Here is a 122,591-nt window from a genome sequence, read left to right on the forward strand (position 1 = left end):
TGATTGCTAGGGTGCTTAACATATAGTGGGTTGGGAACAGTGTCGGACTGGGCTGTCTGACGAAGGGGCAGGCCCTGAAACGTTACATCACGTGACTTTAATAAAATTGCAGAGGATCTCCCCGATACACCCCGCCGACAGTGTTTGGTAAATTATTATTGTATTGCTTCGGTAGAGGTGCCGACCCCTCCAACCAAAACTAGGCATCACTGACTTGGAGAGGCTGGGGTAATAGGAAACTTGTTTGTTATGGACTGGGCATACCCGGTAAGCCCCTGGCTCTTGTGGGCCCCACCGGCCCAGATCCGCACCTTCTTCCTGCCACGACTGCCCAACAATGGGCAAAAACAGATCCGCACCTTCTTTCTATTTAAAGGGATACTGTCATGTGAAAAAACATTTTTTTCAAAATGAATCAGTTAATAGTGCTGCTCCAGCAGAATTCTGCACTGAGATCCATTTCTCAAAAGAGCAAACAGATTTGTTTATATTCAATTTTGAAATCTGACATGGGGCCAGACATTTTGTCAATTTCCCAGCTGCCCCAAGTCATGTGACTTGTGCTCTGATAAACTTCAATCACTCTTTACTGCTGTACTGCAAGTTGGAGTGATATCACCCCCCTCCCTTTACCCCCCAGCAGCCAAACAAAAGAACAATGGGAAGGTAACCAGATAGCAGCTCCCTAATACAAGATAACAGCTGCCTGGTAGATCTAAGAACAACACTCAATAGTAAAAACCCATGTCTCACTGAGACACATTCAGTTACATTGAGAAGGAAAAACAGCAGTCTGCCAGAAAGCATTTCTCTCCTAAAGTGCAGGCACAAGTCACATGACCAGGGGCAGCTGGGAAATTGACAAAATGTCTAGCCCCATGTCAGATTTCAAAATTAAATATAAAAAGATCTGTTTGCTCTTTTGAGAAATGGATTTCAGTGCAGAAATCTGCTGGAGCAGCACTATTAACTGATTCATTTTGAAAAAAAAGTTTTTTTCCCATGACAGTATGCCTTTAAATATATAAAAAAGAAACCTTTACAAATTGCTATGTATTGAAGTATATATTCAAGGAATAATAAAGCTACGGGGGAAAGTGGGTTGGGTGGGGAGAGGTAAGTGGGGCAGGAGTAGTGGAGCTGACTGGCCCAAAGCTTTATTTTCCACTTAAAACACAATAGGGGAGGATAGGTATAAGGAAAGGGGCTTTAATCATCTTCTTACTCAAGGCTGTCACAGATGTTGTAGTCAAGAAGTGGCACATAATGCTTCTGACTCCTAAAACTGGCCCTTTGGGTTTGGAATGGAGCAGCAACTGCAGGTGTTGAGGGGCGAGAGAGGAGCCATGGTGGGTGGAGGCGAAAGAGCTGAGGGTAGGAGAGTTGCCAAGCAAAGGTGGGGGCAGGGGGCAGATAGGTCTGGTGTGGGCCATGTGATGTGTATTTGCATACACAGAGTTACTTGGGGTGCTTATATAAACATAAAAGGGTACCTGTTACAGTTTATGTGGCTGTAATATCTCCAATAGCCATACCTGTATGTTCTCTCAAACCTAAGATTGAAAAATATTATTCCTTAGAGAATATGTATTTGTATACATGGAGGACCTTGGGGTGCTTATGTAAACATAACAGGCTACCTGTTATGTTGAGTTACAGTTCATGTGGCTGTAATGTCTCCAATAACCATACCTGTATGTTCTCTCAAAGAGCTGACCCCAGGTTTAAATATATTATTCCTCGGGGCGCAAAATCTATATTATTTCCACCGTAGATTCAATAAGGAACCAAGAAAATCCCATAGCCAAAAGCACAAATCACTAGGATTATATACAAATGGTCTGCAGCAAAATGTGTTGTGACATCAATGCTACATATAATAACATAATTCTGTTTTTTTTTTTCTCAGCAACTATCAGCTGCTGAATCTCCCGCATGGAGCTGAACCTCCACTTATGAATGGAAATTCAAAACATGTAATTTCTGCTTATGAATATTTGCAGCTCTGAGTGCCACCAAGACACGGTTCTAATCTCACCTCATGGTTTAATGCCCTCCCAAGGCAGCTCTAAGGTCAGGAAGTATTCAATACACTATTAAGGCACTGCTGGCATGGCAACAGATTTTATGTGCCATAAAGCAGATTCTGCCCTTTTTCATCTTGTGGATGCAGTTGTTTTCTAGTGTAGAGGTAGTGTGCTGTGTATGTCACATAGAAGTGAGTATTTTGTAAGTGCGCAGGGAAAACAACATTCCCTTTAAGGCTGATAGCACACAAGACTGATGTCCTTTGTAAATTGTCTACTGACAAAACTCCCCTGTTCCCCTGCCACTGATCATAAAATTTTTTTAAAGGAGAAGGAAAATCGTTAACCACTTGGGGGTGCCAAATGTTATTGGTGTATTTGGCGTATGTGATTCTTAAAGGTACACCTGACTTAAAGAATGGCAAATAAGAATTGACATACGTATATGGTAATAGGTATTCTTTCATTTTCAGACATAACTCCTAATTATTCGAGTTCATCTTAATTGTCTCCGATTTTCCTGTAGGAATGCCTGTGACTCTTCTGGTCCATGAGAATTTATTAAATATGTTGATACAGGGCATAGGGAAATGCACTTTGCAAATTTACATCTGAAATCAATACAGCTCTGCACTAATCATTTTCAGTTAAGCACTGTATAAAAATCCTCACTGAAGCGATCTCATTTTCATTTGTACTTGTTTCAGGGGCTGCTGACGTCTGAGGCCGCAGCCCCGATGCCCTGCCTCCCACTCCACATTTTTAACTTTTAGCGATGGAGCGGGTCCAAGGTGGGCCGAATCGTGTAGTGAACGCTTTTGCGCTCGCTGCACTAGCAGAGATGAATTTCCGTGTTATAAAATGGATCGGCTCTAAAAGTTACCAGAGATAACTCTATGGCAGAAACAGCCATGCTTATACCTTTATAGATGAATGAGTATGTGTTATTTTACACTTATCAGGGGTCAAGGAAAATGTAAAATCAGTGTAATGAGTTCAAACTGTTTAGGTTGTGTCTTTTTTCAACCTAACTTACTATGTTACTATGTAAGTACTAACAGGAAAAAGCCCAGGAGTGTAAGGGCAGGACTACACGGCCGATTCCGCCGCGATCCGACGCGCTGCGCAAAATCGCAGGCATCGGATGCAATGGAAACAAGGTAAGTAATGGCAGCGTCGAATCGTGTCGCATTGTTGATGCGACGCGACACGACTGTCGGATGCAGACTCAGCGTGCAGCGGCTGCATCCGACAGTCGTGTCGCGTCCAGTAGCGTTCGTTGAGGGGGGCGGGCCCTGGTGCGTGACGCGCAGCCGGGCCCCGCCCCCCTCCGTACGGCCGCATTTGGCCGAGTTTTCAATGGAGAACGGACTGCCGGGGGGCCCTGAGGGGGTTCGCTCCCTCGCACCCCCTGCTCCCCTGGTAGTTCCTCCACTGGTCGCGTCGCATCGCATCAATGCAGCGTCACAATGCGACAATTGAATTACTTACCTTATTTCCGTTGCATCCGACATGACGCCTGCGATTTTGCGCAGCGCGTCGGATCACGGTGGGATCAACAGTGTAGTCCTGTCCTAATTCAAGTGGCATTAAGATACATTTGGAGCTAAATTGGAATACAATGTTTGTTTAAATGACAAATTCACTTTTTTAATGCTACTCTAGTCAGAATTTTTTTTAGGGCAGAGACACATGGAGATTCGGGGAGATTTAGTTGCCCAGCGACAAATCGCCTCTTCTTTGGGCGACTAATCTCCCCGAACTGCCTTTCCACCGGCTAAAATCTAAATTACCGGCGGGATGGCACTCGAACCGCTTAGTTTTCTAAAGTTGCCCGAAATTGCCTCACAAGGAAACTTCAGACGACTTCGGAAAACTAATCGCCGCAAGTGCCATCCCTCCAGCGATTTAGGTTCTAGCCCACGAAGGCAGTTCAGAGAGATTAGTCGCCCAAAGAAGAGGCGATTTGTAGCTGGCCGACTAATCTTCCAGAATCTCCACGTGTGTGTCTGCCCTTAATGTCAAAACTTTTTGAGTACAGCTATTTTGGGAAATGTTGGTCATGGGAAGGGGGGAAGTTCACAGTATTGAATGATGGGGGGGGGGGTCTCTTTCAGGGCTGCAGGCCTGAACTGGGATTCAAAATAGGCCCTGGCATTTCAACTACACAGAGATCCAAATAGACCCCACCAGCCCACTAAATAGTGACTGTCTATGACATCTTACACCAGCCCCTCTGGCATTTGGCAAAATCTACAGATTGCCAGTCCAGGCCTTCAGGGCTAGAACTATGTGTAGGCAGGAGTGCTAGGGATTGCTGGGTGCATATCTCTTCTACCTGCATTCCCCTAGATTCGGCCGTTATCTAAGTCATACCAAATCTCCTGCTCACCAATGCAACAGTGGAGTATTAGGGTTATGTCACACTGTGAGATTCCAGGAGATTTAGTCCCACAGGCACTAATCTCCACAAATTGCTTCCCCCTGTCTTCCACCTGCTAGAATGAAAAAACGCCTGCGGCATGGCACTCGCTTCGTTTTCCGAAGTCGCCCGAAGTTTCCTTGTGAGGCAACTTCGGAAATAGAAAGAGCCTTGAGTGCCATGCCACAGGGATTATATTCATTCTAGCAGGCGGAAGACAGGCGGAAGCAGTTGGGGGATTAGTCGCCCCAAAGTAAAGGCGATTAGTCGCCGGGCGACTAAATCTCCCTGAATCTCCAGGGGTGACCTTAGCCTTTGGTGTGGGACTCGCCAGGGAGGGGGTGCAGGGTACAAGTGAAGGCCTCTCCTTGGAGCACTCTTTGCTCCAAACAGTGGCCCGCAGCAGTTCATACAGCACAGAGGCAGGCTACAAAGTGCAAAAATGAAACAGTGGATTGCGCCTATTTCTTGCACTTTGCAGCTGCCTTGCACATTGTACATGACCCCAACTATTTACATAAGGTTTAGCGGAAGGTATGCCTCTGGTTACTAATTAAAACAGTTTCATCCATATAAAAACTGTACGTTGGCGTATTTCCCTTAATAAGGAATTTCGTTTTATTTTTTATGGATATATATCCATGCTATGCTGAGTAAGATAAACAATTTATTATTAAAACATTAAACATCTTTTAGATGATTAAAGTCTACTTTTATCTCTTGTAGATTAAGCTTATTGTTGGTTACAGGGTTAAAATATCCTGCTTCCTCATTCAGCCCCTGCCCAGTTCTCCTGTTACCTAAGTGCATGAATATTTAGTTATGCTAATGACATTCTTTTATTTGCCTGTTGCTATGTTACAGTAGCCAGCAGCAACAGGGCCCTGCAAAGCACCAAAGCCTCGCAGTTCTGTACACAGCAAACTTAACTGAAAGATTTTCCACTGATTATTTCTCCCAGGTAAGACAATCACAGCGCAATTATAGGACCACGAAGGTTGTATTTTTAGGATGCAACTTTGGGTTTTTAGTAGGGAAATTAATTCACAGTTCAAATGCTGTAGTGAGTCCTGACAGCCTGGGGTTGCCAGTTCTACCCTTTAAAATTAAACACATACAGTAAAATACACTTACTGCATGATTGATTCGAAAAGAACTTGTATGCCACACAATTGCCAAGAAACAAGCACAGTTAGAACTGATGCCAGGCAAGGGATGGTATACAACATTTTAATTTTGTGTATTTTTTTTTTTTTGCATGAAAAATGTAAATCCGAATGGTATCAGGTAAAGAGAAAGTTATCCCGAACACCAGACTGCACTACAGCCCTTTAAAATCTGTAAATTGGGCTATCACACAGTAATTTGCCATAACTAGTTCTGAATGCTGCAAGAAATACAGTGGAGACAAATACAGTCACTTTGAATACAATAATGATGTGTGCACTGCTAGACATTTCTCTAGTACAGTTATAGGACCCGTTATCCAGAAAGCTCCAAATTACGGAAAGGTCGCCCATATGCTCCATTATAATCAAATAATTAATTATTTTTTTCCAATGATTTCCTTTTTCTCAGTAGTAATGAAACACTACCTTGTACTTTATCCCAACTAAGATATAATTAATCCTTATTGGATGCAAAATAATCCTATTGTGTTTAATTAATGTTTAAATTATTTTCTAGTAGACTTCAGGTAAGGAGATCCAAATTACAGAAAGATCCCTTATTCTGAATACCCCAGGTCCTGAGAATTCTGGATAACAGGTCCCATGCCTGTATGTAAATAGGGATAAAAGGTTATGTCTATATTTATTTGCATAGCACCAAAATGTATGCTGTGTTTTACAAGGCATCAGCACAAATAAAGTTATAAGTCTGCAGCGCTATAGACATGATGTCAATGCTGTCTGCATAGTGTATATTGTGGCTTTATACCCCTTTTTGTTTGCTGTACACAGACTTTTGGTATGCTTATGAGCCAAGCCCGGACTGGCAATCTGTGGGTTCTGGCAAATGCCAGAGGGGCTGCTATAAGGTCCAATGGAAAGTCAGTATTTAGTGGGATGGAGGGGGCTGTTAGTGCCTCTATGTGGGCTGTTTGGGCCTCTTTGTACCTGAAATGCCAGGGCCTATTTTAATTCTCAGTCCGGACCAGTTATGAGCCAACTGTTAAGGTTAAGCAAAATACCAGCCCCTGGGAACTTTGTGTCCCCTTACAAAGAGCAAAATGCTAAACACATAGACCAGTCTAGTAGCATTCACAATGAAGGAAAACTAAACCCCACCTTCTATTTTTATTTGTTAAGTTAAAAACATATAAGATGCATCACAATATACATACCATAGTTTCCCTCAATGGAAAAAAAAAACAAAAGAACAAAGCAGATGTACATTTTAAATCGGTGTCCCTTATTAAAGGGAGTCACATTTGCCCAGCATGTCTGCTTTGCTCTTCTATGGTATCTTATTTGGATTTAGGACAACTGTGCCATGTGTATTGTCATGGATTGTAATTGTATTGACTGCTGTTATTGCACATTGCCCCTTTTTGCTTATAATATAAATATTTTAGCACCATATTACATTGTCCCATGTTGTTCTTATTTTTAGGGTGCGCATTTAACAATATTTATTGTTTTCAAGTGTTAGGTTCCCTGCCCTCCCCTTAACTTCATCACTGTACTGGTAAAACCCCCACACATGCACTTCAAATGCACAGTGAGGTTGGAGGCTGCCACCTTTGGTCTCCATACCGTGATAGTCTCCATGACAGTCATCAGCAGTTGTATATACATGCCCTGAAAACCAATCTAGCACATGCCCCTGGTCAGCAGAATTAAAATAGCATAACTCACAACATTTTGGAAATAGAAAGAAGGACAAAAAGATTTGCCGTGCCTATTTTTGTGGCCACACCCCCTAATTACTATGTTCATTTTACAAAATGTGGCATTTTATGAAAGTTTGAACACATTTCTGTGGTTTTTATGTGTTATTACACATAGCAGCATAGGTCAAGCTACTAAGCTGCATTCCTTCATAAACTACAATACATTTCATTTACTTACAATTAGTTTCAGAATTAGCTGACTGTTTCAAGCTCTATATTAGAAACATTGGTGGCAAAGCTAGAGGCTTATGTGCCATCACCCAGGCTTGTGTGCCCCCTTGCCATCCAGTCCACACAGTGTCGGACTGGCCCACTGGGATACCAGTGGGCCCAGGTGTTAGTGGGCCCTCTTGTTTCTAAACAATTGGCCTATTTCATGGTCAATCCCTGTTTCTTTTTGGGGAAAAATGCTTAATAATGTGAAAATATTGTAAGTATATATAAAAGACTAGGAGAGTAAAATGCCCGAGTGAATAGAGGAGGAATAATAGTTTGGAAAGTTCCACTGTCTAAGGTTTTCTGGTGGGCTCACGGTTTTAGGCTTTTTGGTGGGCCCAACGTCTAAGGCTTTTTCTGGTGGACCCCTGACATCCCAGTCCAACACATTAGTGCTAGATGACAGGGCCAAGGGGGTGGTTGGGGATCATAGAATAGGAGCATAGAACCTCTTTTGTGGGGTCTGCTCTGCCATAGTTATACCACAACTTCTGTGCAGAGGGGCAAAAATATAGAGAGACCAGTGCTATTCGGCTACACTGTTAGTAACATAATAGTGGTAAATTAGTACTCACAATGTAAGTATAAAGTACTTAAAGCTTGAAGGGCTCACCAGTCACATTTCCCAGTGCATGACCGATTTTAGTGCAATCCAACCAATCTGTCAAATATTAGTGAGGTTAGTGGGAATTGAACGATCGTGCATCTAACGATTTTTCGTCCGACATCTGTCAGCAAATTGATCGGCCAGGTTAAAAAAATGTAATTGGTCACAGTGAAATCTATCTATGTTTGCAGTGCCAAGCAGGCAGCTCCCCTCAGTTTTCTCGGCTTCAACTAGACAATATCGCTTGAAATGGTCTTTTTAGTTAATGGACAATTAAACGATCGTTTCAAGATAAGCTGGGTCTAACGATAACGAAAAGATCTTTTAAAAAATCTTTACATCTATGGCCAGCTTTACTCCTAAAGTGCCGCACCAAGGACAGATACCCTTGGGATATCAGTCTCAAATCTCTATATTTTTAGGGTTATTACCCCCAAACTGGTAGTCTACAGCACTGCACTCTGCAGTGACTAAACAGCACCATCTATTTCTGGGAGTATAGAATAGTGGGTGTGTAGGGACAAAGATATCTTGCCATATCTTGCTAATTCCTTTCTTTTCTTTTCAAGTTAACAGTAACTATGAAAAGAAAACAAACCACATTAGCTCAACAAGTTTAGTTAACACTTAAAGGAGAAGGAAAAGCTTGGTGCACTTGGGGGTGCCAAATGTTAGGCACCCCCAAGTGATTGTATTGACTTACCTGAAACCCCGGGCCAGTGCTCCTATCAGCAGAAAACTGCACCGGCGTAGGGTTATACCAGTGAGCACCACAGAGCAATCCTCTTCCGTCTTCTTCTTTCCTTTGCGCGGCTGCGCAGTAGAACGAAAAGTCAAACTTTAACTAAAAAGTCGGCTATTTCGTTCAACTGCACATTTGCCCCGGGAAATTTGAAGAAAGAAGAAGCCCGAAGATCACAATCACTTTGGCGTGCCTAAAATTTGGCACAAAGCCTTTCCTTCTCCTTTAAACTAATGAACATACAACAACAATGAGCTTAACGGCTTAAAACATTTTTTGCATAGGCTGCTGCATGCACAATTCTGTACAGTGGTATTGTGCTTTAATACTGTATCTGAGCTATTACTGGTATTTAGTTGTGCTTTAATTTAGAATGATAGTGTCTGATAGGGATGAGGCCAAAATGTATGAACCAGTACCAAAGGAATGGACGGCACTCCACTCAAGGAGGGAACAAAATTTATTGCAGGCTCATGCAGGGATCAAACGGCCCAAAATGTATGAACCTCATACTTTGGGTTTCAAAGGTAGCAAAAGCCTTGTGCATGCTCTTGCCTCCCAACTTGCCTCATAATAGCAACTTCACAAGTAACAAGATCACTTGATCAACCTGTTTTTTTTTTTTGTTACATGTAAAGGTGGCTAAACATTTCACAGCAATTAATTATGAACTCAAAGGATTTGCTTAGTGGCAAATCTATTATCTTCCTGTGGTATATAATACGATCACCTTCATGGTAGTAAAAAAAATCCCAATAGGTTCAAATGACATGATCTGAGGAGGACTTTTCATTAAATAAACATTATTAATGCCCATGTATTAGAATAGCTTCAAAAACTGCCATCTCATACTCAGTTAAATTCAAACTAAACCCCCTTCAACTACAGTAAATAATATTGTTATATGCACAAAGCATTCCTTTTCTGTATTTCCAAAAAATACACCTGTAAGAGCTGCCATATGGCTTACCCCAGCCATGAAATTTCTTCATAGACAACACTCAAAGCAACTTTATGGTCACAGGGAGCAGCCTCTGCCAAAGCCAGTGATATGGAAGCTCATGGTTATTTGCATAAAAGCAGACATGCAAATACAGGTATGGGATCTGCTATCAGGAAACCTGTTATCCAGAAAGATCCAAATTATGGAAAAGCCATAGAATCCACTTTATCCAAATAATCCAAATATTTAAAAATGATTTATTTTTTTCTCTGTTGTAATAAAACAGTACTTTGTACTTGATTCAAACTAAGATATCATTTATACTTATTGGAAGCAAAACCAGCCGATTGGGTTTATTTAATGATTTCTAGTAGACTTAAGGTATGAAGATCCAAATTATGGAAAGATCCATTATCCTGAAAACCCCAGGTCCCGAGCATTCTGAATAACAGGTCACATACCTGTATTATAAACTGATTTTAGTTCCTATAATATCATTTTTAAAAGAGGTTGGCTTGCCTAAAATGTTTCAGTTTTAGTTGACTTGGTGATGGAGAAAAAGCCTGGTGGGCAAACACCATTCCTAGAAGCATAATAGACAGTGATGCAGCTTCAGAAGAACAGACGTCATGGGGAACTGACTGAATAAATAGTTATATGTTTATGAAGAATGTCTTATTCCCAAAGTTTTGTGGGGCCCTGAAATGATTTTTCTTTGGGACCCAATAGCTGCTTGTAGAGAATTAATCACTCACTCTTTCTGTGTGTTCAACTATTCTATAGGTTTATAGCCATATAAAGAAGTGTGAATTGCTAAAAAGACCAGGGGGCTTGTCCATAAATTTCCTTAGTGGAGTTTGTGAACATATACATTCCCTGACTCCAGAGGTCTCATTTACCATTGCTCCTGCAGAGTGCAGTGCAGTCTAGAGTAAGGTATCTCAGAACTAAATGCTTGTCATAGGCAGGTGGTAAGTACAGCACCTGAAACCTATTGATACTCCCTAGCTTGCCCCTCCCAAACTACAGGGCATCCACACACTACGGAAGCCCACCCCTCATGAATACACTGCTGCTAAACGGAGGCAGTGCTTTATTCATGGGAGGGGTAGAGGTCTGTGTGCTCCAGAACCGGAGCCTATGAACACTAAGGTGTTATTCACTAAAATCTCATATTTATCTCATATTTTATTTAAAAAAAAACAACCAAACTCCCATGCAATTGTAGCTTACTTATTAATAAAAAACTCTATTCAATCGGATCGTGGAAAAACATGATAAAATCGAGCGAAAACCCGAATAGCTCGAATGTTTTGGTTTTTTCCCTGAATTGTTCTAATTTTTCAGGATTCTCTCCAGAATTGCTCGAATTTTTTGAGTTTTTGCCCTAAAACCCAGAAAAAGTTGGCTTTTCAGGCTAAACCCAGCGCAGACCACGAAAAATTCAAATTGAGATAGGTGCCTCTCCTACTGACTTACACAAGAACTCGACAGGTCAGAGATGGTGGATTTTCGGACCTGGATAAGCGACGTTGTTCACATGGCTGGAGAAAGGGCCTCGTCTGGCCCAAAACGTCACTGTTAATATGCACATAGATGGTGATGTATATGTTTTATACTCTTTAGGGTCTGGCCACACGGGCAGATTCGGGGAGATAGGTCGCCAGGCGACAAATCTCTTCTTCGTGGCGACTAATCTGCCTTCCCCTGCCTTCCGTCGGCTAAAATGTAAATCGCATGGGGGCAGGCACATGAAGCGATTATTTTTCCGAAGGCGCCGAAGTTTCCTCATGAGGCAATTATGGGCGACTTCAAAAAACAAATCACTCCGTGTGCCTGACCCCAGGTGATTTTAATTTTAGCCGGCAGAAGGCAGAGGAAGGCAGATCGGAGAGATTAGTCACCGCGAAGAAGAGATTTGTCGCCCTGCGACTAATCTCCCCAAATCTGTCCGTGTGGCCAGACCCTTAATACAATCTTTTGCAATAAGATGTGAAAGCTGTCCATTCTTATACTTATACTCTAATACAGCTCTGCTGTAGCTAAGATAATTACGCCTTTGAAGTTCTGCTTTCCATATTGCTGATTGAGTTTAAAATATAGTGTAATAAATCTGCCACTTTTGCGGACTTACTCTGTATGCTTTTTCCTGCTGTCTGCAAATGCTTTCAAGAGAAAAGCCCTGCCTACAGTTTGCATGGGATTCTGTTAAGGCATCACAACAGCACCTCAGACTTTTTATGCAGAATTGAAATATCTTATATAGCTAAAGTTCAGTATCTGAGTGCAGCTAGTTAAGGATTCAGAGCTAATTATGCCATTCTGAAGAACAAAGAGGAGAATTAATGAAACCTAAACTCCAATGGTTCTTATGGGAATTCAGCATTAGTAGAAGATGTATTTGTGCAATAAAACTAGACATTGCTGTCCAGTGAAAGCGAAAGCTCCCTGAATATTCATTTAGGAACATCTGCCTGTTCCAGGAACATAGCACTTATTGTGTCATGTTTTGCTTTATTTTCATTATGTTTTAGCAAATTTAACTGTAAGGGACACTATATTATCCATCTGTCATCTGTTTTATTTGGGATTGCACAGAAAATAATATCAAGACAAAGTCTTCTGCTGTAAACAAAGTCATTTATGCATTGCTTTTAGGGATTAATATACTCTGTCACATATATTCCCTTAGCAGTGATATTCATCAGAGATCAGAAGGAGCATGGGGCTTTGCTTGTGATGCCACTGTTTATTTATCAGCTGCAGGTTCATAGTGACCTCAGCTCTGCTGCTTACTGCATTGCATCATTTAATCAGCCAGGAACTCGCTGTATCATGACACTGCAGTTCAAATCTTAATTATAAGTGCTCCTACAATAGGTACCCGGGTGTCTCCCAGTAATGCAGTGTCGGACTGGGACACCAGGGGCCCACCAAAAACCCTTAGACCAGGGGCCAACCCAAAAACCTTTAGACCAGGAGCCCACTCTGTATTATTTTCTTCCTCTCCTCACTCAACCTCTATTCTCCTATTCTCTTTTCTTTACATACTATAATCTATTATTCCATCTATTTAGCCTCTTTATCGTCATAAGAATTGGCAATGACCATGAAATAGGCCAAATGTTTAGAAGCTGGAGGGCCCACTCACACCTGGGCCCACCGGGAGTTTTCCTGGTCTCCCGATGGACCAGTCCGATGCTGCAGTAATGCCATCATTCATGCTTGTTTCCGAGGTTGGATTGTTACTCACAGATTGACCTTTGTGTGGGTTCATAAATGAAAGGTGAATTAAAACCCAGCACAATTAGGCTAGAAATGCTACACATTATGTTTTGGGCTTTCTTCAAGACCAAAACCTCTACAGCCCTTTAGCAATAAAGATCTGTGCCTACAAGGTATCCCCTGTATCTCCCCTTCTTTTTTTATTGATCACAGTCCATGCTCTGTGCTGCAGTCAGTTACTTGAGCCTAGGGACCAAAGCACAATATACATTTGATAATTTCCCACAGCAGCCCAGAGCACACAGAGCATGTGCAGTGCCACTGACACGTAAGATGGCCTGCCAAGAGCAGAAGATGGTGTGCTCCTGTGGACAGCTTTGAATGCATGGATCATTACCAGTGGCGTAAAAAAATCTGCAGAGGGGCCCAGCACACACCCTCCCAGCCACTTCCATCCCTGCATCTGCCCCACCCATATCCAGCCTCTGTCCTGCCCACTTCCAATACCAACTCCTACTTCCACCCAACGCTCACACCTTCCTCGCCGCAGGTAAAAGGGGAGGATTTTTTATTAACTCTAGAGGAAGTAGACCCCAAGGTCCGTGCCCCCTGCGAATAGTTACGCCACTGATCATTACTGTTATAGAACTACTGAACCTCTGTACTGGTACAGTAACAATACTATATAAAAGCCAGCACTTCGGACCATATTCTTTTGTAGACTTTAGGTTTCCTTTAAGCCATTGGATACCATTGCACCTGTTATTTTGCAACTGGTATGATAGTTGGGTGGACACCAACTCCGGCATTGTGACTCACTAACAAAGACATTGTGCTGCTTTTATAGCTAGATTGTTTTGCATTGATTTATGCATTCTGTTCCTATAATGTACAATGTCCAGGAAGCTTTTGTGTGCATCCTATGGGATTTGTAAGTGCATCAAGGTGCTATTAGTAGTGAAAGGTCTTGTAGAGACCATGCTAACAGAGTGGAATTTAGCAAAAGTCTGTTGTGCCTATATAAAAATTCTTATTTGGAGTTACAAGTAGGGGATCAATTTTCTGGAAACCTTACAACCAGAATACAGCAAAGTCATTTCTCATAGTGACCATTCTTATAGTGTCCTTTATAACTTGTGAGTGAGGGGCGTTTTAGCAATGGTGTGGACTTTTTACTGTGGTGTGGGGTGGGCGGGATCTGGGGTGGATGGGAACCAGGGGGCACAGAAAATGTTGCTGTATGGGGCCCTGTGATTTCTGATGACTGGTCATTCTATAATTAAAGGGCATGTAAAGTCTAAAATAGAATAAGGCTATAAATGCTGTATTTTGTATACTAAATATGAACATGAACTTACTACACCACAAGCCTAATCAAACAAATAATTTATGCTTTCAAAGTTGGCTACAGGGGGTCACCATCTTGTAACTTTGTTAAACATCTTTGCAAGACTAAGACTGTGCACGTGCTCAATGTGGTCTGGGCTGCTTAGGGATCATCATAAACAAAGCTGCTTGGATTCTGCATGGCTGGGAAGTAAGGCGGGGGCTCCCCATGCTGTTCATTAGTATGATTGCTTCCCTGCTCAGCAGTTAGGGGCCATCTGACAATTCCTATCCACAGCAGTAAATGAAGGGAGAATTTCACTGCATACAGTCAGGTTTCTTATAAAAACGGTACACATTTTTAAATTAAAGTATATTGGAGATGGGTTTCTTTTTCATTAAAGAAAGTAAAAATAGGATTTTATTTTTTTGCCTTTACATGCCCTTTAAACACTATTGAAACTGGAATGTGAGCTTGATTAGCTTCCACCTTAGGTGGGAGGAACAATTTCTTTGATGAGTTGCCTATAAATGGTCAGATCTCTATACTGTTATGAGTAGATCTTTGACCTCCCAAGTAGCGGGCTGATTTGACTGTTTGGCACCTAAACCACTGGCAGATCTCAAGGAGGGATCATGCACACCTATTGGAAAAATACTACATCTCCTTAACCCAATATGGTCCTTACCCAACCTTCTTGATCAAAGTCTAACCAAGTGCTGATCAGTCTGGGAAACCCTATACATGGCCCAGTAGGCTGTGTACTCAAAGTGGGCATATCTTCAGCCAAGTTCAGGGGGCTAGACGATTCAGGAAAAACTCTTTACAGCACTGTAACAAATAATTACTGTGTGCAATACAGCTTTTTAAACCAGAACCCATAGACAGGTAATAAACCAACCCAGAGATGTAATTTATTTACTTATGAAAAGACCAGTCCTAATACAGTTGGGCCATAACAGGAGTAAGTCTGAGTGACATCAGTCAGTTAGTTAGTTAGTTAGTTAGTTAGTTAGTTAGTTAGTTAGTTCAATTGGGTTGAAAAAAGACAAAGTCGTCAAGTTCAACCCCTCCAAATAAAAACCCAGCATCCATACAAGTCTTGCACCATGAAATTAAGTGGATGCACTGCTGTGCAAGATTGAAGTCTTGTGAATAAAGAGCATAAATTATAATAACCGGGTAACATTAATGCATTCGGTCTAGCTGTTCAGCATCATATTAGGGCACTGGCATTAAATATACCTTTCAATACCTTCATAAATCAATTTATTTGTGTTCTTTTATTTGGTAATAGGAAGATATATAGGCCTGGGGGGAGGAAGATTTTTTAATGCATCTGAGAGCATCAAGAGTGGTAAAGACATAAGGAAAGGATGTTAAGTGAGCAATTAATCTCTCTCTCTGAGACATAGATTTATCACTGTATGCTGGATGAACGGAAAAGCTCTAGCAGAGCAACATATTTATCATTTGGAGGCAAAACTGTCCACTTACATATGGATGTAAGCTAAACCTGTGTAAGTATAGCCTTGCATAAAACTTTAGCTAAAGTATGCACGTTATATTCACATTATGTGTACATTTACATAGCGTCAGCAAGTAACGCGGTATAGTTTAACAAACAAGGATTATAGAATGAAATTTGGATCAGCAGTCCCTGCTCACAAAAGTTTACAATCAGTGTCCACTCAGAATGCACCAAATCCAAGATTCATTTAGAGATTAAGGAGTCATTGCATTTTTTCTGCAATCGCATTTTTTCTTCGGTGACAAAACATGATCAAGAATAACGTTAACAAAAATTTTAAATGTGAAAAATGCAATTCCGGTTTTTATCCAAAATCAAGTTCAGAGAAGTTAAATATGAAACCATTCTTAATCTTAATTTCCACAAATTTTACAAATAGCTAAAAAAAAAAAAGTGATCCCAAACTTAAAGAATAATACAAGCACAAGGCCAATCTGTTCAAAATTCTGCTCAGTTTCAGGTATGTCCCAACACACAAACTGCCCTTAATAAAGATTGGGAAAGTTTGCAATAAATATGGTAACCATTGCTCCCCATTTGGTAGACTGAGAACCAGCCATACGTGCAATTTTCTTAAATGTTTTCATTTTCTTATCAAGGAATCCAAATACTCTACCAGATATGATCTGACTGTATGAAATGGAAGAATGATCCAGATGCACCAGCAGCCACATGGTAGAGAGAGAAAGCGTATGGATGGGTCGAATATACATCTGCTAGATATATGGACTGACTGAGCATTGCTCAGCTGCGTACAAACAAGATAAAGGAGGTGAGCATTGTTATCTTACAGGGATTCATAGATTTTTATTACATAGAGTAGATATAGCAGAATGTTATTATTTGCCATTGCATGAGCACAATGTGGTAGTGACAAATTCTCTCTTTTATGGGCAAATTTACTTACCTTCGAAGTTGCGCCAGAGTAAGCTTCGCCGCACTTCGCCGCACTTCGCCGCACTTCGCCAGGGCGCTGCTAATTCACTAAAATCCGAAGTTGCACTCAGGGAGGCAAAAGGTAGCGAAGTTACTTCGTCAAGCAAAGCGAAGTTACGCTAGCGATGCCTAATTTGCATACGGCGCCAAGTTAAAGTACAATGGACTTATATGTAGCAGCAAATACATTACACTACACAAGCCTGGGAAAGCTTCACAAAATAAAATAGAGTTGTTATATTGCCCTATACATGTGCCCACTGTATAGTTTAGGTGCCATATGTTAGGAAATGTAGGGGGAAGGAGGGTACCTATCACCCTTAAAGGATAAGTAACCCTTAAAAATAAGTGAATGTAAAGTTGATGAGTGTGCTAATCTAAGGAATTTTGCAATGTACATTATTTATTTTGTTTTTATTCCAAGATATCAAAGGATACATGTACTGTTAATATGAATGAATTTTGTTACAACAGCACCACCTGCTGGTCATTTTCTGACCACCAAGTAGTCAAGGAGGTTGTCAGGAGAGAGAAAGAGGCTGCTCTGATGTTCTTCTGCTTAGAAAAAAAATAAAAAAAACCTTTCTCAAACCTTTCCTAAGTAGAAGAACAAGGACTGTTGGGAAACCGACCAGCAGGTGGCGTTGTTGTAACAAAATTCATTCATATTAACAGTACATGTATCCTTTGATATCTTGGAATAAAAACAAAATAAATAATTAATGTAAATTGCAAAACATCACCCTCATCAATTTTACTTTCACTTATTTTAAAGGTTTACTTATCCTTTAAAAAAGTAAAAGACGCCAGCGTTTTTTTGGACTTTCAAAAATTTCAACATTTTTTGAAGCAAGCCCTATCTACTCTATTGCACTTCGCCTGGTCTGAGGTGGTGAAGGCAAGTCTGGCGCAAGAGGTAACTTACGTTCAGTAAAATGCGCAAGTTAGTGAATTAGCGTAGTTAAGTCCCTTCGCCATAGCACAACTTCGCCTGGCGTAAGGGTGCGAAGTAGCGCTAGAGTAGGTCTACTTCGCTAGCGAATTTACGCTAGTAAATCGGCGAAGTAACGAAATGACGTCACGCTGGCGAATTTTAGCTATCGTTAGCCACTTCGCCCTTTAGTAAATTACAGGGTATGACAACCTTAAGACTGGCTATATGTAAGCAAATAGATTTAGTTTGATAAATTAGACCAAATAGGTTCAAGTCAGCCTGTATGTTTTATTTGAGCTGATTGCTGACTGGAATCTGCTCTAAACTGAGCATTTTCATATCAGGCATGTTGATTGGCCTGTGATTATCCTGAGGTTATACAGGGCTGAGGAGTCTTCAGCTGCCCATACAAATGTTTTTTTGTTTTTTTTTTATCTTATTGGCCAGTATGTTTATAGTGGGCTAAAGGCACATATATAGTCCCATCCAGAAGCTACTGGTGCTCAGGTAATAGGTAATGATATACCACTTCACAGAGTATAAATATTACATCCTATCTTACAGTATGAGAATGATGGTTATTATACTCTCTTTATAATATAATTGACCCACTGGTGCATTATTATTGTTATTTTATGCTGTTGCCACAGATTCTAGTCATTGGCACCAAACATAAAAGTCATTGTCACCTAGGGTTAAATGTAGGACAAACAGATATTGCAGAATAACTTCTGCAATCCAATGAAGTTTGGTCACCTGGGGTTAATATTTTAAAATACATCTTGTTTAGTTGATATTTGTTACTGCACATTAGACAGTATAAGTTTTATGTCCTGGAAGGCTTGTTTTGCATACAGTCTTTTAGCTCAGAGCTGTGCAACAGTTTACATGTAGTAGGATCATTATTAGTCATACTGCATATTGAATGGAGGGACTTTATTAAAATTATGAAATCATACACCGTAATGAGTCGTTGAGCAGAGTGGGGGCCATAAAAATCCCTTGGAGAGCCTCTTGCAGCCTGTGAGCCTACATTTGGACATTAAAGAAGAATTCAAAATCTTTTTTTTTAAACAAATGAAATATATTTGTTCAGGTATGTCCCACATGGATCAGGATGTGCGTCCTGGCACTACTAGTGTCAGGGTGACAGATTTGGGTTGGCAAGGATTACTAAACCCCTTTCCACTAAACAAAGATGAAGATGAAGATCTTGAGGACAAGTGCCTTACACCTGCTAAACTGGTAAGATTTCATTAAGACTCAGTCTGCTTCTGTAGAGGTGGGCATAGCTTATAACAATATAAACTTGTGTGTATATATATATATATATATATATATATATATATATATATAATATACTGGGACACACTGATACTGATGTATTGCATTGCATCTGTCTTTTCCAGCGACTTCTCACCGGGTTGGATGATCTGAAGGAAGTTACAACCCTTCAAATGTGCGTTAACACCGGGGAGAACAGTCTTGGGAATTTTGGTGAGGACTATTCCTTAGGTGAGGGGTCAGTCCCAGCTGCTGAGCAGTTTTAGTTTCTGTCCACAAAAACTTATAGATATAAAGACTGAAAAAGAGGAGCTATGAGCCCAAATAATTCATCATTAGAAATGTCAGCACAGCAGAAAAATAACTGTAGTGTGCAGGGGATTAGGTATGCTGGTGGGCATGTGGGATGGGAAATATAAACTGACAGTCAGTATGGGCCAGGCCCGGACTGGCAATCTGTGGGTTCTAGCAAATGCCAGAGGGGCTGCTGTACGGCTCCATAGAAAGTTACCATATAGTGGGCTGGTAGGAGGCTGTTTGGACCTCTGTGTACTTGGAATGAAAGGGCCTATTTTGACTCCCAGTCCAGGCCTGGTATGGGCCTTTGGTTGGCAGATGCAAGTGCCCTTTTCAGTCACGGATGTTATAGGGAAGCGTCTATAGCAAATTATGAAATGTGAACTGCAATGATTTAGTGGGGAGTTAAAAGAGCACATGATCATTCATTGCGTAGGGTCTTTACATGCTGCCCTCAGGTCTGGGCTTGAATCTACCAGGCAGCTGGCACATGGGGGTACACTTTAAATGGGCATTGAGAAAATTGGAAAAAACGATAGAGAGGGGATTAACATTGGAGACCCAAATGGAAATGCTACAGATAATAGTGAAAATCTCCCATGTCACTTACTGCATCCCTCCATACTTCAAACTACATTTTTCAGCATGTTGTATTTGCTTAACAGGTGGAGTTCTGCAGATTCAATATCTTTCATTTACATAATTTTGTTTCTCAAGTTTGGGTCTCCTTACCCCACATCTGAAACGTCCCATATTTGGAATCTGCATGCGGATTGACTAATTAACATAGCTCCCAGTTGTCTCTGTTCATGTTGTAGGACATTGCTGGTTTGGGGCTTATTCAACAGTGGGTGGCTGTTTGGAGCAGTTCAGGGTGTAAGTGCTCATGTCCGTGGTTAGTGACCTAAAACAACATGATATTTTCTGCAGTTTTGGGACTTGTGCATTACTAAATGATACAGTTTGCACAGTTTCATGTAAACTATTGTAGTCAACAGCAAGCGATGACTCGTTAACCCTAGTCTCCTGCATATCCCTTGACCCATCACTTTCTTTAAAGCCAGCGTTGGCTGCTTTGCCAATAGAAATTCAGAAACCAAGAAGCTGGCACAGAAACTTTTACCAAAGTAGAAATCACACTTTTTGAAATAAAAAAAAGGTTTTTTTTACATCCCAAGCAATTAAAAAAAAGCCTAACATGTTTTGTGCTTAAAGGGACTTAACCACTGACTAATACACTATTTAAATGACATGCATTAGTCTTACATACTTCAGTGTATTAGCCTGTGGTTAAGTGATCTGTTTAACATGACCCTAATGCAGTTTGTATGAGCTATATACAGTATACTCACCACTTAGGTAGTGGGATCCAGGTACATATGCTCCATAATTTTGGCATAGGGGATTGCTAGTACAAGTCTAGAAGCCAATATGCTGGCACTTAAACCGAACCAAAGTTGAGATACTGTATTGCAGCTTTGTAGTGTAAAGGAGAAGGAAAGGTTAAAACTATGTAAGCCTTATCAGAAAGGTCCACCTAAATATACCAGTAAACCCTCAAAGTAGTGCTGCTCTGAGTCCTCTGTCAAAAGAAACACAGCATTTCTGTCCTTCTATTGTGTGCACATGGGCTTCTGTATCAGACTTCCTGTTTTCAGCATAAACTTCAAGGGCTAGGGCTTGAGCATGCTCAGTTTGCTCCTCTCCCCCTTTCTCCCCTCCATGCTGTAATCTGAACCCAGAGATATGAGTGAGCAGGGAGAGACTCAGGCAGGAAGTGATGTCACGCCAAGCTAATATGGCAGCTGCTATCCTAAAGAAGCAGAGAGAGGTATGGTAAAGCATTCTGCAGAATAAATATAGCATACTATCTTGCACTATTGCAGATAATCTATTGACAATAAAATGCCTCCGTAGCTTTCTTTCTCCTTTATTGAACCGGACAATACAAAAAACCTCACACCTAAAAAGGGGAGACAATACAAAAAGCCTAATGCATTTTATACTTGAAAAGTGTTTTTTTTCATAGGCTAATACACTGTACATGAATAAAGACATTTAAATAGCCGGTTACACATTCAGTGTTTTAGCCTGTGAAAAGAACCACTTTTCTAGCACAAAATGCATCAGGCTTTTTTTATTGTCTGGGATTGTAATTCCTGTTCCATTTCAGTGCCAGCCTCTGTTTTTGGATTGGTTACCCTTATGCTGGAGGTCTGGGGCATGTGCACCTGGACCCCCCTCCCTAAGTGGTGAGTATATACAGTGGTGTAACTATAGAGGAAGTAGACCCCACAGTTGCAGGGGGGGCTGGGGAACAGGGGGCCCTCTATAGTTAACAAGAAACCCCTCTCCCAAGCCGGTCTCTTACCTGCAGCAGGGAAAGGGGCGCAAGTCAGCACAGGGCGGGGAGGTGGCAGAGGTGGGACAGGCAGTGGGCGGAGGCTGGGCAGGTGGTAGGCGGGTTTTTAGGGAGGATGTTGTTTGGAGTGTGCTAGGCACCTCTGAAAATATTTTTGCAGGGGGCCTGGTGCATTCTAGTTACTCCACTGTGTGTATATAGTGGATAATGTACCCCCTACTGTAATTTATAAAGATATTATAAGTCACCGAGGCGTTATGTGACCATATAAAAGGCTGAATGCTTTTATACAGGCCACATAACTCCGAGTTGACTTCTGATATCTTTATAAATTTCTATAGGGGGTACATTATGCATTATAATCTACATTTTGTGGGGGGGTCGGAGTTGAAATTCTGGTCGCCTGCGTCAAATTCTGGTCGCCGGAATCCAATTTGTATTTCCATTTCTGACGCGCAGCGTCAAATTCGAACATGCTGCGTCAAATTCAGAAGCCTGGGGCCCCTGTTATAAACGGTGCGCCGTTTATAAGGATATAATTTACAGTCTGGTCCCATAAGGAAATTAACAGACTGTAGATTTTATATATATATATATATATAAAACTGGATTGTTTAGCATGGGCCATTTTGCCAATAGATACTTCATGGCTTCACCCATAAAAGGGATAGTTGCATACTGTATTATTACAGATCTAGACATTTAGAGCTGGCAATACTTGAAAGAGAATGTGGGGCAAGTGATTTTAGACGCCGTTTGCCATCAGCTAATCTCTCCCTGCTTCCTGGTGTACATGTTGGACACTGCACAATATATGGGAACAGAACTGAATCGGGCAGATGAGAAAACATTTCTCTGCAGCTATGGAAACTTTCATTCTTTCCGGCAGCAAGATGTCTTTAGCAGAGGTTTCCCTTTATAACGCACGATATTCCACACTGTGTACCTGGTTAGAATCCATCTGACAGCAGTTGTAATGAAAGTTCAATGAATGCGTTAGATCCTGGGGGATTGCCAGCTGCCTGCAAAACTGTAAGGATGGATTAAAAGACTGTATTTTTCTCTCTGTGACTTTCCTAGGTTCTCAGCTTCCCAACCTAAGGCAGCTGAAACTCAACAACAGTATCATCATATCTGTGAGGTAAGGGCATTGCTGTCAATACACATAATAGTAAAGGGGGCCGACTAATGGAGGCAGTAAAGTTGGGCCTTCGAACTATAACGGTGAACCATTGCCAACCATTATTACTCAGTATAATTTGATTAAAGTCACTTGTTCGTCAAAAACACTCCATTGTGACCATTTTTCTTGCAAGCTTGACATCTCCTATGTGACTGTCTAAGCTCCTCTCTGCCCATAAACATTGATTATTGGCTTGTTTTGTACAAGTAGTTCTTATACACTGAGACCAACTCAATAAATCAATAAGTTAGACTGCTGCTAAGTAAATCGTCACTGATTAAATGTTTGTAATACTTGTCTCTGGATTTCTACCAGAAAGGTAATTTAACCTCCTACGCAGTGCTGGATAGGGTCTGCTCAGCCTTTTTCATTCCTGTTTAGCAGCAGTGTCCCTCCCCAAGCCTGATGTGTCCCTGTTCATCTGGCATCCTACCCAGCATCTTGTTTAGAGCATGATGTCATTCTCCTTCCCTTCATTGATTTAACAGGCGCTCATGATGTCACTCTCTCTGGCTTTCCGGCTGATGCTATTGGAAAGCATATAAAATTGTGCTGACTGTGAAGGGAGTGCTGCTCAGAAATGTCAGCAGCGAGAGGAATGTAAATTATATTACAGAGAAGCTGTGGGTGGAAGTACAATGTGGTAATCAAGCTAAAACAGAATATGACAGTATTTAATATGCCTTCTATTATGTAAGTAGTATTATCATCCATTATTTTTTTAGTGCTAGCACTTCAGCGATTGTTCATCATCTGTCCCAGTGGAGCTTACAATGTAAAGTTCCTATCCCATTCACACACACCTACATTATATTAGGAGCCAACAAATATACAAAGTATACAAATAATAAATCTCTTTAGCCGACATTTTGCTTTAACAACCCTTTTCATACTCATTTCCTTACAGAGACCTTGGTACATCTCTATCACAGCTCCAAGTGCTATGGTTGGCTCGATGCAGCCTTACAGACCTTGACGGCATTGCCTCCTTGTGCTCATTAAAGGTGAGAACAACTTTTTTTGTACTGTTATCATCAATCATGCCTGTATTTCATTGCACAAATCACAAATGGTATAAATGAGATACGGTTCAGTAGTCAGCAATGTTTCCTTGCAGCACAGGGGTCCTGAGCATTAAGGCTGATCTGTCATGAACTCTGGTTTCCTCCTACATGATAAAAACCGACCTGAGTGTGTGTGGTTTGAATGTGGCAGGATCAGTGGCGTAACTACCGGGGGAGCAGGGGGTGCGATTGGGCCAGGGCCCGCACCCCCTCAGGGCCCCCCGGTAGATCGCGCGCCACTGAGTACTTTACTAATTGCGGCTATATGGAGGGGGGCCGGGGCCCGGCTACACGTCGCGCGCCAGGGCCCGCCCCCCTCTAGTTGTGCTACTGGGCAGGAGATTAAGCTCAATGGCACATTGAATAAAGTAAATAAAGGATGATAATACTTAAAGGGATACTGTCATGGGAAAACACGTTTTTTTAAAAACGCATCAGTTAATAGTGCTGCTCCAGCAGAATTCTGCACTGAAATCAATTTTTCAAAAGAGCAAACAGATTTTTTTATATTCAATTTTGAAATCTGACATGGGGCTAGACATATTGTCAGTTTCCCAGCTGCCCCCAGTCATGTAACTTGTGCTCTGATAAACTTCAGTCACTCTTTACTGCTGTACTGCAAATTGGAGTGATATCAACCCCTTCCCTTTCCCCCCCCATCAACCTAACAAAAGAACAATGGGAAGGTAACCAGATAACAGCTCCCTAACACAAGATAACAGCTCCCTGGCTTCTCTTTTGTCCTTTTATTTTGCTTCCAGTGAAGAAACTACGCATTTTGATAAATATGCGTATTCACTGCAAATTAACGTTAACAAAGTTGCACAAAGAGTGGCAGAGCCTTCCTAGGCGAACAGGGCCGGATTTACATAGAGAGCGGCCCTAACCCTGTCGTTTCGTCGCCCCAGTCCCCTCCCTTTTTTTCATCATCTGGACTGGAGCAATGGGGATTGGTGCATGGGAGATTTAAAAAACTATCATATCTCCTGCTCATCCTCAGTGTTTCTGAACCAATGTGGGTGTGGTTGGGCAGCACGCCAGAAAAATCGAAGAAAGAACAGGGCTGCCCAGCACTCAAAACGGATCCACAGGACCAGAAAAGTTTTAAGTTAAAAAATATTATCTTTATTTTACAAAGTTAAAAATGTATACTTGCATCTCCATCTGCCCTACGTGTTTCGTACCCACCAGGGCACTTAATCATGGGCTATAAAGATATATTTTTAAATTTAAAACTTTTCTGGTCCTGTGGATCTGTTTTGAGTGCCGGGCAGCCTTGTTCTTGCTTTGATTTTTCTGGCGTGCCGCTCCCTGAAGCTCGGGGTCTGGGGCTGGTGCCCCCGGACCACATCTAATACTCTTTGAGATATTTACAATATATTCTGGGGCACCTTGTTTCTCTAAACATTGGGCAGCATGCCGCCCCCTAAAATCCTGACGCCTTAGGCCCGGGCCTTGGTGGCCTCTCCACTAATCTGGGCCTGGAGGTGAAAATTCGCCCTTTAGTAAATTTGCACCAGGTGATTTATCTGCTGGTGTATCTACGATATGGGTGAAAACGATGATCCGCTTCCTTTTGCCCCAACCCAATCACTTGTACACTAAAAGCTTTGACCTGATTTTATGACAATTATTGAACACCGCTTGTGGTATTACCCAAATAGAAATCGTATCCTATAGAACTCACAGAGTCATGTTATTATGTAGAGGAAATCTCTGGTTGCAGAAAGTATGTAGTTCAGACCCAAACTCTATGGAGCAAGGGTGAAATAGAGCTTTCCACTTGGGGGGGGGCCACGTGGGCCATTCTATCACTTCATGAAATTGCTTTTCAGGTGGTTAAATAATACCTTTCCATTAAAGAACATTAGAATCACCTTGTCCCTGCTCACTGCTGCATTTGCAAGCAATAAAAGCATGTGCACTGGCAGGGCTCTGACTAATGCAATGTGTTCTTACTAACCCTACATTCCTGAGCAATTTCAGTATTAATTGCATGGTAGCTAGTAAAGTATTTTAATGAAACTATAGTAGTGATAACTGTTACCCACCTTACCAGTATTATGGTACTCTGTGCCAGCTCATATATTGATTATAACTCTATACCCTACAGGAGCTGTACCTTGCCTACAATGACTTGACTAACCTGAGTGAATTGAGCATGTTGGAAAATCTGGAGATTCTTGATCTTGAGGGAAACAATCTGGAGCAAATAAAAGAGCTGAAATGTCTGGCACTGTGCAGTAACCTCACCACTCTGACCCTGGAGGGAAACCCCATCTGCACACTGCCAAGCCCAGAGGCTACCGAGGTGATTTCTCTTTATTTTAAACTATAACAGTCTAAGTTCTTCCCTAGAAAAAATAAATCAGAAAATACTTGAAAACTTCTATCAGCCCAAGCAGTTTGCATGGGTGGTTCCTCTTTAAATCAGCGTTTAGGATGTTCTAGAATGGGGTAATTTTAAGCAACTTTTCAATTGGCATTTATTTCATCATTATTTATGATTTTTTAATTATTTGCTTTTTTCTTCTGACTCTTTCCAGCTTCGAATGGCGGTCACTGACCCCATCAAAAACAAAGCCCTGTACGGCTACACATTTATTGCTAGTGCTACTTTTTATTATCTTTCTATTCAGACCCTCTCTTATTCATATTCCAGTCTCTTATTCAAATCAATGCATAGTTGCTAGGGTAATTTGGACCCTAGCAACTGATAACTTAAACTGCAAACTGGAGAGCTACCGAATAAAAAGCTAAATAACTTAAAAACGACAAATATAAACTGTTATCCACGATGCACGGGACCTGGGGTTTTACGCATAATGTATTTTTCCTTAATTTGGATCTTCATACCTTATGTCTGCTAGAAAATCATGTAAAGATGAAATAAACTCAATATGTTGGTTTTGCTTCCAATAAGGATTAATTATATTTCAGTTGGGATCAAGTACAAGCTACTGTTTTATTATTACAGAGAAAAAGGAAATTGTTTTTCAAAATTTGTATTATTTGATTATAATGGGAGACGGCCTATGGGAGACGGCCTTTCCGTAATTCGTAGCTTTCTGGATGATGGGTTTCCTAATAACAGATCCAATAGCTGTAGTAAAAAATAAAAACCAACTGCAAATTGTCTCAGAATATACTCTCTACATCATACTAAATGTTAATTTAAAGGTGAACAACACATTTTAAAGGAACAGTTTAGTGTAAAAATAAAAACTGGGTAAAAAGATAGGCTGTGCAAAATAAAAAATGTTTCTAATATAGTTAGTTAGCCAAAGATATAATGTATAAAGTCTGGAGTGACTGGATGTCTAACATAACAGAACACTACTTCCTGCTTTGCAGCTCTCTAACTCTGAGTCAACAACTTTAAGGGGGGCCACATGGGACATAACTGTTCAGTGAGTTTGCAATTGATCCTTAGCATGCAGCTCAGATTCTAAAACAAACAGTTATGACTCATATAGCCTCCCCTCAAGTCACTGTTTGGTTACGAACAGGTAACCAATAAGTGGAAACCAAAAGAGCTGCAAAGCAGGAAGTAGTGTTCTGGCTATTGAGTTAGACATCCAGTCACTCCAGCCTTTATACATTATATTTTTTTGGCTAATTAACAATATTATAAACATTTTTTATTTTGCACAGCCTATCTATTTAACCAGTTTTTATTTTTACACTGAACAATTATGTTATCTGCCAACATAGGGCAGGTGGCTAATGGGACTTATGAGCTAATAATTGGAGATCCTGATAACATAGTATATGGGGCTCCATTTTTACTGATGGCAGCCTTGCATTATTTTTATAATGCTTAGATGGTGGACACTCTAGGGCCAAGGGTTAAGAAACACTGTGTGTGGCATCACAGCAGTAGAGTTAATTGAAGATGTCTTGGCTGGTCATGTTGTCTAGCCTCCCTGCAGTGAACTCTGTGAAGTCTGTCCCTAGGCTGCCATTCTAACAAGGTTACCCATCTTTCTGTCTCCATCTGGTTCACCAGGCTCATCTGATTTCATCTTGAATGAGATCATCACTTATGTTTATCTGGCTCACGAGCAAATCAGGCTGCACGATGAGTTCAAGATCCTGTAAACGCAAAATGAAAAAGTCAGGCAAATAAATATGTAATAAATAAGGTCCGTTAATTGCTAGTATTGACTGAAACTGAAAATACCTAATACAAATTAATATCCAGCGCCGTATTTGCTGGGTGGGCGCCCGCACTACCTCACACAGGCGCAAGATCGCCAGCGTGCAAGCGCTAGAGCACTGGGGAGCAGCGCTCCCCTTAGAGCGGCTGGGCGGCATGCCGCCCTAGGTCTGGGCCTATGTGGCCTTGCCACGAATCCGGGGCCTGTTAATATCCCATTTCTGCCTATCCTGCAACTAAAAATAAAATATTTGTTGTAAGCAACATTCTTAGATGCTGCATTACATCTGAATAGATATTTATTTTCCAAAACAATGTGACAAATAAACATAACATCTAAATATGATTTATATGTTTTGTTTATCCAACTAGAATATTTTCCAACTCAAGGTAGAGCAAGCCCATTGAATTACCATTAAAGTCTTTAAAATGAATAAGCCTTTAGTTATAGGGTATAATGACCCCTTTTGACTTCACCAAAGCTTGGTGAGCAGACCTCCATAAGCATGATTTATGTATGTATGGCCATTTTCATGTTCATTTAATGTCCCTTTGACAGTAAAGAGTAAGTGGAAAGATTTTGGTGTCACCATAATTTGCTTGGTTTGTGTTTTAAGGGATAATCTTCAGATATAAGAATAACTATAAAATCCTGTACTCATTCTACTATTTACTATGTTCTTCTCTGTCTGGGAAAACTCTGCCATAAGATCAGAGTGATACACAACACAGCATGTAGTTTACATGATCTAGGCTGTTCCAGCTCAGTGCATGCAACGGTTTCCATGTACATGTTGCTGAGTATTCACTAGTCTTTCCTTTCAGTCTCCAGATTACAATTATCGAGCTGAGGTTCGGAGTTTAATCCCCCATTTAAGAAATCTGGATGATGCTCCTGTTGACCAGATTAACTGTGCCTCTCCATGCATCCCTACCCATGATTGGCTGATGGTGAAGAACAATATCAAAGAGAGCACTGGAAACCTGGTAGATGTAGGTTTGGGTGAGTAATATGGTGGAATCAACGATTCTGTAACCATTCCATAGTAACATAGCATGTCCATTATGTTCAACCTTTGCAAAGAATATTAGAAATGATTTCTGAACAAAGTAAACAAAATGCCCGGCAGGCAGGTGCAACTTATACTCATAAATACAGCAGCATAGAAGGATTGTTTGGTTTTGCCCTCATATTTCACTGTACCTGAAATATGAATACATAGATTATGTCATACCTGTAATGTTATTCTGCATGTGTTTTCTTTATCACTATAATCCTCACACCTGATTCCATATCAAGGTACCTTCCTGATATGTTCATCCCATCTAACCACTCGTAACCCTCTGGTGTCTGTAGGCAATGGAAACATAATGGGAAAGAAGAACCAAAGACCTGCAACAGCACAACCAGCCCTTGCGGGAAGACCCCGCTCTGCAATAAGGCCGGCCAGTGCAGCGAGACCAGCTACCAGTGACCAAGGCCCAAAAGGAAGTCCTCTTACAGAATCATTAGAATTTGGAGAGGTAGAAGATGAAGCAAGTGACTTAACCCATGGTAGGAGGAAAACAAATTGACTTCAACTCTTGGTATAACTTATAATTGACTTGTCTATAATACCTGTCTTCTAGGCATACAGATACCTTTCTTCATTTTGGCATTATATATACAATATTGTGAGCTTCTGGAAGTGAAGATCATAGCCATGGCACAGTTTTCAACATAGATATGGAGACTGACAGCAGCTTTCACGGTTTAAATGCAGCTTTGCAGGCTTTTATTTGGCACAAACACAATCTTCAGCCCACTAGCTTCACATAGGATTAACAGTCCCAGTTCAACACCCACATTGGTGTACACATAAACACAAATTTCCAGCACTTACAGCTTTCACCGCACACAAGTCCCAGAATCCTCTCTTTTCTGCACTTAGAGGTGTCCACAGTCCCTCGCCCTCCTCCAGCTCCAGGAGGTATCCAGGGGTAAGAAGCTCTGAGGTGTAGTCCCAGACCTCCTACAACTCACCTGTATCTAATTACTTAACTGCCTCTAGCTTGGCAGCTGAAAACCCTTACTGGAGCAAGAAATGGAAGCCCACTCTGCTCTCTTCCATTCACTCCAGGGAGCCATTATCCAGCTTTTCCTAAGCTGGTACACAACTACAGCCTTGCTTGCTGCAGAAACACACATATTTCCCTGGAGTCAAGCCATACAGATCCTAAAAAGATCTTACAGAGGACAAACTATGGAAGTCTCTTATTCACTTTGGTTGTATTAAGTGCAAAATAAAGAGGAAGTTATGGATTTTGCTAATTGATACCAACGTGGCAAGAATTCTTAACAGGGCTACAGGTTTATTTCTTAGAAGATTACGATGAACCTTTCCTTGACAGCAGTTGACTTTTTGATCTATGCCACTTGTTGTCCTGTAAACAAAAGCATGGCATAGATCAAAGAGCTGACAGAAATGTAGAATATAAGGCACAAGCAGTATGGCCATTTTATATTGGTGTTTTTAGTGGTTTAAGCAGTGTAGTCAGTAACTATATCAATACATGCTGGCCTGCTAGTGTCAGAAACTCTACCAATCAGTGCCATTTATTGTGCAAACATTACTGGAGTTAGCTTTTGTTATATTGCCTTTGGGTTAAGCAAGACAGTACTGAGGACTCTGGCTTATTGAAATAAACTATACACAAAATATGAATTCAGTGTTCTGTGTAAGTGTAAGATTCTAGTGAAAGATTTGTGGCAATGCAGTACGTTTCTGACTGTGTGTTTGTGTGTGGTCCTGTAGGTGTTGGCAGAGTCATTTGTGGAAATCCCATCAAAGCTCTCCGAGCTCGGAAGGCGAAGTTTGGGGTAAGAATCAATCCCTCCCTGGGGTCACAGCATTTTTTTCTCATCATTGAATATCGACCCTTCTTTATGAACTCTCTGGGCCATGTCGTCATATAGATTTCATAATTCAGTTGGCACCTTTTGTGTTAACAGTGACACATTGTTAGTTTTTGCTTTAAGTTTATCAGAGCCTCCAAGCTTAGAGTGCCATAATCTAGTTCTGTAAATTTAATAAAACACATATAACATATTATTACACTATAATCTGGATATTCATTTAATAGCTCCCCAGTTGTTAATGATCTAAGCTTGGATCCTCTCACTCTCAACGGTTGTGCTCAAAATTGTAGTTTAACAACAACTTTAGAGGTAAGGTTGGACACACTGTAATCTACATCATTATTGTTGTTATTAATATTAGCCCCACCATTTTTTATAAACCAGTGTCCCCTCTTCTTTAACTCTAGCCTTGTTCTCCAGTGGTTTGTATAAGACTAAAGTCCCATTATTGTACCATAGAAGATCCCATAGGTTTGGGTTAAGATGTAATTCAGGTTTCATAGGTAAGACTGCTTTGGTGTATTCCAGTCTAATAAACTCACTATTGTTAGTCCGCTCCAGTGATTCCACTTCAGCTAATGGGCCAGGAATCCAGGCAGGTGGGCACCACTGAAGACGTGTTGGACAAAGGTCATGAAGATGTGTTTGCAGAGCTAAGGGCCTGGAGAGAAAAGCACAATTTGTAAGTCTGAAGCAACAGGCAGGACAGAAGAGTCACTTGTATTAAGGGGAATGGGTGGTTATTAACTGCATGCATCGGCTTAATACTGAAGCAAAGCATAACCTGCTGCCCCAAAACTAACTATTTAGTTTTCACCCCAAAACTGACCTTAAACTGGGATTCCAGGATTATCAAAGAGAACAAATATGCATTTTGCCCATATCTAACCCTAAATGGTCTTCAGGGTGGGCTTCAGGATGCAGGGGAACCACTGTCCTAGAACTTGTCCATTTAGACAAATCCAAACCTCATCTGTACCAACCCATCCACTTTATGCTCCACCCATTTAAGAATCCCTCTTCTGGGGTTGCTTTTTGAACATATACGAATAACTGAGTGTGATCAGTTGCACACTTTGCTGTTCTGTGGCCTCGTTCGTCCATTAGTGATTATTGTATCAGAGACACAAGAACAAAGATGGTGACCTAGTGCTGCTGTGGGGTCAAGAGAATATACACGTGCAAAGCAGATCTTCCCATATTACATTTCGTTTTCCTATTTTCATATTAGTCAATTATGCAGAGTTCTCTGGCATTTGTATGTGTATTCTTGTATATGGCTCTATTCATGCAAAGCTGTTAATACATCATGTTCATAATAATCACGCCAATCTAAGTTGCTAGGAAACTCTGTTCTTATTTATCTTAGGGTTTTACAAAGAATCCAGGAGGCACGCACTCCACAGATCCTGACAATCACACACAGTGAGGAGGAGGAGAAGGATGACAGCTTTAGTGTCAGCAGTGAAGATGAAGAGCTAGAAGAATGCTGGGACTCTCCTTACAATTCAAGCCCCTCTCCTCTTCCCCAGTCACCTGCAGGTGGGTTGGGGTTTATGTTACCATACCCTTACACTTTTTCTTCTGATTTACAATAATCCCCATAATAACACTTTGGCTGTGGCCTTTGTGTAGGACTGTAATTGCTGTGCCTGCATAGAATATAGAGTTTGAGTGCTGCTGCCCATCTCCCCAGTGTGTGGAAATCATCAAGGCTTGAAGGACATTACATAAAGAGGTGTAAGAGCATATCTGCCCTTGATGGAAAATAATGTAATATTCAGAGAGTTGTTTATTAGGACAAGTCAATTCATTTTAGAAAGTTATGGTCTGTCCATTGTGGAGCAAAAGGGACCTTGCATAGATATGTTGGTTCCAAATGTGACTGACCACTTGCCAAATCCAATATGTCTTGGTTTGCAAACATGACAACCCCAACCCCAGTGCTATGGGATCAGTTAGAATTATATATCCCATAGCTTCTCCATGGGACTGAGGACCCCTCCACTACATGCCAGTGAAGTATTGTATTATCAACAAAGACCAATACCACCCCCACACAAAAATACTTAATTAAAATGTTGTATACTTATTATAAATGTATAGATGTTATAATCATCCTTTCAATTAGTCATTATCATTTATGTATATTGTTTTACTGCCCCATTTCTATCATACTGAAAGTATTTGTCCCCCAAAAAATGCCATTATGTCTTTTGAACCCATATTCTCTGTTTTCAGGCTCTCCAAATCCCAGAGAGAAGATTTTGCAGGATTCTCCACTGGTGCCATCTCCTCCTATCACCCCCTGCCCTCCAGGAAGTGAGAAGCACAAACCATACAAAGGAGCTGACATTCGAGTGAGACGTCTCTTGAAAACCACCAGGGATATTGGTTACACAGCACCAAGACAGTCAGCTATACATGAATGCATTGGTGATGAAGTCTTCCCATTAACAAACATTTATGGTGGCATCTCCAGAACTTTAGATACCTTAAAAACACAAGCAACATCTAATGACCAACTTAGAGAGCAACTTCCACCAGGGACTACACATTTAGGGTCTATCACTGACAGGTATTACCATGGAAATTCTAGTTATTATTATAGACATTGTATGTTAGCTCTGTTATACTGGAGCCCTTGGCTATTCTGATACTCAGGTACATCATATGCTCTTCAGAGCTGATATGTAGAGAAGAATGTACAATCTTTGCACCTATCTAGGTATGGCATGCACATACATTGTACATTATCTAAGCATCATTTTTACATGGCCGAAATCACTTCACTTTTGCCAAGCTCATCATCTGATTTTGCTTATGCTTGGAAATCTTGTCATTGGAGATGATTCTGTATGGTGGAACCCTGGGTAATACTATTGCTAAGGTTATTGGTTAAGAGTTTAGTAGTGCAGGTACTATGTTTTACATATTTTTTGTCTTTCCTTTAACCTAGACCTACACTGGAAAGGAACTCTCCAAAACTCATTCCCCACCACCACCCTGTCATCCGTGCTTCCTCAAGAACCCCAGAAAGGCCATCTCCACCCAACTTTGCCCGGCCTATTGCTGCAAAGGGGGTTCTGCAAAGGTTACCAAATCGCCCCAACTTCCTACTGAACAAGACGTCTAGCTCCTAGAAATGTCACGAAGAAGAGAATGTGTCCTGAATGACATTAACTTCCAAAAGGCCATAACAGATTGTCTAAGGTGGAGATAGACCAAATGGCCATAATGAAGCTGCGGGTCATGCTGCTGTTTGTCAGTCTTCCTGAAGCCAACCTAAGGGAAGCTCTAGTGCTGCTAGAAATAATTACCTTTTGGGTTGCCTTATTGATTACAAACCCCAGTAATATCATGCATACCCAGAATTATCAATATACTGAGCACAAGGAATATACCAAAGGATCAGATTTATCAAGCACTAAAGTTTTTTTTCATGACCAAAAAATTTCTTGTATGATAGAATTATAAGTTACATGAGCAGATATCAGTCATTACTGAATTAACCTAGTAGCAGAGACAAAAAACAGTTCTACTTTTAATCATGGTTTTAATCATGAAGCATATGTATGCCATGAGAAGGCAGCATCCCTAAATGAATGAAATGCACAAGAGATGGGAATCATAAGAAATAAACCTGTGTGTACAGAACTAGGCAAGCCAAGAAAGTTCTATCACTTTATCTTTTCTATCATCATACATTTTTTCATATGTGTACATATTACATTGATAATCATTTCATGTGCAGATTTAGGGGTCTTTTTACTAAAACTCAAATGAATCCAATTTTTTTTATTAAAACTAAGTCCATGAAATGAAGTAATTTATCAATAATTTTTCTCATAAAATTTGGAGTACAAAAACGCATCGACAAAATCAAGTGTCAATTTGTATTGTGCGATCGACGTTCCAAATACTCAGTTTTATTGAATTGCCGCTGTAAAAAAATTATCGAATTATCCAGCGCAGATCACGTGTCAAGAAACAACTTCAGGGACATCTGCCATTGACTTCTACATGACATCAGATTTGGATTTTTTACCAGCTTTGGGGCATAATAAATCTCAAAAAAATTTAGTTTTTATTTTTCCATGAAAAATGTGAGTTTTCCCCTGTAAAAAACTAGATAAGAAAAAAATTTGAGGTTTAATAAATGGGCCTCTTTGATTTACCAAGGTGAGCACCAATACTGGAGCCCAGTTTGGACATCACTTACATATATATAAACTATGCCTAAACTAAAATGCCTTCATACTTCCATGCCAATTGTCACCAGCCTTTGGTATTATAATGGTTTGGTCAGTCAGCTTCTATAGTCACATCTATTTATATATAGTGGACGAGTATCTCCTACTCTTATGAAATGTAGACCTTGTTGTGATAAACTCACCAAAAATAATTGCAAAAAATAAAGAGATTTTATAAATATTGCTGTCTCTTCAGTGCTAAGTGTGCCTAATGCCACGCTGAATTGACTATGCACATGTTACATTGCAGAATAATAGTAAGATAATTCTGTATCCGCTCTTCTTTCTCTGAATGGGCATAATGAGATCAATTCTGTATTCATGTATGCTTTCTTACATCGCATTTCTGATATTTGGCCAGATTTTGCTTAAAGACAATCATATTTTATACCTGGAAAATATTTTTCCTATGTAATTTATTAGAATATTGAATGTGGAAACACTTGGCTTTGTTTGACCATTTCTATTTTGTACCATTTGTTTTGCACAAAGCTCATTAAAAACAAAAGCTAGTAACAGTTGTTTTGTGAGATGTATTCAGCAACCAGACACAAGTAAAGATGAACTGTAAGCAGAGAGAAGGTGCTTATAAGCAGTGGCAAGAATGGCACTCCCATTTGATTTTCTAACTGATGCAGAAGTGCCATCCCCTAGACCTGATGCTGTGAGCACTTAATTTTGCAACTACCGCAGCCTGAAAGTATGACCTATCAATTCAGGGAGCCCCAGTAGTTGGGTTGCTGCTCATTTTTCTCATGGGAGCAACCCGACATCCTCCCATACTCATGGAAGCAACCCAACATCCTCCCCTACTCATAGCAGCAACCCAACATCCTCCCATACTCATGGAAGCAACTCAACATCCTCCACTACTCATGGAAGCAACCCAACATCCTCCTCTACTCATGGAAGCAATCTGACATTCTCCCATACTCATGGATGCAACCCGACATCCTCCCATACTCATGGAAGCAACCCGACATCCTCCCCTACTCATGGAAGCAACCCAACATCCTCACTTACTCATGGAAGCAACTCGACAACCACCCATACTCATGGAAGCAACCCGACATCCTCACATACTCATGGAAGCTACCCGACATCCTCCCCTACTCATGGAAACACCCCAACATCCTCCCATACTCATAGAAGCAACCCAACATCCTCCCATACCCATGGGAGCAACCCAACATCTGATGCTCTGCAAAGAGTCTGGGCTGTATTTTTCAGGCAGCTGTAGGTCTGAAAATGTCAGCAAAGCAATGTGCCATCCTGAGGACTTTGGATCCTGGGAAAGTAAGAATTTAATATAGTGCTTAGATAATTGACACACAGGGGAGAAGAGTACTAAATGGTGCACTAAAGGATGCAGAGAACTTGCATCCAAGGCAATGACGGCACTCTATACCTTATCTTATGCCATCATAATGATATGCAAACCACATGTCACCCATTGCCCACTCCCTCTAAATACAGTGCTGCTGAATGCAACTCTTTGTGCTTCTTTCTATTCAGGTGATTACTTCCCAAACATAACTTCAGCCACATTATTAGGTGAAGCCTCTGGCACTTAGCATTGATCAAAATGCCCACTCCATGCTGTCGCTCCCCTTCTACTGACATGGATGTTGAAATGTCTGTTTTTTTGGCAGTAATCACTTGTGCATAGTGACCTTTGGCTCTTCCAAGGTAGGGTTGTCAACCATACAAATTTACCAGCAAAACCAGCAAATATATTGCTGGTAAATTTGTTATACAGGCAATGGCCCTAGCTGGTGATTTTCTAAGGGTGGACCACATATTGGGATTAGTGATATGCATATCAGGAAAAACTCAACCCATACCTGACCCTAATCTGCAAAACCATAATCCACAACTAACCATAACCCACAAAATGTTGTCATTGTAGTACCCACACCCAACTCATACCCACGTCCTCTCGCTCTATACGCTATTGTTTTGAGGTCCTCTGGTTCCAAAACAGGGAATCTTTTGGAGTAAGGTTGGAGTGTACTTCCCCAGTCTGACCCACACCCAACACTAATCCGCAATGGTTGGCCAAATTTCAACCAATTCCGATCTCAAATTTTCAATTTCGAACCTGCCCAACCAGCTTTCGGGTCAACCCCGCACATCACTTATTGGGGCATATTTATTAAAGGACAAGGAAAGTCTAAAATAGAATAAGGCTAGAAATGCTGTATTTTGTATATTAAACATAAACAAGAACTTACTGCACCACAAGCCTATTAAAACAAATGATTTATGCTTTCAAAGTTGGCCACAGGGGGTCACCATCTTGTAACTTTGTTATACATCTTTGCAAGACTAAAGCTGGCCATAGACGCAAAGATCTGATCGTACGAATCGAGGATTCGTACGATTTTCGAACCGTGTGTGGAGAGTCCCGACATTTTTCGTCCGACAGTCGTTTGGTCGATCGGACAGGTTAGAAAATTTCTGTCGGCTGCCGATAATATCTCTGCGTGTATTGCCGATCGTATGATTTTCAGTGGGAGACTGTCACTAGCTTTGGTTGGACATAGATATCGTACGATTGCTGTCAGGGGCAGAACATTGCTGATCTGTTCTTTTACTAATCTGACTGGTAAGACTTTGATCTGAATGGTTAGTGGCCGGTCAGGAGATGGGAAAGTCCGATCGTACGATGATTCGTACGATCGGATCTTTGCATCTATGGCCAGCTTCTTAGGGATTAAATAAATGGGCTTCTTAGGGATTGTCATAAATGATCAAAACAGGGAAACAAACAAAGCTGCTGGAGTTCTGAAAGGCTGGGAAGTAAGTCCCCCTGCTGTTCATAAGTATGATTGTTTCCCTGCTCAGCAGTTAGGGACCATCTGACAATTCCTATCCACAGCAGTAAATGAAGGGAGAATTTCACCGCATACAGTCAGGTTTCTTATAAAAACGGTACACATTTTTTAATTCAGTTATATTGGAGATAGGTTTCTTTTTCATTAAAGAAAGTAAAAACGGGATTTTATTTTTTTGCCTTTACATGCCCTTTAAAGAGTGAAGCAGGAGCTCACCATAGTCACAAAAAGAGTGAACATTCTGAAAATTGTCCAGATATCAGATCCAGTTGAACCAGGAGTACATTGGCTCAGCTCTTCTCATTTGGAGACCTTGCCAAACCAGACGATCTGGCGGTGTATTGCCACCTTTACTTGTACTCTTTTTAAAATAAATCCCTTCAATTAGCAGCTGACAAATACATTGTAGATAGAGAATTTGTGTAGAGATAAAAGAATAAACAACAATGGATCCTGGAGAAGAACAGAAATGAAAATCCATTTATTCAATGCAGAGTAAACACAATATAAAAATACACATTTGTAATCTGTCATGTAGGGGGTTCATATCCAGATAAATACAAAACCTGAGATATTCTGAGGTCTTTTTATCATTTCCATTTGGTATGTTTATAATTTTAGGAACAAAGTATGCAGATCTTTACAATAACATTATAGTCAGTGCGCTTGCAACTAATTCACAAACAAGGGACCATGGTAGAAAATTGTTCAGGGGGAAGGTAGGCTAATATCACATAGGGTAGCATCCTACTGAAGATTAACCTATTTATGACAATGTAAGACCCAATTATGCATAATATGGTAAGAAATGAATACACTCCTAGCCTAATTCATTTTTATTTATGAAAACATTTGCAACTAACATGGTAAGAGCCAATGAATACTCCCTACTGAGTGCATGTTCAGAGCTCAGCCAATCCCATGTAAATGCTACAGGTAAGCTGCTGCCTACCAGTTAACTTTATTACTGGCACTGCAGGCTTCCCTTCAAGTCCTTCTTAGTCCCATCCAATATCAATGTGTAAGTAAAAGATTGCCTTTGGGTGGGAAGTATAAAACACGTTCTGTGTTGTTGGGAATCAAATTTACAAACAAATCCTTGGAACTAGAAAAGTCAAGGTGGGCAACTGCCCCCTCTTGCCCCCTTCTGCAGACGCCCATGCAAGGGACAAATGCTACAAAAACCGCAGAGGGGTCTGTTCCCAAGAGCTTACAATCAAAGGTTCTGAGCACAATCAGAACATAGAGAGAGAGAGGATTTGTTTGTATGTTGGCTTTGGAGAATACAAACAGACCTCCTAGAAACGCATTAAGCACTTGAGAGTGGAGCATATTAAACATAACACAGGATACGATCCTCCTCTTAACTTGCATTTGAATACTAATATCATATAATCTACACAACAACATGCAATTGGTTTTGATTTTTATTATTTGTGTTTTTTGAGTTATTTAGCTTTTTATTCAGCAGCTCTCTAGTTTGTAATTTTAGCATTCTGGTTGCTAAGGTCCATATTACCCCAGCAACCATGCACAGATTTGAATAAGACACTGGAATATGAATAGGAGAGGCCTGAATAGAAAGATGAGTAATAAAAAGTAGCAATAACAATACATTCGTAGCCTTACAGAGCATTTGTTTTTTTAGATGGGGTTGGTGACTCCTCATTTGAAAGCTCAAAAAAGGCAAATAATTGAAAATGTATAAAAAATAAATAACGAAGACCAATTGAGTGGTTGCTAAGAAATGGCCAGGCTATAACATACTACAAGTTAACTTAAATTGAAGCACAGCTAGGTTTGGCCTAGTGGCAAATGAACCTTAAGATCTGTAAGAGGCTCTGGTCTCCCATCGGGGGGAAAGAGCGTTTGGACCACTGGTTACCGTCTGAGAAGATCACAAGTGAAGGGCACATGACTGAGGAACTTGAAGCCGTGCTTGGATCGAGCAGATGTTTGTGCAAGAAGCTTCACAAATGGACTATTTTTATTTAACCTGGACTGAGGGAAAGACCATTTTAGTACAATGATATCAGCTGTAGCGCCGTGCAACTTGTGTATTAGTAGAAACTCAAACACATGCTCAGAAATATGGAACCACGTGTAAGTGTATCATGTCAGTGGCAGATTAATGAGATGTGAGGCCTCCAGGCTGCACCCACAGCCCCCCTTCAAGGCCCTCATACCCCCCAACATTTGTAAAACAGAAAGAGGGACAAAAATATTGTTGGACCACACCCATTTTATGACCACACCCCCTAAATACCACATCCTTTTTACAAAATTTGGCAGGTTATGGAAAGTTTAAACAAATTTTTTGGGGTTTTAGGGTCAGGTTTTGTGTGTTATTACAATTTTGCTAATGAAGGTTAATTGCCCTTTAAACTGCAAGTCACAGTTTCCCCAAGAGACCTGCTTATCTTAAATTGTTACAATTGTTTCTTTGCTTATCTTACATTGTTACAAAAGTATCCAAATGCACCAAATTGCATTGTATTCTGGGCTCTCTGCCAGAAGCCAATTAAGTTTCAGAAATTGTATATTTTTCTGGCTCTTCGGTGCAGGAGATCAAAGAGAAAGTTGATATATTTCAGTAACAATCCAGGACTGCAGGCTGAGCTGTCAAAATCCGGACTGTCCCGGGAAAAACGGGACAGTTGGGAGGTATTCTAGGCTACTGTTGGGTCCAGATGCATGTGAGCTCTCTATACTGGATCGGATCACTGGATCTACACATACCTGGATGCACGAACCTTCGCTCAGCTACTGCTGCTGACCGGCCCAACAATGTAAAAAAGAGCTAAATGGGCCCCAGATCACACTGGCCATTAATCTGCCCCTTATAACAGTGGCCATTAATCTGCCCCTGATCATGCAGGGCATGACGGAATGAAATGTAAGAAGGATTAAAAATAAATGTTTTGTTTATGGAATTATAGAGAGAGGCCTTTGCAATAAAACATAGTTTTACAATATGGGGGTTATTTATCAAAGTCGGAATTTATCTCGATATTTTCTGAAAAAAATTCAAACCAAATCCGCACAGTTTTTTTGGGCTTATTTATTAAAACACTTTCCAAAAAAGTTTGTTTGCAGGAAAAAAACGTGAAAAATCAGATTTTCATCCGGTTTTCACGATTTTTTCGGACATTTCACCCGAAAACTTTGGGATATTGCCAAAAACCCAGCGCACATCAAAAAATCATTGGGACTTCTTCCACTGACTTATATGCAACCTCGACAGGTCTGAGATGCCGGATTTTCAGATTCAGACTTTTTTCCATCCTCGGGGTTTAATAAATTCCGATTTTTTTAAAAGTCTGATTTTATAGAAAAAAAATCATGAATTTTTCGTGATTTTTGCATTCGAAGTTTAGTAAATAACCCCCTATATGTCTGCCAACTGAAGTTACAAGTTTTGAAAAACTTTATTGCATGTGAAAAGATGTGACCTGCAGGAAGTATGCCAATTTTTAGTTCATTCAATCAAGGCAAGACAACTTAGGGCAGAACTACATGGGCGATTTACATGCGTTCCGACATACAGACGCTGTATGTTGTGTCTGCATCCGCCAGTCGTATCGGACGCATGCTGCGGCAACACCCGACATTTCTATAACTCACCTTATTTTAGGCACATCCGACTTGACGCCAGCCTTTCGTCGCCTTGCGTCAGAACGCATGTAAACCGCCCATGTAGTTCTGCCCTTAAGCTTCATTTAATACAGCCCATTGTGTCTTGTAAATAGGTATAATACACAAGAGCCACGAATATCCTGTAACTTATATCCTTATAAATGGTGCTTAGTGATGTCATCAGTTATAAACGGTGCTCAGTGATGTCATTTCTATCACATAAGTTACTAAGGCTTGTTTATAATTGTGTAATAAATAATGCACCCCCTAGTGGGAAATTTGAGGATATTAGAAGTTACTTCTGAGTTCCATAACCTGTGTAATAGTGATGTGCGGGCATATCTGATACCCAAAGGGCCCACGGGTTGGTGTTACTTTCATGCAGTTGCATGCCCTTTAATATCTGATGACAAGCTCCACCATTTGGGAACTAGTGATGTCTGAGGCTGGTTTTGAGCAGGCATGAGAAAGCCACCTATCGTCTCACCCATGAGTCCCGTGGTTTCAGGTCGGCTCGTATATCACTATTGGGAACCACTGGCTTAAATGCTTTGAGAACATGATACGGTGATGAGATCAGATCAGAGTAATGTTCCCATGGCAGTTTACTAGTGAGTCAATAGGAATGCTTAATACTTACTGGGTAACTGGAAACAAAGGTTGGTGACCTAGTCTGACCTATAGAAAGAGATATAAACAAATTATAAACAACATGGGGGTAAAGCTGCCCATACACAAGTCGGCAGTTTATTGGAGCATTACTGACAGCTAGGTCAGATACGTATCTATGATGCAGGTTTGAAATTACTGTCAGGCGTGTGTCCCCAAAGTACCACAATACAGGAATTGGACCTGTTATCCAGAATGCTCGGATTTTCCTTCATACCTTCAGACAAAGTCTACTAGAAAATCATGTAAACATTAAATAAACCCAATAGGCTGGTTTTGCTTCCAATAAAGAATAATTATATCTTAGTTGGGATCAAGTACAAGGTACTGTTTTATTATTACAGAGAAAATGGAAATCATTTTTACAAATTTGGATTATTTGGAAAACATGGAGAGAGAGACAGAGACAGAGAGAGAGAGAGACAGAGAGAGAGAGAGAGAGAGACAGAGACAGAGACAGAGACAGAGACAGAGACAGATAACATGGGAGACATAATTTATGTAATTCAGCGCTTTCTGGTTTCCTGATAACAGATCCCATACCTGTAGCATCTGATTGTTGGCCCCCTGAGCAGCTCATACATTGTTCCAGTTTGGACTAGACCTCATAAAATAAGAGTATAATTAAGTGTATGGAATTGGCCATCATAACATTTTGAATATTATTCCCTGGGCGTCACAGAAGGACTGGGCTAGCCACAGAAATACCAAATCTTTTTTTCATCTCAATAGTTGACTGGATGAAATTTCCTTCTATTGTGTTAATCTACAAGGACGCCCCTATATCCCCCTCCCAAACACACACAACTCTGCTTAGTCCATTACCTGAAGTGATTCTGGGAGTAACTGGGCTCCCCGTTCTAGAGAACAAAGCCTGGGAAGCACTGCAGCTGCCACTGGAGTTTGCAGAGGAGTATCGGGACCTAAATAATATACAGCATGGTACAATATTAGGAAGGCATATAATCCAAAGTGCATTTAGTTAGGCTGTCCCTATCCTAAAGCAACTAAAGGAATAAATGAATCACATTTCTGCCAGCTTCTCATTTTTAAAGGGGTGGTTAATTTTAGTATGTTAGAGAATGGTCAACTTTTCAATTGGTCTTCATTGTTTATTTTTTAAAGTTTTCAAAAGGGGGTCACTGACCCCATCTAAAAAACAAATGCTCTGTAAGGCTACAAAGGTATTCTTATTGCTACTTTAGATTACTCGCCTTTCTATTCAGGCCTCTCCTATTCATATTCCAGTCCTTTATTCAAATCAATGCAATGGTTGTTAGGTTAATTTGGACCCTAGCAACCAGATTGCTGAAATTGCAAAATGGAGAGCTGCTGAATAAAAAGCTAAATAACTCAAAAACCACAAATAATAAAAAATGAAAACCAACTGCAAATTGTCAGAATAGCACTCTCTACATCATACTTAGGTTAACAGCCTCTTTAAATTGCCGTTACTATTATTGGTGATAATATTTTCTAATGAATATGGTGTCATGAATGAATTTTCTATAGGTACACATTATTATGCAAGACCTGTGCAGGAAAATCACCAGCTTTTCCTAAAATCGAGTGAAGCGGAAAAAAAAAAAAAAAACTTGAGTGGCAATAAGATGGAACCTGTTTAAGAATACAAAGAGGCATATTTATCAAAAATCATAGTTGTGTAAAGAAATTCCAAATAATCGCATCTCCATTGCAACTTTTCAACAATTTTGAGCATATGTCTGAAAAATCTAAAATGATTTAATCGCTTTAATCACCGTTTTCCAGGTATTTTAAGATCTTTTAGCAATTGCAATTGTTATGGGGGATAAAAAAAAACATGATTTTCAACTTGCCAAAATTAAGAAGCTACACAGCCCACTCGCTTCTATGGCAAGCGTCGAACTAGCCCACCGGTGCTGCCACCTCAGGGGCCCATACACTCCGCCGGATTTTTTTCCCAGTGTCCTGCAAGCCCAGTCCTACTCTGTCTGTAGCATCTCTACAGGTTTTACATGTGATGGTTCTATTTTCTTTTTCACAATTTTTTTTTCCATGATTCTGTGATTTTGCAGAGGTCTTGACAAACTAGAAGTTTTTATCACCTGACCCCTAAGACCCCCTTTCAGTTGTACATATAGTTAGTGTCAGACTAAAGCTGGCCATACACAGGGAGATCGCCAAATGAGTGGATCTCTCCCTGATATGTCCAGTGTCGGACTGGGACCAGGGGTCCACCCAAAAACCTTAGACCAGGGGCCCACTCTCAGGACTAGTATTCTAACTCTCCTCACTCAACCTCTTTTCTCCTACTCTCTATTCTTTACATACTATAAACCAATATTTCCATCTATTTAGCTTCATAGAAATAGGTAATGGCCATGAAATAGGCCAAATGTTTAGCAGCATGAGGGCCACTGACACCTGGGCTCACCGGGAGTTTTCCTGGTATCCCTGTGGGCCAGTCCAACACTGGATATGCCCAATGATCGGGTCACAATGCAGTTCATACGGGCGGTCAGATTGTGGACCAGATCAACTGACAGATGCGCCCGCGATCCGGCTGGATTTTTTATCCTGCCCGATCGAGATCTGGCCCGTTGGAGGGCCCCACACATGGGCCAATAAGCTGCCAACTCGGTCTGTCAACAGCTTTTATCGGCCCGTGTATGGGGGCCTTAAGACTCCCAGGGCACACCAGAGAACCCAACAGCAATGGTTTAATTTCACAACACTAATGTAATAGAAATAAGACATTGGTCATGGAATTTGTCATGAATTGTCACTGGCTGGTCTTAGTATACCCACCAGCAGACCAGTCTAACTCTGCATTTATTTACAAGATACTCACAGCCATGGATCAACTGCAGTAAAAGTTAAAAATTCCATCTCTATTTTCATTCAGTAAAAGACCATCACGGTATGTAGGGCAGGGGCGCAGAGGGCGGGACCATGCCGTAGATGGGCGTGTCAGTGACATCAGGGGGCAGGGCTATGACACAGCGATCGCCGATTGCCCGATCGCCGTGTCAATCAAGGGAATCCTGCCCGGTTTTCCTTATTTGGAAAACCGGCAGGAAGTTTTGACCCCCGGCAGCCCTTCAAAATACCGGGCTGTCCGGGTCAAAACCAGACAAGTGGCAACCTTAACGGTATGGCACAGGGTACAGTGCTTAGATAAAGAAGCTGCTGACGCATTTCGTAACCTCAAAAGGTCACTTCCTCAGAGCATAGTTTCTTGTTAGAACAAAGGTAAACTTTATAGACAGCAATGCAAACCATTTCAAGACTCTGCATATAGTACAAACATTGTAATGGTCATCTAGTATATTCCAGTACTGTACAACAATGTAATAAAGGCAGGGTGGGATTTAGACTCAAGGGAGCCCCTAGGTCCTAGTGCCCACCACCTGCATCCCCCTTTCCCCCTGCGCGCGAGAGCGCGTGCCAGAGAACTGGGGAGATGTGCTTCTCCAGTGCTCCTCATCAAGCGGCTGGGTGGCATGCCACCCCTAACATTTTGCTGCCCTAGGCCTCGCCACAAATCCGGGCCTGAATAAAGGCAAAAATATTATTGGTTGATCTTAGTTATGGGCCAGGGTGACTTTTGCTGATGTTACTACACAATTCTTTTATTACCTGGGAGTCTGATTGGCTTTGGTTGCTTCTTCTTCTAAATGGTTTCTGGTTTCCTCCTCTTGTACAGATTCTTCAGATTTGTCTGGAATCCACGCTGGGAGAGAGGGAGATGTTCGGTATGAAGCTACTGGCTGGAGGCAAAGAAACCAACATCAGAAACTGAGAAACTGTTCTTGTATCCAGCACCAGTTATATATATGTATATTTTGATGCAAATGACAAGTTCCTATGGGTGAGGCTCTGATCAAGTTCTGCTGTAAGGGTAGAACACTCCTAATCCTGCACTAAGGCAGGGAACCTCTTTAAGGAAATGTAACCTTCCTCTCTATAGTGACTGACTCTTCTCCTTGGAGTAATGTATTCTTGCTCCCTAGGTTTGCTGGCAGTGACTGGGGCCCACTATGCAGACATTATATCAGTAGGACCAGAGGTTAGTTACAGGGAGTTGTATAGTGAGCATGAGGAGGAGATACATGGTGTGGATCTGCTGGGCTGGAGTTTGTTAAATTCCTTTGCATTGCACACACAGCTGGAGCACACATACATTTTCAATTGTTTGCTGGGTCTTAGAAATCTAGCCTCAGCGTTGATGTCATATAGAAAAGTGCAGTGTTGGACTGGGGTGTGCAGGGCTGCAACATTAAGGGCCCCCCTCCCCACTTCCGCCTCCTCCGTTTTTTGGTGTACACCCTTTACCTCTTTGTGATTGCTAAATTTGCAACTGCAGGGGAGCATCTGCAGCATCCACAGGGAGAAGATCTGGGTTGCCAGGGGCCCATGAAGGCCGGGGCCCAACAGGGGGCAGAAACAGGTGGCAGGAGGGACTGAGCGTTGCTGAGTACAACTCTACAGAAGTGCAAAAAGTCCATTATGAATGGGGTTTTTACACAGTACTCACTGGGGGGAAATTTGCACGAATGCAACTGCCGTAATAAATGTAAATTAATCCTAGTGTCGGACTGGCCCACCGGGCATCCAGGAAAACTCCCGGTGGGCCCAGGTCAGTGGGCCCCTCCTGCTTTTTAAATTATTTCATGGTCATTATCAATTTCTATACAAAGAGGCTAAATAGATGGATTAATAGATTATAGTATGTAAAGAATAGAGACTATGAGAATAGAGGTTGAGTGAGGAGAGGAAGGATAATAGTACTGAGAGTGGGCCCCTGGTCTAAGGATTTTGGGTGGGCCCCTGGTGTTCCAGTCCAACACTATGTGGGGGCCCCTGAGGTAGCAGTCCCAGTGGGCCCAGGACCCCCAGTCCGACACTGATGAATCCTATAATGTTTCTGAAGCCTGCATCCCTTGATGTCATCTCTGATGTCAGCTGAGGGCTAGGCCTGAGTCTTAAAGTCTGTTCTCAACTTCAGGCTGGGTCAGGTACAGGTTAACCAACCCACACATCACTAATGTACACCATTTACAAAAAGATGCTAATCTTTTTCCAGTTCAACTATTTATTTTCTGAGCAGGAATCAGAGCCGGGCTAGGACAGCCAGGCACCCTAGGCAACTTGACTGGCCGCAGCACAGTCTGAGCGTACATGCGCAAATTGGCACTCGCGTGTGCATGCGTGGATTAGCGTTCGCACACGTGTGGATTGGCGTTCGCACATGCGCAGAAGTGCAATAGGCGCCGGAATAGCAGCAACAGTCAGGGAGAGAGGGGACCGGACACAGAAGGTAGGTGCCTGGTGCCCCCCCCAGCTTTGCGCACTAGGCACGTGTCTATATCATAAAAACTATAAGTGAAAAACAAGGAAACCTACAGAGAAAAAAGATCATAATAACGACTGTTACAATTTGAGTTAATGCTTGTAGGAGTGATAGTTCCCCTTTAATCAACTTATCATGACATGCTCATACAGAAGGGAGGATTATCTACAGGAGGGAATCCTCTTGTGCCCCTTCTGGCCAGATTTTTTGTAACTGACCCTATAGAATCTTCGTGGCTTGTTAAGTGGTTGCTGCAATTTTAACCTCTATCCACTAGATGGTGTAAAAGACCATTATTTGTCTGCTTTACATGAAATTTACCATATTCATTTGCCTTCTTCTTCTGACTTTACAGCTTTCAAATCGGAGTCAATGACCCCCATCTAAAAAACAGATGCTCTGTAAGGCTTTAAATATATTGCTATTGCTACATTTTATTAATCGTCTTTCTATTAAGGACCTCTCCAATTCATATTCCAGTCTCTTTTTCAAATCAATGCATGGTTGCTAGGATAATTTGGACCCTAGCAACCAGATTGCTGAAATTGCGTACTTGAGAGCGGCTGAATGAAAAGCTAAATAACTCAATAACCACAAATAATAAAAAAAATATATAAATTGTCTCAGGATATCACTCTCTATATCATACTAAAGGTTAACTCAAAGGTGAACAACCCCTAAAAAACATGGCACCTGCACCCGTAATTACACTTTGTACACTGCATTTACATAGTTACATTGTTAAGTTAGGTTGAAATTCAAAATAAATAGTGGGCACATATATACACATATCATACATGTATCAATACCTTTACTTACTGTAGTTTTACAGTAAGACACACTGCGATTCGGGGAGATTAGTCACTAGGCGATAAATCTCTTCTTCTTCGGGACAACTACATATATATATATATATCCCCAAACTGCCTCTCCTGCCTTCCGCTGGCTAGAATGTAAATCGCCGGCAGGATGGCACTCGGAGCGATTCGCTTTCCGAAGTTGCCTGAAGTTTCCTCGTGAGGCAACTTCGGGCGACTTCGGAAATCGAAGTCCTGAGAGTGCGATTTTTCATTTTAGCAGAGGAAAGGCAGTTCGGGGAGATTGTCGCCCGAAGAAGAGGTGATTAGTTTCCAGGTGACTAAATCTCCCCAAATCTGCCCATGTGCCCCTGCCCTAAAGCTGGCCATAGACGCAAATATCTGATAGTACGAATCGAGGATTCGTACGATTTTCGAACCGTGTGTGGAGAGTCCCGACATTTTTCGTCCAGCGGAGATCGGTCGTTTGGTCGATCGGACAGGTTAGAAAATTTCTGTCGGCTGCCGATAATATCTCTGCGTGTATTGCCGATCGTACGATTTTCAGTGGGAGACTGTCACTAGCTTTGGTTGGACATAGATATCGATTGCTGTCAGGGGCAGAACATTGCTGATCTGTTCTTTAACTAATCTGACTGGTAAGACTTTGATCTGAATGGTTAGTGGCGGGTCGGGAGATGGGAAAGTCCGATCGTACGATGATTCGTACGATCGGATCTTTGCATCTATGGCCAGCTTAACAGTAGATTCAGATCAAGAAAAGGATTGTATTGTGCAAATGTACCTAATTAGGAGTGTTCTGTATAAAAGGACATACGTTCCAAAGAGACACAGTAACTTTGGGGGAAGTGTAACCAATAGATAAGCAGAGAATGTAATCCCATAATTACTGTATGGCTCATGTTTTTACTTGCTAATTACAGCGTGACATCTTAGATTTACTGCTACTGGATATGATTTACTCACTAAGATTTATTGAGTATTGGAGTCAGTTGCAAACTGTTCATTATCCCAAGGCCTTTCCTGCAATTAGCTGCTTATACAGTGTATTCCCGTGTTTCACTTTGGAGTTGAAATGTAATCTATAAACACAGAGTTGCTTTGGAGAAAGAAACAGAACTAGAGTAAAAATAGTATCTGAGGGCCATGGACAACAGCCGCGGGCAGCTGAGAAGGAGGTTTATGGGGCAATAAACAACATGCTGGGATGATACAAAACGTATAACTATGTTAAAATTGAAAAACAAACAAAATATGCAAGATTAAAGGAAAAGTAAACCCTCCTTTTCTGATCTTTTTCACAGTTCCTCCACTGGATCACCAAATCAAGGTAAAATTATAGAGTTTCCAGAGTGTTGCAACACAAATTTGTGTGTGTCTTGACCCATAGAAAGTCCCGGGATAATGGCAGCAATATGGGGAGAAGATATAATCAAAAAAATGTAGAAATGACTTAATAGCAAAGCAACATAGGAGCATCAAAGAGGTGGTCGTGGTAAGTAGGGTTGCCACCTTTTCTGGAAAAAAATACTGGCCTTCCTATATAATTACCTTTTTTCCCTATTAATAACATTGGGATCAAACATAATTTTTACCGGTCAGGCCGGTAAAATACCAGCCCAGTGGCAACCCTAGTGGTAGGGCTGTTGTTCTGCTAATTGTTATTGTTTCTGCCCATGTTACTAAAAGATTGTCGCTTACAGTCTAGCATAGTAGTAAGATAGTAGTAACTTCACAGAAGGGCACTAAAGTGCAAATTACATGAAATACTCCTGGATTCATGTACGTCCTCAAGTGTAGTTTTGGTCCCTGCACTTTCCCCACAGTTGTGTGTAAAACCACTTCCATTAACAGGGTCAGGCTAAGCCAGCGGGACCCCAGAGAACCCAGACCTGATCCTTGCCTGCCTTCTTCTGTCGCTCCCCTACCTGCCCTCCCTCCCCAATCACCGAAAAAGAAAGTGAAGGTGCGCGTGGGGGGGCTGGTAGTGGAAGAGCAGGAGGGCGGCAGGAGCCACAGAGAGGGTGTGTGGGCCCAGGCCTCTGATGAAGTGTCAGGTTTACTGACACGAAACGCGTTAGATGTGAATCCCCCTCCTCAGCTATGTTAAAGCGCTCAATAAAGCCATTTATTTGATACTAACAAGCCAGACTCCGATAATGCTTTGAACAGCGCTATACAGCGATGACAGAGAGTGTGTGAGTAGAAGCCGGCTGGAAGGAGCCGATTCATCGCGAGAGCAGCAGTTCAGCAGGAGCTGGCGTGCAAGGGCAGAGCTCCGCCATTAATCACATCGAGTGCTAGAGTCCTAGAGTCCTAGAGTCCTAGAGCCACTGCCTCCTCGGACCAGACAGTAGCTCCAGGGTTCCCTCAGTGTCCTGCGTCGTATGCTTCATGTAAGTTGCACCAAAAGAACATGGTGAACACATCACTAACACACCACTGACCACTGCAAATGATGCCCGCAGACAGACCTCGAAAATATCTGGCACAGCTGCACCCAATTTGAGCACAGTTCAACGATCCCGGAATTCTGGGGAAAACCACTGCATTTTGGGTGAGAAACATGGCAATTGTGCTTGAAATTTTACTTTGCTCACTGTTCTTGCCAATGCACATGTGCCCTGTCAAGCGTATTTTCGTGACAACACTGAAAATTCACTTAAAATGCTAATATATTAAACACTTTAGGTAATTATGCCAGAGTATTTTGCCTCTACAATTGTAATGGGGAAATATATTATAAAGCAATGGCATATATGGGATATTAGCAAGGATGAAATGGAATCTGAATCCTAATTTACATATGTAAATAAGGGGGGAAGGGAAATCACTTGACTTTTCATCACAAAACATGGAAATAAAAATTTTTCCCACTGTTTCCTTTCCTGCTCCTAATTTGCATATGCAAATTAGGATTCGGTTCAGGATTCGGCTGGTTCTTTCACGAAGGTTTTGGGGATTCGGCTGAATGCCACAAATTGTATTCCGTGGATCCCTAGTATAGATAATGAGATGGACCTGTTGAAATTACTTGTAGGGGGAAAAAAAACATTGGCACTCATAATCATTTGGTGCCAAAATTCATCACACATTTAGTAAATTGCTGACGTGGTGGTGAATTTCTATTTTTGCCCGAAAGTTTGTCAAATGTGACATTTTACGCTTTAGTAACTATACCCCATAGTATTAACTTATAGTTAGTTGTCGTTTGAAATGAGCAAACATACCTGACCACTTGGGCGCGAAAGGACTGTGATACATTGGGGGTTGGTTCTGAAATACAACCTTCCTTTCCATACTAAATCAGTCGGAGGGTTATGGGAAACCTTGGAAGCAGATGCCCAAACCTGAAAACAGCAGAGGAGAAAGATAATAAATTACTAGTTGACTTAACCGATTAAACGGGAATATGCGCAGCAAACTGGAAAATGTTGTTCAGTGCATTGTATGTTGTTAGAAATAAAATACATGTGAACTATGTGTGTTGGGAGTATCTTTAACTGAGAAGGAACTGGGGATTTTTGTATAACAAGCCAGGTAGTGTCATTCAGTGGCTACTAAAGTTAATAAAGTGAGATTTGCCTAGGATGCACATAGGAAGGACCACAGTAGAGGACCACATTATCCTGTGGGATTTCCTAACCTGACAAATTAATATCTGGGGAATATTTGAACAGATATCTGGTGGTCAGTCAGATGGGCCCCTTACACAAGCCAATGAGCTGCCAATATACAAGTGATGTCCATGCTTTGACCGAGAAGGCTAATTTACCAACACAGTAAATTAGCCCTCCAAGTAGGGATGCACCGAATCCACTTTTTTGGATTCAGACGAACCCCTGAATCCGTTGGGAAAGATTCGGCCGAATACCGAACCAAATCCGAATTTGCATATGCAAATTAGGGGTGGGGAAGGGGAAACATTTTTTACTTCCTTGATTTGTGACAAAAAGTCACGCAATTTCGCTCCCACCCCTAATTTGCATATGCAAATTAGGATTCGGATTCGGCTGGGCAGAAGGATTCGGCCGAATCCGAATCCTGCTGTAAAAGCCCGAATCCTGGCCGAATCCCGAACCAAATCCTGGATTCGGTGCATCCCTACCTCCAAGTCTTAATCAGTGTACTAACTAGGTATGGGACCTATATCCAGAATGCTTGGGACCTGGTTAACAGATCTTTCCGTAATTAAGATTTCCATGCCATAAATCTACTAGAAAATCCTGTAAACATTAAAGGGATACTGAAAAAAAATTTTTTTCAAACTGAATCGGTTAATAGTGCTGCTCCAGCAGAATTCTGTGCTGAAATCCGTTTCTCAAAAGAGCAAACCGATTTTTTTATATTCAATTTTGAAATCTGACATGGGCCTAGACATATTGTCAATTTCCCAGCTGCCCCAAGTCATGTGACTTGTGCTCTGATAAACTTCAATCACTCTTTACTGCTGTACTGCAAGTTAGAGTGATATCACCCCTCTCCCTTTTCTCACCCAGCAGCCAAACAACAGAACAATGGGAAGGTAACCAGATAACAGCTCCCTACACAAGATAACAGCTGCCTGCTAGATCTAAGAACAACACTCAATAGTAAAAACCCATGTCCCACTGAGACACATTCAGTTACACTGAGAAGGAAAAACAGCAGCCTGCCAGAAAGCATTTCTCTCCGAAAGTGCAGGCACAAGTCACATGACCAGGGACAGCTGGGAAATTGACAAAATGTCTAGCCCCATGTCAGATTTCAAAAATAAATATAAAAAAATCTGTTTGCTCTTTTGAGAAATGGATTTAAGTGCAGAATTCTGCTGGAGCAGCACTATTAACTGATGTGTTTTGAAAAAAACTTGTTTTCCGATGACAGGATCCCTTTAAATACACCCCATAGGCTGGTTTTGCTTCCAATAAGGATTAACTATATCTTAGTTTGGATCAATTACAAGGTACTGTTTTATTATTACAGAGAAAAAGGAAATAATTTTTTTTAAAAAATTTAATTATTTGGATAAAATGGAGTCTATGGGAGATGAGTAATTCTGAGCTTTCTGCATAACGGGTTTCCAGATAATGGATCCCATACCTCTATTAGCAACAGATAGCCATCCCTCGCCAGACTTGCACATATGCAGTAGAGTAGATTTTGCTCTAGATTTTTTTATATGTGCCTAAATCTGCCAGGGAAAGGTAAGTAAAATGTTGCCACTTCTCTACTTTTATTCCCTGGGATGGTTCATTTTTTTTCTTAAAGGAGCACCATCAAAAAAAAAAAATTAATCCAATTCACTGGGGGGAGGGTTGCCTAAGGTTTAGAAACCGTACATGCAGCAGTATAGAAGCAGAACTAAAACCGAGGTCCTAGAAGCAAGCAGCACCAGAGCAACCTTACCGTAACATGCTGGCAGGCAGGAAGAAATGAATTTTGTGGAAAGCGGTAGATGGAGACTGGGTGGTTCCCTTCTAGCTGCCAGATGATATAACCACTCAGATCCACATGGCAGGAAGGGGAGGAGTTCCATATCCTGACAAAGTGACCGAAATCATTCACTTCAACAATCTTAAGGGGACAAGGAGACCTAAGAAAATAAAAGTTTTAAAAAATCGTGTTTAAATTTGAATATGCAAATGAAGGTTGTTGGATTAATGATTTTGGATATGTCCAAAGACAAGAACCACGCGCGCTCTCTGGTTCCATGTTTTAGCAATCATTAAAGGGCCACTATAACCTCAGCTAATATGTTGACATAGACATACACAGGCTAGGAGAGCATTGTTGTCCAATGGACAGCCCACGTGCCATATTTGACACTTCAGACTTCACAGACTTTTTAAAATAACATTGTCGATTTATTATAGCCCACCATTTGCATGTGGTATGACGGATGCCATGTGAATCCATGACTCTTATATCTCCTACCTTCCCTAACCCATATACATTTGTAAAGGTGTAATTGACACCTAACTATGGGGATCCATCTCATCCACCCTCCTTAATGCTCATTGGAGTAGGGGAAATATTTAAGGAAAGATAAGGGTCTATATTGCAGAACCTCAAACCCTCAGATAGGTATAATGCCAGGACTGGCAATCTGTGGGTTCTGGCAAATGCCAGAGGGGTTGCTGTACAATGCCATAGAAAGTCACTATTTAGTGGGCTGGTTGGGCCCCCATGTACTTGAAATGGCAGGGCCTAGTTTAACTCCCAGACCTGATAGGGATTTAGAATTCAATGGCCTAGGGAAAGGGTCATGCATTGATTGTTTCCACCCACCCCAAAATCCCCTGGAACTACTCAGGAAGCACCAATACACTACAGCATGTATATTCATGGGAAACAAACACAGAGTCTTCCTCAAGGTTTGCAGAAAAAAAAATGAAAAACATATTGTTATACCACTGGGTTGAGAGTTTTTATAGGAGAAGAAACCTGCCACCCTGCATAAGGTCACCCGTTTAATATTGCTGAACATCTAACTGTCTCTTTCCCAGTCTATGGCAGTGCTAGGATGAGTGCATTTGTACAAACACACAGTTCTACACACAGACATAATGAGGATAGGTGGCATCCTTGCCTTTTGCAGACAGACTAGCGGGAGCCATGCAAGCACAGGTCTAGTGCCAACAAGCAACGATTGCAGCCAGTGGAGGAAGAATTCCAGATGTTCTGTGTACTTTGTCAGGTGCCGCAGGGCAACTTGCTTGGAACATAAAATACATTTGTTAAATAATCAGCCTGGAGGGCTTCCCATGGAGATAGTATCTGGGACTCCAAAACACATTACTCACCAGTAACATACAGTGTTGGCTTTCTCATTTACTGTTTTTCACAGATGCCTGTGCTTTTAGGAGTGTGTTACATTCACCTATGTATAGAAGATACCTGGGTGTATCCAGATAAGGGGGTTTCTGTATTATGGAATGCTATAAAAAAACACTTAAAAGCTATAAAGAACACTTAAAGTAGAACTAAAGCTTAACTAAAGAAGTAGGCTGTACTAGAGTCATGCGCGGGTCCATTTTTTGGGACCCGAACCCGACCTGTACCCGCAACCTGCAACCCGCACCCGCAACCCGCATTCTTACCCGCTTGGACCCGCAACCCGACCCGACCCGCAAGTACCTTCTCTGCAACCCGGACCCGCGACCCGCTGACCATCAAGAATCAGGAAGTGCTGTCATTATAAACCGGAAGTGACATCATCGGAAGTAGATATGATCAGGAAAAAAAGGAGTAAAACCGGAAGTGCTGTCATTGTGTACCGGAAATTACATCATCGGAAGTGGGCGTGACCAGAAAAAAGGAGCAAATATTTATATTGAGAAGACCCGCAGCCCGACCCGCAACCCGCAAACCCGCAGAACCGCCGACCCGCAGGTATACCCGCACCTTGAACTTCAACGAAAAACCCGCATGGTACTGCAGCAGGTTTTTGCGGGTACCCGACCCGCTGCAGGACTCTAGGCTGTACATTATGTTTTGGGTTTTTGTACCAGCCCAAGGCAACCACAGCCCTTTAGCAGTAAAGATCTGTGTCTCCAAAGATGCCCCAGTAGCTCCCCATCTTCTTTTCTGCTGATTCACTGCACATGCTCTGTGCTGCTGTCACTTACTGAGCTTAGGGACTGACTCACAATATACAGTACACATAGAATAGAAATGTCACAGGATAAGGCTGATTAGTAATTAATACAGTGCAATTAGTGCAATTACCATCAGAATTTAATAATCAGCCCTGTAGCATCAGTTTAATTTACAGGCAAACCTCATTTTCTGCAGGATAATTTGCAACAACCCCTAAGCTTAGCTTCTCAACAGCTGCTCAGAGACCACTGAGCATGTGAGTGTCACAGACACTTTCCAAGATGGTGACCCCATGTGACACGTTTGAAGTCCTGGACCTGGATCATTTCTGCTATTGAGAAGCTGAAACTTTAGGCTGGTACAATAACTGCAGTATATCAAATATGGCATTTTTACCAATATTAATTTTTAGAGTTTAGTTCTGCTTTAGGGCAGAGACACACACAGTTATTTCGGGAGTTTAGTCACCCAGCGACAAATCGCTTCTTCTTCGGGTGACTAATCTGTCCGAACTGCCTTCCCGTCGGCTATAATGTAACACTTAGTTTTCAGAAGTTTCACTTCGGGCGACTTCAGAAAGCCGAAGTGATCCAAGTGCCATCCTGCCGGTGATTTACATTCTAGCCGGCGGGAAGGCAGTTTGTGGAGATTAGTCGCCCAAAGAAGAAGCGATTTGTCGCTTAGCGACTAATCTCCCGAAATAGCAGCGTATGCCTCTGCCCTTAAACCCATAGCATTGATCTGACATCAACATGCAAAACTAAGAATCTCATACTACTACTTGAGAACGTAGGAAATGCCTACTGGTCAGGGATGTTAGATAATGTACTCCTAGGCTAGCGCTATCTAACTAGGGGCCTGTAAACTAGATGTCATCCTCCAATGGATTTATTTGCCCCCTCAGCTGTTCAATAGCTTTTTTAAAGTCTTTGGATAATATCATTTTAAAATTTTATTATAATAATTAAATGGATTCTGGTATGGAAACAGTTGGACAGCACTGCCTTAGGTTATGAAAGGGTGTTAAGGACCCGAGTGTAGAAAACCAGAGGACCCGAGTAAGAGTTACTGTACACCTCAGTAATCATCATGGGGAGGGAATCAGTGAATAAGGACTGGGGTCAGTACAGGCCAGCTCCTGCTTGGGCTCACTTTAGAACTAAGAGTTAAGTTTGGGGTAGTTCATAGAGCAGTAGACTAGAGCATAAGGATTTGTACCCAGGAGTGAACTGACAGTGTAGGGATTGTAGTTGACAGATTCACAATTGAAAATTCTGTTGGACAAGGGCTGCATCAATCAGGGTTGGACTGACTGAAAAAAACCCGGTGGTCCCTGGTCCTCATGGACCCCCTGCTGGCCTAGACCTGCTCCCCCGATCAGCTGGCCCCAAAACAACAGTATGTGCATGCCATGTGCTGGCAGTTTGGAACTCGGTGGGCCCGAATGCTCCAGTCCAACATTGGCATCAATGCATTTATGCTTCCCATAAGCACACAGACATCAAATGAGCCCCTCTCTGCTACCTCCCCGCAGAGTCTATTTCAATAAACAGTGCCTCTCATAGTAAAGCAGACGGCATCTTCTGAAACCTCTTGTTCTTTTCCGATCATTTCGGGAACACGAAGCTTGCTGGCGTATGTGCAGTTGAACATACTCCGGTTTTACCTTCAACTGTGCATCATCATCATCATCATCATCATCATTTATTTATATAGCGCTGTCAAGATACGCAGTGCTTTACTGCAGTTATAGCAAACAGGGAATAAATGGTGGATAACAGACAAGGATTACAGAGTACAATAGGGTTTACAAACTAAAGGTTAGGGTACAATTGAGACATTAGGATTGTATAAACACTTTGTCATTTTTGATACAGCAATGATTAATTAAGGTACATCGAATAGGCCTCTTTAAACAGATGGGTCTTTTAGGAGCGCTTGAAAGTTTGGAAGGAAGGAGAAAGTCTGACAGCTTGTGGCAGAGAGTTCCAGAGAAAAGCAGAAGCCCGAGAAAAGTCTTGTAGACTAGGCATGCGCCAGCAAGCTCAGTGTCGCTATCTGATCAGAAAAGAACACAAAGATTCAGAAGATGGCGCCTGCTATCTCCGCTGTGCATTTCTGCTTGTAGACGTCAGCTTTATTATGAGATGCACTGTTTACTGAAATAGACTCTGTGGGGAGGGAGCACAGAGGGGGCTCATTTAATGGCTGTGGACTATTGTCGGGGGGGTTAGTTCTCCTTTAAGCTGATCTTTAAATGTACATTCAGTAGGGATGCAATGAAACTACAATTTGTGAAAGATTCAGTTGTATACCGAACCGAATCTGAACACTAATTGGCATATATATATTAGGAATCCAAGAAAAAAATTGTAACATTGTTTGTGTGACGAAAAGTCACCTGAATATTTGGATTTGGATTAGTTTCAGCCAGGCACTAGGATTTGGCCAAATCTGAATTACTAAGTAATGGCACATATCATACACACTGGCATCAAAGAATACAGATTCTACCTAAGGTCTACAAAGGTCATTTTCATAGGCCCATCCATGTACTCCAGCCTCTCCCTAAAAGCATATACAGGTATGGGGCCTATTATCCAGAATGTTCGGGACCTGGAGCTTTCCAGATAACGGGTCTTTCTGTAATTTGGATCTTCACACCTTAACTTAGACTACTAGACATCATGTAAACATTAAATAAACCCAATAGGTTGGTTTTCCTTCCAATAAAGATTAATTATATCTTCGTTTGGATCAAGTACAAGCTACTGTTTAATTATTAAAGAAAAAAAGGAAATAATTTTTTAATTAATTAATTTTGATGGTGTCTATCGGAGATGGCCTTTCCGTAATTCGGGAACTTTCTGGATAACGGGTTTCCGGATAACAGATCCCATACGTGTACATCACGGTGGGGAACATGCTGGCCTCACTCCTATGATGATGATGTATATAGACAAAACTCTCATAAGTTTTACAGAATCATGGGAAAATGGTCCATCATATCTGAAAAGCTTACTAAGCCTTACTAAATTATCCCTAATATGGTAGGATATCTAAATTCACACCATGCAGGCATTAATCTATTAATGGTTAATGTATTTAATTAGTGAGTTTTTTTATATACATGTAAAGGTATAATGCTTTCAAACAAATATAAAAAGGTAGGGTTTAGTTTACCTTTCTTTACAACTGTACTCTATGACCACACACTGTTATATAACATACAGCTGTGTCTGTTCTTGTCATTATTTTTCAGCCAAATGCCCTTTAAATGCGATTGTTTGCACATCACAATGAGTAAGTAGCAGATCTTTGAAACCTCACACAACTGCGAGTAGAAATGAAATCCACGTTCTCTCTTTACACGTGAATGTGTTCTGAGCAGGTATCCAACACTGTCATATACAAATATCTCTGCCTGACACTGACCAATCATCGCTCGCTTCCTTGCACACAAATGACTCACAACACAATCAAGTGGGTGAGTCACTATATTTATTCACGAGCCTCAAGCTAAAATACACAATCGTGAGCTTTACTTCTGGAATAGGATATGAAATAGTGAATCAGTGTGAATGTATACACTATAATTATAAGCAGGGTTGAACGTCCCATTATATTTCATTATATAGATATAAATAGATAAAGTATAGGGGCAAGGTTTATTTTGTGCTCAGAACATCCCTTCTTTTTGAGCTGGCATTTATCCATATTCATTGTTGCCATCATGGCACAATATTTGTCAAAATTGGAGCATTGCAAGATTAGAAATAACAAATAAAAATTATACACTGATTGGAAATATGCTTGGACCTCCTTTATTGACAAAGATTTGGGTATTTTTGTGTATAACAAGCTGTGTAACTCTAGGCAGTGTTATTCAGTGGCAACAAAATCAAATAAAGTGGTGTCTTGAAAAAAACAAGTACTGTCTTGTATAAAAAAGGGAGGGAAGTAAACATAATTTTACCTCCTTATAGATCTCTGATAAGGCCTCACCTTGAGTATGCAGTGCAGTTTTCAGCTCCAATCCCTAAGTAGGATCTGAATGAGCTGGAGAGACTCCAGAGATGTGCACATGGTAAAAGGAATAAAAGATTTACACTGGGGACAGGGATTGTTTGAAAGTGTGTAGGATTAGCCAGACCAAGGATGACTTTCAAATAGTTGGTCAGCTTAAATATATTACTATAAAATGTTTAATGAAGTACAGGTATGGGATCTGTTATCCGGAAACCCATTATCTAGAAAGCTCCGAATTTCAGAAAGGTTGTCTCCCATAGACTCCATTATAATCAAATAATCCAAATTTTAAAAAATGATTTCCTTTTTCACTGTGATAATAAAACAGTAGTCTAGGGATGGGCAAATTTTGACCAGTTTGGCAAAAAATTTGCTGCTGGCGAAATGGGACATTTTTTTTGACGCACGTCTTTTGTTTTTTTCTTTTTTACACACAACGCCATACAAGTCTATGGGCGTCATTTCTGTGGCGAAACAAGGTTACAAAATTCGCCCATCCCTAAACAGTAGCTTGTACTTGGTCCAAACTAAGATATAATGAATCCTTAGTGGAAGCAAAACAAGGTAATTGAGAGAGAGAGAGAGAGAGAGAGAGAGAGAGAGAGAGAGAGAGAGAGAGAGAGAGAGAGAGAGAGAGATGAACAGTTCCTTTACCTGGGTGCCCAAGCTGAAATTAGTCTTCCAAAGATTTATTATGTATGGCATTTAAGCCCCACACAGGGACCTTCGTCAGGAGGCAAACAGTGCCTGATGAAGGTCCCTGTGGTTGACCGAAACACAGATAAACGCACGCATAATAAATCTTTGGAAGAATAATTCAGCAAATCCTATGAGTGCCATTCTTCTACATTGTTCATATATATATATATATATAAGCTTCAGAAAGTACCTGCACTTTAACCCTCTCAGTTCGTGGTGGGTGCCCGGTCAAATGGTATTATGCAACTTGTCAAGATGGACCAGCACTCCAGTTTGTTCAATCAAACGTGAATATTTATTTGAATAGTCACTCTCGTGTCCAACGTTTTCGGCCCACATCTGGGCCTTTATCAAGGATGATAAAGGCCCAGATGTGGGCCGAAACGTTGGACACGAGAGTGACTATTCAAATAAATATTCACGTTTGATTGAACAAACTGGAGTGCTGGTCCATCTTGACAAGTTATATATATATATATATATACATATATATATATATATATATATATATATATATATATATATATATACACACGTTAGGGATGCACCAAATCCAGGATTCAGTTCGGTATTTGGCCAGGATTCGGCCAGGATTAGGCCTTTTTAAGCAGGATTCAGATTCGGGCGAATCCGGATCCTAATTTGCATATGCAAATTAGGGACGGGAGGGAAATCACATGACTTTTTGTCACAAAACAAGGAACTTAGGAAGTAAAGAATGTTTTCCCCTTCCCACCCCTAATTTGCATATGCAAATTCGGATTTGGTTCGGTATTTGGCCGAAACTTTCGCGAAGGATTCGGGGGTTCAGCCGAATCCAAAATAGTGGATTCGGTGCATCCCTAATATACATACAGTATATGCACTGGGATGACGGTAATTGAGCCCTATAGTCTTCAATTATATAGAGAATTGTAAAGTCTGTGTAGAAAAGGAAAGAAGACTTGAGGTGGAAATCATGAATGATAGTTTATGAAGCAGTGCAGGTGGCACATACAGCTTTAGAAATGCGGGGAATGTGGAAAATATTTATAAAGTTAGCTCTGTACATGTCTGATCTTATACTGTATAGTAATGCTGCTTGCCTGTGTGTAAAGAATGATGGAGAAAAAGTAAATGCTAGGGATCAATAGCTTATGTGAAAGCAAATTCCACAAAAACACATTACTGAGTATTTCCAGTGCTCACAGGCAATAACACAGCATCCAAACTCCCTACCCCAGTAATAAAGTACATTGCCACTTTGGGGTATAACGTACTTCATTTGTATTCACATATGTAATGTGGGCTTTAAAAACAAGGCATTTTTTAATGTTGGTGCCTCACAATATCTCAGAACTTTGTTGCCCCTTGAAAGGGTATCAAATAGTCCACTGTGTCACCAAAACTACAGAATAAACAGTGACACCTCCCTTAGGAAAGAGAAAAAAATGTCTCCTAAAGTGCAATATTCACTCACTGATCATGCACTTTTGGGGACCTAGTCAATGTGGTAATTGCTCTACAGAACTAGAAAGCACATACAGGTATGAGAACCGTTCTCTGGAAACCCGTTATCCAGAAAGCACCAAATTACGGGAAGGCCATTTCCCATATTGATTTTAAAGGCGTTATTCACCTTTGAGTATGATGTAGAGAGTCATATTCACAGATAATTTACAATTGATTTTCATTGTTTGGAATGTGTGGTTTTTGAGTTATACATTTTTTTATTCAGCAGCTCTCCCGTTTGCAATGTCATCAATCTGGTTTCTAGGGTCCAAATTCCCCTAGCAACCATGCAATGATTTGAAAAAGAGACTGGTATATGAATAGGAGAGGTCTGAATAGAAATATGAATAGTAAAAACATACCTCCCAACTGTCCCTTTTTCAGAGGGACAGTCCCTCTTTTGACAGCTCAACCTGCAGTTCCTCATTTGTACTGGAAAGTCCCTATTTTCTCTGCACTGAACAGCCAGAAAAAGAAACAAAGTTTCTCACTTAAAGGGCACGTAAAGGCAAAACAATAAAATCCAGTTTTTACTTTCTTTAATGAAAAGAAACCTATCTCCAATATACTTTAATTAAAAAATGTGTACTGTTTTTATAAGAAACCTGACTGTATGCAGTGAAATTCTCCCTTCATTTACTGATGTGGATAGGAATTGTCAGACGGTCCCTAACTGCTGGTAGGGAAACAATCATACTTTTGAACAGCAAAACTTACTTCCCAGCCTTTCAGAACTCCAGCAGCTTTGTTTGTTTCCCTGTTTTGATCATTTCTGACAATCCCTAAGAAGCCCAGACCACACTGAGCATGTGCACAGTCTTGGTCTTGAAAAGATGTTTAACAAAGTCACAAGATGGTGACCCCCTGTGGCCAACTTTGAAAGCATAAATCATTTTTTGATTAGGCTTGTGGTGCAGTAAGTTCATGTTTATATTTAGTATATAAAATACAGCATTTCTAGCATTATTATATTTTAGACTTTCCTTGTCCTTTAATTAGCTTTTAGCAGAGAGCACAGAAATCAGATACTTTGTAACAATTTTGAGATACAAAAAAACAGTTTAGATAAGGAGAAATATTTTCAAACTTTCATAACCTGCCAAATTTTGTAAAATGAAAATGGTAATTAGGGGGTGTGGCCACATAAAGGGGCGTGGTAGAAAAAATTGCTGTTCTACATGCACAAAAAAATGTTGTCCCTCTTTTTACTTCCAAAATGTTGGGAGGTATGTAAAAATTGCAATAACAATACATCTGTAGCCTTGCAGAGCATTTGTTTTTAGATAGGGTCAGTGACCCCCATTTGAAAGCTGGGAAGACAGAAGAAAAGGGCAAATAATTAAAAAAAAACAACTATAAAAAATAAATAATGAAGGCCAATTGAAAAGTTTCTCAGACCTGGCCATACTAAAAATTAACTTAAAGGTAAACTTCCCCTTTAGGTCTAAGGTCTGTTGGGCTTAATGAAGTCGTTTGCACATGGATAGGAAACTGGCTACAGGATCGGGTACAGAGGGTGGTTGTTAATGGGACATTCTCTATTTGGAGTAAGATTCTTAGTGGGGTCCCCCAGGGCTCGGTATTAGGTCCACTTTTATTTAACTTGTCCATTAATGACTATGGGGAGGTTATTGTAAGTAATGTATCAGTGTTTGCAGATGACACAAAACTATCCAGCCCAATTAATTCCATCCAGGATGTGGCATCCTTACAACAGGATCTTGACAAACTGGCAATCTGGGCAGCTAAGTGGCAAATGAGATTCAATGTTGATAAATGTAAAGTCATGCACCTGGGATGTAAAAATATCCACTTATACCCTTAATGGGACTGCACTAGGCAAATCCATTATGGAAAAGGACCTTGGAGTCCTTGTAGATGATAAACTTGGCTGTAGCAAGCAATGCCAGTCAGCAGCATCAAGGGCAAATAAGGTCTTGAGCTGTATTTAAAAGGGCATAGAGTCACAGGAGGAGGGGGTCATTCTGCCACTTTATAGAGCGCTGGTAGGGCCCATCTAGAATATGCCATACAGTTTTGGTCCCCATCACTCAAACAGGACATTATTGTATCAGAGAGAGTACAGAGAAGGGCAACTAAGCTGGTGAAAGGTATTGAAAATCTTAGCTAGGAAAGACTGGCCAAATTGGGGATGTTCACGCTGGAGAAGAGGGACTTAAGGGGTGATATGATAACTATGTATAAATATATAAGGGGATCATATAATAATCTCTCTAATGCTTTATTTACCAGTAGGTCTTTCCAGCTGACACGAGGTCACCCATTCCGATTAGAAGAAAAGAGGTTCCGCCTAAATATTCGGAAGGGGTTTTTACAGTGAGAGCCGTGAAGATGTGGAATTCTCTCCCTGAATCATTCGTACAGGCTGATACATTAGATAGCTTTAAGAAGAGGTTGGATGGTGTTTAGCAAGTGAGGGAATACAGGGTTATGGAAGATAGCTCATAGTACAAGTTGATCCAGGGACTAGTCCGATTGCCATTTTGGAGTCAGGATGGAATTTTTCCCCCTTTGAGGCAAATTGGTGAGGATTCAGATGGGTTTTTTTTTTGCCTTCCTATGGATCAACTGGCAGTAAAGCTGGCCATAGACGCAAAGATCTGATCGTATGAATCAAGGCGATTTTCGAACTGTGTGTGGAGAGTCCCGAAATTTTTCGTCCGGCGGAGATCGGTCGTTTGGTCGATCAGAGAGGTTAGAAAATTTCTGTCGGCTGCCGATAATATCTCTGCGTGTATTGCCGATCGTACGATTTTCAGTGGGAGACTGTCACTAGCTTTGGTTGGACATAGATATCGTACGATTGCTGTCAGGGGCAGATTGCTGTTCTTTAACTAATATGACTGGTACAGCTGGTATGGCCAGCTTTAGGCAGATATAAAAAAAAAAAAAAAAAGTTGAACTTGATGGACATGTGTCTTTTTTCAACCTTACTTACTATGTTTCTATGTTACTATGTAATGAAATGAGGCAAATCTTTAAGAATAATTAATTTTTTCTCTGTAATAATAATACAGTACCTTGTACTTGATCCCAACTAAGAATAAGATATAATTGGTCCTACAAACTGGAAAAACACTGTATTGTGGGGGAAAAAACATGGCAATTGCACTCAAAACCGCACTTTGCTCCCTGCACTTGTGGCCGTTAATGAAGCCTGTGTGTGTGTGTGTGTATCCATAAAGTGCACTCAAGGGGTTTTCACTGCTTAAACTACCGGACTCTTCTTACTTTCCAGGGATTCTTAAACTGTGGGTCAGGACCCAAAAAATGAGTCCTCGTGCTATTTAGGGAGGGTTGCTGAATTCAGTTATATTCAGAAACCCTGATGAAAACAAAGTATATCAACCAAAGCAAACCCTGCTCCAAGCCCCCTGAGCAAATAAAAAATACAGATTTTCTACAAAGCTAGAAGAACCTAATATTTTTCTGCATATATTTACCTTGAAAAATGTTGAGTTTCCATTAGTGGCTGCCCTGTGCTGTTCGGATATTTCTGCTAACGTGTTACCTCATTATTGTTGATGTTTCCATGGCATCTAGGTATGCCGCTTGGCCCAGTCATAAACTCTCCGGCCTGTTACAACAGAGCAAAGTTCATTGACTAAAGGAAGCCATTCTGTTATATGATTCTCCTGTAGTAAAAACAAACTCTTCTATTTCCCCCCCCCCCCGGGTCCTTAGTGGGATGAACCTGATAAAGTGGAAAATAATCTATTACAGAATGTTTTATTTATGGAATGAACATGAAGCCTAAACCATCATATTTTTTTCTTTTGACGTTTAACATAAATCCTTTTTTCATTTTCATGTCAGTTAAAAGAGTTTTCTTACACTCGGGGGGGGGAGCCAAATGTTAGGCACCCCCAAGTGAATGTATTTACTTACGTGAAACCCCGGGTTGGTGCTCCTATCAGCAGCGCCGATTCTAAGCTAATAGCCGCCTGAGGCGGCTGCTGCAATGCCGCCCCCCTCGTCGGCTTACCTGTCTGGAGGGGAGGCAGGAACACTAATGCGGAGAGTGCAATTGCACTCTCTTGCATTAGTAAAGACGAATTTCCGGTTTAAAAACCGTAAATTTGGCTCTGGTACCAGAGCCGCCCCTGGAAACCTCCCCGGCGGTGGAGGCAGAAAACTGTACCGACCCAGGGTTGTTCCACGGAGCAATCCTCTTCTTTCTTCCTGCTGCTGCACATAATTACTTAACTAAAAAGTCAGCTATTTCATTCTACTGCGCATGCATTTTGCCCTGTGAAATTTGAAGACAGAAGAAGCCAGAAGAGGGTCGCTCCCTGGTGCTCGTTCGCTGGAAGAACCCCAGGCTGGTGCCGTTTTCTGCTGATAGGAGCATCGGCCCGGGCTTTCATGTAAGTAAATGCGATCACTTGGGGGTGCCTAACATTTGGCAATGCCCAGAATTAGACAACTTGTTATCTACAAAAAAATCCAAGATCCTTCTCATTTAAGGAAACTCCCAAACACACTGCCATATAGGGGCACATTTAATTAGGGTCGAATATCGAGGGTTTATTAACCCTTGATATTCGACTGTCGAAGTTAAATCCTTCGACTTCGAATATCGAAGTCAAAGGATTTACTGCAATTCGTTCGATCAAAGGAAAAATCGTTTGATCGAACAATTAACGAACGATTCGAAGGATTTAATTCTTCGAATCGTGACCTTCCCCATAGGCTAACATTGAGGTTCGGTAGGTTTTACTTGGCGAAGTGTCAAAGTTTTTTTTAAAGAGACAGTACCTTGTCTATCGAATGGTCGAATAGTCAAACGATTTTTAGTTTGAATTGTTCGATTTCATGTCGTAGTCGAAGGTCGAAGTAGCCAATTCGATGGTCAAAGAAAAAAATAGTTTATTTTTATTCTATTTCTTCACTTGAGCTAAATGTGTCCCTTAGTGTATAACTTGCATTTATATTATTTTTGCCAAAATGCATAACCTTGTTTTTATCAACATTGAACCTCATTTTCCAGTTTGTTGGCCTGTTTCCCAATTAATGGTCCCCATAGACGCGACGATTCCAGGGCAGAACGATTGTTGGTCTAGAGCAGCCATATGGACATACATTTGCTAAACACTACAGATTGGACATTGCGGCTTCCCAGGAAGCAGCCTTCGGTAGAACGATTTTCCAGTCGGTGTTCCAGAAGCAATGATTCCACCCTGTTACTTGCTATATCCCATATGTGCTGCTGTTTAGGACGTCAAGGAAAGATGAAATTGTACTTACCGTAATTTCTTTTTCCTTGAAGTCCATACAGCAGCACATCTGGTTTCCACCCAAATAAATATATATTGAAGCAGTTTGTTCTGTGTATTCTTGTTACAACACAATGGAGGGGGACGGGGGAGTGAATTTATGTGATTTTTGCTGTTTTTTAATTGGCTCTTGTCTGTCCTATCAGAATAAGGAAGGGTATTTAACCCATATGTGCTGCAGTATGGACTTCAAGGAAAAAGAATTTTCATCTTTATGTTGGTTAAGTCCCTGTGCTCTCCCAAGCTTAACGTCAAGCCCCTGGGTAGCAGAAAAACAGAAAATGTTAAGAATGTATCAAGAAGGGTCATACAGAGAGGTAACAGGGAAGAGAAATGATTTTATTACAGGAATATGCATGTTTCAGTTATCGTAAACACAGTCCTCCAAGTTTTCTGTGCACCCAGCACTTGAAGCCATAGGCGTCCACAGGGAGGTGCAAGCGGGAGCACTTGTCCCCCCTTGGAGTTTCCCCTCAAACAGATTAAAACAAGTTCCCCAGGTTCTCTTAATGTGCTGATTATGTGCCTTTCTTCCCTGATAACACTGCAGGTCTCTCAGCCAGGCTCCAGCTTGATGTTTGTTACATTTTATACTTTCTCATGATGCTGTGTGTGACTGTTAAGGTGGCCATACACTGAAAGATCTGCCCATTTGTTCATTACACAAGGAATATTAGAAGAGTTCCCAAGTACCCATGCTGGTGTTGAACCTGGGCACCCATGAATAACAGGACTTAGCACTCTTTACTTAAACAGTTCCTCCAAGTTACACAGTTATGAAAGTTGTAAGCAACTTTTCTGGGCTGTCAATAAATTTCCTATAAACCTGGCCTTACCTTAGTAGGCTTAGTCTGGAGCAGTCTGGAGCAGTTATCCCCAACCTGTGGCTCACCAACCCCTTGGATGTTGCTGTCACTGGCCTCAAAGCATGCTTATTTTTGAATTCCACGCAAGTTTTAATTGGTATACTGCCAAACAGAGCCTACTATATGCTGTCCATCCACATAGGGGCTACCAAATAGGCATGTCCTGAGACTTTTGTCATGCTTGTGTTGCCCCAACTCTCCTTATCCCCGTGCTCTGGACCCAGCGATATAAGACTCACGCAAGCATGCCTGCATATGAAGGGAGAGAGAGAGGAAGAGGGAAAGTGGGACCAGACGTGGTCCCAGCCTAAGGGCACCAAATGTATAAATTTCTCCCTGATATTCCCATCATTATATGCCATTTCCCTGTTATTGTTTTTTTTTACAATCTCCCCCTCAAAATAAGATGTGTGCATGTCAAGTGAGCATTCAATTATATGAGAAGGCCTCTCCCATTTGTTCATGCCTTTACACCAAATAAGCCACACCCACATTTTTGGTGTGATCCCCCCCGGCTACTGACATCTTTGAAACAGGTTGCTCTTGGTTGATGACTTCTGCAGACACCTATGCCTGAAGCTTTTATCTTGAACTGAGTTTTGTTCTATATATTATGTGGGTGTTTATTTTTTTATAGGCATTGCTGTACATTTCAAACAATGCAGTAACAGAACAGACTTACAGAACAATACAAAACATAGACCAACAATGGTAAAAAAATATACAAAAATGTTGGAGCTCAAAGGGCTCATTTAATACTATTACAGGTGGCCAAGATTCTACCTCTTTCAGCAGGATTCGGCCGAACTGAATCAAAAACCAAAATAACGCGTGACTTTTTGTCACCCAAACAAGGAAGTAAAACTGTTCTCTGTGCACACAGTTCTCTTTCCCCCCTTGTTTCCCTAATTTGCATACGTAAATTAGGGTTCGGATTCAGTTCAGTATTTTGCCGAATCTTTCAAAAAGGATTCAGAATTTTGCTGAAAAAAAATACCGGGCTTCCTATATATTTATCTTTTTTCCCTATTAATAACATTGGGCTCAACCATCATTTTTACAGGCCGGTAAAATACCCTAGTTGCGACCCATGTTTGGCAGGTTCTGGAGATCTGGAATTCATAGATCTGTAGCACTTCAACCAATCTGGATATCCAAGGTCCAGATTTGAAGAAGAAGAATACACTGCACACAGATTATATAAAATGGCAGTATACCACAGTGGCTTCTACACAACTGGACCCAGGAGTGTGCTGCACCTGTTTTTATGATCCTAGTAGCTAGCCATGTATGAGAGAATATGTATTAATCCCTATATGAAAAATATATACCTGCGTTGCACATACACTCTTTTGGACGTCATGCAGTTATTTCTCACGTTGGCTCTACTGTTTGTCAAGCACAAAGATGAACATATTTTGCCTCATTTCCAAGGCACAAAAGACCTGTGATCTAAAGCAGACATTCTTCTGGTGAAAATAAAACAAGGTTTTTCTCTCCTCCGCCCCCTTCTAAAATATTGTGACATCATTCATTGTACTTCAGAACCTGTTTTCTTTTCATTAGCAAAGCCGATCTGTCCATCTCCTGACTGTCTTTTTGAGTTTTGAAAACAGATCCTCCTAGAAGAAGCAGGAATTTCACAAGTGGTTAATAAAGCATGGCAGACAGGATCAACTGAAGCTTCTCTTTCCAGTTGGTTGGTGCTGTTGATGTAGATGAATTGGTTCTGTCATTCGTATTTTACTTCTGCTCAGTAGAATACATGCAATAAAAGTATAACACACAGCCAGGCAGATAATGAGTTTATCAGAAAAGGCTATATATATATATAAATCTTACTCAAATGTGTGTTAAGGTAAATACAGATTGCTTCCCACATGATAATTCTGCAAAACAGCAGCATAGGCTGGAGGCACTCACGTCCATAAGACACGATTATCTTGACATAGAGCTGTTTTCTTTTGGAGATGTCTCCAAGGCATTATGAGTTATACAGGTGATCTCCTCACTGCAGTCCGGGATCTTGTACCTCCTTCATGTGTACTAATAACCCAGTTTATTGATCAATAAACTGGGTTATTAGTACACATGAAGGATAGGTAAAAGATCCCGGACTGCAGTGAGGAGATTCCACAAGGAACTATCCTCTCTGTGTAAAAGGTACCATAATCTCTATAACCTTATATAATAATATTGTTTTTTAACCGTGTTTACTATTGCTACATTTTAGATTTTTTCACGACACATGAACTATGGACTGATAGGATACACGAAAAGAAAAACAATTTGGACTTTATTGTTATTTGAACACTACTGTCACACGATTGGATTGAACTTGATTGGGGGTGGGTCCTGATATGGTACACTCATCCTAATGTGGGGGATAAATGCTGTGTATGTTACACTATCAGGCAGGCTTGAGAAAGGGCGAAAGGAAGCCCGAAACTTTGCCTGTTGGTTTCTGACCAATAAACACAACTTTTTCACTTTTGCAACAAAGAGGTGCTGCAGTCATTTCTTTACTAACAACCATCACAAACATAGCTTTACAAGTAGGGTTGCCACCTGTTCAGTTTTGACCCGAACAGTCCAGTTTTCGGAAGGGATACCCTGGTCAAACTACCCACCCAGTTTTCCAAATTAGGAAAACCAGGCAGGATTCTCCTAGACTGACGCGGCAATAAGCCAATCCCTGATCACCACATCATCCCCCAGCCCCTCTGCATCATGACAAGGAGAGGGACAGGGAAAGATGGCAACCCTAGTTATAGGGAAGGGCCAGTTCACTTAAAGGAGAATTCAACCCTAAAAAAATCCTACCCCTCTACCCTACATAGACCCCCCTCCCTCCTCCCCTCAGTCTAAGTGTGAGCCCGGGCAAATGCCCCATACTTTATACTTACCCCTCGGTGCAGATTCAGGCATCAGAGTTCACGGGCGCCATCTTCTTCTCTTCAGAAATCTTTGGAATGAGACCAGCGTGGAGGCGCATGTGCAGTTGGAGCAATTTTCTGTTTCGCATCAGCTGCGCATGCACCGGTCTCATTCAGAAGGTTACCGGAGCGTCTGAAGATGGTGCCGTGAAGTCTGATGCCTGAATCTGCACCGAGGGATAAGTAAAAAGTTAGGGGCTTTTGCTCCGGGTCAAACTTAGACTGGGGGAAAGAGGGAGGGGGTCCCTCAATCTTTCTTTCCAGTAACCAGTATTTGTACATAAGTCAAACAGAACTGGACAACAAAAAAAAAGTTAGCAAATTACAAGGCTCTGAGTGCAACTCTATTGTCACTAAAGGTGGCCATAGATGCAAAGATCCGCTCGTTTGGCGACATCGCCAAACGAACGGATCTTTCCCCGATATGCCATTAACGAGCATGGCTATATCGGGGGTAATCTGAACATTCGGCCGTATGGCCGAACTATCCGATTACGATGCGCAATGGGCTCCGGCGGGATCGGTCGGGTCAAAATCTAACCTGTCCGATCGACCAAACGTCCGATCTCCACCGGACGAAAGATGTCGGCACTCTCCACACACGATCCGAAAATCGTATGAATCCTCGATTCATAGGATAGGATCTGTGCATCTATGGCCAGCTTAACTTTGAGAATGAACTACTGTATTTCCAATCAGGTTCTAGATGCAGAGAGTGGCCAGACCATGGACACACCTCCTTTTTAAATGAACACTCTGTGCTCCAGCACTTGCGTCCATGTTCATAGTCAATAACCACTATTTTGTATCTAACCTCCATAGCTTTTGTTAACCTTCCCTATAATTCTAATTGCAACCTATCTTAATCAGCAATGTGCTCCTTTTGTTTGTCATATAAAGAAGAAACTCCTTGTCATTCCTTGGATAGCTATAAAACTAATCCATGTTAGAGTTAATCCTCTCTTGGGAATATTTTTCATAGAACTCATCTAGCAACGTGTGATGATACAATGCTTACTGTTACGTGATTAATTTTAATGTTTTTTATGTGTAATTGCCTGCCAACCGCAAGACGTTAAAGGGCACCAAACAAAATTACTCAGCTTTGACACCTTCAAACACACACACACAGAACGGAAAATACTATAACATATGGGCAGCTCAGCAGCAGGGGAACCCTTTGGCATTGTGCAGAACAAGAACTTGTATTATATGAAGAATCTATTTCAATAAATGGACCAGAGATAGTGTGACCATTTCCAGCGTGTACTTTATATAATGGAAAGGCACATGGCTCTTTGTGCTGTATAGAGATTCCAGTCCAACAGCACACTGAATTAGTGAACAAAAAGTTTTTTATTGTGCCACAAATAGGCAACAATTTGAGCTTTACAGGGTTTACACCAGCCCTTTATCAAGCCTCAAGGATGAATGTGCTGGGGAGCACAGGAGCAAAAGGACCAGTATGAAGCTGAGCCATAAAGTAACCCAAGGATTAGTGAAGTCAGGGTACATGGACCCTGTGAACAAGGGCCAGTTTCTGATAGTCTAGCTTCTGGCATATTACAGAGAGCATACATTATAAGATCTTCTTGTTTCACAAGGTCGTCAAACAGGCTGATCTTTCCCCCGAAATGACCACCTAAGGGGGGCGATATCAGGCTAATCCAATTGTTTTGGTTCAAGGAACGAATGAATTGATTACAATGACCGGATCAGCACTTTAGGGGCGAAGATTGCATCAACAAGCTGGTCCTTAATCCGGCATGAAAATAAAACCTGCATGTTCGACAGAGGCTTTTATCCTTTATACATAATGTGAAATAAAGATTTTTGTTCTATTTAAAAATTTGGGCTCCTGGATTCTACTGATTGACTGAGTTTGTTGTTCCGGAGTGGTGCCTGCCTGCTATTTCAGTTTCCCGTGTGTTGCTCCCCTTTGCTGAAGGTCTGGGGCATGAGCACCCGGACCCACCGAGGAAAGCGGTAAGCTTGTCTTTTTATGTTTCCAATCCATGCTTCCTAGGATCTTTCATATATATGATCGACAGATCAGTCAGATATTGGTTGAGTAGCCCATAGAACGGCCCAATACATGTGTAGAATTACTCTGAAGCAGGCCCGGACTGGCAATCTGTGGGTTCTGGCAAATGCCAGAGGGGCTGCTATAAGGTCTCATAGAAAGTCAGTATTTAGTGGGCTGGTGGGGGCTGTTTGGGCCTCTGTGTGGGCTGAGTGGGCCTCTATGTACCTGAAATGCCAGGGCCTATTTTAATTCTCAGTCCGGACCTGCTCTGAAGGGCCTAATTGGCAGCTTAGATCTGCCAGTGGATGGGCTAGTGGGCAAGAGCAGTTCTGTTGTTATCCAAGGAGAATAAGTGGGTATGGAAATCCCCAAGAAATATCCGCAAAAGTAGGGACTCCAGTGTAATAGAGACCAGGGTAGTGTGACTTCCTCAGAGCAGCACTGGACTGGAGCTGACACCCAGGGTCAGACTGGAGCCTTGAAGGCCCAACGGGCTGCGAAACAAAGGGCCCACCTGGCAGTCACCCTCACGACCTCTAAACTCCCAGCACGCACATCAGCTAGTGCAACAATTCTGGGCCAGCACCCAACGGGAGAGATTTAACTATAGTTAGAATCAAAACTCAGATTCCACCACTGCAACAAAGCACAATACTAACCAATGTACCACCATGTTTCCTGGAAGCTGCTGCTATAAGTCAAGTGGAGAAACTAGCCTTAGACGGCAGTGCCCTGAGAGTTCAGGGGCCCCAAAAAGCCATTTCTAGTAGCTTCAAGAAGATTTTTAAATCAGAATTTAGGCTCTTTTAGTGCAGAGAGCCCACGTTGACCTGCTCTGGCATGGGGGGGGAGCAGCATCCACTAGGCAGCCTTAGGCTTGTACTTACAACTTAACCCCTACTTGGTGTTGCCAGATAAACTTGATTATCTTCTTTTAACTTTAAATACTTCCTATTTCTGAGCAGAAAGGTGCCGCAGAAAAAGAATGCTTCTAGCTATTAGGTACTTTGCCAAATGGCAGCTGGAAACAAGTGTCTCATTCATGATGTGCTTGTATCTTTCCCAATGGATTAGGCAGCATCCCACCAATAATCACAATTGAGGAATGAACGTTAAAATAGGAAAGACAATGCTGTTTCATTAATATTAATATAGGTATGGGACATATTATCCAGAATGCTCGGGACCTGGGGTTTCTGGATAAGGGATTTTTCCGTAATTTGGATCTCCACATATTATGGGGCCCATTTACTCAGTTCGAGTTAAGCAATAGAGGAAAATTAGTTCGATTGGTCGAATATGGCTACTTCGACCATCGAATGGGCTACTTCGACTACGACCTTCCACTTCAAATCGAACGATTCAAACTAAAAATCGTTTGACTATTCGACCATTCGATAGTCGAAGTACTGTCTCTTTAAAAATTTCTTCGACCCCCTAGTACGCCACCTAAAACCTACCGAGTCCAATGTTAGCCTATGGGGAAGGTCGTTCGATTCGATGGACTAAAATCCTCCGAATCGTTCGATTCGAAGGATTTAATCGTTCGATTGAACGATTATTCTTTCCATTGTTCGATCGTAGGAATAGCGGTAAATCCTTCGACTTCGATATTCGAAGTCGAAGGATTTTACTTTGACGGTCGAATATTTACCCTAGGTAAATGTGCCCCTTCAAGTCTCGTAAAATTAATTTCAACATTAAATAAACCCAATAGGCTGGTTTTGCTTCCAATAAGGATTAATTATATCTTAGTTTGGATCAAGCACAAGGTACGGTTTTTTTTTTATTAAGAGAAAACTGAAATAACTTTCACAAATCTGTATTATTTAATTAAAATGGAGTCTTTGGGAGATGGACTTCCCATAATTCAGAGCTTTCTGGATAACGGGTTTTGGATAACTGATCCCATTCCTGTACATTTTTAAACTCCTTTATAATGCAGAATATACACTTTCCATGTAAGGGGTTTATAATTCTATTAATTTATATTAATGATTATTTAATTGTATTGACGGGGTCATTAAACATAGGGGCGCTACAGTACTACTTTTTTATTATTACAAAGAAAAAGAAAATCAGTTTTATTTTGATATTATGGAAACGGCCTTTCCATAATTCAGAACTTTCTGGATAATGGGTTTCCAGATAACGGATCCCATACCTGGACTATTACCTAGTTGAATTACACTAAAATATACTTGAAAGTTGAATTTAAAAATGAAAATGTTCAATTCGACCCTTGATAAATCTGCCCTATAGTGATCTGCGCTGATTTTCAATCGATAATCCGAAAAATTCAGGGTTTTCAGATGATTTCCCCAAAAAAATCAAGCTGTTCAGGCAGCAAATCCGAATAATTTGTACAATTCGTATTTTCACTCATTTTATCTAGTCTTTTCCCGACCTTGACTACTAATATGGTGATACATAAGTTTAAGCATGAATGGAGTATTTATGGTATCATCAGGTTAGAATATATAGTGAATAAAGTACCCCCTCTTGTAAAATATAGGGATATTATAAGTTACCAAGGAGTTTCATGACCATATAAAAACACGAGGCCGAAGGCCGAGTGTTTTTATACAGGTCATGGAACTCCGAGGTAACTTCTAATATCCTCATATTTTACAACTGGGGGTACTTTATTTATTATAATACACAAGTTTCAATGAGTCATGTGACAGAAATGACATCAGAACTCACCGTTTATAATTGATGACATCAGAACTCACCGTTTATAAGGATATAATTTACAGGATATTCATGGCTTTTGTGTATTATAGCAATATACAGCACTGACAGACGCAAGGGATGAAGGGGGATACGTAGGTCCCACCTTTTTCCCATCCATATATATCTGCATTCATATGTTTATATGTTTATATATTAATACATATTATATATTAATACAAATCATAGGCAGTGCCTCAAATAAACATAATTATTTGGTGCAAAAAATAATCATAAATTTATCCAAAATGTATAACATGCCAAAAGGACAGAGGTAACACGTTTTGCTCCTACTGTCTATCATTTGTATTAATATATTGTCTATTGTCTGGGTGGGCTAGGCCGGCCTCGCATCAGCTTCCCCTCTGGTTTCCAGTGAAGGGCAATGTTGGTGGCTAAGTCTGTATTTTATTATGTTACATGACCAATCCATCTCTACTGACTTTATTTTTCAATGACATTGTGTAAGATGGTTATAGTTTGAAATCTGCTGTGGCCATATCAGTAACATTGGCTCCCTAAGCTTATTTTTTATTCCAAAACTTCGCTGATGCAATACAGAGGCTTAAGGAACATGTCAGGTCGGAGGCATTTACCTGGTGTGAAGCAAGTCTGTCTTCATTTATAGTACTGAATTATTTTATGCCACATTTACAGCCAGAGGAAGCAGTAACAAATATCCTTTTATGAACAGTAGCCCACCCAATATATATGGTTTCTTTTGTTCTTCACAGTATTATATTTCAGTATGCAAAGGGGACATCTTCTCTCCAGAATGCCACCTGTCACCCTGATGCATACATGATGAGCTACTGTGTGAATGGCTAATGCAGTAACCACTGGTTTTGGTCCATATTGGTGTAATTTGATCACAGGGATTGTGTTCAGGGGCGTAACTATAGAGGAAGCAGACCCTGCGGCTGCAGGGGGGCCCAGGAGGTATAGGGGCCCCATGAGGCCCTAATTCATATACAATTTCAATAAATATTGGAGAAACAAGTCAACCTCTAAACATTTTGGGGGCCTGAAAAATAATTTGCTGTGGGGCCCAGTAATATCTAGTTACACCACTGATTGTGTTTTCATCCATTCGCCTTAGAGCTAATAATAATAATGCACAGTGCAAACTTTAGAAAGAAATGGATTATGAATGCAATCGATCCATACGGAATACACATGTAGCAAGAGCTCAAATCAGGTAATAAATATATACAAATATATACAAACACATAGATGTATTTGTTAACTTTTGAACAGATTTTCGGTGCGAGTGACGATAAAGATATTTTTAGGGGAATAGCCATGATCACATTTTGATGGTCACTTAGAAAAAACCCACATGGTAAAAGTTTAAGCATCATTTGGGGCATTCTAGTGTGCATTACTAAACTAGTACAGTTATGGGATCTGTTATTCGGAAACCCATTATCCAGAAAGTTCAGAATTACAGAAAGGCCGTCTCCCATAGACTTTATAATAATAAAATAATCCACATTTTTAAAAATGATTTCCTTTTTCTCTGTAATAATAAAATAGCTTGTGCTTGATTCCAACTAAGATATAATGAATCCTTATTGAAAGCAAAATCAGCCTATTGGGTTTATTAAATGTTTACACAATTTTCTAGTAGACTTAAGGTATGAAGATCCAAATTACAGAAAGATCCATTATCTGGAAAAATCTGGTCCCAAGCATTCTGGATAAGAGGTCCCATACCTGTCCTAACACCAGAAATCTACCTCTAGTTTGTGCAGCATCAGTTGTTTCATTGCTGGTGCATTCCGTGGGTTGCCTGACCTGGGGGTAAATTTATCAAAGAGTGAAGTTCCGCCACTAGAGTGAGATTCCGCAGCTCTCCATTCATTTCTATGGGATTTTGAAAGGCGTATTTATCAACTCTAGTGGCGGAACTTCACTATTAACTTCACTCTTTGATAAATATACCCCCTGGTCTTTTGTTGGCAGGATCCAGCTCCATCCAACAGGGATCATTGCTGTGTTTGTATATATTAGTACCTTCCGTCTACCAGAGAAGAGCATCACCCAAAAGAAACATAAATGATCATTCCTGTCCCTGAAAAAAAGAGAAGGGAAATATACAGGCAAAATTAAGTAATAATAACAATAATACACATTTCATATCATTTTCCCAACAATATAAATGCATGTAAAACTGGATTATCAATGAGCATATCATACCAAAGCATTGTATGGTGCAACTAGGGTTGCCACCTTTTCTGGAAAAAAATACCAGCCTTCCTATGTATTTATCTTTTTTCCCTATTAATAACATTGGGATCAACCATGATTTTTACAGGCCAGGACCTACCTGCCTTCATAACCACACAGCTTGTAAAAAGTGATGTTTTTTGCCTGTTTTTGGTGCTTTATTAGCATTAATTAGTTAGCAGGTTTCTCTTCCATACCACTTGTTTACTAGCGACACCCGGCACAACAAGAAAGGGTTCAATTATAAATTAAGCATTCTTTGAGATGCAGAGTGAAAAAGAATTTATATATTTGCTTTCCGTCCCTTAAAATGATATTGCAGCAGATATGACTATGAATAGGCATTTCTGCCATTGCTTACATAATTTTAATGCAATTTCTAAAAGATAAAAGCAGCCCACTTGTATACCTAACACTGTTTAGTAGTCTATTGGAGCTTTTAATTTCAGATTAAGGTTTTCACAACATGAAATAGTTTTGCAATAGGCTTTTTATCTCTTAAGCAACATAACAAATAGACAAATTGGGTTTGCAATGGAATTTTTCACTGCATATGTTTGCTTAACAAGGGCACTTCCAGTACTCATAACTGTAAGAACAAAGTCTGCCAGCCGTCGTTATGAGAACAGAAATAAACATGACAGTAATCATATTGTGCACAGTCCTATAATATTTATAAACTAAGAGGCCCTACAAAGTTTGCTTGTGAGTAACCTTTTTACTCTCCGACCCCTTGGATTTTGTTCCCAGTGGCCTCAAAACAGGTGTTTTTTTTTTAATTCCAGGCTTGGAGGCAAATTTTGGTAAAACACCTGCCAAGGCCAGGGCCGGTAAATTTGTAATACCCTTAAAAAAAAAAGCCCTTGGCCCACCCCCAATTCGCTCAGAACTTACCTTTTTTTCAGCCTTGTGGTCATTGTGCAATGTTGCTCCGCTCCTTTTGCGTCACTGTATGTGGCTCTGCCCCCTTTTGCATCACGGACTGCCCCCTTTTGTTCCCGCCCCACACCGGCTAGTAACATTTTTCAGAAAAGGTGGCAACCCATCAGTAGCCCATATTTGGTACCCCCAGGGACTTTTTTCATGCTTGTGTGTTATCGGTTAAAGGAGAAGGAATACCATTTTACTCTTGGAGTGACAAAAGTTAGGCACCACCAAGTGATTACTTTTACTTACCTGACACCCGGGCCTGTGCTCCTATTAGCAGAAAACTGCACAGGCCCAGGGTTCTAGATAGTGGTCTACCCCTAATCTGCCAATAATACAATAAAAATTAGCAAATGGTATAATGTAGTTAATCATTTGAGCACTGTGATACAAATGTGACATGGCAGGCCATGTATAAATGTGAGTGTGATCAATTGTATCCAATATGGCTCCTTAGTTGTTATATGGATGTATTAGCATTAGTTGGAGACAAGAGAACAGCAGGAGTTGAGTTAATTAACTCATAAATATATAAACATGGTCATTCTCATGGTCACAGTAATGGACTTGTAGCCATCTATTACTTTGTTATTATTTCAATATAATAATTACTTCTCGTATCTCATTCACATGGTTATTTTCATTGTCGTGGTCATTCTCATGGTCACCGTTCTGGGCTTGTAGCCATCCTTTACTTTGTTATTATATTAATATAAAAAGGAGCTCAGCGGAGGAGGTTTCAGGACTTTATCTACAAGCAGACGTGTTGTGTAGAACCTTGCCCGATTGATCTGGCTTTGAGGGTTTGAGAGCTGATGTTCCTCTCAAAAGTCTGCCAAGGGTAGCTGGCTAGACGTTGCGTTGTGTTCAATCGGTGATGTATTAATTTTCTTACTTGATATATTATTCTTATGATCTTATCCAATATTGATCCGTGTGTGTGTTTTATTTCTATCCCTGCACGTGATAAGTCTTCCAAGGAAAGCTCAGCAAGACAAGCACTCACCTGTGTTCTGCTATGCTCTACCCCTTTTGTTTGCTCGAATATTGGCAGTCCACCCATAAAAAGGGACAGTCCACAGAAATGACAAGTCTATTCAGACTATTGTGACATCTTGGAGTGTATCCATACATCATTTTGTGATGTAACTGGTGTTTTTTTATGCCTATTAGTAACCCATAAATGCACAGCACAGGATTGGATCCAAGTGGAAGATATTTATGAGAAAATCTTCAGTAAAAAAGAAGTGGAGGGGTCCTGATCATTTCATGGCGACACTCATGATGTTCCTGTTCTCCCTACTCCAGTGATATTACCATGTATCCCCTTGGGTAATTACCATTAGACTTTCATATAAAGCAATGGCTTGATAAATAAGCACTGTTAAATTAAATAACATACTGTCTGTTTTAAACCCTGCAGTGATACAATGTATAAAGTATGGGCACATCTGTGTTAGTGGGATATTAACACTAACTGGTCCAGGGAAGGAACGTTTTCTAATTCCATATAATGAATTCAGACCAGGTCCGGATTGAGAATTAAAATAGGCCTGGCCCCTGGCATTTCAGGTACACAGAGGCCCAATCAGCCCACTCAGAAACCCAAACAGCCCCCACCAGCCCACTAAATACTGAATTTCTATGGCACCTCATAGCAGTCCCTCTGGCATTTGCCAGAGCCCATAGATAGAGTCTGGGCCTGATTCAGACCAAAAAGACAATAAACATGGCACCTCATAAAACTAAGTTAGCAGGGTCCTTCCCCCAAAGGGCCCTAATTATTAGTCACCTGGGCCCCCTGAGTGGTAGGCCATGACAAGAAGTAAAAATAGGACCCCAGTGAAAAAAAGCCCCTTGCATGAATGGTCAAGCCCATAATCAGGCCCGGATTTGTGGCGATGCCACAAAGGCCCGGGTCTAGGGCGGCAACATTTTAGGGGCGCCGCATCCCTAAGTAACACTGGGGACTCAAAGCTCCCCAGTGCTCTGGTGCTTGAAAGTGCGCTCGTACAGGCACACGGGGCCAGCGCTAGGACCAAGCGGTGGCGGCGGCAGGTGGCAGCGTACAAGAAGAAGTCGGCATCTGGACCATGCGGCCTTGGGACGCCGCTTCTCGAAATCCGGCCCTGCCCATAATCTGCTCTGAATATGCCCCAATTATGTCAAAAACTCCACCCACAAGTCAAACAAAACCCACTTATCCCCCCCCTTCCCCCACACCACTGCCTCAAGACTGCAAGGTATATGACGAGTAGGGGTGTGAGAGGGATGCCTATGTGCCTTCCCCTTCCCACCCCTCATGGATACAACACTGCTAAACGCAGGCAGCACTGCAATTAATGGGGGGAAGTTGCTGGTGTCGGCACAGCAAATGAATTTTAGGACCCCCAACATATATAGGGGTTGTCATATTATACCAATATATGTTGAAATTGCTGTTTACGTGGGCCTCATGGGGCCCTCTATACCTTCTGGGCCCCCTGCAGCTGCAGGGTCTGTTACCTCTGTCGTTACGCACCTGAAGCTTTGAGTACTGCCTTTCTGCTCAAAAATGACCCCTACTGACTCCATAAACATAGTCCCCTAGTTGCAATCAAACCAGGACTCCAGTCCTGCAAAGCTGCAATGCTATCCAGTGAATTGCTATGCTGCTACAGCTGCAAATGAGGGACCAGCAAATGTAAATAGCAGTTGTGTTGCATTTTTCAGGTCACCAATAAGTAATAAGAAGTAGCACTTATTTATTGTATAATTAAAGATATGGGATCTGTTATCCGGAAACCCATTATCCAGAAAGCTCCAGATTACCGGAAGGCCATCTCCCATAGTCTCCATTTTATTCAAATAATTCCAATTTTTAAAAGTAATTTCCTTTTTCTCTGTAATATTAAAACACTACCTTGTACTTGATCCCAACTAAAATATAATAAATCCTTATTGAAGGCAAAACAAGCCCACTGGGTTTATTTCATGTTTAAATAATAGACTTAGGGGCCGATTCATCAATAGTCGAATATCGAGGGTTAATTAACCCTCGATATTCGACTGGGAACTAAAATCGTTCAACTTCGAATATCGAAGTCGAACGATTTTGCGCAAATCCTGCGATCGATCGAAGGATTTTTCGATCGAACGATTAAATCCTTCGAATCGAACGATTCGAAGGATTTTAATCCAACGATCGAAGGAAAATCCTTCGATCAAAAATCACAGGCAAGCCTATGGGGACCTTCCCCATAGGCTAACATTGACTTCGGTAGGTTTTATCTACCGAAGTAGGTGGTCGAAGTATTTTTTAAAGAGACAGTACTTCGATTATCGAATGGTCGAATAGTCAAACAATTTTTACTTCGAATCGTTCGAATTCGAACGAATTTAACCAATTCGATGGTCGAAGTACCCAAAAAATACTTCGAAATTCGAAGTTTTTTACATTCGAATTCTTCACTCGAATTTTGTAAATCTGCCCCTTAAGGTATTAAGATCCAAATTACAGAATCCGACTAAAGATCCATTATCCAGAAAACCCCAGGTCCCATACCTGTAGTACCTCACAAATAGTTGGTTTCTCTTTTGTTGTATAACCCCTTTCTTTCCCCTCTCATGTTTTCCAGTAGGGGAGGGGAAAAAAACTAACAGATATTCTATATAAAAAGGAGCAAAGTAATGAAAGAAATTGGTTGATAGTTGGAGTTACTCCTTACCATTGGAATGCATTTTAGATGAAAGAATACAGAAAGCCAAAGTAGCTCTTACTGTAACTAACCAGAGCACACAAAAGAACGGCTTGTTATAGGGAATGTGTTTAACGCAGTTGAGTCCATCCAGTTATCTGTCATCACTTTGTCTTTCAGTGCAATTTGCATGAGTGCCTTCTCATTGTGGTGAGTGACCCTCACTCTAACCCCTTTCCCAGTGCCCTCACCCTTCCCTCCTCAAGTCCTTTTTTTTTTTAATTTCTTTTTTTTGTCACACAGCCCCATTAGTCACCAGGGTCACCCCCTCCCTTCCACACACACACAAACAAACTCACTCAATGCTTCTCTCATTGGTCACAAGCTTCTTTTTGAAACCAGGGTGTCGTGGCAACCAGAAGCCTTGTGTCCTGAGAGATGCCCACCCACAAGAGTAACAAGTGGGACACAGGCAGCAGAGCAATCCCCATACAAGAAAGGATTTAGAAGAACGTGTGTTGCTTATTTTTCTAACGTTGGCATTTGGCCTTTTCTCGGTCTAATCAGGTAAGAATTTGGGCACTGGGATATTAAAAACTACCATTGTTTTATCTGAGAATTAGGCTAAATTTATGACTAATATTAACTTCAACCAAAACTCTTCTGTGTGCCTTACTTTGTTAGCAAGCCAGCTGAGGGTTCTGGGAAAAGTTGTAGTTCAGCATAAGCAACACAAGTATTGACCAACTTTAAGGATACAGACTAGGATCATTCTTGGAATAGTATGCCTCAAAGTCAACTTATCTTAATGTGATTTAATTGCTTAGGTATGCTCGAAAGAATAGAAAGGTGGCAGTCCGGTTAAAAAAAGAAAAGGTGGTTTATTGCAACAGGTCACAGACCAACATCACCTGATGCGTTTTAAACGGAATGCCGCCTTTCTACCCTTTTGAGCTAATCGCAGTGGGAACGCTGGTGGCAGAGGGGTGAGTCTTGAGCGCCCCAAACCTTTTTCTTAATTGCTTAGGGCTTTGTTTCAAGAGTCTTATTTTGTGCCTGTAAGTTACCAACCCACAGGATTGTGAGCAGTAGGGGATATGGATTTAATCTTTGCAAATATATAAATAAATATATATATATATATATATATATATATATATATATAGTGCTAGCCGAAACGTTGTTTTTTTTCCCCAATAAACATCTTTATTTTTTGTAAGACCTGTATGTGCAAGCTTGTTCCATTTTATATATTTATATATATATATATATATATATATATATATATATATATATATACACATATTTGCTGCAAGGCTTGTTCACCATGTCTGCACTATGAATGCATGGTGAAAAAGAAACAGCCTTGCATATACAGGTAGCCCTATATAAAGTAAATGGGTTGTTCACCTGCCAAAACTTTTTTCAGTTAAATTGTTTTCAGATTGTTCACCAGAAACATCAACTTTTTTTTACAGTTTTTTCAAAATTGAAGTTTAATTTTAGGGTTCCAGTTTTTCAGTGATCCAGATGCAGCTTCTGAACAATTAGCTACAATTAGTTGATACATTTCTCAGCAGCATCTGGGGAATATTAGCAATTATTGTATCGATTCTAACAGCTGCCTTTAATGAAACTCAGGGATTCTGCTCAGCAGGGCCAAAGATGAGAAATGTATCAATCAACTAAATGTATCTAAAAAATGTAACTTTACACTTTAATATTAGTATTAATATAATATAGTATTTTCACAAATAGAAAACAGAAAGTAATCAGGATTATTATTAATTATTTCTGGTGAACTATCTGAAACCAAATGAACTGAAAATGTGTTTAAATGTGAACAAGAACAATAACACTTTTTTTTAGGAAAGAAAATATAATTCTTAACCATGTTCCATACTGGGCCATTATATTTTAAGTGGTTTTAAAGTTATTTGTAACCATTGAACACAGGATCTGCCTCTTCCCTGCTCTCTGCACTGTTGGTTCTGACTATTTAAATAATGTAGCAGAATCCAACTGATTAACAGAGCTGTAAAGAAGCATATATTAGACCCCATAGACGCAACGATTCTTCTTGCCGAACGACCGATTTTAGGGAAGTCTGACCAATCCTTCGAAATTAGCGTGCGGTTAGTGGGATTCGAACAATCGTACATCTTACGATTTTTCGGCCGACATCTGTCAGGAAATTGATCGGCCAGGTCAAAAAGAAGATCGTGGTCTCACGATGAGGATCTGATCTTTTAAAAATCTCAACATCTATGGCCAGCTTAAAGCATCATTAGAAATACAGCCTGGGCTATAGAAGAGCTGACTTCTGCTACATTGAAGATAGTACAGAACGGGACAAATACTGCTTTCAATTGCAGGTACATTTACTATTAAACCATTCAGGCATTTTTGAATAATATATATTGGAAAGTTGTTCAGAACTTTCCAATAACTTGTCTAGAATTTCTCTCATATTTATTTTTGATTTTACCCTTTAAGCTGCAAGAATGTTTATTTATGAACATGTGGGTCCAGTGGCAAAATCACTGGTTTAGAATTGAGAACAACCCCACTGAAGAGGCCTGGGACATAGTGTACTCACTATGGTTCTCTCCCTGATATTGAGAAGTCTTTTCAAAGTCACATGTTTGCATGCTTGCCGAGCACACACAGCTCACTGATGTCATCTTGAAGTTTCATCACAATGAATTCATATGTAGAGTTGGCGGATACAGGGAAAGCTATTTGTAAATGTACCTGCAACTGAAAGCAATATGTATTTATCCTTTTCTGTTCCCTGCTGCACTCACTGGAACCGTGTCCTGAAACAATGTTAAAGAAGTTCGTTCTCCTCTAGGTCTGTTAACCAGCCCCTGCTACATGGTTTCAAAAGTCCGAATCAGCAGTGCAGAGACTAGTAAAAGAACAGATAGATACTGCATTCAATGGCAAATACATTTATGATTATAAAACCATGTAATAATTTTCATTAATTTAAATTGTAAAGTTGCTTAGATGGGTTTAATGTTTTTTTTCCCCATTATGGACATCCTTTTCTACATTCCAAATTGTTTTATGGCCACCACGAGCCAGTTTGGGTGGGAATAGATGTTTTCTATCACTAATTTGCACCCAAAACCTATCCTTCCTTCTTAATTCGAATGCACAGAATTGTCACCCACAGCCCTCTGAAGCAGTGGAGCTAAAAGCACAGCTGGAGGTGGGGCCGGAACAGGGGCAAGGTTGGCATGGCCAAGATGCATACAGATCCCTTCCAATCTAGGTTGGCATGCCTGTATCCATGATTTTGCCTATATTCAACTGGCTCCTGTGCTACTGTCCCCAAAGAGGATAGGCCAGATCACTCCCCTGATTCCATGCAGTTCAAAGTACAAATAATCCACCACTAGGGAGCACGGGTACAAATGCCTGTGTAAAAGCCCTAAGTGTCTCGCCAAACCACAGTGCTGTTGCTGCCATCAGTGTTGTGAGTCATTAGAGCAGGGATCCCCAACCTTTGGAACCAGTGAGCAACATTCAGAGGTAAAAGGAGTTGGGGAGCAACACTAGCATGAAAAATGTTCTTGAGGTGCCAAATAAGTGTTGTGATTGGCCATTTAGTAGCCTCTATAAGGATTGTCAACCTACATTGAGGCTCTGTTTGGCAGTACACCTGGTTTTTATGCAACTAAAACTTGTCTCCAAGCCTGGAATTCAAAAAATTAGCACCTGCTTTGAGGCCACTGGGAGCAATATCCAAGGGGTTGGAGAGCAACATGTTGCTCACGAGCTACTGGTTGGGGATCACTGCATTAGAGCTTGTGCATTACTCTGCTATGTGATTATGTATTCTAATCTAATAGACAAATTGCTTTTAAAGGGGTTGAAAAAGTTTTGAGTTCATTTTTGTTTGTTTTTTATGTAGAGAGTTATATTCTGAGACAATTTGCAATTGGTTTTCATTTTTTATTATTTGTGGTTTTCGAGTTATTTCACTTTTTATTCAGCAGCTCTCCAATTTGCAATTTCAGCAATCTGGTTACTAGGGTCCAGATTACCCTAGCAACCATGCATTGATTTGAATAAGAGACTGGAATATGAATAGGAGAGGCCTGAATAGAAGGGTGAGTAATAAAATCAATAACAGCCTTACAGAGCATTTGTTTTGTAGATGGGGTCAGTGAACCCCATTTGAAAGCTGGAAGAGTAAGAAAGAGAAGGCAAATAATTAAAAAACTATACAAAATAAATAATGGAGACCAGTTGAAAAGTTGTTTTGAATTAGTCATTCTATGACATACTAAACGTTACCCACCCCTATAAGAATACTTTAATAAATTATATTACACTGTTATATACCCTTTGTGATGCCGATTGGGTGACACATGCTGACCATAAAGGATTAAAGGAAAACTGTAACCCGCAAACAATGTAGGTCTCTATAAAAAGATATTGCATGAAACAGCTCATATGTAAAACCCTGCTTCATGTAAATAAACCATTTTCATAATAACATACTTGTCTAATAGTATCTGCCATTGGGTAATCATAAAAAGAAAATTGCCATTTTAAACGATAAGGGCCGCCCCCTGGGATCATAAGATTCACTGTGCACACAAACACACCAAACTATACTTCTTAGGTCACTAATTAACAGACAGAGTTCTGCCTTTTGCTTCAACACTTGTTCCTTTTACAGTTAGAGCTGCAGTATTTCTGGTCAGGTGATCTCTGAGGCAGCACACAGACCATCACCAAATGGGGGTTCAAGGCAAGAGATGTAAAAGGGCAATATTTACTTAAATATATATATTCCAGTTTGATAAGATTCTTTAATATGTCGCTTAATTTGATATAAACTATCTGTTGCTTAGGTGTCCATTTTGGGAGTATAGTTTTCCTTTAATGAAATGCCTTATATCTGTTAACCCTTTGTGGGTGACAAACATTCACGCTATACTGTATGTGGTGTCGAGTTCTCTCTTTTTGTACTTTTTCTAGCTGCTTCATTATTATTTCCTTATGGTTTAATAGTCCGGCGACATATTAAGGGCTCTTACTGACGATCGGTTGTAGCTGCGCTCCCCTGCATTCCGTTTTTCTGCGTTCAGCCGTAGGGGAGCGCAGAAATAGACGCATTACATTTTTTCCAATGGGGCTGAACTCACACAGGCGCGTGTAGGTGCCGAACGCAGGTTGAGACGCAACATGCTGCATTTTTCACGCCTGTGTGAGTACAGCCCTATTGGAAAAAATGTAATGCGTCTATTCCTGCGCTCCCCTGCGGCTGAACGCAGAAAAACGGAATGCAGGGGAACAGAGCTACAACCGCTCGTCAGTAAGAGCCCTTAGCATTGCACACTGGCTTAATTACTACTGCGTGCACTTCTGGTAGGATTAAATAGACAATTTTGCCCTGGGAACCGTTCCCGTAAGGGCTCTTACTCACTGGCGTTCTGACCTGCGCTCCCCTGCGTTCCGTTTTTTGGCGTTCAGCCGCAGGGGAGTGCAGGAATAGACGCATGTCATTATTTCAAATGGGGCTGTACTCACTCAGGCGCGTGTAGGCGCCGAACGCAGGAAAAATGCAGCATGTTGCGTCTCAACCTGCGTTCGGCGCCTACACGCGCCTGAGTGAGTACAGCCCCATTTGAAATAATGACATGCGTCTATTCCTGCGCTCCCCTGCGGCTGAACGCCAAAAAACGGAACGCAGGGGAGCGCAGGTCAGAACGCCAATGAGTAAGAGCCCTAACTGTACATTTCTTCAGAGTTTGAAGACAACTCCAATCGGATCTTATTTAACCTTGTTGTTAATTTGGTGTTTTGATACACAAGAAATACTTTTTTAAATGTAGAAGAGGCAATCTCACATACATGCTCATAATCTAAACATGAATTAAGCAATAAGGTTCCAAGGATTAAGAAAGGAAATACTTGTGCAATGAGAGGACAACAAAGTGTTACACATTGTCTGGCCACATACACCTGTGCCTCTGTGTTGAATGGGCGTGTTACACATTGTCACTACTGTGACCTTTAAAACCAATCGTAGTGGAATGTTTTTTTATAAATGCTTAGCTCAAAGTTATACCATCATAACAGAAAGGGAAGAAAAGCCTTCCCTATAAAAAAAAGCATGCTGCGAGCACCTGAATATCTGGTTAAACACAGCAGAGGACAGCTCACTAGTAATTTGTAATAATTAAATTGCGTCCTGTAGAAGGAGTCATGGTTAATGGCCCAATAATACATTTTTTATGGGAACAATATGCCTAAAATGCAAACTGCTTTATATATAAGTGCTTGTGGTGGTTTAATAAAGCCCATTATTCTTCTATATAGATGACACAACGGTGAAGCATAGGGGTGAGGTGGTGGGCCCACAGTTTCCAGCCAGCAAGGAGTGCACAAATTAGAAAGATGAGATTAAAAGATTTTTTTATTTTTAATTTTTAAATTTGACATGGGATATACATGTTGTCAGTGTCCCAGCTGCCCCCAGTAATGTGATTTGTGCTCTGAAAAACTTCAGTCACTCTGTACTGCAAGTTGGAATGATATCACCCCCTCCCTTTCATCAGCCTAACAATAGAACAATGGTAAGGTACCAGCTCCCTGGTAGATCTAAGAACAGCACTCAGTAGTAAAATCCAGGTCCCACTGCAATACATTGAGTTACATTGAGTAGAAAAAACAACAGCCTGTCAGAAAGCAGTTCCATCCTAAAGTGCTGGCTCTTTCTGAGAGCCCACGACCTACACACCAATATTACAAATCAAAAAATACACTTTCTGGTTCAGGAAGGAAATTTTAAATGGTAGAGAGGTAGTTCACCTTTAAGTTAAATCCATTTCTCAAAAGAGCAAACAGATTTTTTTATATTCAATTTTGAAATCTGACATTGGGCTAGACATTTTCAGTTTCCCTGCAGCCCCAGTCATGTGACTTGTGCCTGCACATTAGGATGAATTACTATCATGCCAATTTGCAGTACAGCAGTAAAGAGTGACTGAAGTTTATCAGAGCACAAGTCACATGACTGGGGCAGCTGGGAAATTGACAATATGTGTAGCCCCATGTCAGATTTGAATATTGAATATAACAAAATCTGTTCCCTCTTTTGAAAAATGGATTTCAGTGCAGAATTCTGCTGGAGCAGCACTATTAACTGATGCGTTTTGAAAAAAAACATGTTTTCCCATGACAGTGTCCCTTTAAAATGGAACTATAGTCAAACAAACAGTGCAGAACGGGTGGAAAGGTCAGCATATACACTAACTGATGTTCTACTAGAAAACAAACATTGCTACAGAAGGGAAAGGGTTAAGCGTGGCTGATCCCGGCAGCATTACCTCACCTAGAGCGGATGACACCTAGCCACTCCCATACCTGCGAAAATGGGGCGTGGTATATGGAAGTCGCCTTGTGTTGAGCGGATTTGGCAGGTGGGGGCGGAACAGGAAGCGAGGGCTGGCCAATGGCAAAGCACTGAGGTGTTGCAGGTTGTTCTCCGGCTCATTCCAGAAGAGTGCTGGGTGGGTAGAGTATCAGCTGATTTGTGGCGATTCCCCCAACTTGTAGTGTGGAAGTGTCACCGAAGCTGGATTTGTATTTTCTCTCGTCCAGACTTTCCCACTACTGAGAGACCGAACAGGAGCCTGAAGGAAGCTGCCATATCGCTTGCGGTCGTATGAACAGGTAAAGCGCCTGTGGTGTGGGCTGTAACTTCTACTCCAGTCGGGCGAATCCCAACTGCTCACCGTATTGCTTCTATGTCATTATTTCATCTAATAACAGAAGGAATACCCCCCAAACATCAAGGCTGTGTTATTTTCATACCCCTCCTGCTGTTAGTTGATATTTTGAGCTGTAGTTCAACAACAGCACAATTCTCAGGCTCGCCTATACGCTGTGTAATGTACTTGCAACATATATAAGGGAGTATATTCTTTTAGAAGAATCTAGCAACTTTTTTTATGATTTGAGTTGTCTAATTATGGGAACAATTGTTATTTCTGTAAGCAAATGATAGTATTCAATATTGTGGTTATTATAAAGTAAAGGGGAAGCAAACCATGTGACTGGTCGGGGTTCCCAGTTTAGGGGGGCTTAAAGGGGGTGTTCACCTTTAAGTTAACATTCAGTATGTTATAGAATGGCTGATTCTAAGCATTTTTTTAATTGGGCTTCATTATTTATTTTGTATAGTTTTTGAATTATTTGCCTTCTTCCTCTGGCTCTTTCCAGCTTTCAAATAGCGGTCACTGACCCTACCTAAAATCATATGCTCTGTTAAAGTGGCCATAGACGTAGAGATCTGCTTGTTCGGTGATGTAGCTAAACGAGCGGATCTTTCCTCAATATGCCCTCATTGAAGTGGGAGATATCGGGCTGATCCGATGGTGGGCCCTAGGGCCCAACGATCGGATCATAATGAATCGGATATGTGCAGTCTGATCGCACAGATGAGGCCGCGATCGGACAGGATTTTTTAACCTGTCCGATCGAGATCTGGCCCAGATCTGGACCCTAGCAACAAGATGGCTGAAATTGCAAAGCTAAATAACTCAAAAACCACTGAAAATAAAAAGTGAAAACCAATTTCTAATTGCCTCAGAAATTCACTCTACATTGTACTATAAAGCTGGCCACAGACGCAAAGATCCGATCATACGAATCAACGTACGATCGGACTTCCCCATCTCCCAACCTGCCACTAACCATTCCGATCAAATAAAGTACAAAAGAACAGATCAGCCGATGTTCTGCCCCTGACAGCAATCGTATGAAAGTTATGTACGACCAAAGCTAGTGACAGTCTCCCTCTGAAAATCGTACGATCGGCAATACACGCAGAGATATTACCCACAGCTGACATAAATCTTTTAACCTGTCCGATCGACCAAACCACCGATCTCCGCCGGGCGAAAAATGTCGGGACTCTCCACACACAGTCCGAAAATCGTACGAATCCTCGATTCGCACAATAAGATCTTTGCGTCTATGGCCAGCTTTAGTTAACTCAAAGGCAAGCAACCCCTTTAATGATGTCATATGTCCCACTAAAATGTGTGTATTTTTTTTTTTTCATAAATTAGGTATCCCCTATTGTAACATAAAAGGATAGTAGAAGTCAGATCAGAGTCCTGTGAATTATGGCCTTGTGCCAGTAGATGGTACATAATTACCTAAATAAAAAAAATAAAAAAAGGTATTCCCTAAAATGATTTTGCTGTGAGACTCAGTCAAATTAAGAGACCATAGTGTCAACATATAACATTGTGTATATAATATATTATCAATGTATAGTATATCAGTTGATATGGGCCAGTCGGTAGGATTTTACTTTGCACCTTCTTTCTTTAATGCCACCTTATGTCACTGGTGTTCGATCAAAAGGATTCCTCCTTTGTATTGTATTAACGTTGGCTTTTTTAATTAAATCTCGCAATATGTCATTTATCATTTAGTAAATAAGGAATTTGGCTGAGTTACATATTTCAAAGGCACGTACTTGGGTAAATGAGGACAGTGTCTGCGTGCAAAGGCGTAATGGGAGTGGCCTGTGTCCTCCACTTAGGTGTATCCAACATTGACATGTTTGCGAAAAAAAATAATTTTATTCTACATTTACATGCATCTCTAGACAACTATAACGATATGGTGTTTACTCTTTATATCTGATATATAAATTACATGCTGTGTTTCTGTATATTGTTGTTCTCTATATTTTAAAGGGGAGCAACACCCCTTGCTTAATGAAAGAACGTCATTTTAAACAACTTTCCATAACCATTGATTTGCAATGTCTTTTTAAGTCCTTATTATTAAATGTAATTGCCATCGAAACACGTATCTGCCTGGCCATTTCTATTCTCTGCATTTCTGGTTCTGACTCCCGAGCCAGTCAATTAACAAACCTGAACTCACTTCTACATTCGAGTCCTAACTAGAAAAGAGAAAGGGACAATTAGATTTACAAATAACATTAAAACCATTGATATCTTTTTAATAATGTAAATTAAAAAGCTGGGTAGAAATATGTTTTCTTCCACTGTGCAGAAAAAAAAATCAGTTTTTGGGTGGAGATCCCCTTTAAAGTCAGAGTTATTAGATGGTGTTTTTAATTCATTTTTCCCACACCTGCACCAGTGTAACATGCAGCCTACCCTGCTATTTAAAAGGCAGATGACAACCTAATATGTATCTGCATATAATTACCTGCCGAAGGACTGTGATCATGTGATGAGAATGCCAGCTGCTCAGGTGTAAATACCTTTGGGCATGGGAAGATAATTAGTGGCTTTTGTGATCTGATTTCTATGCAAATCATAGAAGGGCACTTGCCATAAAGCACACTGATTCCTTATCAAAGAACATATTATATCACTGACAGATCTATAAAGTTCCCGTCCTTTCATGGAAAAATATAGGTTGTGTTGTTCTTTAATAGGTTGGTGGCAAAAACCTCCTTTGCATGTCACTGCCTGTTAAAACAACACACTGCTTCCTCCCGAAATGCATTATTATTCCTTTTTATCATATTCAGATTGTTACAGTTTCACACGCTCTCTTACATAACTGCAGGCAAATGGCTTTTTTTCCAGATACAATGCAGTTTTGTTTATTGTGCAAAGTTGCCGAAATGTGACCCGACGATGCATGAGTGGGATTGGGACCTTAGAGTGTAAGCTCTGCTGGGGCAGGGACTGTTGTGCAACATGTAAATCAGACTACGGAAATGTGTCAGTGATATATAAATAAAAGATAATAATACAGGTATGGGACCTGTTATCCAGGAACCTGGGGTTTTCCGCATAAATGATCTATCCTTAGTTTGGATCTTGTACTAGAATATCATTTAAACATTAAATAACCCCAATAGGATTGTTTTGCCTCCAATAAGGATTAAGTACATTTTAGGTACTACAGGTATGGGTATCTGTTATCCAGAATGTTTGGGACCTGGGGTTTTCTGGTTAATGGATCTTTCTGTAATTTAAACATGAAAAACCCAATAGGCTTGTTTTGCCTTTAATAAGGATTAATTAAATCTTAGTTGGGATCAAGTACAAGGTACTGCTTTATTATTGCAGAGAAAAAGGAAATCCGTTTTAAAAAATTTGGATTATTTGGATAAAATTAAGTCTATGGGAGACAGCCTTTCTGTAATTTGGAGCTTTCTGGATAACTGGTTTCCGGATGATGGATCCCATCCCTGTACTGTATAATAATACAATAAATGTGAATAGAAAAATTAGTGTTTGAATTAAGTTTAGGCTTTGACAGAAATTTTGGATTCAGTTAAATTAAATATGATATGGTTTTGTTTGCACCCCTAGTTATAATATAAGACTGATAGTAGAATGGTCTTTATACAGGCGCACAGTGCAAGTAAACCTGGGATTAATTGAGAACGATAACTGCGCTGGTGCATACTTTCCAAGCCAAATATCTATTTTAATATAATTAATATCAATTGCAAGTCATGTTCAGTAGAAGTTTGTGAATAATATACAAATTACTCCATAACAACTAAATGTATCTGACATTCCCCAACCCGTTTGGTTCTGGTTTGACTCACAGAAGTGAGGCTGGCAGTGCTAGGTACAGATTAAGATTCCTCACATTCCTTTAAAGCTTGTAAGCAGCCAGCTACAAAGCCCAAACATCCCGCCACCCCTAGATCATAGCCCTGTTTTGTTAATGGGAAAGGATTAATGGCATTGCTGAGCTTCTTACAACAGATCACTTTTTAGAGACACTGTAATTACATTTTTGGCCCATTTCTTTTTTAAGTACTTGTTTATAAAATGTATGGTTTTTCGCTGGTTGTCTGATTACAATGCTTTCTGTTCCTTTTTCCTCTCTGCTGCCTGCTGTGAAACCAGTAACTGTTGCTTTCTACAGTATGTGGGGCGAGTGCAAAGTTTTTAATGGGTCACTATGTGGGTGTTATCCAGGTTAATACTGTTCCTCACCTACAACTGACTGTGCAGTAGACCCTCCTGTGACTGTTTTCTGGGTTTCTTAGGGGTTGTTTGGACACCCAAGTGGAGAAATAGATATAGTATATATTGTAAAGTGAATAAAGTCCCCCCTCCTGTAAAATATAAGTATATTATAAGTCACTGAGGAGTTCTATGACCATATAAAAGCAAAAGGCCGAAGTCCGAGTGCTTTTATATAGGTCACGGAACTCCGAGGTGACTTCTAATATCCTCATATTTTACAACAAGGGGTACTTTATTTATTATAATACACAAGTTTTAGTTAGTCGTGTGACAAAAATTACATCACTACTGACCGTTTATTACTGATGACATCACTAAGCACCATTTATAAGCATATCATTTGCAAGATATTCATGGCTTTTGTGTATTATAAGTAGTTATTTTTACTGGATAATTTTACTAACCAACCCCCTAAGGGCAGATTCGGGGAGATTTAGTCGCCTGGCAACTAATCGCCTCTATTGCGGGACAACAATCTCCCCGAACTGCCTTTCCCCTGCCTTCCACCTGCTAGCTAATGAGAAAACACCAGCACAATGGCAGTTGCGTCGCTTCAATTTCCGAAGTCGCCTGAAGTTGTCTCACAAGGAAACTTCGGGCGACTTCGGAAATCGAAGCGCCATGAGTGCATTGGCGCAGGCGATTTTTCATTTTAAGCAGGCGGAAGGAAGGGGGAAGGTAGTTCGGGGAGATTGCAGCCTAGAAGAAGAGGCGATTAGTCGCCAGGCAACTAAATCTCCCCGAATCTGCCCATGTACCCCTGCCCTAATACAGCAGTAGATTATGGTGACAGTGTTAATGCTCAGGGCTGCTGTAAAGACTCTCTGATAAAGCAGTTATGTTTCCTAATAACTGCCTGCACTTATCTTTCAGGTTTCATTACTATACTAAAGTCAAGCTAATGTGATCCAGATTAAATGCTTTAACACACACACAGATTTGATGGAGGGATATGGGCGATTTTAGGCTTTCTGCCCAACTATCAGGGCACATATGTAAATTTGACAAGTCAACAACTGGCTACTGTTTATGGCAATGGAACAGGTATGGGACCCTTTATCCAGAATTCTCAGGACCTAGGGTAATCCAGATAAGGAGTCTTTCTGTAATTTGGATCTCCCTACTTTAAATCTACTAAAAATAGATCAAACCTTAATTAAACCCAATACGTTTGTTTTGCCTCTAATAATGATAATGTTTATCTTTGTTGGGATCAAGTGTGAGGTACTGTTTTGTTATTATATTAAAAAATGTAGTCTATGGGAGATAAGCTTCTCATAATTTGGAGCTTTCTGGATAATGGATTTTTGGATAATGGTTTCCTTATCTGTATATGGTAACTTTGCCCCATCTGGAGTTTCATTACCAGTTTCTGGTGAAAGTTTTTGGCCCTGAGCTACTCATGGAACTCCCCTGACCATTATTATAATCCTTTATCATTTAACTTTCTGACAAAATAATACCATTGGTAGTGTCTTTAAAAAACACTAGCCAGGCGTAAACTACTCTGACTATCATGATTGTTTGATTTTTATGGAGTTTTATATAGGCGCTTTAAAAAAAAAAACTTGTGATCTCTCTCCATCTCTTTGTGAGATAGAACAACCTACATTGGCTCTCATAGGATGCTGGGAGCTGTAGTTCATTAAAGGTGGAAAGCTCCCTATCCTCCTGAACAATTGCTCTTTGTATCCGTTCTCCTTTCCCTGTCACACCTGTAGATCAAAGCCAAGGCCCTTTCACAGGACTCTCCATTCATCGTCCTTTCATCCCAGTCTCTGGATCTCAGCCATTTCCATACTTCATCCCCATTCCAGGGAGGAGAGTGCAGCCAAGCACATCTCCTCCACACAGTTCCATTCTCTGTTCCTTGCTCCTGACTAATAAGCAATTGGGTATAAAATGCTTGTGTGTTTATACAAGCATCTCTAGACAATGGGCTTTGCTCTGCACCACTTAGCAGTTGTTTTGTCTTTCATTTTCCCACAAACCACATTTTTGTTTACCCATCAGAAAGCTCTTTGTAGGGTAGTCCTGCTCCTGAGAGATAACAAGGGGCTTTGCTTTGTACAATAAAGAAGCCAGATTTATGACTGCTTGAATGCAGTAATTTAACACCAAGTATTGATGGTAATGTTGGTTATAGATGAAATGGGTTGTGGTGCAAAGGTTGTCAAGAAACCCAAGTGGTATAAGTGCAATTTATATGGCATTTTAATGTAGGGCTTGTAATTGAGATTCTGTTTACTTTCTTAATATCAGTGTTAGCCAGAAGGTGGCCAAACTGACGGATACCATATGATGGGTCATGCATATGCATGAAAATCTTTAAATATTTCTGTTTGTTGGGACTGACCACCCCAATCATCGCAGGAAGAGAGGGTGTTTGAACATGGATTTCCTTTATACTCTCTCTTCCTTAATAATGTGTTCACAGTCCGTTACACCACCCACAAATACGAACACTGGAGGGTTTGCAATTGCATAATTTGTAGTTAAAGTGTTGCTTTTGATATGTGCATTTTTCTCTGTTATTTCAAGGTCTGCAGTGAGGAGGAGGACTGGTTAATAATTAACTCATTTGGAAGGTCAGCGGGGAAACTGACCTGCCAGCGCTAACTCTGTTCCTTCCTTATCTTGTTTAGGTCACGTGATAACGGAATGTGGCCTTTGGTGGTGAGATCAGAGGGGTCTGTGTTCCAAAAAAGTGTTGAAAGGCAGATTATTGACAACCCACTTTCCATTTATGGTTCTTTCTAGAAGTTGCAATTTTTTTAAACATTTTTGTAAGAGTTGCCTATTTGTTATACAGTGTTTGAATGGCAAAGTGCAATCATCCACTAGAACTGGATGTCAGAAAAATGGCCGGACTTTAGAGCTAGAGGTGGAAAGTAACTCGGCAACTGTGCAACAATTTTGTACAGGTATGGGATCACTTATCCAGAAACCTATTATCCTGAAAGCTCTGAATTAGGGGAAGGCCATCTCCCACAGAGTCCATTTTAAGCAAATAAGTCTATATGTTATAATTTTTCAAAAATGCTTTCTTTTTTTCTGTAATAATAAAGCAGTATTTTGAACTTGATGGTAACTAATCTGCATGAAGCCATATTGGTGGCAAAATAATCCTATTGGGTTTTTTAAAGGTGAAATTTGTTTTTAGCAAGATTTAGTTATGGTGATGACATTTACAGAAAGAATATCCCAGGTCCCAAGCATTCCTGGTAGATTCAGTACTTTTAAATAGACACTTATTCTCTTCCCACAAACTAGAAAGTTGCTGCTTCTTCTAATCAGTCCATTCTCTGACCCTTGTGCAGTCTGGGTTAACTAACTGGGTGTAATTGCTGCTTTCATCCTGACATGTTCTCTGTCTGCTGTCCACTCGCCCTCTTTGTAGCTTTGGTGGTCCCAAGTGGGGGGGAATTCTTTATTGGTGCTTTTGAAATCTGTCGCTCAGGTTAGAGAACCTAAAGGTGACCATACATGCAAACGAGCTGATCTCTCCCCAATATGTGCACCTTGAGGTAGGCTATATCGGACTGATCACAATGACAAGCATACAGGCAGTCGGACCGAAGATCGTATCAATGAACTGATGCAGTCCTCAATCAGACAGGATTTTTAAACCTTACATCTGGGCGATTTTCAGCCAGATATCAATCCGGGGGGAAGCCCGTCGGTGGGCCCGACAAAGTCATTGTACAAACTACAGTTTGTACAATTTTCTGATCGCGTGTGTCCCGAAATTTTTGTACCATGGCGATCGGTCATTCAGCCGTTCAGACAGGTTAAAATATTTATATTGGTTAACGATAAGATCTCTGCATGAGGATATCAATTGGAGACTAAGCGTGGACAGATTTTTTACTTCCAAACGACCGATTCCAGAACGTTCTGATAATATCGATAACCTATCGGATGGTTGACAGTGTACGAACGATCGTCGGGCGAACAATCGTCTCAACATCATCATTCGCAAAATTGAAGGAGAAACTGACTATATACTACAGACAGTGACACAATGCTAGCACCACTCCTCATTTGTTGAACAGCGTTTGTCCGTACACAAAGCAAACAATGCGGTTATATCTGTTCATATAATCGTTCTCCGTGGATGGCATATCGTATGGTAAAACAATTGTCAGACGACCGTTTAACGATACAATCATTCATCGCAGAATGGTAAAAGTATGCCGTGTATGGCCATCACTACTATTTGTTGTACATAACTTTCGTACAATTGTAGTCTGTCAATTCATGGCCCGAGCATCATGTGATTTGTTGTCTTTACTACTTTATATTAATCTGAATAGTTAGTTGCAGGTCGGAAAATTGGCGATTATAGGCTATAATCTGCATGTCTATGGCAGCTTTAGTCTGTTGGCAGTTTATATCATGTGGGGAGCTTAACTGTAAGTGTAGAGTGACCACCAAGAGAGAAGCAGGTGCATAGTTTATACGTCTGAACTGTGACAAAAAAAGACCCCTGAGGGCAAGGCAACAAAATAATAGGCAGGTGAAACACTAGTGAACGTGGCTGCCTGTAACTTGTACTGCTGCATCTTTTGTGACCTATGAGCCCGCAAGCCAGTTAGTCGGACAAGTAAATGCAAGAAGCCAACAGCAAGTCACGTCTGGTACTAGGAAACTGAACAACGGCACATTAGCACGCCTTCCCAGGCCTGTATCACGCACATCTCCATGCACATTTACACAGAGAACAGTATAAACCAGGGGTTCCCAACCTTTTTTTACCTATGAGTCACATTCAAACGTAAAGGTAGTTGGGGAGCTACACAATCATGCAAAATATTAGGATAGCAAATCACGGAAAACAGCAAAGAGCAGAATACCTGCTATTCAATCTTTATTGTGCATTTCACACAACATGTTTCCGGCAGCAAGTACCCTTCATGCAAAATGTTCCTCAGGGATACCAAGTAAGGACTGTGATTGCCCATTTTATAGCCCCTATGGGTACTGGCATTATTCTGGAGGCTCTGTTCGGCAAAAGACCTAGTTTTTATGCAACAAAAGCTTACCTCCATGCAAGGATTTAAAAAATAAGTCTCTGCTTTGAAGCAATTGGGAGCAACATCAAAGGAGTTGGTGAGCAACATGTTGCTCGCGAGACCACTTGTTGTGGATCACTGATATAAAGGGTGCAGATGAGGCCTAGTGTTGGGTGGATCCGTCAAAATCATTTGCTTGCTTTGATCTGGTGGTGGAGGATGTTGGCACATAATGTCTCCTCAGATGCTCTCATCTTTGGCTGCTTGATTTTGTTTTCAGTGAGTTAAATATCTGTATGGATTCTCAGTTTAGCAGTTTTACTCTGTGTATTAAACCCCATCTACTATTCTACATTTGATTTGCCATTCTGCCAACCAATCTACCAGAAGTCCTACCGCATTAGCCAGAAAAAGGTGGATTTGTGTGGAGCTCTATACTATATTTTAAATCTTTTGTACATCCAGATCCAGTGTGTTGCAGATTTGATCATATATTAAAAAATGCAATCCATTATTATGTTAATAATTTAGAGTAAACTCTCTAAGAAAAGAAGATGGAATCTAATTTCAGATAACTGAGTAAGTGGGGATGTTGCATATTTTATATCCTTGATATTGTTTGTAATAGATGCTTGTAATAGAATAGGACTATTCATCACTGGAGCTTAAAGTGGGACAGTTTCTTTACAGGGTCTGGGAATGGCATTGTCTGCCTGTACAAAAGACCCTTTCGGTGTCAGGTACAAGATAAGAGAGTCGACTGGTTTGTAGGGACAGATGGGGGGATGGTTGATTCTAGGAAAGGATACATTTATAAAAGGAGAGTTGCAACAAAGAAAATTCCTGACTTTTCTAAACCTTTCTTTTTTTCTCGTATTTCTCCAGCATATAATCAGAATCTTGGTCTCTGACGGGTTTTAACGTGTGATAAACTGAAAACACACGGATACAAACCATTGCTTTGCATTTAGAATTGAAGTGGGAATCCCCTGAATCAAGGATTCAATTTAAATATTCCCCATGGTCCCCCCCCGCACAGGTGTTAATACCTGTAAATGCCCCTAAGTCTTTAATTACCCCTCGAAACAGAGTCATCGCAGTGGAGGCCATGGGTGGCATCTTTCGGCGCTTCGGTAATCTTCGGGTTCCTTCGACAATTTCCGTGCCTTTCGGTGCATGTGCAGTTGTTTGGGACCGGAATATTGCTGAAGACTCCCGAAGCTGTGAAGATGGCCCCTGTGTGAGCTCCGCTGTGCTGACTCTGCATCGAGGGGTAATTAAAGACTATGGGGCATTTACAGGTATTAACACTAGTGCGGGCGGGTGGAACAGGGAGGGGGACTATGGAGGGTAGGGGGTATGTCATGTCTTGTTCTCTAGACAAGTAAATACAACACGTTTTTTTAAATTGAAAATTTATGCAGTTTTTATTCATTTTCATCAACTCTGAATATGCCATATGCCGTAAAGGTGGCCATAGATGCAAGAAATTTAACATAAAAACACATACGATATTCGGTGCGTGTGCCGGGAGACAAGCCGACCGTTATTGCAGAAAACTTGGATATCGGTTGGCTCTTAGATCGGCCTACTAGGAAAATTTTGATCAGGTGCCTTTGAAGGCACCTAAACATCGCCCACTGTTAGTGCTGAATCGTCAGATACAGGTACAATTCTATTGTTTCTACCTGTATATCTGACAATTCAGCTCTACATACGTGTATTGAAACAAACAATCTTTATTAGAAAAGATCTTTTACAGGAAATTGTTACGTCTAGGCCACCTTTACCTGCTGGCCCCCATTTGGAACCTATCGCTGATATTCATATGTCTCCATAATGTAATAAGCCAACGCAAGGCTACTGCAATCGCGCAAAGAAATATTGAAAATTGCCTCTTCCGAGCTGATTGAATATCATAACTTGGCAAAAATGCCTCCTTTCAAATTTTTGTGGGATTTGCGCAATTGAACTCACTTGAAACAGGAAATGTAAAGGCTTTTTAATTTTGGGGTGTTTTGCCAACTGCGGGGATTGGGATTTTCCATGTGTGATAAACGCCATTGTCATTAGCAGGGTATAAATTCTTATGGAACCTTTATTGGCATTACTAATATGTTTAGTAGTGGTTCGGTGGCTAAAGATGGCCATAGTCACAAAGATCTGATGACAAAAAATGTCAGGACTCTCCACACACAGTCCGAAAATCGTACGAATCCTAGATTCGTACGATTTTCGGACTGTGTGTGGAGAGTCCTGACATTTTTTGTCCGGACTGTTTGTAGAGATCGGTCGTTTGGTCGATCGTAGAGGTTAAAAGATTTCTTTCGGCTTCGGGTAATATCTCTGCATGTATTGCCGATCGCACAATTTTCAGAGGGCAGAACATCGGCTGATCTGTTCTATTGTACTTTATTTGATCGGAATGGTTAGTGGCAGGTTGGGAGATGGGGAAGTCCGATCGTACGTGATTCGTACGAGCGGATCTTTGCGTCTGTGGCCAGCTTAAGGGCAATGACAAGATAAGTCACCAGCTTTACATCTCCTCTACTGCAGATGACTAATCTCCTTCAAATGCTTCCCCAGCGGCACTAAATTAAATAGCTGGTGGGAGAACATACGCAGCTCTTTCACTTTGTCACGCAGCTTCCTAAAAACAAAGCAACATGTAAGTTTTCTCACCAACTATTTATTTTATTGCCTTTGGGAAAGCATTTGCAGGAGATTAGTAGTCGACGTAGAGGAGATTTATTGCTGGCAACTAATCTCCTTGTCTGTCATTGCTAGACTGTGCTAAAAATGTGCTCCATTGATTTAGGAATGGATTTATTATGGTCTTGAACGAGTAACTTCAGCACTCCGTTGCAAATTCTCCTGCACATTTGCACACTTGGATCTTCTATGGGGGACACCCATTTCTTGAACAATAATCAATAGACTCATCATACACCAAAAGGCGGAACATTTATATCATGACCAGCGAGAGAATGTTTATTTCAAGATATTGTGTGAAGTTTTGCAAGCACAGCCTTAACAATAATCACACCTAAATAAATGTCTTGGGTAAAGCTTAGTAAATGTAGTGAAATGATCCCTCAAGCCAATAAAACGTCATTAAGCTGCTTTTGGTCTTTTATTTGAGAACAGCTAAGAAATGGCACAATAGCTGGAAGGTTTTAATCCCCCTTTGAGTATCTGAATTGTTACCATAATAATACAATTCCCAGACTTTAGGAAATCTGCTTGCGTTTTCGAGAAAATTAACTTTCTTTCACTAAACTGAAAAAAATTGGATTTTGGATAGTGACCTATGCTGGGTATGGTATGGATCATGAACTCACAATCTAGGAGATTATTTGACAAAGACTATCTAGAATAGAGAAAAATCAATTTTCTTATTATGGGTTTATTTATGGAAATGGAAAAACTAAAATATTTAAAATCTAAATCACATTTCATAGTTACTCTGTACTAGAGCCTTCCTTTTTTATCAAAAAACTGGCTTGGTTTATGTCTGAGACTACAGCTGTCTTTTTAACCGAGCATTCTATGGCCGGGATCCCCAACCTTTTTTTACCCATGAGCTGCATTCTATTGTAAAATAAGGACTGTCAGCATACAGGAGGCTCAGCTTGCCAGTACACCTGGTTTTTATGCAACTAAAGTGTCTCTTCAAGCCAAGAATTCCAAAATAAGCAACTGCTTTGAGGCCATTGGGAGCAACATCCAAAGGGTTGGTGAGCAACTTGTTGCTCGCAAACCTCTAGTTGGGGATCACTGTTCGATGTGAAGCAATGGTCAAATGAAATTTTGTGTAATATACATAATTTTACAGTTAAGTGTTCCCTTGATTCATGCACACTACATGTGTGCCTGTGGCAATAAGTGAGTGGTGGTAGACACAAGTTGTAACATTAGGTGATGGGACAGATAGTTACATAGTTAAATCGGGTTGAAAAAAGACAAAGTCCATCAAGTTCAACCCCTCCAAATGAAAACCCAATATCCATACACACACCCCTCCATACTTTCACATACATTATATATATATATATATATATATATATATATATATATATATCCATACCTATACTAACTATAGAGTTTAGTATCACAATAGCCTTTGATATTATGTCTGTCCAAGAATACTGTTAAAGGTATTAACAGAATCAGCCATCACAACATCACCCGGCAGTGCATTCCACAACCTCACTGTCCTGACTGTGAAGAACCACCTACGTTGCTTCAAATTAAATTTATTTTCTTCTAGTCTGAAGGGGTGGCCTCTGGTACGGTGATCCACTTTATAGGTAAAAACACTAAAAAAGGTCCCCTGCTATTTGTCTATAATGTCCTCTAATGTACTTGTAAAGTGTAATCATGTCCCCTCGCAAGCGCCTTTTTTCCAGAGTAAACAACCCCAACATTGACAGTCTCCCCTCATAATAGAAGTCTTCCATCCCTCTAACCAGTTTAATTGCACTTAGTCTCTGCACTCTCTCCAGTTCATTTATATCCCTCTTAAGGACTGGAGTCCAAAACTGCACTGCATACTCCAGATAAGGCCTCACCAGGGACCTATAAAGAAGCATAATTATGTTTTCATTCCTTGAGTTAATGCCCTTTTTTATGCAAGACAGAACTTTATTTGCTTAAGTAGCCACAGAATGACACTGCCCAGAATTAGACAAATTGTTATTTACAAAAACCCCTAGATCCTTCTCATTTAAGGAAACCCCCAACACACTGCCATTTAGTGTATAACTTGCATTTATATTATTTTTTCCAAAGTGCATAACCTTGCATTTATCAACATTGAACCTCATTTTCCAGTTTGCTGCCCAGTTTCCCAACTTAGATAAATCACTCTGCAAAGTGGCAGCATCCTGCATGGAACCTATAGTTCTGCACAATTTAGTATCCTCTGAAAAAATAGAAACAGTACTTTCAATGCCCACCTCCAGGTCATTAATATTATGGGGACAGATACTTAGTTGCAACGATCTGCTGAACATCATCCCAGGTTACAAAATTATTTTGAACAAGAGTTGATGATTTATTGCCTTTAACTGTAGTAGGTGGACAGAGGTTGTGATCATGTATACCATGAAGCCACTGCTGAAGTCAAGGTCAGAGCCATATCAATCACAAGCAGTCTAGAGTTTGTATACTTCTTTATCTTCTAACCTAGAGCTCACAAAACAGATAGAGCTGGGCTTTCTCATTGGTATTTACAATGTGCTGGTTGGGTTTGACTTCACATCAACTCTTTCATCATACAGGGTTTTTGCTTTAAAGGTGATTAATCTGTCACATGAAAGTTTGACTTCTATATTTATATTGCCATTTTATGGGCCCGTTTTTGAAAAGGATCTAGGAACACATTTTGAAAATGGTCCAAAATCCGTGTGTGTGTGTGTATATGTGTGTGTATATATATATATATATATATATATATATATATATATATATATATATATATATATATATATATATATATATATATAAAAAAAAAAAATATATATATATATATATATATATATATATATATATATATATATATATATATATATATATATATGTATGGGCACATAATCAGGAAACTGGCTATCTAGGGAATACCACTGTGCAAAGGGAGGTTATGGGTATTAACAAGTTTGAAAGGGGCATTTCTGCTAGTTGCTTTACATGATTGGGATAAATGAGGAGGCAGTAGTCTCCCTGTGCTTTGTGCCTATTAAGATCAGGCTTCAGGTGATGTCCCTCTGATGTCTCTTTTAGCAGCAGGGGGGGTCATTCTCTGCATTGCCATGATAAACTGTTTATGGGGAAAAGACAACTTTCGGGAATTAAGGCATTAAAAATATGTTTCCACCTGCCACTTACTAAATGATTCAGTTGTAGCTGGTTTCTGGTAACTTGATTGTTACCTGACAATGCTTCAGCATTCTGTTCCATAAAAAATAACTTTCTTGCAGCTGCTGGTTTTGAGGTTAAGATACCGCAACATCATTTTCCCATAAAGACCTACCTTGCATAATTGCTTCCTTGTGTTGACTTCTGTTTTCTATGCTACAGTGCCAGTGAACCAAACAACTAACAATCTAGCAAAGGACTTTCAGCCTCGCCCTCAAACAAGTTTAGTTGCTCACGCTGGCATCACAATAAAGGCTTCATTGTTTTCGCTGGGAAGGGCCGAAAAAACTGCCTGAAGCCTTGCTAAGATAACCCACCTATCATTGCTGAAAACTTGCACACTGTATGAAGAAAAATGAAGTTATTGAGTCAACGTCAAAACAAGTTAGAAATTTTAGTCAATGTTTTTGTTCCTACAACATACTTTAAATAGTGGCTTGATTTAGAGCAGGGGTCACCAATTTTTTTAACCCGTGAGCCACATTCAAATGTAAAAAGAATTGGGGAGCAGCACACGCATGACAAAAGTTCCTTAAAGGATTTGTAAGCCCAATTTGTAAGCCCAAAAATCATATGATACATTTGTCAACCTTTATGATAGAGATGTCTTAGTTGTAGAATGAGTGGGGGGAAATTTACCTGTCCTATCCATCTATCATTTAACTTTGCCTGAACGTACATTTTATACATATGCTTTGTAATCAAGATGAAGTGCTAAATAGAAATGAATGAATCATTGGAAAAGAGGAGAATGAGGTCTAATTTATATGGATGACTTAGAAGCCAATGTTTTGTTGCAGTAAATAGTATGGCTGAGACACTTGCTTGGCGTTACTTGCAGTTATTCAGTAATCTGCACATCTGATTGTTTAGTCCAAAGACTGACTCATCAGATCACAAAGAAAGCAGACACCTTCCACTTCCAGTTTAGCCAGTGATGTCACACACAGAACAATATAGTGGTCGTACCCAACTGCCTTGTAATTTCTAACCATTCAGCTACAATTGAACTTTGAATGTCTAAAGCTGTCAGTCTGGGTTGAACATGTGCATACCTTCTAGTTGCTGTGGGTTTCCAACAACAACTGTAATCCTTTAATGAAAACTGGTCCGGGCTTACTGGAAAGTGGTGTTTGGGGGGGGGGGATAATTCATAGCCATTTTTAACAGTCAATTAAGCCAGGTATACAAAATAAAGCAGTCAACCAATTTTGTAGAACAGAACTAGACTGGTTGCCATATGTTAACATTCATACTAGTTTTAATAATCTATAGGACCCAAATTTTTTAAAGAAATCTACAAAAAAGCATAAATAGTTCAGTCTTAATTATTGGATCCAAGACCGTGTTAACCTTTCTCCCGGGCATCCAAACTTGAGTCAAGGAATAAACTTTGTCTCCCAAAATTTGTTTAGAACCAATTTGCAGGAAAAACTTTTACTCTAATGAGGGGGATCAAAGAGAAGTACCCTAAACAGTATAAGAGTATATAATGGGTCTTAACCCTTAGGATAAAAATGCCAGGTCTGACTTAATAAGTCTATCATTCTGTGATACACTGGATCTCTTTGTTGGCATGGTGTAACATTGTTCTATTGGTGGCACTCCCAAAGCTGTACATAGCAGTTTCCTTAGACAGATTCTGGTTATTGTGAATATTTTTGCTTGTCATTGTCGGTTTATCTTGTATAGAAAATTTATTTTTGTGATAATGATGGAAATGTGAAGTCTTTATAAATTCCAGCTCTTTATCATATGTTTACAAAAATAACCCGAAATCTTACTCATTCCTTAAATTATGTCTCTGTTTATACATGGTTAGCTTTGAAAGAAAGCTCTGATAATATTACGATACTGTGAGTTAAGGAGGTTAATGGAAGGATCACAGTTATTGCACCTTCCTATAAAAGATAGTGGTCTTATTGAAGCTCCCAACAGAGTAGATCAAACAATGGAGGCTTCCAAGGAAGTTGGAATCAGGGTGTTAGCTTCTCATTAAATTGGAATTCGGATGAGTTCAGCAAGGACAAGAGAACTCTGAAATTAATATTTGTAAAATTGTAACACAGTTGGTCACATAGGCGATGTTGGTCTGTGACCTATTGCAATAAACCATCATTTTTATACGGAGTGCCGCTTTTCCTTTGCTCCAGAATGACTTATTACAGTGGGAACGCTGCTGACAGAGCACCCGGAATTGATAATGGAGCTGTATTGTGGTGAACATATGAGGGCTAAGTTTGGAGCGGCTTTAATCCTTTATTGACATAGGCAGGACACGTGATAAGGACAGCTTCTAATCTAGAGGCCATTTTACCTGATTTTAATATTAGTAAGGGAGGAGGAGGGCTGGATTGTTACCAAGAATGTCAGTAATTTCCCTGGGGGTTATCAAGGCATGGTTGGCAAAAGGAAAAAAAATCACACAGCCGGCTTTATCTGTAGAGCCAAAGTCAGAACTAACAGGTGCAAGTGGCTCTGCTGTGCAGTGTTGGGGTATACAGTGTTTTGGGTATACAGTGTTTTGGGTATACAGTGTTTTGGGTATACAGTGTTTTGGGTATACAGTGTTTTGGGTATACAGTGTTGGGGTATACAGTGTTGGGGTATACAGTGTTGGGGTATACAGTGTTGGGGTATACAGTGTTGGGGTATACAGTGTTGGGGTAATTGGGGTATACAGTGTTGGGGTATACAGTGTTGGGGTATACAGTGTTGGGGTATACAGTGTTGGGGTATACAGTGTTGGGGTATACAGTGTTGGGGTATACAGTGTTGGGGTATACAGTGTTGGGGTATACAGTGTTGGGGTATACAGTGTTGGGGTATACAGTGTTTGGGGTATACAGTGTTTGGGGTATACAGTGTTTTGGGTATACAGAGTTGGGGTATACAGTGCCCGTGCTACAGATTTAAAGGGACGGCAACATGCAGCTGAGCTGGAGAAGCAGTGGGTGCTCTTTGTTATGTTACAGCTTTAAAAGTTCAACCAAGGCACATTCATTATAAAACGACAGAAAGTACACATAAAGTTTTCAGGCGTTTTTAGATTCAGCCCTGTCCTGTTTGCGTTCAACATTTGTTCAGGCCCCACCTTAAATCTTAACCAAGTAACCAATATACTGTATAACATTAGCCCCGCAGTCGTGTTCCGAGAGTGTCCAGAACAACTAATTCCCATTCATGCTTTTACACAGGCCCTTATCTGTTAAAGTGACTGCTGCAAGGGAGGGACGCTACACAGGGCGTAGTACTTCATTCTTCCTAGTTATATCATAGCACTATTAGCTACAACCCCCATCACACAACACAGGTAGAGTGTTTGTAGTAGCCATAGCAGCATATTGCTCACACCCACTGACTAGTGAGAACGGTTATAGTACAGGAAGGGACAGTGCAGTAAGCAGCATTCTGTACATTGCCTATCCAACATATATATATATATATATATATCTCTCTCTCTCTCTCTCTCTCTCTCTCTCTCTCTCTCTCTCTCTCTCTCTCTCTCTCTCTCTCTCTCTCTCTCTCTCTCTCTCTCTCTCTCTCTCTCTCTCTCTCTCTCTCTCTCTCTCTCTCTCTCTCTCTCTCTCTCTCTCTCTCTCTCTCTCTCTCTCTCTCGTTCCCTCCGTCTCTCAGCCTTCAGGAAATCAAAAAGTGGTGTATAGGGGCTTTAAGTAAATGTACCCCTCAGATAAGGCAATAACTAGATACATATAAACTTTAATAAAACACATATAAAGACATTTTAAAATGCATTGGGGGTAAAAAGAAATACTGTTTCAGACTAGATACATATAAACTTTTTAAGTGAAGCTTTTCCATCATAACTAGGGTTGCCACCTGGCTGGTAAAAATTATGGTTGATCTCAATGTTATTAATAGGGAAAAAAGATAAATATATAGGAAGGCCGGTATTTTTTTCCAGAAAAGGTGACAACCCTAGTCATAACCCTTGTACAGACTTGAGAGCATAATGTGCACACACATACACACAACACAGTCCCTCGGGATTATAAGCAGATGCCTCTTCCCTCAGGGGCCCAGCACGTCAGAACAACCTTTTACCACCCTTCTTCTTTCGGAGAAAATACTGTGCATGCTGTTATTTACAGTATAAGGCACCCCAGTTTATCCCAAGGAATTCGGAGCAATTACTAGGAGGTGTCCGTGTGCATTGTAATAACTGACCTTTTATGTGGGGGCCCTCCTGAGAAATTCATACAGGGAATTACACTTCAAATTTGTCTGTTTTTTCCGAGTTTATTATTTTTTTCCCATACTATTCTTTAAGACTAGCAAAAAGATGTTATTTTGTACAGTTAATTTGAAGAAGACAGCAATTTTATTATAGAACCCAGAGGGGCACCCAGAAAATACCTTCTGACAACTATACCTGCAGCTGCTGCTGGCCAGTGGGGCACTAATTGATCAGCAGTTTTCCGTCTTTCTGAAACATGTTTTATTCTCAAAGCCCCTGGGGTATGGGAACATGATATTTCTCTATGGGGCCCAGAAACTTGTAGTTATACCACTGCCTTCTAGTGTGTATTTGGGCTTTGCAGCAATTTTACAGCAAGTGGGACATGCTCAGGTCTGGACTGGAATTCAAAATAGGCAGTACACAGAGGACTAAACCGCCTCCACAAGCCCAATAAATAGTGACTATATGTCTATAGCAGGGATGCCCAATCTTTTTTACCTGTGAACCCCAATCAAATGTAAAAAAATAAAAAAAGTTGGAGAGCAACACAAGCATGCAAAACGTTAGAGATTTTTACTCCTTTTTCTGATCACACCTACTTCTGATGATGTCACTTCCGGTTTACAATGACAGCACTTCCTGATTCATCATGGTCAGCTGGTCCGGGTTGTGGATAAGGTACTTGTGGGTCGGGTAGCGGATACAAGCGGGTAAGAATGCTGGTTGATGGTCTGTGTTGCGGATTCAAGTTGCGGCTATGGGTCGAGTAAGAAATTGACCCGCGCAGGCAGGGCAGCCATCAGGGTGGAGAGTTGTAGGGGGCCGAGGGTAAGGGGGGCCCAGTCACGCCACACTTACTTATTTAGCCGGGCCCCCCATCTTTCTGAGAGATGCTGACTTTGGGAAGGCATGGACGTTTAAGGGGCCCTGGCCACCAATTTTCTTATAATGTGGGGGGGGCCTGGCCACCAATTTTAGCCACCAATTTTTTTTTCTCATGTGGGGTCCTAGCCACCAATATTTTTTAATGGGGGGGCCCTGGCCACAAATGTGTTTTTATGGGGGGCACTGACCACTAATATCTTTTTATTTTTTATTAACGTGTGGGAACCCTAGCCACCAATATTTGTTTTGTTTTTTTACTGTGTGGTGGGGGGCGGACCTGTACGTGGGGCTTGCGGCTCTCTCTCTCTCTCTCTCGTTCCCTCCGTCTCTCAGCCTTCAGGAAATCAAAAAGTGGTGTATAGGGGCTTTAAGTAAATGTACCCCTCAGATAAGGCAATAACTAGATACATATAAACTTTAATAAAACACATATAAAGACATTTTAAAATGCATTGGGGGTAAAAAGAAATACTGTTTCAGACTAGATACATATAAACTTTTTAAGTGAAGCTTTTCCATCATAACTAGGGTTGCCACCTGGCTGGTAAAAATTATGGTTGATCTCAATGTTATTAATAGGGAAAAAAGATAAATATATAGGAAGGCCGGTATTTTTTTCCAGAAAAGGTGACAACCCTAGTCATAACCCTTGTACAGACTTGAGAGCATAATGTGCACACACATACACACAACACAGTCCCTCGGGATTATAAGCAGATGCCTCTTCCCTCAGGGGCCCAGCACGTCAGAACAACCTTTTACCACCCTTCTTCTTTCGGAGAAAATACTGTGCATGCTGTTATTTACAGTATAAGGCACCCCAGTTTATCCCAAGGAATTCGGAGCAATTACTAGGAGGTGTCCGTGTGCATTGTAATAACTGACCTTTTATGTGGGGGCCCTCCTGAGAAATTCATACAGGGAATTACACTTCAAATTTGTCTGTTTTTCCGAGTTTATTATTTTTTTTCCCATACTATTCTTTAAGACTAGCAAAAAGATGTTATTTTGTACAGTTAATTTGAAGAAGACAGCAATTTTATTATAGAACCCAGAGGGGCACCCAGAAAATACCTTCTGACAACTATACCTGCAGCTGCTGCTGGCCAGTGGGGCACTAATTGATCAGCAGTTTTCCGTCTTTCTGAAACATGTTTTATTCTCAAAGCCCCTGGGGTATGGGAACATGATATTTCTCTATGGGGCCCAGAAACTTGTAGTTATACCACTGCCTTCTAGTGTGTATTTGGGCTTTGCAGCAATTTTACAGCAAGTGGGACATGCTCAGGTCTGGACTGGAATTCAAAATAGGCAGTACACAGAGGACTAAACCGCCTCCACAAGCCCAATAAATAGTGACTATATGTCTATAGCAGGGATGCCCAATCTTTTTTACCTGTGAACCCCAATCAAATGTAAAAAAAATAAAAAAAGTTGGAGAGCAACACAAGCATGCAAAACGTTAGAGATTTTTACTCCTTTTTTCTGATCACACCTACTTCTGATGATGTCACTTCCGGTTTACAATGACAGCACTTCCTGATTCATCATGGTCAGCTGGTCCGGGTTGTGGATAAGGTACTTGTGGGTCGGGTAGCGGATACAAGCGGGTAAGAATGCTGGTTGATGGTCTGTGTTGCGGATTCAAGTTGCGGCTATGGGTCGAGTAAGAAATTGACCCGCGCAGGCAGGGCAGCCATCAGGGTGGAGAGTTGTAGGGGGCCGAGGGTAAGGGGGGCCCAGTCACGCCACACTTACTTATTTAGCCGGGCCCCCCATCTTTCTGAGAGATGCTGACTTTGGGAAGGCATGGACGTTTAAGGGGCCCTGGCCACCAATTTTCTTATAATGTGGGGGGGGCCTGGCCACCAATTTTAGCCACCAATTTTTTTTTCTCATGTGGGGTCCTAGCCACCAATATTTTTTAATGGGGGGGCCCTGGCCACAAATGTGTTTTTATGGGGGGCACTGACCACTAATATCTTTTTATTTTTTATTAACGTGTGGGAACCCTAGCCACCAATATTTGTTTTGTTTTTTTACTGTGTGGTGGGGGGCGGACCTGTACGTGGGGCTTGCGGCGGGCGTTGCCCAGGAAATTTTGTCGTATGGGGCCCTGTGATTTCTTATTGCAGTCGTGCGCGCTGGACTCTAACTGGTGGAGGTTCTGGTTGGTAGTACATCTCAACCAAAAAATTGCCTCCAAGCCAGGAAATCAAAAATTAGCACCTGCTAGGAGTTCACTTGGAGCAACATCCAAAGGCTTGGTGAGTAGCATGTTGTTTGAGAGTCACTGGTTGGGAATAACTGGTCTATGGCATCTTTCAGCAGCCCCTCTGGCATTTGCCAAAACCTACAGATTGTTAGTCCTGGCCTGGTCATGCCATACATTGTGTCAGAGGTGCAGGGGGCTGCAGCACCTTGCTAGATTGTCCATATAGTTCTGTTCCAACAGCATTGTGAAACAAAAGTGCTGTGATGCACAACAGCGAATGTGTGCATTTTTAATAACGTTTACACAGAAACAAGAGGAGTGTGGGCAGCAGCGGTTCCAGCCTCCCTTTTGTAGATACAGAATAGATATGAGGAATAAAGCATAGCAAATGTACACACGTATGTTTATATATAAACCCATGATTCACCGATTCCAGGCAGCTGAGGTACAAACCAATCTCTTTCCTGCTCATTCCCTGTCACACTGTGAAGTATCAGTTTGAGGCCGGTAATGTGCAAGTGAATCTGGTGAGTGGGGGATAATCATGTTGGTTCCTGCTCTCCAGCCTTTCTGTCACTGCTCTATTGGATAATATCTGCCACTTCTCATTCCTTGGTATTTTATGACTTTTATTGATTTTTATGGAAACCAGACATAGGCGTACTTTTGTGTTCAGTGCAGTGTTCTGTCTGCTGTCAAATAACAATATACCCTATGTATAAGAAGGGTGTACATTCACTTATCTTTCAATAGATGCTTAGTAGACTCTACTGGAACAGGTTATTCTGCACTGGGAGCCATATTTGTCTGCATTTTTTGGGGTTTTTCATGTAAATAGTACCACATATCTGCAACCACTAAATCAAATACTGTTGACAAAAGTAGAATGCTTGCTTTTGGAACCATGTCTTTTATCATGAAATAACCCTTCATGTTTTTTTCACCAGAAACCGCATTAGATCCTAAGCTTCTAAATGGCCATCAATATTTCGTTTTTTCTGAACCGTTAAGGATTTTTAAGTATATTTTTATAATGATTATTTGGTCGGAGATGTACTATATAATCTTTTTTTGGGGGGGGGTTATGTCTGTTGTAGAGCAGATGGGATGTGGCAACTGACAGCATATTTTCAATGACTACTGAGCAAAGCATGCAAATTATACAGTGAATAAGTACCCCCTCTTGTAAAATATAAGGATATTATAAGTTACCGAGTAGTTCTATGACCATATAAAAGCACACGGGTGAGTGTTTTTACAGGTCATGGAACTTCTCAGTAACTTATAATATCCTCATATTTTACAAGAGGGGGTACTTTATTTACGTTATAATTTACAGGGTATCCATGGCTCTTGTGTATTATACATATATTAGTACTGTTATAATTTTATTATGAGTACTGTTAGGGCTGGGTTTAGGGCAGTATTCCCCAAACAGTGGCTCATGAGCAACATATTGCCTTACCATCCCCTTGGATGTTCCTCACAGTGGCCCCAAAGCAGGTGCTTATTTTTGAATTAATGGATTGGAGGCAAGTTTGGGTTTCATAAAAAACAGATAAACTGCCAATCCACATAACTGCTACAAAATAGCCAATGAATGTCCTTTTTTGGCACCTCCCCCAGAACTATTTTCATGCTTGTTGTTCCCAACTCTTTTGTGGCTTACAGGTAAAAAAGGTTAGGGACCCCCATTTTTGGGAATATACCCTAATTATAACCCAGATTCACAAGGACCCCTACAGTAGTAAAATATAGCTAAAAATGTTAAGGACATATTATATTGTGTAGTACCTGTTACTGTATCTGCAAACTCAATCCAAAGTTGGGGTTTATTGGACCATGGATGAGGCAAGCAAGAACCTTTTTGCATATGGCTAATGTTATGTCTGTTTTTTGTCTCCGTTGGCAGAGGAATCACCTGATACCACCAATATCTATAACAGTGGGTGGATTTTATCCCAAAAATAATGAGTGTTTTTCAGGCCAAATTTGACTCTTTGTGTGAAGTGACACGTAAATGCCATTACCTGGGAACAGGTATAGGGAAGTATTTCTGAGCCAGCGCTAGTCTATGCCCAGATTTACTCCATGTATTATAATATCTTGTGCAGACAATAATGATGCATCTTCCTTGCCATCAATCATGGCTACTGACTCCTGCCCTCTTCCTCCCTCTTCCATCATGTAACAAACAGAGCCATTTAAATAGATCACCCAACCCTGTGGTATTTTGGGGGATTTCTGTTTTCAAAAGATACGGATGAAATGCTAAAATGAATATGGAAGGGAGTTTCAGACAATAGGTGTGATGTTTAGAAGCACATTATTGTATTTGGTGGTGGCAAGGTTACATGTAGGGAGGAGACGGTCACGGGTGACTTATAGAACAATGCTTGTGCATTGTGACAGAGCGTTACAAAGTGCACTCAAAAACCAAGGATTAGGAAACAAAATTGTGTTTTGAAGGGCAGGGAGAAGGGATTGTAAAAGACTTTCTGTAAATTAGTGGAGGAGGGATCTGAGGAAAGCTGCCTCTGACTTAGGCCCTAGGGGTGTATTCAGCAGAACAGAGTGAAGCAGAAAGGCATGAAAAATAATTGGTGAAGTAATTAAAGGGTGAAAAGTTCAGGTGCCTAATTGCACTGTAAAAACTTGTGTGTCCATGCCCTAAAACTGCCCATTAACTGGCTGATTCAGACACTCAGGAATGAGTTGGCAACTTGGAACAGTGCATTGAGGAAGAGGCCATGTTTGCATGCTGTTCTTCTTAAGCTCCAAATAAACCAGCAGAAGTTCTTGCACAACTTCAATATTGTGTGCATTTCCTATTCTTTTCTTGTTTGTACCCTCAAGTCAGTAGTTTATTGGTCATCTTAGCTGAATTTAACAGGTATTGTATTAGAGAGGATTTACATATGGGGACATACAGGATTCTAGTCCGTATCCATCACAGCTTTTGGGGTTATTAGGGTGAGTGGTAGATGGACGGGTTATGTATGTTGTGTCCTAATTAACAGTGATAAATTAGCTTGAGGCTACTCGGTTAGTTGGAAATCTTTGTGGACTGCAAAGTGTTTACTGCCCATAAGTAGAACTATCATTAGGTGGTTGTAGACAGGCCCTGTAGGTGGAATAGGTGATAGAATATTAATAGGATAAGATGGCAACAATATAATTTTGAGTACCAAAATCTTGTAAACCTTTGGATAGAGCTGCAAATCGTACACTCCCCAACAGCTAAAAGCTGCCAGGGGTTGTATATATGGCTAAATGTGTATAAAAAGAACAGCCATACTTATTTTAACCAACTGGGTTCCACCAAGTCCTATTTTAGTCTACAAAACACAATGACTGCAACCATTTGGATATACAATATTGTTACAAACTAGTTAGACCAGACTATTCCTGTCCAGTGCAACATTCCACATCTCCTCCAAGGTGCACCATTATATTGTGTGTTGACATGCATGTAGTTGAATCATTAGGATGTGGTTGTGCTGACCTTAGCTAAGGTCCTGTGCTTTTTACACACTTAGGTCACACCCCTGCTCATTTGTGCAGGAGATCAGGTAAAGCAAAGGAGGAGGGCAGATTAAAAGGGACCAGTTCAGCCACACTGACACATGGGTCAAGTTGATGCCGAGAGGAGCGTCTCTATATTTGTCCTGCATTGCATTTGCACAACTTAAGTGTAAGTAAACTTTATTATTTGCCAAGCAGCTATCCTTTTGTACTTTATGTCGGACGAACGATCGTGCGACCTACCACTAACCATTCAGATTAAATAAAGTAGGAAAAATAACAAATCAGAAGATGTTCTGGTTATTAATTGACAGACCGCAATTGTACAAAAGTGATGTCTGCAAATAGTAGTCACCCACTGATATTGTCAGGTAGTCAATACATGCAATGATATTATCGATAGCCTATATAAATCTTTTAGCCTGTATGTTCAACATGGCCAGAAAAATGTTGGGATGATCCACACACGTTCTGAAAATCGGAGGAAACGAAGATTCGTACGACTTTATCTTTGCATCTATGGCCAGCTTTAATGTTGAATCCTTATTGAAACATCGATGTTCTGACCTCTAGGAGATGGGGAGGACAAATAGGAGACCTCTAGAGTATAACCTTTTAAATTTCTTATCCTTTTTTCCCACTCTAACTTTGTACTGGAAAAATTATTATTTTCTATGTAGTGTCTGACTAGCCCACAAGGTACCAGGAAACCTCCCAGTGGGCCCTCCTGCTCACCCAACCATGTAGTAAAAACAGATTACAGAGAGGGTCTGTGCCCTATTGTTTCCTTGTAGGTCCTTGGAACCCCATTTCAACTTCTTTTAAGCTGACATATTTAGGGGAATATTCTTACTTGTGGCCTCCCATATAAAGTTGGGGGTTGTAGGGCTCTGTTTAAATAGAACCCTACATGTTTTGTGGGTTGCTTTCTCTCCCTGGTGTAGGAGCTATAGAACTAGGGGGCAAATTCACTAAGATTCGTAGTTGCGCTAGTGTCTGCTTCGCCAGGCATATTTTTTCCAGTGCTATGCAAATTCACTAAAATCCAAAGTTGCGCTCAGGGGAAACGTAAGGTTGCGAAGTTGCGCTAGTGTTAATTCGCCAAGCAAAGCGAAGTTACGCTAGCGATGCTTAATTTGCATACGGCGCCAAATTCAAGTTACAATGGAGGTATATGTAGAATCACTACACAAGCCTGGGAAACCTTCAAAACAGCAAATAAAATTTTTATTTTGCCCTACACATGTGCCCACTGTATAGTTAAGGTGCCATGAGTTAGGAAATGTAGGGGGGAAGGAGGGGAGCCCCAAAAAATGTTTCGATCTTTTTCAGCCTATCACCCATAAAAAAAGAAACACCAGCGTTTTTTTGAAGCACTTCCTATCTACTCTATTGCACTTCGCCTGGTCTGAGGTGGCAAAGGAAGTCTGGCGTAAAAGGTAGCGTTCAGAAAACCCAACTTGAAGGTCAGTTATGGTGATACATGGTGTAAATGTGTATTTTCTTTACTATGAAGTAGTTTCAAGAATGACTGCTACACTAATGTTTTTATATATCCTATGTTTCATGAACTAAGGCAGTCCCTGATCATAGTTTGGTCCTTCATGGGGTGGGGGGGGGCTATCAAAACATGGACCTTTCAGCGGGGCTTGAGCTAAAATGTTTGACAACCACTGCTCTATGAGGGCTTGCTGTCCTTATGGGTATAATTCAGAACTGTACTGGAGGGACTGTGATAGACAACCAATGAGGTTGAAATGAAATGAGATCTAAAATCTAGGTGAAAGCAATGTGGGAAATGGTGGGCAGATTTGGAAATCTAAAAGTCATATAGATATTTATTTAGATATTACATCTAAAAGCAGTCTTTAAAATGTAGTGATTCGTGACCAGTTTCCAGGCCTCTTTCTGACCCATGGCTTTGCTTGGAGCAGCAATTGTGTGGGTGCGAAGCAGACATACAGCCCCTAAGTAATGTCAGTTGTGTGCTTTTCTCCGCATTTATATTTAATTAGTGGGATTTACTTTTATATTTAAACAAAATGCAGTTTCCTGGACAGTTTATCTAATGTTGCCCCTTTAATGGAACACTTATTAGCTATCTCCACCTCCTGCCCGTTAATGACAAAGGTAGATTTACCTTACCTTGTTTGTTTCAACACACTGAGTAGGTATTTACTCTGTAAATAGTTTATATCCCCACCAGACTCATTTCAATACAATTTGCCTCTTGAGTTTCAGCGTATATGACTAGTTTCTGCAGCATTTCAAAGGTAAAGTTTATATTAAATTTAAATATGCACATTTACATTCTTAGACAATGTACATACAGCAGGTCATATATTTTTAGCAGTGTTAGTTTAGTGATTATACATTTTGACTGACCCAAAGTGACTGTAGCCCTGTTGCTGGATGTAGCCCTAGCCAGACAGGGTCCAAATTCCAGAGGGTCTGTTGTAAGATGCCATAGACTGTCACTATTTAGTGGGCTGGTGGGGGCTGTTTGGGTCTCTGTGTAATTGAAATGCCAGGGCCTATTTTGAATCCAGGTCCAGAGATATTTATGGAATCACTGGATGCTATCTGATCTAGATACAGAAGACACAGAAGCAATTAGCATTAGAGATGCCATATACAGCTTTTCTCCAACTACATGATTTTAAGATTAATAGTATGCATAGAAATACAGATACAGAAGTTCAATCTTTTGTTGAGCTGAAATGAGAAATATGCAATTCTCAGCTATTTGTTTCCCCATATGCAGACCAAAAAGAATGTAAATGTTGCATGGTTTGTTGGAGTGTGGGAATGTGGTTCTTTTTACTGCACACACAGGGCATTCTTTCCTTCCATAATTGCATTTATACACAAGTGGTAATTGCTATATCACTGGCTTGGGAGGGACATTCTCAGAGCTGAGGGTTTGATACAGCTTCATCTACAAGTGTCTGCAGCTATACTGAAGTGCTAGGAGCTCACATTGATGCAAGTTCATTTAATGAATGGGATTTTATTGCAACTCACTGTGGGAAAATTTGCTGCCCCACAGTTGACGGCTATTATCTATTTATGACCACCGTCTGGCAGTAGTGATGTCTATACTGTTTGTTGTACCGATGTCCATGGTGACTGTCTGAGCCAAGTGAAGAACCATTTTTTTCTTTTGCTCTGCTTGTTAATGTGTGTTTTGTTTGGACTGAACAACAATTTTATTTTATTTGTTTTAGTGCTTGTGTTGATACAGAGTGGGGTCAACCAGTAGCCAGACAGAATTTTAGAGCATACATGGGGCTAATAGCCAATCTAGTCGTGTAATTGTTTACAACTTCATGGCAATGACATAGGGGGCATGCAATGGAAGGACCATACAAGGGCTGATAAATGATGCTGACTTGGTCCCTCTAGACCGGGGGTCCCCAACAATTTTCTCTCTAATTCCTTTGTGGCTATGTGCACCAAAAAAAATCTTTTGTGCACAATTTTTTAAAAATGTGTGCTCAGGTCAGAATTGTTTTTTAAAAAAAAAAAAAAAAGTGTTTTCACACAAGTCTTTGTGCGCAATACTGTTTGTTGTGTGCGCTGAACTCAAAATTTCTGCACAAGCGCACATTATAGGGAACATTGGTCTCCAACCTTTTTTACCCATGAGCCATTTTCAAATGTAAAACAAGTTGGGGAGCAATATATGCATGCTAAAAGTTCCTGGGGTGCCACATAAGGGCTGTGATTGGCTATTTGGTAGCCCCTATGTGGACTTGCAGCCTACAGGAGGCTCCTTTTGGCAGTACACATGAATTTTATGCAACTAAAGCTAGCCTTCAAGTAAGGATTCCTAAAAGAAGCACCTACTTTATGACCACTGAGAGCAACATCCAAGGGGTTGGAGACCCACATGTTGCTTACGAGCCACTGGTTGGGGATCACTGCTCTAGACTGGGTTATCCATCTAGATCATGGATCCGCAACCTTTTTTACCTGTGAGCCTCTGTTAAACATATAAAAAAGTTGGGATGCAACACAAGCATGAAAGTTCCTAGAGGGTGCCCAGTTAGGTCTGTAATTGGTTATTTAGTAGCCCCTTTGTGGACTGCCAAACTACAAGTGGGTCTGTTTGGTAGTACACGTGCTCTTTATGTCTCCTAAACCTGCCTCCAAATCAGAAATCTAAAATATGAGCACCTGCTTTGAGGCCACTGGGAGCAACATCAAAGGGCTTGGTGAGCAATATATTGCTTACAAGCCACTGGTTAGGAATCTCTGGTCTAGGTGCACATGTAGACATCCATGCACAAATGTCAGCAGAAGTCAAAATATCATGCGTGCTTTAGGCCTCAATATACTTTGCTAATTTAACTTTAGCATAACACTGATTCTGTATCTCAGACATTTTTGTGAACTAAAGGGGGAGTTGAGTAAATAGTCCACACATGGGAAAACAGAACCTAAATAGTCAGAAAATCTGTGTATGGGGTATGTGGGGTATGTAGTGGCCCTGGTCCTATGCTTTATTGCTGGGCAACTATGTCTTATTAGAAATCTCAGACCTGCAGTCACAGTGTAACAAGGTGTTTCTTAATAATGCTTTGTTTTTCCATATTACTCTGGAGGTGTGCCAAGGAATAGGGATAAAGGAGGCTTCTTTCTTTGTGCCAGTAAAACAAATTTAGCTGACAGAATGCTAACCCGCTGTATAACCACAAGATTATGGGGTAAGGACAGAAGAACGCTGGAGGTTTCACCTGCTGAGTGATACCAGAGATGTTCTCTTTGTGATGCACCAGGAGGAACAATATGGTGTAAAAGTCATTTGTGTCCTGATTGTGACTCGTTTTAACTCACCATTGTGGCATTGTCTTGGTGTGATAAAAGGAAATTTATGGTGGGCGTCTCAGTGCAGCAACATGTCTTGTCATTGCTATAAACATTTTATGTACATTTTTGACATTATTATACAGTTGTTCATGATAAAAGCTGTTTTACCTCTGCTTCAGTAAGTGTTCTTGGTTAGTTATTACATGAGGTTGGAATTATGTCCAGTTGCACTTGCCAATAGCACTACAAGTGGATGTTAAGTTAAAGGGGGGCACCAAAAAAGATGGCTATTTAAAATATTGGTATTGGCAAAGCTCAAATGGTCATGCTGATATCCATATCCAAAGAGTTCTTAAAACGTTTTGCTGTTGCTAAATATAATCAAGTAGATTATGATTTTAGGATGAACCTGTTTTGCAAGCTACTTTCAGGTCAGATTCCCACAGTAGTGCTATCAGACTGGCTTTTCACTTTTAGTCTGGTGATCCCAGCTGGGGGCAATGACACCCGAGACATGGGGGTTCATGCAGTCCTTTGGGCTATATTGCTCTTTCCCAGACAGGATTCGTTTACAAAGAGCCCCATGCAAAATAAAATGAAGATGGTATTGATTTTCCATTGTAAAGTGAGTTCCCGCCTAGGAATGAGGTTTTCAGCAGCTGTGGTCCTTTTGTTTACAGAATGCCAGGAGCTCATACATGATCCTATAAGGGTAACGGCACACGGGGATTTGGGGAGATTAGTCATCCCAGTGACAAATTGCCTTCTTCGGGGCACCAATCTCCCTGAACTGCCTTCCCCTACCTTCCTGCCGGCTATAATGAAAAATCGCCAGCGGGATGGCACTCATGGCCCTTCGTTTTCCAAAGAGCCGCGAGTGCCATCCCACAGTCGATTTTTCGTTATAGCCGATGGGAA

At 40.8% G+C, this 122,591-nt stretch overlaps 3 protein-coding genes across 8 annotated transcripts in view; 2 read left to right on the top strand and 1 right to left on the bottom strand.

Moving 5' to 3' along the window:
• The first annotated feature begins 5,289 nt into the window (after positions 1–5,289).
• On the top strand, positions 5,290–35,820 carry lrrc56.L (leucine rich repeat containing 56 L homeolog). Of its 4 annotated transcripts, none has more exons than XM_018257590.2 (14): positions 5,290–5,410; positions 16,533–16,705; positions 18,900–19,048; positions 19,213–19,318; positions 22,827–22,887; positions 23,837–23,933; positions 26,107–26,304; positions 28,978–29,155; positions 29,510–29,707; positions 30,948–31,012; positions 31,603–31,733; positions 32,421–32,593; positions 33,293–33,629; positions 34,011–35,820. In XM_018257590.2, the coding sequence occupies exons 3-14, from the start codon at positions 18,902–18,904 to the stop codon at positions 34,192–34,194; spliced, it is 1,875 nt and encodes a 624-aa protein (XP_018113079.1). In that variant the 5' UTR covers positions 5,290–5,410; positions 16,533–16,705; positions 18,900–18,901; the 3' UTR covers positions 34,195–35,820. The 4 variants fall into 4 exon arrangements, with proteins under 4 accessions (XP_018113079.1, XP_018113082.1, XP_018113081.1 ...); XM_018257593.2 differs by having other exon boundaries at positions 33,293–33,487; XM_018257592.2 differs by having other exon boundaries at positions 5,291–5,410; positions 19,213–19,300.
• Positions 35,821–39,797: 3,977 nt separating this feature from the next.
• On the bottom strand, positions 39,798–66,114 carry LOC108713896 (lamin tail domain-containing protein 1-like). Its single transcript, XM_041589994.1, has 7 exons — positions 65,864–66,114; positions 53,988–54,174; positions 51,830–51,949; positions 46,068–46,198; positions 43,272–43,369; positions 42,418–42,455; positions 39,798–40,142 (listed from the first exon to the last, which is right to left on the bottom strand). Exons 1-7 carry the CDS (start codon positions 65,884–65,886, stop codon positions 40,023–40,025), a joined length of 717 nt encoding a protein of 238 aa, XP_041445928.1. The 5' UTR covers positions 65,887–66,114; the 3' UTR covers positions 39,798–40,022.
• Positions 66,115–83,601: 17,487 nt separating this feature from the next.
• The window catches only part of rassf7.L (Ras association (RalGDS/AF-6) domain family (N-terminal) member 7 L homeolog), a 60,569-nt gene continuing 21,579 nt past the window's right edge, over positions 83,602–122,591 (top strand). The window contains exons 1-2 of one of the 3 annotated variants that reach the window (XM_018256776.2): positions 90,577–90,788; positions 116,876–117,030. The gene's annotated coding sequence lies outside the window, so the exon portion shown is untranslated. Of the gene's footprint in view, positions 83,658–90,576; positions 90,789–116,875; positions 117,031–122,591 lie in introns of those variants that run through there. The other 2 variants (XM_018256779.2, XM_018256778.2) reach the window with 2 other exon arrangements.

Source organism: Xenopus laevis, chromosome 4L (genome assembly GCF_017654675.1).
Source record: "Xenopus laevis strain J_2021 chromosome 4L, Xenopus_laevis_v10.1, whole genome shotgun sequence".
Classification (NCBI taxonomy): Eukaryota; Metazoa; Chordata; class Amphibia; order Anura; family Pipidae; genus Xenopus; species Xenopus laevis.

What these genes read in the sequence shown, in the direction of transcription:
- lrrc56.L (XM_018257590.2), top strand. Translation starts at nt 18,902, where the DNA reads ATGTCCCACATGGATCAGGATGTGCGTCCTGGCACTACTAGTGTCAGG. An exon ending in CCTGGTAGATGTAGGTTTGG is followed by an intron (nt 29,156 to 29,509) that starts GTGAGTAATATG and finishes TGGTGTCTGTAG; the next exon opens with GCAATGGAAACATAATGGGA. An exon ending in TGGAGAGAAAAGCACAATTT is followed by an intron (nt 31,734 to 32,420) that starts GTAAGTCTGAAG and finishes TATTTATCTTAG; the next exon opens with GGTTTTACAAAGAATCCAGG.
- LOC108713896 (XM_041589994.1), bottom strand. Translation starts at nt 65,886, where the DNA reads ATGGAAACTCAACATTTTTCAAG. An exon ending in GAAACTCAACATTTTTCAAG is followed by an intron (nt 54,175 to 65,863) that starts GTAAATATATGC and finishes TTATTTTCTTAG; the next exon opens with GTCTCCTTGTCCCCTTAAGA. An exon ending in CCTTTGTTTCCAGTTACCCA is followed by an intron (nt 40,143 to 42,417) that starts GTAAGTATTAAG and finishes TCTTTCCCTCAG; the next exon opens with TCCAGGTTAAATAAAAATAG.